At 35.9% G+C, this 144,179-nt stretch overlaps 3 protein-coding genes, 3 long non-coding RNA genes and 1 pseudogene across 7 annotated transcripts; 3 read left to right on the top strand and 4 right to left on the bottom strand.

Annotated features, from left to right (window-relative positions):
• Positions 1-25,166: 25,166 nt before the first annotated feature.
• Positions 25,167-25,847, top strand: LOC116139061 (cysteine proteinase inhibitor B-like). The gene has a single exon (XM_031424735.1). It carries the CDS (start codon positions 25,349-25,351, stop codon positions 25,709-25,711), a length of 363 nt encoding a protein of 120 aa, XP_031280595.1. The 5' UTR covers positions 25,167-25,348; the 3' UTR covers positions 25,712-25,847.
• Positions 25,848-54,799: 28,952 nt separating this feature from the next.
• LOC116139089 lies at positions 54,800-56,447 on the bottom strand. The gene is made up of 3 exons (XR_004129392.1): positions 56,382-56,447; positions 55,780-55,893; positions 54,800-55,369 (listed from the first exon to the last, which is right to left on the bottom strand). It is a non-coding gene; the product is annotated as an uncharacterized LOC116139089 (long non-coding RNA).
• A 30,222-nt stretch (positions 56,448-86,669) lies between these two features.
• Positions 86,670-96,395, top strand: LOC116139085 (protein transport protein SEC23-like). The gene is made up of 12 exons (XM_031424764.1): positions 86,670-87,557; positions 87,640-87,813; positions 89,104-89,265; positions 90,180-90,322; positions 90,500-90,575; positions 90,714-90,886; positions 90,991-91,072; positions 92,387-92,464; positions 92,935-93,096; positions 93,180-93,443; positions 94,601-94,705; positions 95,630-96,395. Exons 1-12 carry the CDS (start codon positions 86,811-86,813, stop codon positions 95,774-95,776), a joined length of 2,313 nt encoding a protein of 770 aa, XP_031280624.1. The 5' UTR covers positions 86,670-86,810; the 3' UTR covers positions 95,777-96,395.
• A 1,771-nt stretch (positions 96,396-98,166) lies between these two features.
• Positions 98,167-101,044, bottom strand: LOC116139086 (peptidyl-prolyl cis-trans isomerase FKBP62-like). The gene is made up of 12 exons (XM_031424765.1): positions 100,748-101,044; positions 100,570-100,656; positions 100,226-100,486; positions 100,060-100,134; positions 99,882-99,962; positions 99,599-99,793; positions 99,415-99,504; positions 99,135-99,310; positions 98,932-99,054; positions 98,564-98,838; positions 98,351-98,471; positions 98,167-98,264 (listed from the first exon to the last, which is right to left on the bottom strand). Exons 1-12 carry the CDS (start codon positions 100,944-100,946, stop codon positions 98,211-98,213), a joined length of 1,737 nt encoding a protein of 578 aa, XP_031280625.1. The 5' UTR covers positions 100,947-101,044; the 3' UTR covers positions 98,167-98,210.
• A 5,625-nt stretch (positions 101,045-106,669) lies between these two features.
• LOC116139087 lies at positions 106,670-108,933 on the top strand. Of its 2 annotated transcripts, none has more exons than XR_004129389.1 (2): positions 106,670-107,000; positions 107,889-108,933. It is a non-coding gene; the product is annotated as an uncharacterized LOC116139087 (long non-coding RNA). The 2 variants fall into 2 exon arrangements; XR_004129390.1 differs by having other exon boundaries at positions 107,878-108,933.
• A 9,529-nt stretch (positions 108,934-118,462) lies between these two features.
• LOC116139069 lies at positions 118,463-119,562 on the bottom strand (annotated as a pseudogene).
• A 6,108-nt stretch (positions 119,563-125,670) lies between these two features.
• On the bottom strand, positions 125,671-134,297 carry LOC116139088. Its single transcript, XR_004129391.1, has 7 exons — positions 134,165-134,297; positions 133,842-134,092; positions 133,578-133,615; positions 128,158-128,201; positions 127,733-127,808; positions 127,340-127,595; positions 125,671-126,972 (listed from the first exon to the last, which is right to left on the bottom strand). It is a non-coding gene; the product is annotated as an uncharacterized LOC116139088 (long non-coding RNA).
• Between the last annotated feature and the right edge of the window lie 9,882 nt (positions 134,298-144,179).

The raw sequence follows: 144,179 nt of genomic DNA, 5'->3' as shown, positions 1-144,179 counted from the left end.
ATGTCTTTTAATGCTTCAAATGTCAACTAAATCCAAGATTGCTGTATGTCCATGAGCTTCCGTGACTAAATCATCACTTTATGGAAGGTTGGAACTAAAACAAAGGTTTGGTAATAAAAAAAAAAAGAAACCCTATTTTTCCCATCAAATTCAAATTCAAGTGAGATGGATAATGAATAAAAGGCAATAATTTTAATAAATACGCCGATTTACATGTGCCACCCCACCCCCCCAGGTTCCAGAAACTATCATATCCCACCCATTAATAAAAGTCAATTGTTAAAGTTACAGAGCAGAGTATTTTAGTCAATTCTGTCGACCTTGAAAACTTATATAGTCTTTTCATTTTCCATTACTAGGCAAAATTAATTCACCTCCTTTTAGTTTTCATTAATAAATTTTAACTCCCTTGAGATTAGTGATGGCAATGGGCCGGGCCGGGACCGGGTACCCCTTGGCCCAGGCCCAAGCCCGACCTCATGACACAGGCCCAAGCCCGGCCTGAGCCCGTTACGGGTATGATAGGCAAAGCCCAAGCCCAAGCCCAACCCGACGGGTTTTTTATAATCGTAGGCCTGGCCCAAGCCCGCCTTTTTTAATAATATATTTTTTTAAATATTTATAAATTTCAATTTTTTTTTTTATATTTTTAATTTTAGAAATAGTTTTTAAATATTAATTGAAGCTATTTCCGCAAATAATTTAAGCAATAAGTGAGCAATTAAAACTCCATAATATTTGATTATACTAACTTTTCAGCTGTGTATGGTGAAATCCACTTTTATAAGTTGAACCAAACTCATCTAACTCATTTAAAGGCAATTTTAACATGTTAAACCTTTAATATGGGATGAAAATTGAGGTTAAGGTTTGGGAAAAATGGATATATATATATAGGATAATATTGTAATTAAATATATAGTATAAAGGTAAATTAGTAAAATTAATACTAAAATTTTTGGGGTCGGGCCTAAAGATATACCCATGCCCGGCCCGTACCCGAAGTCGGGCCTTAAAATCAAGCCCAGGCCCAAGCCCAAGCCCGCCAGCCTCTGGTAAAGCCCGTCCCTTTCAGGCCGGGCCGGGCCGGGTACCCGAAAATGTCGGGCTCATTGCCATTTCTACTTGAGATTTCCATGCTTGTCTTCATTGGATTGAGGAGGCCATCTCTATCTCACAACAGGAGAATGAATGGGGAAGAGTGAGGAACATTGATTAGTGGGTATCAGTGGAAATTCAAAGAGGATGTCAATTAATCTTTTCATTTCCATTATCGAGTGAAATTCACCATCTCCCATGTATCTTGATTAGCAACAAGTGAATCCTCTGGTCCTGAAAATCTTCATTTGCATATGTTATTATTAATAGTTTAGTGTTATCTTGGTTATTTCAAAAATATAGTTTGCAAGAATCTTATTCAAGTATTATCTAGTATACTTGCTAAATTGTAGCTGTGGGACATTGATAGTTCTGGATCTTAAGGGTGGAAAAGTTGTTTCATCATAGTTAGGGTGAGTACATGTGAATCGCCATAATAAATATATAATATTAAAGAGAGGTGATCCACAAAAATATATAAATTTGCAATTACCTATATTTAAGTTAAAGCTTAGGAGTTAACAATGAAATTATCCCTTATTTTAGTGAATTTAAATATCTTGGAGAAAAGTTTGTTGCTTGCTAATGAATTAGAAGAGATTTAAAGAGATGGCTCTTGGTTCTTTCAGAATGGAAAAAGTTTAGAGAAATTTAAAGATTATTTGAATATGCTCATGTTTTAGTCAAAAGTCGATGGATATAAACAAATGTATGGTTGAAGAAAGTTCATCTCTAGCAGTTGATGAAATCGAATTATAGATTGAGATAAAAATAAATAAGTAAGTAATAAAAGGTCACATGCACCCTGTGTTGTGACTCTATTATTTGCTATTTTTCTTCTTGAAAAAAGTGGATCTTAGTTAACCATCTTGTTATGAAAATCTTCCTAATCTTTAACACACAATTAAGATAAAACAACCACAACAATACACACAAATTTATCGTACAGGGGCAAGGGCGAGATCGATCGGCTAGCGAGCACTAGTGAGAACTTCGTGTTTCTTTCGTACTTTTATTACTAAATCTTGATTATGTTTTTGTGTTGCAGAGCTCGATTTCAATCGCGCTGGGCCGAGCGGGGACGGCTTGGACGTAGCTACAGAGGGTGGTAGCATCCCGTGGAGCAGAGGGATTGGCGAGTGGTGTGGCAGAGTCTAATCTGAGCGAGTAGCATTCTTTGGGCGGAGTAGCATCTTTGGGGAGTAGAGGCTATTCAGAGAGGTATACCTTCCCCGCGGAAGCAAACTTGGGATGTGCTCCTGAGTCGATACTGCAAACCATATCATTTTGGTGAGTCCGGGTGAACCCCTAAACGTTGGAGAGTTTGCACTTGCAGAGTCGCTGATGAGAGAGTTGACTGTCCCGAGCGCGAGCGAATCCATCGCCAGGCGTCGGAGAACGAAGGGAGTCGTTGGTAAGGGCGGATGCGAGGGTTGAGGACGTATTGGCGACGCCGCCCAATCGACAACCACCGAGTCAGCAGCCTTTGGCGGGAGTGCGGTCGTCCAGGTTGCCATTGTGGATGAGGAGGCCGGGACTATACCTCATGATTCGGGCTACCGCGTCGACTTACTCTGACGCGACATTATGAGTAAGCTGGCGATCCTTCTTGTCCCAGCGGACGAGGGCGCTTGAACAGATGGGTGCGGTTGCTACGCTGGATTGGGGTGTATCCCGCGCCGTCGGTATGCAGTACTTGTTCTTTTTCTTGTTGATGTGTCCTCATTGCTCAGTTTTGTGTGCGTACTCACTAGCGTCTCCATCTAAGAACGGCCTGTCGTGGCGCAGGAGAACGGATACAGGATGATTCCAAGGCCAACAGGTTTGCGGCAGAAGGAGCAGGCATCCCGGACGGCAGAACAGGAGAGTCAGCAGCGCCTCAGGGTAGTGAGGCGAGGTCGAGTAGGCTACGCGCGAGTTAGCAAGAGGACCATGGAGGTTGAGGTCCTCAGGGAGCAGTGCATCTCATTGCTGATGACGCCATCATTAAGGCCGAGGCGCGCTCATGCTGGTTTAAGGAAGGGGGACCTCTCATTGGGATCCGATGAGACATTCTGCTCATGCAAGAGTGTTGGAAGAGCAAAATAGTCATCGGTAAGGGACAGGACGAGAGTAGGCGCCTGAGCTTGTCAGCAGCGGTGTTGGGGACGTGAGCGACCTGGCTGCGGCCGAGCCCTAGTGGTGCTGCGTGGCGGATTTTGATGGAGCGATGAGATCGTGCAAGGATGCTTAGTGCTTCCACTTTTTGTATTTTGGGGCCCTGCGATGCCCTTTGTCTGGGCGTGCGTTTTTTGTATTCTGAACTTGGGCATTTGGCACCATATATATTACTTTGATTGTTCTTGGTTTCTCGTGTTGTCTCCTGATGAATGAACTGTTCTTTTGTTGTTTCCTTATTTTTGTGCGTGTTACCTCAGCGTGGCCTGATGGCTAAGGCATGTAGGCCTTATGTTGTGGCTGAGTTGGTGCTTTTACTTAACGGTATAGACTCGTTCGTTTGGTCGGGTTGAAGAGTGTAGTCCCCCTGGATGAGTGGCGGTGGCATCTTGAGTTCAGTTTTTGGGTTGGATGGGGCCGGTCCCAAGGGTGCCAAGTCTAGACGGGTAGGGCCGATCTTAAGGTGTTCTCAAGAGTCGGCGAGGTAGATTCGAGTGTGAGTAATTCATCGTCCGGGTCGACTGAGGGTGTCCGTAGGTATATCGGGCATGGCACGAAATTTGAGGTGTCCATACGTTTATTCGGGCAGGGCCGAGCTTGAAGGGTGTCCGTACGTACATCAGGCAGGGCCGATTGAAGTGTCGGACGTCTAAGGCATGGCCGATTTGAAGAGTTCACGTATATCGGGCAGGACCGATTGAAGGTGTTCGTACGTTAATCGGGCATGGCTGATTGAAGGTGTTCGTACGTAATCGGGCAGGGCAGTGACAGGTGTCCGTACGTTCATCGGTATGGCCGATTTTGAAGTGTCCGTACATATTCGGGCAGGGCTGATTTGAAGTGTCCTTATGTTCATCAGGCATGGCCGATTTAAGGTGTTGTACGTTATGGGCGGGGATTTGAAGGTGTCGTACGTTCATCGGTCAGGGCCGATTTGAAGGTGTAGTAACTGGATTTCGAAGCTGAGAATTATGAAATACTTCAATTAAATTAAATATCTGGCCATGAGGCCGACTGTCTGAGGGAGGTGGATAGGCCCATCATCCTTTTATTTAACAATGAAAAGAAATGAAAAAAAAAATTCCCAACAAGGACGGGGTTCACCTACAAGTAGTAATGTTTGAGGTGAACGACTTCCAACTGTTGTTGATGTTTGCCCTTGGGGGTTGAGTTTGGTAGGCGCCACTCCCTGCTCTTTGATTATCTTGTAGGGCCTTCCCAGGTGGTCGAGTTTGCAAAGTTAATCTCCTTGGTGTTTTGGAAGACCTTACGAAGGACCCAGTCGCCTATCCGAAAGTGCGGATCCTAATGCTGCGTTATATGCGGGCGGCCTTTGCTGGTAGAATGCGTTGCGGATGCTCGCTTGTTCCCGTAGCTCGGCCACAGTGTCTAGGTTCTGGCAAAGGTTTTGGCTATTTTTTCTCGTCGCCCACTGGAGCCTGGTGACGGAACTGATATTTCGTGGAATGACTGCTTCTGACCATATGTCAGGGAGAAAGGTGTTTCAACGTTGATGATCGAGCCGTGGTTCGGTATGACCAGAGGACTCCGGTAGCTCGGTCCCATAGCGCCCTTAGCTTTTTGTAATCGCTTCTTCAGTTTCTGCATGATTGTTTTGTTTTGACGATTCGGCCTGGCCGTTAGACTGGGGGTTGGGGGTGTTGAGAAGCTTAACTTTATTCCCACATGTCACAGAAAACCCCTGAAGCCTGAACTAAGAACTGGACCCATTATCGACGACAATCTCCTTTGGTATTCCGAACCTGCAGATCACAATTCTTCAGATGAAAGCTTTGACTTACTCGGTCTCTGACTTGAGCGAAGGCTTCGGCTTCGATCCATTTGGGAAGTAGTCTGTCACTGCACATGAAGAACTGTTGCACCGGGCAGTAGGTAGCTTTCCCAGATGTCCATTCCCACTTCATGAATGGCCCGGTGTCAGAATGATGGAGTTGTTTGGTGGGAGGTGTGAGACGTGAGCAAAACTCTTGACAGCTGTCGTATCTCTTTGCGTACGCGATCGAGTCGGTGCAGATAGTCGGCCAGTGTACCGCCGGTGGATCACCCGGTGAGCAAGACTACGCCCCCCTACATGGTTGCCGCATTCGCCTTCATGGAGTTCGGCTAGAAACTTTGGGCCTCTTCAGGCTTATGCATTTGAGGTAGGGGCCTGTGAACGACTTTCTGAGGAGTTGCCCTCATGTAGGGTGAATCATGGCGGCTTTTGCTTTCAATCGGCGTGTTCGTTCTTGCCACACCGGGAGCTCATCGTCTTCCAGTACTTCCCTATCGGGTGCATCCAAACAGTGGTGCTTCAATGCCATGGCTTCATAGGAGATTGTAGGTGGCGGGCTTCTTTCCAGTTGGCTGGCCACTGCATGAATAGGAGGGGATGGATGAGGAGAGGAACATGGGAGTGCTGAGCCAGGTGGCGAGGGGTCGGCGTGGTTGTTCTCGGCTCTAGGGAGTCTGTACTATGAGAAATCTTCGAATTCAGCCTGCAACTCTTTGCCCATTCTTAGATAGGAGTATTTTTGAGTACGTGCTTGGTACGTACCTGTAGTTGATTGACCACGAGTTGGGAGTCTGACTTCACTTCTAGTCTCTTGGCGGCCAATTTCTCTGGAGGTAAGTCCAGCTAGGAGGGCTCGTATTCGGCCTCGTTATTCGTGCACTTGAACCCCCAGCGACTGCTCGCTGGATGATGTCTCCATACTGGTGCGATCAGTACTATTCGAGACCGCTCATTGACATTACTCGATCCGTCTACTAGGAGAGTCTCACTTTGAGGGGGTGCTCGTTCAGCATAGTAATCTTTTTGGCCTGGTGGTTTAGCTTAGTGTGAAGTCGGCAATGAATCTGCTAGTTGCCTGGGACTTGACAGCGGTGCGTGGTTGGTTGAGACGTCGACGTCGCTGAGTTACTGTCCATTGCATGAGTCGGCCTGATAGCTCTGGTTTGTGCAATATTTTCTTGAGCGGGAAGAGGTGATCACAACTATAGGATGGCACTGGAAATATGGTCTGAGGTCGGATGCATGGATGAGGGCAAGGGCAAGCTTTCTAGTTTGGCTGTATCGTTTCTGCGTCGAGGAGCGACTTGCTAATGAGTAGACCGGTGATCGCTTGTTCTCTTCTCGAACTAGCACCGCTGATATGGCAGTTCTGAGACCGCTAGGTAAGTGTAGAGCTTCTCCCCAGTCCATGGGTTTGGACGCAGCGGGGGGGTAGTCAAATACCTCTTAAGCGTTGTTAGGCTTCTTCGCATGAGGGGTCCAATCGAACTTGTTGGACTTTTTGAGGGCGTGGAGAAGAGGTGGCACTTGTCAGCGGACCTGGAGATAAAGCGGTCAGGGCGGCCATCGTCCTGCAAGACCGCTGGACATCTCTGATGCAAGTCGGGGATGGTATGCTAAGGACGCCTAATTTGTCGGGGTTTGCTTCTATTCCTCGCTGAGAACCATACTAAGAATTTACCGATGAGACGCCGAATGAGCATTTTTTTGGGTTCAGTTTCATGTTGTACTTCGGGAACGGCGGAATGCTGGGCTAAGGTGGTCAAGGTGTTGTTCAGTAATCAGGGATTTGACGAGCAATGTCGTCGATGTAAACTTCCATGGTCTTCCCTAAGGGTCAGAGAACATTTTGTTGACCAGACGTTGGTAGGTGGCTCAGCGTTTTTCAATCCAAACGGCATCACTTTATAACAATAGGTTCCCCTCTGTGATGAAGCTGTCTTCTCCGGTCGTCCGCATGCATAGAATCTGATTGTATCCCAGAAGGCGTCCATGAAACTGAGGAGTTGTGCCCTGTGGTCAAGTCTACCATCATGTCGTATGTGGGAGGGGGAAAGAATATTGGGGCAGGCTTTGTTCAAGTCAGTGAAGTCGATGCAGATCTCCACTTCCCGTTCTTTTCTTACGACTACGATGTTTGCAGCCATCGGGGTAGTGGAACCTCTGATCAGCCGTTGTTTAGGAGCTTTTCGATCTCGTCATGATGATCTGGTCGCTCAGGTGCGCGATTTCTCCTCTTCTGCTTGACTGGCGGGTGATCCGGATCTACCTGAGCTGGGGACCATTGCATCTGGATGATTCGGTCATGTCGGATGGGACCGGCGAATAGTCTTCGTTCCGTTTTAGAAATTCTATCAGCTCTCTTTGTCTCGGGGTCGAGGCGGGAGCCTATGTGTGTCTTTCTCTCGAGTCATCCGGATGTACTCTGCACTTCATCCAACTCCTCCATGGTCGGTTGGTCGGGCATCTACTCGAGGGGTTGGACGAGACTGTGAATGCTATGAAGAGTTTTCGTGCTTTGAAGGCGTTTTGTAGCAGTCCCTGGAAGCTTTAGGGTCACCTTGATCTCCCGTACTCCCCACTTGGTCGGAAACCTGATTGTCTGGTGGAAAGTAGATGGGACTGCCCGCATGTCGTGGATCCAGGGGCGGCCTAAAATGACGTTGTAAGGGGATGGGGAGTCGATCACAGGAAGACTGTCTGTTGTTTACTCGGCCGAAGATAGGAACGATGATCTCCCCGATAGTGTATTTCTGCTCCGAGCTGAATCCAACTAGCAGTGTCGGTCGCCTGTTGATACTTGTCTTCCAGTCCCATGCTTTGATCGCTTCGAGAATAGGATATTTGCTGACGAACCCCATCTACGAACACTCTTTTCACTAGGATGTTGGCTATTTGCAGGGAGAGGACTAAAGCGGCTGTGGTGAGGGAGCGGCTAGGGTGATCGGTTCGTCGTCCTCGAACTGAAACCAATGGGAGTATGACCCGAGACGGGTGGATGGACTAGACTTCATGATGGTTAGTTTCGCATGCCGTTTCGCTGATGAGTAACTTACCCTACTGATTCTGATCCTCGGAGATTAGCAAGCAGAAACCTTCGGTGTGGGTTTCTGGAGGGGGCGGACTGTGTTTGGAGCGTTTTCTGGCTAATGGTGGCTTCCCCTTGTCAGTGAGTAAATCACAGAGATGTCCTCTTTCAGAAGTGCGGAACCTCGAGCCGCAAGGCGATGCAGTTGCGGTGTTGTGCCCGTCATCGTTGTGGAACTCGCCACCATTGGTGTGTGTCTCTCCTTGCCTGGGATTGAGCTTACCAGGCCACTGAAAGCGACCCCATTCTTCATTATCGCTACGAAGGGTTGGTTCGATGCGAGACTGTATTCTGGTATTTTGAACTGGTTCGATCCAAATGCTTGTTATCACTTCTCAAAGGTTGGCGGTCATCTGGTCTCCTGGCTCTGCCCATACCATACGGGGGGTTGGTAGCGGTGTTACTACCGGTCTAGGCTCTGGCTTCGTCGTGCCGCCTGGTTGTATTGGAATGGGCGGCTCGGTTATCTCATCTTCCTCCCACCTTATCTGGATAACGGCTCAGGCCAGAGCGTCTTCCATGGTGGTGCAGCCCGCTTTGTAAGCTCTTTGTATAGTTCTCCATCTGGGAGGAGGCCTTTTTGAGCGTCCATAGCAGTCTCGGGGTTATAGGAAGGAATAGAGATCTTCTCTTTGTTGAATCTGCAACATACTCTTCAATGGTTCCCCCCTTGTGTTGGTATACTAGTACAAGTCAGCCGACAACTTCTCTAGCTTCTTGCTGCTGGCGAATGTTCCACAAGGTGTCAGTAAGCTGAGCGAATGAATCGATGGTCCGTTCGGGAGGTTCGTGTACCATTGGAGCGCCGGGCCGAAAAAACTGGAACCGAAAATTTTGCACATGCAGGCTTCTCTAACGTCGGGGTATGGAAACAGTGAACATTGCTACTTGTAGAGGCTATGTGGTCGTCCGGGTCAGTGGTACCATCATATGGTTTTCATGTTGGGGAGTGAATTCTGGGGATGTCAGCCAGGGCGATCTCGGCCGCAAGGGTGAATCGGCGTAACAATTCGGTTTGCTCTTCTTGTTGGGATTGGCATTCTGGGATACCTCATTACTGCCTAACGTCAGCCAGTCTCTTGGCCAGTAACTGTTCCACAGGGAAGGGGATACTATCGGGTCATCCCGTCTTACGGGTCTAGTACGTCTCGTGAGGTCATCCCTGGGGAGTAGACTGATAGATCAGTCGTCGTGTGCTCCTTGGTAGCATGTGTTCTTCGTCATCCTTCTGGTTGGATGACTCCCATTGTCACTGTTCTGTTGTTTTTCCCTAGATGAACGGTTAGGGGAGTTGTTGCTAGGCGTTCGGCGATTTCGGGATGGACGGGCTCAAGAGCTGGAGTTGGTTTGATTTGGCCGTTCACCCGCGAGGTGAGTCGGGCAGGAGGGGGTTTGTGTTGTGGGTTGACTGGAGGTGAAGTGGTATGGTGGGGATGGGTTGATCCTTGGGTTCTCTATTGCTGGATCGTTGATCATGAGGTGGGATGGATCGACTGGATCGCGCACTGTTTTATTTATCCGTTAGTCGAACGGAGTAGTCGAGCGCCCGTGCGTTGAACTGCACGGCCTTTACCAGAATCCGGGGTTGATGACTCTGGTGTGGAGAGGGGTTGCATGGATGAAATAGTGGTGCGGAACCGATTGGGGGGTGCTTGGGCGGGCAGAAATCGAGTTCATAGAATCGACTTACTTTCTCTTTTAGCGACTGGTTCTTGACCCTGAGGATGTATTTTCGGCTTCCAGAGTGGCCACCTTATCCAAGTTTTGTTGCATGAGAGCGGTCAAAGCCTCCAGCTGGCCTCGAGGCTTGAGGTAACGTCATCTGGATTGTCAGCCATGGAATATTCCTCCACGTAGCAAGGTTCGTCACGTCGAATGATTGCTAGAGGGCCCACGGTGGGCGCCAAACTATAGACGTAAAAATCTACCTGTACGAAAAGGGGGGTCTGATCCCGTGAGGTGAGGCCACTAGCGATCTGCTGTACCTGCACACGTAGAGAAAACACACGGTGAAGCAAACGGGAAACACCAGGGTGTGTTGCCGTAGGCACTCCGACGCTCAAGTCAGCAGGGCGTGAAGGTAATATAGTGGGGGCTAGGGAATGAGAGATTACCAGAAGTCTAGTCGGGGACTATGACTACGGCGAATAAGCGAGACTCTCAAGTAAAGAGTCTTGGGTGTGGAAGGTGTAATGCCGATGTCCTTTGGGAGAGGGCTGGCGTCTGCTTATATATGGTCGTCTGGTCTTCCAATCCTAGTGGGAGCAGGAGTCCTAGGTGACTCTGATGCCAACCTAAAAGAATCAGGGCCGTAATCAGCTGTCTTATCAGTGCTAGATAGGAAGTTAATTCCATTTAGGAGAATGACCCTCAGTGGGAAATCTCCAGGAAAGAGGAAGACGACCTTGAATAGGGGATTGATCAAGAATAGGAAATGTTGAAGGCGCTATGGGTCTGGACTCAACCATAGGCCTAGATATTGGACGGGCTTAAGAGGCTCGCGCCCATAGTGTTAGGAACGGTTATACTTCGTATCAAATAGGGCTAATCAGAATTGGGCCTCTGCAAGATTGGCCTGGTCATTCTTCACCAGTGATCTTGTTTCCTTATTTGGGCCGAAGACGATTTTGGCCTAACAAGTCTTAACGGTAACACTCCCATTGAAGTGATTGCTCTGACCATTGCAGGTGATCCTTGATTGAACCTCGCTCGGTATCTCCTCCCGACCCAAAATTTTCTATCCTTGTGAGGTGCCTGGTCGGTTTGGCGAGCTGAAGAGTAGGAGCCAGATGCGATCGATCGGTACATCTGCACGACTGGCAGGGGACTGTTAAAGTGGCACTCATTCGTCATGTCGGGTCGAACAAGTTCAGGAAGTACTAAAAGATTTGTTCGGTCGGGATGATGGGACGATTAAGCGGGTGAGCTTCTCGGGTACATGTTGTCCACTCGTTCTTTACGGATGGATGATTGGGCGAGATTCAAATTTTGTTCCGAAGATGGTTCGACCCGGACCATTCTCAACTCGTGCATCGGTCGACCAGGCCTTCCGGGCCGGCTGAGCATCGGATGCTTGGGAGGGCCCCCGAACCAAAAAGTCGGTCGGGTGGATCGAGTGGCCAAGTGAATTTGTTGGCGCGTGTAGACTGGACGCGTGTCGGATTCATTCCAAGCGGTACAAATGGAGTCGGTCGGAAGGAACGGGCGATCGAGATGCAGCTTCCGTACGGAACAAACGATTTCCCAGGTGATTTGGATCGCTGCCACGTGTATGGTGGTGATCTGTCCGTCGTTTCAAGAGCGGGAAAACGAAGAGACTCCTGACACCTGACCAATCACAGCATGCCACGTGTTTACACTTTCTTTACAAAATTGGAGAGCCGGCTGTTCATCTTCCATTCGCGTTGGTTTTGGGTTTTCATCTGAAAAATTTCTCTGCCTTTTTTCTTCGTTTTTGTCCCAATTTCTTGAGCGAAGGTGGTCTTCTCTATAATCATCCAAGGTAATTTTTCCTTTTGAGGTCGTTTTGCTGTTCTGTAGGTAGATTTCTTTTTGATGAAATTTCTGGGAAGCAGGATAAGGATGTTTTGAGTTTTTGAGTGGGTTTAAACTGGGTTTCCAAGCGTTTTGGTGTTAGGATTTTGGTGAATAGGCGTGGGTTTGAATTTTCCGGTGGATATCCGGGAAGAATCTGGTCGTAGATGAATTTTTTTCTGGGTTTTTCGGATTGGGTCTGGAAGACGAAGTCGACTTTAGTGTTGTTTGGGTCGATCGGTACGTCTGACCGAGTGGCGAGGAGGCGTGTGGTGGATTAGGTGATCGGTCATTCAGGGCGAGTGAGTTTAGGTTGAGAGATTAGTGATCGAGGTGAGTAGGCGGCTAGGATTGAAATTGGAGGTGGATCAGTCATCCGGGGTGAACGAGCTGGTGCACTACTGATTTTGGCTTAGGGTCGTTAGGTTGGAGGGGTCGACCCAGGGCAGTGGTTCTCGTTGTCGGGCAGGTCGACTAGCGAGCTTCTTCTTTCGGTCGGTCAGCTAGGTGGGACGACTGGCTATCTAGGATTCCACCTCGGTAAAACGGGTCGTCCGAGGTTGAGGAGGCCGATTTTGCGGGGCATCATTCGGTGTTGAAGGGCGACCTGTGGTTAGTTGACACTTAGTGCTTCAATTCGAGTCCCCTAAGGAACGAGTCGGTTGGTAGGGACGGGCGAGTGATCCGATGTCAAACGATACGTCAGCAGGATCGAGTCAAGAGGTGGTGGACGTTGGGGACGAGTATGAGCGTGCCCCGACCATGGTGATAATGCTTGAAAGGAGCGTTCCGGTCGGCGTGCCAACCGCAGTTAGTGTTGCTACTCCAGGGTCGAGTGGAGCCGGGTCGAGTGGAGCCGGGCCGAGTGGCTCGGGTAGGTATGGTAGGTGTGGGGAAGACTCCGGAGGGGCTGGCAGTCCCTCTTCATCCGGTAGTAGCTCTGAGGAAGGGCCGAGCTAGCAGGGCAGTGGGATTCTGACCAGGGATTATCCGCCCGTGTTGAGAGATAGTGACGTTTGGCGTATCCGTACACTGTATCATATCCCTAGTTCTGTCAAAGTCTGGACCCCGCGGTTGTATGAGCGGGTTGATTGGGAGGCTGAAGGTTGGGTTTGTGTGTACGAGAAATGGTTTCATGATGGGCTGAGGTTACCTGTGCCTCGCCTCATCTGGGAGGTGCTGAATCACTTCATTATCGCCCCTTCCCAACTTATGCCGAACGCCTGGAGACTGTTGATGGCCCTGGAGGATCTGTGTGTTCGGCATCAAATTGTGTTCGGGTTGCACGAGCTGCTGTACTAGTACTTCTTGAAGGAGAACGATAACGAGAAGGGCTGATATCTGCTAAACTTGAGGCACGATCGGTCTCATCTGGTGACCGACTTGCGGTCTAGTGATAAAAACTGGAAAGACCGCTACTTTTTCTTGAAGGGTCAGGCCGTTTTCGAAGNCCTCTTCATCAATTTCTGTTTTTTTCTTTAGCTTATCCTCAGGTCACTTCTCAGCATTCTTCTCCAGAGCCAGAGCCACCTTGTTATGGGAGAGCAGTGCTTTCATCTTTTTCTTCCAACTACTGAAGTGGATTTTCCTATCGTATTGGGTAATCTCCATTCTAGTAGTTGTAGACATTGTGTATGTATTAAAGAAACTTCAAGATTCACTCTGATTTTAATCCTAAAGGTTCAATTCTGATTTCTGACTTAATAACCCCAACGAAACCCTAAACTTCCAAGAACAGATCAAATCAACGAATTTCACCTTCGATTTTACAATTTGGGAACCCTTGAGTGCTAAAGAAACGTCTAGACACAAAAGCCCCAAATTGTTCACAAACCCTAGGTTTCCCTAAACTTTCAATTGAACAAATTTGACACTCAGAAATCAAGCAAGATCCTATCTCCAAGGCTCTAATACCACTGTTATGAAATCTTCCTAATCTTTAACACACAATCAAGATAAAACAACCACAACAATACACACAAATTTACTATGGTTCACCTATCCAAGATTGGGTAAGCTATGTCCACGTTGAGCTCCGGAATCAGAGGAGCTCATTGTACTAATCAATTACAATCAAGAGTTTACACCACATATCAAAGATCAATCACTCAAGAGTACAACTCAACCTTTCCCGTAATCCTACCTAGAGAACACAATCAGATTCCCTATTAACTTGAGAGTAAAACCCCTCTCACTTGAATGAAAAACCAAACACTCACTCACCAAGATTACACAGATTGAATGTGACAAGAGTAAAACCCTTCAGCAATTGCTCTAAAATTCACGAAGAAGAGAACCTGTTGCCATTTCCAAATTTGCTCCTTTATATAGTGTTGACCATATTGTTGATTTTTAGCCATTGGATCTGCAGTTGATCAATAGCCAAGATTCAATTTAGCAGCTCCCAAAACGACGTCACACCACTTATGGCCAAAACCGCATCGTTTCATGTCTTCAACTCAACACATCTTAAATAAAAAAGTATATTTTGAACAAGGGTTATGATACAATCATATTTTAATTTATTTTTTTATTCAACTTATTCATCGAATAACAGTTAAGCTTTAGTGCTTTCTTTTCCTTATATTATTAAAAATCTAATAGGTAACTTATAACTACAAGAAAACTGACATTTTGCAACCAATTTTTTAGCAACTAACCAGAATTAGTTGCAAAAAAGCTACATTTACCAATTAAATTGACATTAGTCGAGCAAAGAGGATTAAAATTTTGGGGCCCACATGTTCCAACATTTGATCTTATCATGTAATGTAGCATGTTTATGTAATCTTCAAGAATAATCAAATAATAACATTAACAATTATTTACTAACATTTCATAATCTATGTTTCATGTGATCTTCAAGAAGGGAGAACGACGTTTTCCACCCAAAGTTTGGTGAACGACACTTTCAAGTTCTTCACCTCCCAAAAGAAAAAATCCCAATCCCCCTTTCATCTTTCTTCCTCACTAAAACATCATCAATAGAGAGGCATGAATAAAAGATTTAGCACCTTTAATCCTTGCACAATTACGGTAGTATTTGAAACATCTATCCCCCTCTTTTAACCAAGAAACCCGAGATTTCTCCCTCCAAAAAGTATGCTAACATTGAAGAGCTTCCACCAGGTTTTGTTTAGTTTTAATTTCTTCCTCAACCTTCAGTACATAAGATCTATGAATTGGAAAGCTGCACCTAGGCAAGAAGCAACCTGACCTTCTCCACTTTTGAATAAACATCCACCAAAACATTTTTATTCCAATGCTTGAGACAGTCTTGTAGGGCACGCAATTTGGAGCACACCGCCCCAAAATTCTCCTCCCCCTTTTCTTTTGGTGCCCCAACCTTTGTCATCGCTGCCCCAAAATCCTCCACTATAATGACACAGCCTCCACAAAATCAACCACCATCGCTACGCTTCAAACGCAATATTTACAACCTCTACAACAACAACAATCATCCGCCACAACTTCTAGCACGAGTGGAGGTGGCGTGATCTTTAAGTTTTCTAGCTGTAAACTTTGAGATCTCGTTTGATCGGATTCACCATCTACTATCGCCAATGGGTTTTGGGTTTGAAGGATTTTGGGAAGAAGGGTTTGAATTTAGGGTTTTTGTTTTTCCTTTAAGTTTATATACAGGGGATAAAATAACATAATAGCCCTTTAATTGTTTTTTGAATTTATCATTTTATCTTTCTTCAGTTATTAAAGGATGGTCGGTGGAAAATTGTCTTTTTGAAACTTAGAGGGTGGGAAAGTGTCATTCCGCCAAACCTTGGGCGGGGAAAGGTCGTTCTCCCCTTCAAGATAATGAAATAATATAGTTAAAATGGACATAAACCCAACACAAAAGCAACAATCCAGAAATTATCGGTAATGATGGATACTATTTATATTATTATGATTTACTAATATTTACCCTATATTAATCGTAAAATATTTACACTATTAATTTAATAAATATTATAAATCATTCTCTTATGTTTTTATTCGAGCATTTAATAACTTAAAACTAAGAACTAAGAAAACAGAGAATTATATTTTAAGTTTTTCAAAATAACAAAAATTATTATCTTTTGTTAATGATTTTTTTTTTTTTTTTATAAACCGTTAGTAAATATTACTAAATTTTTTTTTACTTTTTAACCTTTTATTTTGGTATCTAAATTCAACTGTTAAAATTTTAATTAAATTTTTGTTATTTTATGGTAGTTTAGGAGATTAATACGTCAACTAGAGTGGGGTATTTGGGACTGGATACAAAAATCTGGTCCTAGCGGTTTGGTCCCAAAACCAGACCAGACCTAAGGAGAAGGGCTCGGTCCCTCTACTAGGCCCTCCAAGGCTGGGCCCAAACCCTTTTGGTTTATTTGTTTTAGCCTTTAAATAATTACATAAAATACCTATAAATTTTGAAATAAACAAAAATTGTAGTGGGTTAAATTTATTTTTACAAAATTTAAGAAAAAAAAATTACATGCCATTTAATAACCCTTTTTTTTTTTTTTTTTTTTCATTCCCCTCAATGCTACACTATAAATATCCCCTAAATTTCTCAATGCTACACTCATGTCTCATTCTCTCAATCTCTCTACTCCAATCAAATTCTCATCCAATTTTATTTAATTTATAATTATTTATTTATATATATTATTCATTTTTTTTCTATTTTTCAATATCATCTCTTATTCATATTATATTTAATTTTTTTCATTTTCATTTTAATTATTTATTATTTTATCATAAATTCATAATGGATTCCGAAATGATGCATTCGGAGGATCATCCACAAATGGTTTTGCATTCCATCCACCGAAGAAATAGAAAGGTTCAATCCATTTTCCATTTCCTTCAAGGCAACAACTGAAATTTAACAACCACATTCGCCGGACGAGGTGCAACCAAATACAACGAGCTGCGACTTAATGGGCACGGCATGGCCTAACCCCCTCGATCGTCAAGAGGGTCGTGTCCGATGTATAACGACATTTCACCAAATCAAAATGACCAAAGACAAATGGGGAAGGGGAAGAATAGTGTGGGGTATGTCATTTTTGTGGAACCATTTGGCGCTGAGAAGGGGACTTCGACGATGCAAAGACACTTGGAAAGAAGCACCCCTAAATAATGCAGTTGTCTGGTACATCGTCCAGAATCAGGTAGGCAAATTCAAACTGAACTTAATTTTAATCCACATCCTCAACTCTCTCACCATGACAATACAATGCACTGTTGCACGAGAGAAATAGCAAGATTCATAGTTGCTATGGACTCTCCCATTTGTTTATCTAAAAATCTTTATTTTATTCACATGATTAAACTGCATTTTGTCCAACATATACCCTTGTTAGTAGAAGTACAAGTAAAAGAGATACACTAAAACTTTATAACAAATAATAATTAACTTAAAACGAATTCAAATTTTTTGGAATATATCTATTGCACTTACATCAGACATATGGGTTTGTAGATCAAAACAGATTTTTTAATTGTCCAATGCATTTCTTAGATCACAGTTGGGGTTTACAAAAAAAATGATGGGTTTTAAACCATTATATGAAAAACATAGTGCTGACACTATTTATTTTACAATTCTTGAAGTTTTGCAAGAATACGTATTAACTGATAGAGTTATAGTGCTAATGTTTGATAATGCAGTTGCTAACACCGCGACATCTCTTTATTTGAAAAGAGATTGGTCCGCATGATGAAGACACATTTTTTCACCAGATATGTGCTTGCCACATCATCAATTTGATTGTTAAAGCAGGTTTAGATACTATACATTCGAAGATGAGGGGTACACGTGGCTATCAGATTTGTCATCGACGGTAGCAATAAAGAGGTAGAAGTATGTCAAATATTGTAGGCAGAGGGACCCACCTTTTCGACTTTTGAAGTTATGTACAGACATGCCTATCCGTTGAACTCCGCCTGCTTGATGTTGGAAAAATTGCCAACCGCAAGACAGATTACAGATTTCGTCAACCAGAAAAACCATCCAGAGGAAGTTGTCAACTATGATGATTGGCAGTTTGTGAACTTTTATTCATTTCCTAAATTTTTTTATGATTCCACTAATATATTAAGTGGTATTTATATCCGACTACTAATTTAACATTAGATATTTTACTTTAAATTTCTAAAACTTTTGCTAAAATAGATATAATGATGTTTTAATGGAAATTGTTTTAAGATGGAAGAAAAATACGAGAAATATTGGTTAGATTATCCATTCTTATATGGATTAGGCCTTGTTAGATCCTAAGTTTAAATTATATGTAGTTAACTGTATAATTACTGGATATGCCAATATTTAGGACTGATTATACGTCTTATTTGACCTACTTTAAGCAAAAATGAAAAGCTTTTTTCTTTATATCAGAGAAGTACAATGAAAGTGGAAGTGGAACGTTCAGAGAGACGATCAGACCCTGATGAAAACCTCCATCAAAGATCAAGCATATGGATGTATATGGAACATGGCAGAAGTAGCAGCTCCAACTCATACAACATGAACCAAATGAGCTAAATCACTACCTACAAATGGACCTATCCTACATGACGATGAAGGAGAAACATGAGATGGATTTGCTTCAATAGTGGACCAATATCAAGTCATTCCCCATTGTAGTCCAAATACACGTATATTTTGTCTGTGCCGATTTCTACAATTGCATCCAGTCAGTATTTCAACGAGTGACCAGATTGTTGAAGACAGAAGATGCTCTTTAACTGATGAATGATCGAATTGATAACGTGTTTACGGGATTGGACTCATGCAGAGAGAAGACTACAACCCACACCTAAAATCTCGAACTACTCGAACTCTTTAGGAACACAGATTTTAATGATTTAAATATTGTTGATGATGAAGATGAATAATTTAATAAAAATATTTAATTGTTTTATTTTGAAGCGTGAATGTGTGATTGTTGAATATTACATTTATTAAAATTAACCATTAATTAATAATTAATAATTATTTTTTAAAATTAATTAAACTTTTTAAAACTTACTAGTCTACCCGTGAAAATTACTAAACCCCCTACAAAATTTCATTTTGCCCTAAAATATAAAAAAAAAAAAAAAAATAAGGGGGAAAATAAAATTTTGCAGGCCCATAGGTTGGGGCCCTGAAATTGCTCATGGCCTGGGACCGGTCCTAGGCCCATGAGCGACTCATCCCAAATGGGACCAGTCCCAAACGGGCCCAGCCAGGCCTACTTGGGACCAGTCCTTGACCAACTCTATCGTCAACTCGAATAATAGCGTTAACAATTATTATTGATATTTCACAATAGTGTGGGGGTGCGTGAGATGATTAGAAAAACAAAGTGCGTGTGGTGATATTTATTGTACACTAGAGGGTTACTGCCTATTAGCCATGTTTTTTCATTTCATATATATCATAAAGCTGAATACCCATGTGGTTTTTTCGCCATGTACACATTTGGAACTCATAGAATTGTTCTATTTTGACACATAGAATTTGTGGTTGCTATGGTAGTTGAATTTTATTGGTAATGTTGTAGAGAGATATTAATTGCTGAATTGGTATTCCAAATCCAAAGGTAAAAGCATACCTATTTGAGTGACACATGAACAGTGCTTTTTTTTTTTTTTTTTTTTATAGCTCTAAATTGTTTTATTTTGGAGCCTAGAATTCCTCACTCTTGCCATGTTGGATGTGTGGTTTAATGAGATATTTTTAGCTCTAAGATTCATGAATGCCCATACTGGTTGTTCCCATGATACCATGCGGTTGTTGCCCATGTGGCACATTTTGGAAACTCTAGAATTACTCAATTTTGACACATTGGATTGACAAGCCAATCAAATTGGCTCTATCCTGACACATTTGATGTATTTATTAATCCATCTATAATTATTAATTAATTAAAATAATTGGAACATTCTAATTATATAATTGCATTGCATTGACATTTTAAAGGTCTAACCATAATGACACCTTATATTTTTTATTGTCTGTGTGATTGAATTTTATTGGTGATGATGTAGATAATATTAATTGATGTATTGGTATTCTAAAGTCTAAATAAATAGACATAAATATTGGATTACATAGGTGCATTGCATTGTTGTATTATAATCAATAATAATACTAATTATATAGGTGCAGTGCATGGCATTCTAAAGGTCTAACCATAAGGACACCTTGGATTTGTGATTACCATATGGTTGAATTTTATTGGTGATGATGTAGCAATATTAATTGCTGCATTAGTATTCCAAAGTCTAAATAAATAGAGATAAAGATTGGATTACATAGGTGCATTGTACAGGCAGTACAAACATACATGTTTATTAATATTATATAGGTGCATTGTATTGACATTGCAAACCTTCTTCGTATTCAATTCATATTTAATTATGTTGGCATTCGAAAGGTCTAAATAAAAGGTTATAAAATAGGCGTATGTTCAATTGTGTATTATCACAATATGTTAGTTGGTGTCAACAATACGTCTGGTCTTTTGTTAATTGTTTATAGGTCATGTTAGTTGTGTCAGTAATACGACTGTTCTTCATGATTTTATTAATCGTGATTTTTTATTTATTTATGTTTTTGTTGTTGTTGTTATTGTTTACAGGTCAAAGATTCATGAATTGGCATGGAATGAAGGCAGGATGTCCGATTGACATTGTCAAATGAGCTGTTTATTTATTCGTTCTTTTGAACTGTAATCATATCTTCTAACTATTTAATACGAAATTATAAGTATATCTCATAACTATTTTAACGGTTATTATTTGATTGAATGATTTTTTTTGTTCAGTCAATCTATTTGAATGATTAATTGTGTTAGTCTGCCGAACGGTAAGTGTATTCCTTACAATTTTAATATAAAGATTAATTAACTTTTGTTCATTTCGTTTTCAGGTAATTTTTTTATATGAATGAATAATTTTTTCCTTAAAAAATCTTAACATAAGACCGATTAATTTTTGTTATGTTTGTTTTCAAGGAAATGTTCATGTACTTTACTAAGATCAAATCGAGAATGATCCTCATATCCATATTAGTAAAAATAGTTCAATTGTTTTTGAACATGTTTTATGTAAAAACATTCGTGTATTTTATTTGTTATATGAATGATTTATTGTTTATGTCCTGTTGATGTGGCAGTATATATGTTAAATGAATTATTTTGGCTGATTCTGTTTTCCAATTAATAGGTGTTATTTGAATATTTCTTATCAGTCCTAAATGATATCCCTTATTTGGGTTAAGTAAACCATTCATTTTATCATCACCCCATTTTGGTTTCCACTGAACAATCATAGTAAATTGACCATAACTTGCTCAATAAAAATCCAATTGATAAGAGGATTGAATATTTAGAAACTAGATAGACAGGACTTTAATTTGATATTATACGCTTAATTTGGATAATTGTAGCCCCCACTGTTGAACCATCCCTTTCATTACACACACATTTTACTTCCATTGAACAGTTATAGTAAATTAACCATAACTTGCTCAACAAAAATCCAATTGATGGGAGATTCGAATATTGAGAAACTAGATAAATAGGGCTTTAATTTGATATATTATACACATATTGGATAATTGTATATTCGCTTCTGAACCCCCCTTTTATCATCACACACATTTCGGTTTCCATTGAACAGTCAATAGTAAATTGACCATAACTTGCTCAATAAACTCCATTTCATGAGAGGTTTAAATATTTAGAAACTAGACATACAGTCCTTTAATTTTGTGTATTACCACACTTAATTTGAATGACGTAGCCCCATGCTAAACTATTCCTTTTCATCACACATTGCAGTTTCCACTGACAATCGTAGTAAGTTAATTATAACTTGCTCAATAAAATTCCAATTGATGAAGGTTTGAATCTTTAGAAACTAGACATATAGGGGTTTAATTTTATATATTATATACTTAATTTGGATAATTTAGCCCTATGTTCAAACCATTTCTTTTATCATCACCCACATTTCGGTTTCCCCTGTTTCTCGATTCCACTAAATCATCGTAGTAAATTGGTCATAACTTACTCAATAAAAACCCAATTGATGAGCGGTTTGAATCTTTGGAAACTAGAAAGATAGAGCTTTAATTTCATATATTATACGAAGAATTTGGATAACTATAGACCATGGCCGAATAATTTATTTTATCATCATACACATAAAATCAATTGAATTTTAGTGATGACAAAAGAAAGCAAATATTGTATATGTAGTTTTAATTGTATTTGTCTATCTCTTTTGTTGATATTTTTTTATGTTACATACATATATCGAAAATAGTTTGTTGTTGAATATAAAAAAATTTATTGTATCACAAATATCATCTGATGTTTTTGCCGAACCATGTAGCTTTAGTAAACCAATTATAAATGCCGAACCATTATTATTATTCTTAAAGGAAAACAAATATTGATATGTAGTTTTATTGTAAATGTTCTATCTCTTTTTGATGATATCTTTTATGTTACATACTATACCATGAAAGAGTTTGTTGCTGAATATAACTAATTTCATTTATTTACAAATATCAACTGATCTTTGATGCTAAACCATGTAACTTTAGTAAACCATTCATTTTATCATCATACACATTTAGGTTTCAACTGAACATTAGTAGTAAATTGACCATAACTTGCTTGATAAACCCAATTGATGAGAGGTTTGAATCTTTAGAAACTAGACAGACAAGGCTTTAATTTGATATATATATTATACGCTAATTTGGATAACTGTAGCCCCACTGTCAACACATTCCTTTTATCATCATACACATTTTGATTTTCACTGAGCAATCTAGTATAAATTGACCATAACTTTCTCAATAAAATCCAATTGATGAGAGGTTTGAAATTTAAAAACTAGAGATATAGGGCTTTAATTTGATATATTATACACTTAATTTTGATAACTTTATCTCTACTTCTGAACCATTCTTTTTATCATCAACACTTTCGATTTCCACTGAACAGTTATAGTAAATTAACCATAACTTGCTCAATAAAAATCCAATTGATAGAGGTTTGAACCTTTAGATAGACAGAGCTTTAATTTGATATATTTACGCTTAATTTTGATAACTGTAGCTCCACTGTCGAACCATTCCTTTTATCATCACACACATTTTGGTTTCCCCTGTTTCTCGATTTTCACTAAAGTCAGTAGTAAATTAGTCATAACTTGCTCAATAAAATCCAATTGATGAGCAGTTTGAATCTTTGGAAACTAGAAAGATAGGGCTTTAATTTGATATATTATATGATGAATTAGTATAACTATGGACCTACTGCCAAACCATTCATTTTATCATCATACACATAAAATAAATTCAATTTTAGTGTGACAAAGGAAACAAATATTGATATGTAGTTTTAATTATATTTGTTCTATCTGTTTTGTTGATTTTTGGATTGATTTTGTTGTTTGATTTGTGGTTTTTACAATTATCGTCTTTCTTTAGGATGCTATCATCAGATGCTTTTTTGCTATAGGTGATGGTCAATTCTAATTGTAGCAAATGATTTGTGTCACAGGACCTTATCTTCATGGCTTCTTCAATGCTTCAATTAAGTTACCTTCAAATTCACTAATTGACAATTTTAGGGGTTATGTTAAACATGCTTCAGTATTTTGACCATAACTTGAGTTATAAAACTCTAAATGAGATGATTCTTGAAGTATTAGAAAGTTAAGACATAGCCCTATAACATTTATGTTTATGCCAAGAGCCAATTCGTTTGAGAATGGATGGAAAATGACCTGAAGAATAAACTTCTGGTTATTAAAGTTTAAGATTTAACATGATCAATTTTTATGATTATGAATTGATTATTAATGTATTGTTGTAATTAAGCCATGTACTAATGTTTATCCATTAGTTAGATGATCTTTGAAAGATATACATGGTCATGGATGCGAATGCATGATTAATGTTATGAAATGGCATGAAGATGCAATGTAATATATGTTTCAAGATGATGAATGTGAGCAAGAGGTAATGTCAATGGATTGATAATTCATAGATGAATTTGAGGCTAGATGAGAGGAAAAATGAATAAATGCTTTAGATGCTAATTAACGCGTGAGCATATCCTCATATTCCGATTAAGGAAAGATGAATATATGCTTTAGATGCTAAATAACATGTAGGCACGCCTCCCAGTGATATGAGTGCTAGATGAATTTGAAGCTAGATAAAAGGAAAGATGAATATATGCTTTAGATGCTAAATAACGCATAAGCACGCCTATTGGTGATATGAGCTATAGATGAATTTGAGGATAGATGATATGAAGTGCTTAAGACACTAAGAAAAGTTTGATCGGCTAAACGTTGGATGATTCATATGCATTTAGTTGCATTATATGAGTTATGATGTTATTTACATTATGCAATGATTTGTACTTATGTTAGATGATATTTAGTTGTTACATCATGACATGTGATGTGTGTGCACTATGTTTACATATTTATTTGTATGTGTACACTTGATGTTTTATATGACCATGGGGAAAATGATGAAAAATATATGAGTTAGTAAAGAAAAGGAACCATACTTAAATGCTAAAGACGTGTGTTATGTGAATGGATGTGTTTGAATGAATGTTAAATAACATACTTAGTATTAAATGAATCATTCCTTACTGAGCGATTAGCGCTCACCCTTTCATGGTTGAATGTTTTACAGGTAATTCAAAAGCGAAGGATGTTGGAGACAGTAAGGCTATGCGTGAGGGGAGATAATTTATTGTCATCTTGATGTAAATGATAAATGTTTTTGAAAACACCTTTTTGAAGCTTCCACCATGTGAATGAAAATGACATTAATATATTTCGATTGATTGATGCCCAAATGAATTTAAGTTTTTATTTTTATTTTTATTTTTGAAGGTACAAATTTTGATCATGTGGTACATCTTATAGTAATGTTTCGGACATTATTATTATTTTTGCACAAGTTTTTTAAATACAACTCGTTTCCCAAATATGAATTCTCTGGATTCTCATTGAGGGATATTCAGAGGATACCTGACTGGGGAGGGGTTTTACAATAGACCTCGAGGTATAATGTAATAACAAAAATCTTTTTAAGGTTTATAAAATAATAAAAATCCATATATTGTTAGCAAATCGTTAATAAGTGATCAGACTTTACAGTTTTACAAGTTAATGGATATTTGTCAAATTGCCATACATAAAATTTAATAAAAAAGAGACTTAGTTTATTTAGAAAACATAAAAAAAAAAAAAAAAAATTGTTTTGATAATGGCATGGGATGTAATTAGTCTGAGGGTTGCCAGCATGCAATATCCAGGGAGGCAGACGTCCAAGTGTCCAACTGCATTGTGTGCGTGTCGTCCTCTCACAATCTCAAGTACGTAACATCAATCACCAAAGCAGCACAACCCGAGACGATAAGAATGGCCGTGAACACCCATCTCCTCATTTCAGATTTCTTTGTAAAAAGAAAGGACAATCCCATCAGAAACTTGCTGCAATCCTTTGTCCATTTCCTTCCTGTTAAAATTACGCGGCACGTCGATCGTGGCTGCCACCTTAATTTGCGTGTCCAAACACTTTCCACAGCTCCCGTTATAAAGCTATATGACCTCAAACGTCTCTACCAAAAAGATTATCAAATAACAAGAAAATGGCGAAACCGAGGGCTCTGATATTCAGTGTGGTGTTGGTGTGCATCATTGTATCTGTTACGGCGTATGAGGGTTTTGTGGGAGGAAAAAGAGAGGTGAAGGACGTGAAGAGAAACAAAGAGGTGCAAGATCTTGGGAGGTTTTCTGTAGAGGAATTCAATCGACAAGGCATAAATGGTTATGGAGATCTAGTTTTCTCAGAGGTTGTTGAGGCCCAAAAGCAGGTGGTTTCTGGGTTCAAGTATTATCTGAAGATTGAGGCCACCACGCATAGAGGGGACAGAAAGGTGTTTGATTCGGTTGTGGTCATAAAGCCGTGGCTTCGTTCCAAGGAGTTGTTAAACTTTGCTCCTTCAAAGTGATGGTGGCGGTGTTTGTAGTTTAATAATGAGGTTTCTTCTTTTCTTAACTTTTGTTTTTGTTATGGGTTAATCTTATGCATGTAATGTAAGCATGTTTATGTAATCTTCAAGAATAATCAAATAATAACATTAACAATTATTTACTAACATTTCATAATCTATGTTTCATGTGATCTTCAAGAAGGGAGAACGACGTTTTCCCACCCAAAGTTTGGTGAAACGACACTTTCAAGTTCTTCACCTCCCAAAAGAAAAAATCCCAATCCCCCTTTCATCTTTCTTCCTCACTAAAACATCATCAATAGAGAGGGCATGAATAAAAGATTTAGCACCTTTAATCCTTGCACAATTACGGTAGTATTTGAAACATCTATCCCCCTCTTTTAACCAAGAAACCCGAGATTTCTCCCTCCAAAAAGTATGCTAACATTGAAGAGCTTCCACCAGGTTTTGTTTAGTTTTAATTTCTTCCTCAAAACCTTCAGTAGCATAAGACATCTATGAATTGGAAAGCTGCACCTAGGCAAGAAGCAACCTGACCTTCTCCACTTTTGAATAAACATCACCAAAAACATTTTTATTCCAATGCTTGAGACAGTCTTGTAGGGCACGCAATTTGGAGCACACCGCCCCAAAATTCTCCTCCCCCTTTTCTTTTGGTGCCCCAACCTTTGTCATCGCTGCCCCAAAATCCTCCACTATAATGACACAGCCTCCACAAAATCAACCACCATCGCTACGCTTCAAACGCAATATTTACAACCTCTACAACAACAACAATAACATCCGCCACAACTTCTAGCACGAGTGGAGGTGGCGTGATCTTTAAGTTTTCTAGCTGTAAACTTTGAGATCTCGTTTGATCGGATTCAACCATCTACTATCGCCAATGGGTTTTGGGTTTGAAGGATTTTGGGGAAGAAGGGTTTGAATTTAGGGTTTTTGTTTTTCCTTTAAGTTTATATACAGGGGATAAAATAACATAATAGCCCTTTAATTGTTTTTTGAATTTATCATTTTATCTTTCTTCAGTTAAATTAAAGGATGGTCGGTGGAAAATTGTCTTTTTGAAACTTAGAGGGTGGGAAAGTGTCATTCCGCCAAACCTTGGGCGGGGAAAGGTCGTTCTCCCCTTCAAGAATAATGAAATAATAATAGTTAAAATGGACATAAACCCATAACAAAAGCAACAATCCAGAAATTATCGGTAATGAATGGATACTATTTATATTATTATGATTTACTAAATATTTACCCTATTATTAAATCGTAAAATATTTACACTATTATAATTTAATAAATATTATAAAATCATTCTCTTATGTTTTATTCGAGCATTTAATAACTTAAAACTAAGAACTAAGAAAACAGAGAATTATATTTTAAGTTTTTCAAAATAACAAAAATTATTATCTTTTGTTAATGATTTTTTTTTTTTTTTTTTATAAACCGTTAGTAAATATTACTAAATTATTTTTTACTTTTTAACCTTTTATTTTGGTATCTAAAATTCAACTGTTAAAATTTTAATTAAATTTTTGTTATTTTATGGTAGTTTAGGAGATTAATATCGTCAACTAGAGTGGGGTATTTGGGACTGGATACAAAAATCTGGTCCTAGCAGGTTTGGTCCCAAAACCAGACCAGACCTAAGGAGAAGGGCTCGGTCCCTCTACTAGGCCCTCCAAGGCTTGGGCCCAAACCCTTTTGGTTTATTTGTTTTAGCCTTTAAATAATTACATAAAATACCCTATAAATTTTGAAATAAACAAAAATTGTAGTGGGTTAAATTTATTTTTACAAAATTTAAGAAAAAAAAAATTACATGCCATTTAATAACCCTTTTTTTTTTTTTTTTTTTCATTTCCCCTCAATGCTACACTATAAATATCCCCTAAATTTCTCAATGCTACACTCAATGTCTCATTCTCTCAATCTCTCTACTCCAATCAAATTCTCATCCAATTTATATTTATATTTATAATTTATTTATTTATATATATTATTCATTTTTTTTCTATTTTTCAATATCATCTCTTATTCATATTATTATTTAATTTTTTTCATTTTCATTTTAATTATTTATTATTTTATCATAAATTCATAATGGATTCCCGAAATGATGCATTCGGAGGATCATCCACAAATGAGTTTTGCATTCCATCCACCGAAGAAATAGAAAGGTTCAATCCATTTTCACCATTTCCTTCAGAGGCAACAACTGTAATTTAACAACCACATTCGGCCGGGACGAGGTGCAACCAAATACAAGCGAGCTGCGACTTAATGGGCACGGGCATGGCCTAACCCCCTCGATCGTCAAAGAGGGTCGTGTCCGATGTATAACGACATTTCACCAAATCAAAATGACCAAAGACAAATGGGGAAGGGGAAGAATAGTGTGGGGTATGTCATTTTTGTGGAACCATTATTGGCGCTGAGAAGGGGACTTCGACGATGCAAAGACACTTGGAGAAGAAGCACCCCTAAATAATGCAGTTGTCTGGTACATCGTCAACCAGATCAGGTAGGCAAATTCAAACTGAACTTAATTTTAATCCACAATCCTCAACTCTCTCACCATGACAATACAATGCACATGTTGCACGAGAGGAAATAGCAAGATTCATAGTTGCTATGGACTCTCCCATTTGTTTATCTAAAAATCTTTATTTTATTCACATGATTAAAACTGCATTTTGTCCAACATATACCCTTGTTAGTAGAAGTACAAGTAAAAGAGATACACTAAAACTTTATAACAAAATAAATAATTAACTTAAAAACGAATTTCAAATTTTTTGGAATATATCTATTGCACTTACATCAGACATATGGGCTTGTAGATCAAAAACAGATTTTTTAATTGTCACAATGCATTTCTTAGATCACAGTTGGGGTTTACAACAAAAAAATGATGGGTTTTAAACCATTATATGAAAAACATAGTGCTGACACTATTTATTTTACAATTCTTGAAGTTTTGCAAGAATACGTATTAACTGATAGAGTTATAGTGCTAATGTTTGATAATGCAGTTGCTAACACCGCGACAATCTCTTTATTTGAAAAGAGATTGGATCCGCATGATGAAGACACATTTTTTCACCAGATATGTGCTTGCCACATCATCAATTTGATTGTTAAAGCAGGTTTAGATACTATACATTCGAAGATGAAGAGGGTACACGTGGCTATCAGATTTGTCATCGACGGTAGCAATAAAAGATGGTAGAAGTATGTCAAATATTGTAGGCAAGAGGACCCACCGGTTCGACTTTTGAAGTTATGTACAGACATGCCTATCCGTTGGAACTCCGCCTGCTTGATGTTGGAAAAATTGCCAACCGCAAGACAGATTACAGATTTCGTCAACCAGAAAAACCATCCAGAGGAAGTTGTCAACTATGATGATTGGGCAGTTTGTGAACTTTTTATTCATTTCCTAAATTTTTTTATGATTCCACTAATATATTAAGTGGTATTTATTATCCGACTACTAATTTAACATTAGATATTTTACTTTAAATTTCTAAAACTTTTGCTAAATATAGATATAATGATGTTTTAATGGAAATTGTTTTAAAGATGGAAGAAAAATACGAGAAATATTGGTTAGATATTCCATTCTTATATGGATTAGGCCTTGTTGTAGATCCTAAGTTTAAATTATATGTAGTTAACTGTATAATTACTGAGATATGCCAATATTTAGGACATGATTATACGTCTTATTTGACCTACTTTAAGCAAAAATTGAAAAGCTTTTTTTCTTTATATCAGAAGAAGTACAATGAAAGTGGAAGTGGAACGTTCAGGAGAGACGATCAGGACCCTGATGAAAACCTCCATCAAAGATCAAGCATATGGATGTATATGGAACATGGCAGAAGTAGCAGCTCCAACTCATACATACATGGACCAAATGAGCTAAATCACTACCTACAAATGGACCTATCCTACATGACGATGAAGGAGAAACATGAGATGGATTTGCTTCAATAGTGGAACCAATATCAAAGTCAATTCCCCATTGTAGTCCAAATGACACGTGATATTTTGTCTGTGCCGATTTCTACAATTGCATCCAAGTCAGTATTTTCAACGAGTGACCAGATTGTTGAAGACAGAAGATGCTCTTTAACTGATGAGATGATCGAAGTGATAACGTGTTTACGGGATTGGACTCATGCAGAGAGAAGACTACAACAACACCCTAAAAATCTCGAACTACTCGAACTCTTTAGGAACACAGATTTTAATGATTTAAATATTGTTGATGATGAAGATGAATAATTTAATAAAAAAAATATTTAATTGTTTATTTGTGAAGCGTGAATGTGTGATTGTGTGAATATTACATTTATATTAAAATTAACCATTAATTAATTAATTAATTAATTATTTTTTAAAATTAATTAAACTTTTTAAAACTTACTAGTCTACCCGTGAAAATTACTAAACCCCCTACAAAATTTCATTTTGCCCCTAAAATATAAAAAAAAAAAAAAAAATAAGGGGGAAAATAAAATTTTGCAGGCCCATAGGTTCGGGCCCTGAAATTGCTCATGGGCCTGGGACCGGTCCTAGGCCCATGAGCGACTCATCCCAAATGGGACCAGTCCCAAACGGGCCCAGGCCCAGGCCTACTTGGGACCAGTCCTTGACCAACTCTATCGTCAACTCGAATAATAGCGTTAACAATTATTATTGATATTTCACAATATGTGTTTGGGTGCGTGAGATGATTAGAAAAACAAAGTGCTCGTGTGTGATATTTATTGTACACTAGGAGGGTTACTGCCTATTAGCCATGTTTTTTCATTTCATATATATACATAAAGCTGAATACCCATGTGGTTTGTTCGCCATGTGACACATTTTGGAACTCATAGAATTGTTCTATTTTGACACATAGAATTTGTGGTTGCTATGTAGTTGAATTTTATTGGTAATGTTGTAGAGAGATATTAATTGCTGAATTGGTATTCCAAATCCAAAGGTAAAAGCATACCTATTTGAGTGACACATAGAACAGTGCTTTTTTTTTTTTTTTTTTTTATAGCTCTAAAATTGTTTTATTTTGGAGCTCTAGAATTCCTCACTCTTGCCATGTTGGATGTGTGGTTTAATGAGATATTTTTAGCTCTAAGATTCATGAATGCCCATACTGGTTGTTCGCCATGAATATCCATGCGGTTGTTCGCCATGTGGCACATTTTGGAAACTCTAGAATTACTCAATTTTGACACATTGGATTGACAAGCCAATCAAATTGCTCTATCCTGACACATTTGATTGGTATTTATTAATCCATCTATAATTATTAATTAATTAAAATAATTGGAACAATTCTAATTATATAAGTGCATTGCATTGACATTTTAAAGGTCTAACCATAATGACACCTTATATTTTTTATTGTCGTGTGATTGAATTTTATTGGTGATGATGTAGATAATATTAATTGATGTATTGGTATTCTAAAGTCTAAATAAATAGACATAAATATTGGATTACATAGGTGCATTGCATTGTTGTATTAATAATCAATAATAATACTAATTATATAGGTGCAGTGCATTGGCATTCTAAAGGTCTAACCATAAGGACACCTTGGATTTGTGATTACCATATGGTTGAATTTTATTGGTGATGATGTAGACAATATTAATTGCTGCATTAGTATTCCAAAGTCTAAATAAATAGAGATAAAGATTGGATTACATAGGTGCATTGTACAGGCAGTACAAACATACATGTTTATTAATAATTATATAGGTGCATTGTATTGACATTGCAAACCTTTCTTCGTATTCAATTCATATTTAATTATGTTGGCATTCGAAAGGTCTAAATAAAAGGTTATAAAATAGGCGTATGTTCAATTGTGTATTATCACAATATGTTAGTTGGTGTCAACAATACGTCTGGTCTTTTGTTAATTGTTTATAGGTCATGTTAGTTTGTGTCAGTAATACGACTGTTCTTCATGATTTTATTAATCGATGATTTTTTATTTATTTATGTTTTTGTTGTTGTTGTTATTGTTTACAGGTCAAAGATTCATGAATTGGCATGGAATGAAGGCAGGATGTCCGATTGACATTGTCAAATGAGCTGTTATTTTAATTCGTTCTTTTGAACTGTAATCATATCTTCTAACTATTTTAATACGAAATTATAAGTATATCTCATAACTATTTTAACGGTTATTATTTGATTGAATGATTGTTTTTGTTCAGTCAATCTATTTGAATGATTAATTGTGTTAGTCTTGCCGAACGGTAAGTGTATTCCTTAACAATTTTAATATAAAGATTAATTAACTTTTGTTCATTTCGTTTTCAGGTAATAGTTGTTATATGAATGAATAATTGTTCCTTAAAAAATCTTAACATAAGACCGATTAAATTTTGTTATGTTTGTTTTCAAGGAAATGTTCATGTACTTTACTAAGATCAAATCGAGAATGATCCTCATATCCATATTAGTAAAAATAGTTCAATTGTGTTGAACATGTTTTATGTAAAAACATTCGTGTATTTTAATTTGTTATATGAATGATTTATTGTTTATGTCCTGTTGATGTGCGAGTATATATGTTAAATGAATTAATTTTGGCTGATTCTGTTTTCCAATTAATAGGTGTTATTTGAAATATTTCTTATCAGTCCTAAATGATATCCCTTAAATTTGGGTTAAGTAAACCATTCATTTTATCATCACCCGCATTTTGGTTTCCACTGAACAATCAATAGTAAATTGACCATAACTTGCTCAATAAAAATCCAATTGATAAGAGGATTGAATATTTAGAAACTAGATAGACAGGACTTTAATTTGATATTATACGCTTAATTTGGATAATTGTAGCCCCCACTGTTGAACCATCCCTTTCATTATCACACACATTTTAGCTTCCATTGAACAGTTAGTAGTAAATTAACCATAACTTGCTCAACAAAAATCCAATTGATGGGAGATTCGAATATTGAGAAACTAGATAAATAGGGCTTTAATTTGATATATTATACACATAATTTGGATAATTGTATATTCGCTTCTGAACCATTCCTTTTATCATCACACACATTTCGGTTTCCATTGAACAGTCAATAGTAAATTGACCATAACTTGCTCAATAAAACTCCATTTCATGAGAGGTTTAAATATTTAGAAACTAGACATACAGTCCTTTAATTTTGTGTATTACACACTTAATTTGAATGACTGTAGCCCCATGCTAAACTATTCCTTTTATCATCACACATTGCAGTTTCCACTGAACAATCAGTAGTAAGTTAATTATAACTTGCTCAATAAAATTCCAATTGATGAGAGGTTTGAATCTTTAGAAACTAGACATATAGGGGTTTAATTTTATATATTATATACTTAATTTGGATAAATTTAGCCCTATGTTCAAACCATTTCTTTTATCATCACACACATTTCGGTTTCCCCTGTTTCTCGATTTCCACTAAATAATCAGTAGTAAATTGGTCATAACTTACTCAATAAAAACCCAATTGATGAGCGGTTTGAATCTTTGGAAACTAGAAAGATAGAGCTTTAATTTCATATATTATACGAAGAATTTGGATAACTATAGACCTATGGCCGAATAATTTATTTTATCATCATACACATAAAATCAATTGAATTTTAGTGATGACAAAAGAAAGCAAATATTGATATGTAGTTTTAATTGTATTTGTTCTATCTCTTTTTGTTGATATTTTTTTATGTTACATACATATATCGAAAATAGGTTGTTGTTGAATATAAAAAAATTTATTTGTATCACAAATATCATCTGATGTTTGTTGCCGAACCATGTAGCTTTAGTAAACCAATTATAATATGCCGAACCATTATTATTATTCTTAAAGGAAAACAAATATTGATATGTAGTTTTAATTGTAAATGTTCTATCTCTTTTTGATGATATCTTTTATGTTACATACATATACCATGAAAAGAGTTTGTTGCTGAATATAACTAATTTCATTTATTTAACAAATATCAACTGATCTTTGATGCTAAACCATGTAACTTTAGTAAACCATTCATTTTATCATCATACACATTTAGGTTTCAACTGAACAATTAGTAGTAAATTGACCATAACTTGCTTGATAAAACTCCAATTGATGAGAGGTTTGAATCTTTAGAAACTAGACAGACAAGGCTTTAATTTGATATATATATATATACGCTTAATTTGGATAACTGTAGCCCCACTGTCAAACAATTCCTTTTATCATCATACACATTTTGATTTTCACTGAGCAATCAGTAGTAAATTGACCATAACTTTCTCAATAAAAATCCAATTGATGAGAGGTTTGAATATTTAAAAACTAGAGATATAGGGCTTTAATTTGATATATTATACACTTAATTTTGATAACTTTATCTCTACTTCTGAACCATTCTTTTTATCATCACATACATTTCGATTTCCACTGAACAGTTAGTAGTAAATTAACCATAACTTGCTCAATAAAAATCCAATTGATGAGAGGTTTGAACCTTTAGATAGACAGAGCTTTAATTTGATATATTATACGCTTAATTTTGATAACTGTAGCTCCACTGTCGAACCATTCCTTTTATCATCACACACATTTTGGTTTCCCCTGTTTCTCGATTTTCACTAAACAGTCAGTAGTAAATTAGTCATAACTTGCTCAATAAAAATCCAATTGATGAGCAGTTTGAATCTTTGGAAACTAGAAAGATAGGGCTTTAATTTGATATATTATATGATGAATTAGTATAACTATGGACCTACTGCCAAACCATTCATTTTATCATCATACACATAAAATAAATTCAATTTTAGTGATGACAAAGGAAAACAAATATTGATATGTAGTTTTAATTATATTTGTTCTATCTGTTTTTGTTGATTTTTGGATTGATTTTGTTGTTTGATTTGTGGGTTTTACAATTATCGTCTTTCTTTAGGATGCTATCATCAGATGCTTTTTTTGCTATAGGTGATGGTCAATTCTAATTGTAGCAAATGAATTTGTGTCACAGGACCTTTATCTTCATGGCTTCTTCAATGCTTCAATTAAGTTACCTTCAAATTCACTACAAGAAAACTGACATTTTGCAACCAATTTTTTAGCAACTAACCAAAATTGGTTGCAAAAAGGCTACATTTACCAACTAAATTGACATTAGTCAAACAAAGAGGATTAAAATTTTGGGGCCCACATGTTCCAACATTTGGCATCTAAAGTTAATTTTTTGTGACTTTGCGACTATTTTGTTAGTCACAGAACTGCTTGCTTTAGTGACTAATAAATTTAGTTGAAATTTTTTCCGGGTGATTTTTCCTCCAAAATTTGATAATTTGCATCTAAAATATTATATTTTGCATCTACATTTGTGGTTACAAAAAACAATTTTTTGCAACTACCCCTTAGTTGCTAAATTAGTTGCGAATAATTAGGGATTTATTAGTAACTATTATAATTAGTTATAGAAAAATGAAATTACCAAAATATCCCATATTTGTACAGTAATTACAAGGGCCCCAAAGTATATACAGCAACTAAATTTGATTTAGTTGCCAATTTAAGTAAAAAAATTCATATTCCCCCCAAATTATTTGTTCCCGCCAAACCTAAATTATAGGCAAGTAACACTAATTCTTTACTGACTAGAATTTTAGTTACAAATTCACTTATTTGCAAAATAGAATTATATTTCAAAATTAAATAACTAATTAGAACCCTTACTTTTTTAAGTTATTTACATAATACCCTAACCTATATAAAGCAAGCATTTTTGTCAATTTCATAACTCTTCTCCACGCATCCTTGCCCTATCTTTTTCCCCAAATTTCCCAAACGCATAACCCAAATTTCATATCTTTTCCCCACGCATCTTCATCTTAATCGCTGTTGCCCGAATTTCTGAAATGCGAAACCTGACTTCATCTCTTCTCCACGCATCTTCATCTTTCAATTCTCTTATCTTCCTCTTCAAATCCTGACTTCATCCCTCCCGTAAGTACAATCGTTGTTGTATCTGCTGGTTTTAGGGTTCGTTCTTTTTTACTCTTTTGGATCTCCATCTTCTCCTCTCTTATCTTCCTCTTCAAATCCACATCGAAATCCAATCCACAATCAAAATCAATTCTTGGGTTTTCATTCACCAGGTTCTTCTCTTTTTCTTCTTTTGCTTGTGTATGTTGATCTCTCTTTGTTTCTGTGAATTTTCGATTTTGTTGTCGTTCTAGTTGTTGTATTTTGTTTTTGTTAAGTGGGTCGTGTTTCGTTTCTGAGATGGTTTTTGATTTTTGAAGTTCTGAATTTTTTGGGGTTCTGGAGTGGAAGAAATTGAATATTTTGTTTGGGATGAAGAGATGTTGAAACGTCGAAGTTTTNTTAGTTAGAAACACATGAAATATTTTATTAGAAGATTTAATTTTGAGCCCGCAGCTTACATCTGTGAATTGTTTTGAACTTAATGCCTTCCCATCCATCAATATTGATACATAGAAAATATCTTATGAGCTAAAAAGTATTTTGGATGCTTGACTGTTTGTGTGAGGAGGAGAAAAAGAAATATTGGTTTGGTTGATTCTTACGTGGGAAATTTTTCAAAAATTTAGTTGGGAGTGGAATTTTAAGACTGCAGAGACTTTGATACTACAAAACAGAGTTCAAAAGACTTGACTATCAGTAGCTGTATTACTTTTTCTTGTACTTAATTTTTGTCGACTATTGACCAGCCAGACTTTTGAACTAACAACCTCACACCCTAACTTTTATCAAGTAAAGAACAAGGGTCTTGTTCTTTACTTGATAAAAGTTACCTCACCTTTTTTGTGAAATTTCTTTGATTTATCATTTTAAAAATGATTCTTTATGTATTAGGTACTACCGCTCCAAATAGATGCTATGGTTGAATCAAACTGTTCTTTATATTTATTGCCTCTGATCTCTTTGGTAGTTATGTCATCGCTAATCACATATGGGACGATTGTAAAGGCATGCTATATTATACGCTTCTATATGTATTTATTCCATGCCTCCATGCTGAATGCATTTAGATGAGAATAGACTCATAAAATGAATTTCTTTCTGCAGGTGATAATTCTTGCTAGAGAATCTGGTCTGAACCTGGAACTTTTTGATCTTCGTGTTCACAGTCTTGTGCCTGAACCTTTGAGGGTAAGATATTTTTCTCAATTCTATATTGGATTAAGGTAGAAGTTCATCTTCAATGTGAATGTGATGAGCAACTAAGGCGACTAACCCTCGAAGCTCAGTTTTATGGTTACTGTATTTTCTTATTTGTACTCAGTGTTATTCGGCTGTGAGTCTTGTTTGTTGGTGACTGACTTAACATGGTCTGGACATGCTATTTCTGGATGTAATGGTCTGTTGATATTAATATACAGAATTAATTCATTCTGGTTCTAGATTTGATTGTGGATTGTTGGATAGATTCTTGCTATGTTGAGTAATTTGCAGGTCAGGTTCCATCAGAATGTGAATTTGAATATGAAAGATTTATACAGAACATTGAATGTGAACGTAAAGGGTTTCTACTAACCAAATAGCCTACACCAATAACACGCAAACACATGCACCAGTTATATACATTTTATGTTATCTTACATGGCAATCATATAGAGATTTTTAGTAATCCTACGTGGTGATCAATAGCAACGGTGTGCTTCTAAATATATAGATATATAGATGGTTCTGCATGTATTTATTCCATGTTAATTTAAGCCAATTTTTCCTCACCTGATCTGTATTTACTGTTTTTGTGCACTTCTGTATGTATTAAATTATCTAATGCACTTTAGCGTAGCCTGTTCATATATTTGATGCAATATATTTCTCGAGATATTTAAGGAATCTGGAATTTTATGAATTAGATTATGAAATGAAATTCAAGCTACAAATTTTACCTTGAATTGTATAAACAAAAGAGTAGTGATATTACAATTATCAATATGGATCAGTGCAAAGTACATATCCTCTGAATTATAAACTGATCTTCCTTATCTTTTACTCATGTTGCTTGTTTTCAGGCTGCCTTTGACTTTAATTTTAGCCATTGCTTGCTAATTCATTTAATTTAGAGTGTGGTATTTCTTTTCATATAAGGAAAATGACATATTCTTGATAAATTATAAAATTATAACCTAATTATTTTGTTGTAAAAGGTATTTGAGGATCTTAAAGTTGACCTGAAGACCGAGGCTAAGAAGACTGCTAGCACCACTGCTACTACAACGATAACAAAAAGGTATAAGTTACGTAAATTGATATTTAATTAATTTATTGATCGTTTATACCCATTTACATTATCACTAGTATTATATTCTTTGTATGGATGAATGTGGTTTAATTGGGTTGAGCATTATCTTTGTGATAGAACATATTTATGATACTGAATTTATGTTTTGTTTGCGAACCTCGAAGGTCACAATGGATAGAAGATGGATTTGGTTGTCTAATAGGTTGTGCAATGAATATATTCAAGGAATTGACTCTTTCATAGACATTGTAAAACAACATTTAGATAGTGTGGGTAAGACCCGCTGCCCATGTAGAACTTGTTTGAATACAAGATCACATGATATATACACCATTCAGCTACATTTGTGTAGACATGGGTTTTCAAGAAGTTATGATGTATGGACTTTTCACGGGGAACACATGAATGTTGGAACCATATTTGATGTCATGTTTGGCGATGAAGTGGACAATGAATATGAAGATGATGATGACATCATGGAAATGCTTAATGATGCTCGTGGTCCAGTAAACATGCATATGGACGGGGATTCATCAAATGTAGGTGGTAGTACAACCCATAATCTTAAGAGTGTAGACTATGAGAACTTTGATGACATGTTTGCATATGCTCAACAAGAATTGTATCCAGGGTGCACCAACATGTCAATCCTAGAGTTCATAGTTAAATTGTTACATATAAAAGCCATCAGTCACATGACTAATAAATCATGTGACTTGATAATATAGTTGATAAAAAGTGTGTTGCCTAAAGGATCCAATCTCCCCAAATCCTACTATGAAGCTAGAAAAATTATGCAACAATTAGGCTTAGGCTATGAATCAATACATGCATGTAGGTTTGATTGTGCATTATTTTGGAAGGAGCATGCGAATGCTGATAAATGTCCTGTTTGTGATGAACCTAGATATAAGATTAATGATGGAAAGGGCAAAAAAATTGCACATAAGGTTCTGCGTTACTTCCCATTGAAATCTAGACTCCAATGACTCTTCATGTCAAGGCACATAGCTGAATATATGGTGTGACATAAGGAAAAACGATTAAATACAAAAGATATGTTGAGGCATCTTGCTGATTCTGAATCTTGGAAAGAATTTGACAAGATATACCCTTCATTTGCACACGATGCCCGAAATGTCCAGATGGGTATTGCAACTGATGGTTTTAATCCTTTTGGGAACATGAGTCTATCTTATAGCATGTGGCCAGTGGTACTTGTCCCTTACAACTTGCCTCCATGGAAGTGTATGAAAGACCCTTACTTTATGATGTCATTGCTCATTCCAGGGCCTAAAGCACCTGGAAGAGATATTGATGTGTATTTGCGTCCATTGATTGAAGAATTAAAAGAGTTATGGGTTGATGGTGTACAGACTTATGATACAGCTCGGGGAGAACATTTTCGTTTACATGTCGTTGTCATCTGGTCAATTAATGATTTTCCCGCCTTAGGCAATTTGTCTGTATGGAGAACCAAAGGATATGAGGCTTGTCCTTTATGTAATGAGAATACTTCATCCTAATTGTTGAGAAGTAAAATATGTTTCATGGGACATCGGTGATTCTTGTCTCCAGATCATTGATGGAGGCGAAGCAAGCAATTCGATGGGAAAAGAGAAATTAGATCTTCGTCGAAACTATATTCAGGGGATGAAATTCATGAACAACAATCTCATGTGAACGATGTGCGTTTCTGGAAAAATATATTATCAGTTGATAGAGCTAGAAAAAGGAAACAGAGTCCTGGTGTATCAAATTGGACAAAGAAAAGTATATTCTTTGAGTTGGACTACTGGTGTAAACTTAAAATCAAACATAACCTTGATGTGATGCACATTGAAAAAAAAAACATATGTGATAACATCATTGGCACATTATGGAACATCGAAGGGAAATCAAAAGATACTGATAAAGCTCGACTGGATTTGGCTGATATGAACATATGCAAAGAGTTACATTTGCAACCTCATGGTCATAGATATTTGAAACCACAAGCATGTTATACTTTTACATTAGATGAGAGAAGACAATTTTGCCAGTTCCTGAAATCAGTGAAGTTTCCAAACGGGTATGCAAGTAATATCTCCCTCTCTATGTGTCAATGTGAAAGACGGCAAGGCTCATAGGTAAAGAGTCATGATTGTCATGTCTGCTACAACAACTGCTGCCTATTGGAATACGTCCATTTTTGCGTCAAGACGTTTGTACTGCACTTGTTGAGTTGTCCTACTTCTTCCAACAAATATGTGCTAGGACGTTGTCTGTAAATGATAAAAGATTGGAACAAGATATAGTCCTAATTCTTTGTAAGCTTGAAATGGTTTTCCCTCCTGCATTTTTTGAATTATGGTTCATTTGGCTGTACACCTTCTATTGGAAGCTAAATTGGGTGCTCCAGTTGGATTCGGTGGATGTATCAATTGAAAGATTTTTGGGAAAATTGAAAAAATAAGTTAGAAACAAAGCTAGACCGGAGGGCTATTGCGGAAGGTTATTTGGTGAATGAAGCATAACATTTGTTTAATGTATCTGCGGGGAATTCAAACTAGATTTAATTGAGTAGAGAGAAATGACGACAGTTTGATGGACAGCCAGAAGGAGTATTATCCGTTTTCTGTCAAAAGGCTCGTCCATGGGGTTCAAGGAAGTTAATCGAAATTCCACCAGATGAATTGCAAAAGCGCACTTGGTACGTCTTGAACAATTGTGAAGAACTGTAACCTTTTCTAAAGTGAGTCATTTTTAAGTTTAGTTTGAAACCTGTTGACAAACAAATGTTTTAAATTGTATATAAATTCAGTCTGATAACATAGTCTGTTCTTTTCTTATGTAACAAATAGAGAAAACTTAAAAGTTGGAGGCCCAAAATTGTGATAACATATTCAAAACACAAGAATAATATTTCCTAAATGGTTTGCAGATCGTGTAAGTATACCTTAATCATTTATAAAAAAAAACAACAAGGTTAATATGCTTTAGGTTATGCTTAATGATTTGAATTGATGTTTTGTGTAGATGAACACCTTGCATGTTGACAGGTGCAATGTACAACTAAGGAACTTTACTTCTTCTGTGGGTCCTGATTTTGTGTTAAATGTTATAACAATTGTATTGTCAATGGAGTGCGTTCATAACAATGATCAATCACTTTGTCAGTTACACAAAATGTGGAGTGATGGTACCAAGGAAGCATGATGGTGATCCAATTGATTTTTGGTGAATTAAGTGGTGTGTTAGAGCTAAATTATGTTAATGGGTTCGGGTTATGTTATTAAGTGTAATTGGTTTGACACTGATGCAAAAAAGAAGAGGATACAAAAAGATTATCATCTCACTTGTATTAATGTTGGGAAATTGTGGTATAAAAGATCTTAACTTGCCATTCAAGCTCAACAAGTATTCTATGTTGATGATTACAAACTTGGGACTAATTGGAAAGTGGTTCGAAGAGCTCAACATAGAAACCTATGGGATACAAGAGATGGATAACACAAATGAAGAAGAAGAGGATATTGTTCCTGTACAAGAAGATGAGTTTGACAAGGGACATTTCATTAGACATGATGTTGATCCTGACTTGGTTGATGCAACAATTACACATGTTGGAGATGAAGTAGTGGGAGATGATGCCAATGTTGATGTTGAAGAAGAAGATGATGCGTTGATTGATTATTGTACTGATAATGAAAAAGATTTATTGTGATTCTGATAACACTTTGATGGTATGCTTGTATGATTATATGACTCTTTACTATTTTCTGAATGTGTAAATAGTTAATGATCTAATTCGCGATCGAGATTAATTGTATAGTGACTTATATCTTACCTGGTAGTTTCTCTACGTTGAGTTTGCGATTTTGAAGATGGCTCCTAGTACAAGAAGGACCTAGCTAGACGTGTAAATGTTGTTCCACAGAATCATAGTCTGTATCGACACCTAAAATTGGTTGCAATACTGGTAAAGTTATGAATTGGTCCATATAAGCATACTAAAGTATATACTTGGATTTTAGATATGTAGTACAATGTTTGTTTAAAATTTAAGAATACATTACTTTACCAACATGTAAACCGTCCTTGTGATAATGTAGATTTTGTGGTGTTGATGCATTATTTTGATTTTGTAGAGAATATTGTGGCGAAGAACGTGAGAGGAGAGAAGTAGAGGAGTTGGATGTGAAAGACTCCTAGAAAGAGCACAGTCAAAGTTGCATGTAGACTTTCAAAAGCAGATGGAGGACCTACTGGAGTAAAGCATCAAAGTTGAGTACTGAGGTAGGAATAATTGCGAGGAACTATGCCCCCGTAAGAGTGCTTACTTGGAAGAAAGTTCCCTACGATGTCGAAAAACAAATGATTGCTCGTATCACATAATGTAGTTTAAATCTTATCCATTTGTCATACTTCCTTATGAAAATAATAATATACCCATATAAGTTAATGCATACATTATTGATGAATTCAGACCAGTTTGACATTGATGTCACGGAGCCCATGTACTGAAATGGCTGAAGCACAAATTGTGTAAGAGATTCAATAGCTTCTGGAGTGCTCTACACAAGAAATTCAAAGCATATGCTACTAGGAGGAAGCATACAGAATAGACCAGAAGAAACTAAAGATCCTGATGATTGGATATATCTTTGTGACCTTTTTTCGAGTGACAAGTTTCAGGTAAGGTCAACCTGGCTTTTAATGTATTATATATGTATTGTATTTAATTTCCTTATTTTTGGTTTTAGGCATGGTCAAAAACTTATTCTGAGAACCGGGCGAAGATGAGGTGTAACCACCGGGTGGGTTCCAGAACTTTATCCAGCAAAACAAGGAAAAGGTATTAATATGATTCACCTATACAAATATACAATTTGGTCCTGTTTACTAAATTATTTCAATTTATGGTCAATGACGATGTGAACTGTTAAGGCGCAACGACTTGGGAAGCTGTCGGTCTATACAATTATTTCATGACACCGTTGGAGCGCGGAGAAAGGGTGGATTAATGAACAAGCAACAGAGCTATATGTAAGTGATCATCTTTAATTATCGATATATGAAATGTCTTACCATTCAATTGGGTATAAATGTATTGTTTTTTTCGTAACTATTCCATACTGCCATGCTTTATTGTTTTAATTGAGTCTCATTGCATTTCTCTGTCATCTGTTGATCACCTGTAATTATGTTGCTACTTGTGCATTTGTTGATATTGGCATTAGTTTTCCTGAGTGTTACCAAACTTATAACTTTGCTGGGGTTTGCTATTGATATGTTACAACAATGCAGGATAAGGCTGAAATTTAATTTCTTATAATGTTTTCTCTTGATGAACTTAACAGTTGTATTTTTTAAAGCTGAAAGTTGGGTTTCCTCTGGTAGGAAAATCCTGTTTCATGGTTATAATCTGTTTGGATTGAATTAACAGTTTGGATTTTTTTTTTTTTTTGTGTGTGTGTGAAGTCTTCCTCCAGGAATGAGATTCAGCTTGATTGAAACCACCTAAATCAGAATGATTTAAAATTGTGCACATCATCTTGTGAAATGAATTTTGTATTTTCGAAATATTCAGCTTCATGATTGCTGAAGATCATGTATGGGAATGGGAAATGCCAACTACCTCTTAATGGTCAATATAAAGGCCTGATGTTTTTGCACCCGGAATTCAGTGCTTCTCTTATGAGTTTGGTTTTATTGTATGGTGATGTGTTAATGTAGACGACTTATGTTGCTATTATTGGAATAGTAAGGTGGTATAGAAATTGAATACATAAAAAAATGATTTAAATAGTTCTATGCTTCACTTAGTTCCAAGTTGCTTGGGCCTTTTTCATATATTTCTTCCTTCCTCAGAATAACTTTACCAGTTTGATTTCCACAACGAAAGTGTCCTCAGACCGTTGATACTCAGATTGGCCTATTATTTTAAATTTGTTGTCTGCACATGATTTCATAGAAGCCTTGAAGCGACGTAATTTTCAAATGAATGTGTTGTATTTCCCTTTATTCTAGTTTTGGTTGTTCTTCATAACACATTTCTTAGTGTATTACATTAATGGCCTTAAATGTTTCTAAAGGGTGCTGTGCAGTGTTTACATGTAGAGATTCCTTTTATGGGAGTTGGACTTAAAAAATGATTATTAGTCATGTCTTAGTTACCATCTAATCTTGAATGTGCAGTCTTAGCACGGAGGTGCATGCTGTGAGATTTAATGCATACATGATAATCCTAGATCTCTCTATGGTTCTGGTCTGTGCTGTCTACAGTTGCAAATTCACATAGCTGACTTTGACTGTAGTACTTTTCAATCTTAATCATGCTAAAGAGTCAATTTTGCTGTTACTTTAGAGATTAATTATTTGAAAAAGTATTAGAATAGAATATATATGGAGGTGCCACTAAAGCCTAAATATGTTGAAAGGAAATCTTTGGATGGTGTATGATTAATTTACTAGTCTAGGCCTCATTTGTGTGGTCTGCTTCATGCTTCACGGTGTTTTTGATTGTCACTTAACATATCACATGTATTAAATCTATTGTAGCTTTGTCTTTCTGGTATACACTGTTGTATTCAAGATGGATGAGCATGGGCGCGTTTTGAGGTTAGAGTGGTAAATGTCCTGCAGGCTGAAATCTACTGGGGTTCTCTATATAGTGAATAGTTGTACAATGTTCTAGCCTTGCTTCTTGTGTAAAAGTTTCTAGCCTCGTTTCTGAGGTTCATTTGTATTGAGGCTCGTATCTCTGCCAATTTCGAATATATGGGGTTAAAAGCAATCTTTACCTCCCGAATGTGTATAGATTGTGTCATTTACAATATTTTATTTCACTACTATTGTGATATTAATGTCTGGTAAGTCAATTTAATTTGTCACAATCTGATTTTTTTTGTAAAAATTGGCTGTGTTTGCATAGTTACCAAGTTTCTTTATACACACACACACACCCCTCATTTAAGTATATGGTTACCTACATATGACAAATTTTACTATTTGTTAATTTCCCTGTCACATTCAAGTAATTTCTGCGGACAATAGAAGCAGTTATTTTCTCCAAATGGGAAGAAAAAGAGGAAGGTGAGTATTTGACTTTTTCATGAGAGGAGAAAATGAAAAGCAAATAAAAGTTATGGGTTATTACTCTGAGATTGATGTTGAACTGTGATTTAGTGTTCCACTGCAATGTGCTTCAACTAATATTTTCATGATTTGAGCTGATCAGTGTAGTGAGGTGTCATCTTTCTCAAGCAATAGATCTAGGTGGTGACTTTGCCACATCAAAGTGAAACTCCTATCCTATGTGGTTATCAAAATCATTTCTTGGCATCTTTATGTGCATATGTACAGATTTATACACTTGATGAGTAGTACAGATTTAAAACACTTTGAAAATGGGAAATGCATATTTACAGATTTATACATATGGCTTTGTTTTGCCTCTTACAGAATTAAAACACAGATTTATAAATATGCCTCTTGCAGAATTATGATATTTAGAAAATGCAACATCCCTTATCTTTCCAATTACTTAGCATGTTTATGCATAGATATGTAAATGTAAATCTGTTGCTTATATGTGTATAAGAAAAACTTTATGTCAGAATTTGCCTTTTAGTATTAGATTGATAATGTTTGAGATACTAGCTTCTCTGCTCCATAAAATTTATTTTTGTTTGGTGTTGTAGTATTCTTTTATGTTGCTATTTAGTTTGTTGGTTGACTTATTGATTATGCATTCAATTGATGATAGGAAAAAATGATAGAGCTGCAAGAGGAAACACAAGAAAGGGAAAGTGAAAAAACAGAAGCTGAGATATGTGAGGAAGTTCTGGGTAAAGCTTCCGGATTTAACCAGAATTTTGCATTTTCACAGATTGAGCATCAATCTACTGCAGCAGAAGCAGAGTTAAGGTGCATTGTGCAACAACAAGAAAATAAGATTAGACTTCTCAAGTTGGATGAACGATTTAATAGCATCTACCTATAATTGATATTAATAATAATAGAGACACAATTATTAATTTTATCTTAACACAACTTTGTATATATATACAATTTATATTTACTTTAAAATTTGTATAATTTAACACTTATTATGTCTTAATCTAATTAGTTTATTTTGTTAAAATAAAATTGTTTATAACCTATTTGAAAAACATTGAATAAATATAACTACTCAACACACGAGACCTATATCTAGTTAATATATATATATATATATATATATATATAAAGCTCAGGGAGAAACACAGGAAATTCTTTTGAGAGGGCTGAAAGTTCGTTTTCAAATAATTTTTAAACAAAAAATAATCAAAATGAGGACATATAAAAATAATTAAAAGAAATAAAAAGACAAAAATATGACACTTTGGCTATGTCTGGTTTGTGGATTGGAAATGGAAGAAATGAAAGTATTTTGAATGAAAATCAATGCAATGAAAGTATACAAATTAGTAGAATAAGATTACTTTGTTTGTGATAAAGAATGTTGATGAATAGAAAACAATTTGATGCTTTTGAACGAAAATGCCCTTGATTTAATTTATTTTATAATTTTTTATTTAAATTTCAAAAATATTTTAAATATTTTAAAAAAATTAAAAAATTTCAAACCGATCAAGAGTCCTTGGCCGACGACTTCCATCATGTTGCTAGAGACATCGTCGGCATGTGAACAATCAAAGACAGTCGATCAATCGATCTAAGTGGATCCTGACCATCGATGTGATATGATGAGCAGTTGTCGTGACTGAGGATCGTTGCGAGTAACGTTGCTATGCTGATCTTCGATGGTTGGGAGTAGCCTAGATCAACAGATCTCCGAACTCTAATTTGTTACATATCCGCAGTGACACTGATGGCGTGACAGAAGGTTGCCGACCAACGTATTTGGTCGGCTTTGACTGGTTAGAAATTTTTTAGATTTTTGAAAAGTTTTAAATATTTTTAAATATGTGAACTTTTGAATATAATTATTTTGATAAACAATTATTAAATTAATGATTAAACTTTAAATTAATTTCTTTAGGGATCTTGGGATAATTTAGAATTTGAAAAGAGTAAACTAGACATTTAATATTTTATTACTAGAAATGTATGTCAGTCCTCTCAATTTCGGAAGGAATACTACTCTACCCTTCTTTAAGGAATAAGATCTATATTCCTCATTCCTCTTCTATGAACCAAAAATGGATTGAGAATGAGATTTTCATTTTTTAGTCCATTCACCCCAAGCAAACACCACCAAGGTTCTGAAACCCGGACCGGACCGGGTGGTCGAACCGGTCCAACCGCCACCCGTTTGCATTTCCGGTTTAAAGAGAGCAAATAACCGGGATTTACGGTCAAACCGTTTCAAACCGCAGTTGGACCGTCTTACTGTAGGAAACCGACAGTCCAACCGATATTTAACAAATTTCCGGTCCACACCCCCATCCGGTTTAACACATGAAATGAGAAAAAAAAAGTTTAAAAAATTAAAAACTACAGTTGCTTAATGCTCAGTTGCTCACAGCCGCACACACAAACTCACAAAGTCAAAGTGTCAGACTTTAACAAATTTAATTTTCATTTTTCAATTTGCTATTTTGCTTTTGAGTTTTGAGCTACAGATCAGATACAGAGCCGTCTTGCACTCTTGCGGTCTTGCCCCTTCTTCAGTTTTTCAGTTTTTCATCTTGGATTGCTACTGCCAGTCTGCCATTCGCGATCTCCTCCACTCTCCAGTCTATCAATTTTTCTGTTTTTCATCTTGGTTTGGTGGTTTTTAAACTTTAATTAGGTGGAGAATCTGAATTTTTTTTTGCCATTTTTGCCATTTTGCTTATTTCAGTATGCTGATGTTAGCATGACATCATGCTGACATCACCAGTCGGACCGACCGGTCAAACCATTCGAACCAGAAACCGGTCATTTGGCCGAGTCGGCTCCCGATCCGGTTTTCAGAACATTGAACACCACCTTAATGTTATAAGACCATTTAATTTAAATTTAAAAATGTTAAAAAAGTAAAAGTATTTGTTTAAATAATCTAAAATCAAAAAAGAGTTATTAAAAAAAAATATTAATAACAGTAAGAGATAAACGTCTATAAAAAAAATCATACAATAATATTTTGCTTACAATTGAGTCATACAAACAGACAAAAATTACACAAAATTTATGTAAAATGACTACTATATCCTTTGTTTTTTATATGTTTAGATTACTCAGTTATACAACTCAATTGTAAGCATAACATTGCTCAAAACCATAACATATAAGGAAACAATAAAACTACATTTACAATTTTTTCATACAACTTTTTTATACAATCCTAAGGTGGCAATTCGCTATTGGTCAGTTTGCATTTGGACAGATGAAACCCACTGCGAGCTGATCAACCGCGAACTATCACATCAAAGTTGTATAAAATTGTTGTAAGTGTAATGCTGTTCTTAAAGAGATGACGACTATTAGAACACTTATTGTGAGGTATATTGTTAACTATTATACCTAAACTATTATAAGAGCATCTCCAAATGATTCTTTATATGACTCAAACTCTTTATTATAAAGAATTTATCTATAAAAATAAGAATCCAACAGACTTTTTATTCTTTAAATATAAATTAAAGAATGAGTTTCACTCTCCACATCTAGAGAGTCAAATTTCACTCCCTATCCTAATTTTAATTAATAAATTGTAAATTTCTATACATTTTATTTATTAATTTTCTCTCCTATTAACTCACTTTCTTGAAAATAAAGAGCATCTTTATTAAATTTAAAGAGTGTATTAGATTTGAATAAACAATTTGTTCTTTATATTTAAAAAATAATGAAAATACTCTTTATTTATATAAAATATGCTCTTTAAAATAAAAAGTATCATTGGAGATGCTCTAATACTCATCCCAAATGATGTATCATTAAATGAGCATTGTCATATCATTTAACACATCATCATTGTTATACATTTAATCAGATATCTGATGAACAATTTTAATTCATCGCAAGTGCACGAATCGCTATCGTAGTCTAGTGTGCAAAAGCAAGGGTTGATCCCACAGAAATTTGTAAGCACTCAATTAATCCTAATATACTATACCTTAATTAAACAAATAAAATAAAATAAAATAAAAAAGAAATTAAACTAATTACTAAGGAAGCAAAATAAATTCTTAACCAACTAAATTAAACATCACAATAAAAAATTAACTAAAAATCAATGCAAGAAAAACCTAGGTATCCGATTTCACCATAACAATCCGATTCTCTACTAATAACTAATTTTTTGCCGTCTCAATCCAATTCCTAAGGTTCAGTCTTCCATCATTATGGTATTACCGTTTGATGTTCAGGTTTAACCAAGTATTCTTAACCATTAAACTCACTAGGATATTTAGTAAAACCTAACAATCAAGAACCCATTAAGAACAAGAAGTACTAAAAATATGAACCAAATTGTATCTAGCCTGATGTTTGCCTCAACACAATCCAATCATTCAAAAGAGCTATTCAAGGTTTTCATATGATGTTTACCATACTTATTTCATACAAAACATCAAGATCGAATTAAGTGCAATGAATGAAACTAGAAATATATTGAATCAATAGAACAATAAAATTAATCAAAGCATAAAAACCTTCATGTTAGGTTACATCGGATCCCTAGAAAAGAAATTAGTTACGCATGATTATAAGGAAATCAAACCTTAAACCCTTCAAAAACATGAAGTACAAGAGAAAAAGATGAAACCCTGTCAATTTGAAGAATTGTATTTTCAATTCATTGATTCATCACTAAGGAGTTACACCCTTTATATAGGGAGTATAGATCTCCTAAATCCCTTAATTATGTCAATTACGGATTACACAATATTTTTTCTAACATAATTAGGAGATTGCATAATCTCTAAAATATTCTGAGATCGTATACCTGACATAACTAAATGATTACATAATATTTACATGATTACAAAAGATTTACACAATATTATGAAAATCTTAACACTCCCCCTCAAGTTGGTGCGTAGATGTCACACATGCTCAACTTGTCTAACACTTGTGAGAAAATACGTTTGGAGACAACCTTAGTAAGAATATCGGCCAATTGATCCTCTGATCGAATCTTGGGCAGTTCAATAATCTTTTCATCCAGTTTTTCTTTGATGAAAAATCTATCTACTTCAACGTGCTTCATATGATCATGTTGAACTGGATTTTGAGCAATGTCACATGCTGCTTTGTTATCACAATATAACTGGATTAGTTGATTAGGTTGATAACCCAAATCTTGTAGTAGAAATCTTAGCCACAAAGCTTCACAAATCCCAAGTGTCATTCCCATAAATTCTACTTCAGCGCTTGAGTATGCCACAACATTCTGTTTCTTGCTTCTCTAAGTGACTAGATTACCTCCTACAAAAGTAAAATAACCAGAAGTAGATCGTCTGTCATCAACTGCTCTAGCCCAATTAACATCAATATATGCATGCACGTTTTGGTAGTCCCTATTTTTAGAAAATAAGATTCCCTTCCTAGGAGCATGTTTTAAATATCTCAAGATATGCATAACTGCGTTCAAGGTTTGCATATGATGTTTACCTTACCTTGTCTCAGACAATCAATTGTTTTGTATTTTGAAGTTAGCATATGATGTTTACAATAATTATTTCATACAAAACATCAAGATCGCATTAAGTGGAATGAATGAAACTAGAAATATATTGAATCAATAGAACAATAAAATTAATCAAAGCATAAAACATTCATGTTAGGTTATATCGGATCCCTAGAAAAGAAATTAGTTACACATGATTATAAGGAAATCAAACCTCAAACCCTTCAAAAACATGAAGTACAAGAGAAAAAGATGAAACCCTTGGTAGATCTTCTCCTTGCCTCCAATTCTTTCCAAGTTGAAGTCTCTTCTCCTTGCCTTTCTCAAAGTTTTTTTTTTCTCCCCCCAAAAAAAATACCTAAAGACATTCTTTTATAGTGCTAGGGTTGTGGGAAAGTAATGGGAAAAACCCTATACAAAATAGGAGAATAAAATTCAGATTAATCTTAAGTAGAATCCTTGTAGAATTAGGATTCCCGTGCTGACCCTTAGGTACTAAAATATGAATATATTCCTCTAGAAATCTCGGAATAACAAACCATAAGATTCTCTGTAAACCAGACTTCCAAAGCTTTACAACAATATGTGTAACAACTCCAAGTTCATGCTGAGGAATTTATGGTAGCTTGGCGAAGTTTCCGTTTTCTGTCTGTTTCTCCTTAACAACCGTTGCTGGAAAATTGTGCGCCGAAAGACTTCCATTTTTTAGTATGAAAAATTCTGAATCTGATGAATCCATAGACACATTAACTGTATCTATTTGAATCATGTTTCTAGTGGTTCAAGAATCATCCAAATCTAAGGTCTTCAGCTCAAGTTATCATTGCAACACTGAGGATGTTCCAGAACCCGCGTCTGCTTGTCTTCTATGCACTGATGTAACTTTTGGATCAATTTTTAGCCATCTTACATATTTAACTTGATCACGATCAAACATAAAATTTATAGATATATCTCTTATATTTCAAACGCCACTGGAATCAGGTCAATCGGAGTTTTGTAGATAAAGTTACACCCATTTTAGTGTAGCATGTTCACTCACGCCACGGCACAAAAATCCTCCGCCGCGAACAATCTTCAAAAATCCGTAACTTTTTCGTTTGAGCTTTGATTCTTAAACTGTTTGTTCTTAGATGATTCTGATTCTTTCCTCTTTAATGCCCATGCTAGAAATCCTCATCTTCAACACCTAAATACTTGAAAATTTACAAAACATACACGTGATTCTAGAAAACAAAAGAGATATAGATATTAAGTCAAATTAACCAATTAAATCTAATTATCTCACAAAATACCCTTAAAATCACTAAGTATGAGTGCGCTTCCAAGCACTCATCAATATCATTTGGGATATGGAATTTAGAATAATTCATTAAAAGGAATTTTACTTAAGTGTAATGAAAAATATTAAAAGGGAAATTCATTAAATTTTAAGTAAAACTAATTATGTTATCAATCGTGTGGTTTATTAGGCTCGGTTGTACGTGTAACAAACGTACAAATTTCATGTAATAAAAATAGTTTATTAATTTTCACCAAAAGCCAATTATTGATCTATACATTATATTATATAATGTTTTACAAAAAAAAAAATTAGGGAGAACCACTGGACGTGTTAGAATGCAACATAACTACTGGTGACAAGAAAACAAACTAAATCAAAGTTTCTTAATTTTTATGTTTGCAATTTATCAATCAGAAAGGTTTAAACAATCATTTTGTATATTCGAAATCTATATCACAATAGTCAACATAATACAATATTATCATTACGTATTTAATTTATACATCATTTTAATTACATTTGTAATACTCAACAGTATTTATGTTTAATACGTATATATTCTATTAAACATTATTATCATTACGTATTTAATTTATTGTATGTTATTCATTTATTATTAAAAAAAAACCATATAAGTATGCTTTGTGGTTGCCGCCATTAAGCCGAATCTTCCACATAAAAAAGTAGGGCTAGTTTATATGTCAATTGGCATTACAATTTATTTATTTTATATTTCTAACAATTATTGTTTATTTATTCAAATTATATTATTGTTGTAATATTATTCACTGTATTTTTTTATTTATTTTAAATTATTGTATTAGTGTTATTTATTATTTTGTTTGCTAGTTTGCAAAAATATGACAATATCCAAACTTGAAGTTTCAGAATCAATCCTAAAACAGAACTTGAACTGCTGAGAAAATTATTTATCTTAACATAACCTAAGATATTTATTTTACTCTAACAAAACCTGAAGTTATGATATAATTTAATGTACATTAACACAACCTAAAGTTATGATAAAATTTAATTTATATTAACAGAACCTTAAGGTTTGATACACTTATTTTATATCTCTCACAAATGTAATGTAACAACTCACAATTAGTTAGCTCGTATTTAGTCAAGCAAGATCAATTGTTTGACAGACAAGACCCATTGTAAGAGAAAATGAGAAGGGCTGTAGTATTTCCCATTTTACATTAATAGAATTTAAAGTTATTTTTGTGAGCATAATGTCTAATGTAAACTTTTATTTATACGAACGAAAGGACATGTGTTTGACAGATTTTGCAACAACACACACTATTCTGAAAGAAAAGAAAATTTTCTCAACTTTACTATTAATTAAAGCAAACTTCTAGAGAATCAAAATTTCGTGCCCCTAATCTAAATTTCATTTGCCTCATTCATCTTGAATCGTTTAAGGAGGATTATTTAACAATCTGAGTAAATAGTTCAACTCTCCCATCATGTTCATCTTAAACTCTCTTTACATCATATTAAATATTTTTTTTTTTTTTTTTTTTAGCATATTAATCAAGCATATAGAAAATTATGCATAGTTGCATCACATGTGTTTTCTTTTTTATAAAACAACACGGTTAAGATTAACTGCATAATTGTATAAATTACAACACGTTTAAGATTAATTGCAAAATTCTACAAATTACAGCACGATTAACTACAAAATATGTACAAATTACAACACGGTTAAGATTAACAGCAAAATTGTATAAATTACAACAGGGTTAAAATTAACTGTAAAATTGTACAAATTACAATACAGTTAAAATTAACTGTAAAATTGTACAAATTTAGGGTTACTATATAGCTCAAAGCCTCTCATCTTTCCAGTCAAATTCAGCTAAAGTGGCAGTCAATGAGGAGTGGGCAATTAATGAACCAATGGAGTTGTTTTACAAGTGTCAAATGTCAGCCAATTTGTGACAAGCATGGCTCATTATTGAAGGAAAGAAAGAAGCCCACTTCCATGTACAGTATTTTGCAAAGAAATATAACAAATTAGATGAAATTTTAAAACAGTTTGTAAACAACTTTATGTAATAACGGAAACCAATTATATTCAGCCATAAAAATTGTTAAATATATTTAGGTAATATTATGAGTTTACATTTCGATGAATGTGAAAGGACTAACACCAGTCTTTATATCTTTATAACCAGAAATAAAAATGTGCTGTTTTGCAAAAGATAGGATTGAAACATGATTTTTGGCCTACCCTGTTAGAAATCTTTTTACAACTTTGTGCTCTACCCTGCAATGGAAAGTAAGCGAGGGGGAGTTACTTGTCCATCTCTCATGGAGTTATGCATATATAAAATATGTGAGGTACTTGTTGCATTCCCTGGGTGTGTTTGGTTGAGGATTTCTCTTTGCTTGTACTTTTCTCACATGTTTCAACCTTAAAAGGATATTGACAAATATAGTTCATTCTCAAGAGATATAAGCCAACAAATCTTCAATGAATTGATATTTTCTGATGGACTTACTGGTGCTTCTGTGGAAGCTTTCCGAGATTGTGCTCTACAGGTAAGACTTTGTGAGTGGTTTGAGCATTGAAGTACTGATTATAATTAAGCTTCTCTACTTTGTTTAGTTCTTGATGGAGGCTTTCAGTTATAAAGTATCCGTGTTATGTTGGAAGGTTGTTTTTTTGGGTGAATATCCTGGAGTGAAGGATAGTTGGATGGATGTTATTGTCGATAAGGATAATGCTAATTTATGCATACAGAAATTTAAACCACTAACAACTTCAACAGTGACAGGAGATGAGCGTAATTGACTAAAACTCGAAGAAAAATTCAGCAAACTAAAACTAACAGAGAAAATACATCACAAAGAGAACAAACTTATGGAGTTTCATACCGGGCCTGCACTTCACGTTCAAAGGCATCAGTTTTAGATCCCAGTTTCATACAAGCCATAATTTTTTTCACAATGCAAGCTGAAAAATTGTTGACAACTGAGCTTCAAATAAAGAGCTGAGCAAAAGAAGAACCCCCCAAAACAGCCTCTTAAATCCCTGTCTCAAACTAAAACACCAAAACCAAGCCAAAAAACCCACACCCCCAGTTAATTAGTACCTTCAAAGCACCACTCTCAAGCCAAATCACCCACAAAAACCTCTGAAAACCAACCCAAATTCCTCAAACCAAATTAAAAATTTTCAAAATGTAGCTTCTTCAGTGACTAAACTGACCAATCTGCACCAAAAACCTTCCCCCAGAATCTACCAGTAGCTTCAAAAAGTTAATATCTTTCACAAACCCACCTCTGATCCCATGAAATTAAACCCTAAAACCACTCCAAATAAGACATACCCACTTCAAAAAAAAGCACTCAAACAACCAAATCTCAGTCCAAAACCACCTAATTTCCAAATTAGCTCAGATTTCAGGCTGCTCCACGCCAACTCTCAACCTCACCAAGAAGAATCTTTTAACTGAAACTTAAAAAGAACCTAAAAGGTCAAAACCATTCATACCCATTAAAATAGAAGCAACTAAGCCACTGAAATGGCCCTAAGATTCAATATATAATCAATTCCAGGATTCCCCATGGGATAATAATTAGGAAAAAGAAAGGCAGAGAAGTTGAAGAACTCAAGAAGGGCAATTAATGGGAGGTCTGAAACCAAGTCTCACACATGCATAAAAGTGGGACCATTTGGCTTGAAACACACTCATTGGTTTTCTTGAACTGGCGCATAATCCCATTTGGGAGCAAACCTTCTTAGATCTTGCCAGACAGATAAAGTAGGAATGCAAAGTAAGGGCAACATGTGAATAAACATATCAGCCAGCATCCCCTATAAAAAAAGAAGTTCTGAACAAAATTTGATCAATTACTTACCTCAGCTAGAAGTAGATCCAAAAGCTTTTGTCCATATTGTTCAACAACTGCCTTGCATTCTTGGCTAACAACTCCAAAGGCTCCAATGGCATGATTTATCATTGTAATCACAATCTGCAAATATCAAGAGAGAAGCTGACAGTGAATTCCATTTAGTGACCACCAATGATGCAATGCAGAGTCAACATCACAGAACTCATTAAATCATTTTTTATGTTCAAACATTTGAGAAAAATGCTTTTCTACAAGAGTAGAAGACATGACAAGCTTGGTGCCAATCATCAATGGAGGATAAAGAATCATGTATGACCTAGACATTTAAGGCTAACATATTCATGATTGTATTCAATCCTTTTATGAAGAGAAAAAGCAGTAAACATGCCAGGGAAATCAAAATAGTTTTCTTTCTTAATTTATCCTATCTGTAATTTGATAAATCTCACAGTTCCACATAATGAACTCCATACATCTAAAATAGTTTTGTGACTTACAGCACAACCAAAATCCAGGCGAAAATGCGCAGGACATTGAGCAAACCATATCCCGATAGGAGATTGGTGAACAAAAATCCTACCGACAAAAATGAATCATATTTTTCATACTGTAGGGCCTGCCAACAATGATGTCCCAGAGTCTGCAATTGCTGAGCAACCACCAGCACAATATCCTGGAAAAAACAGTATGTGGAACAGTGGAAGTCTGAGTANCACATTTCAAAAATTAAACAAACCAAAGCAAAAGATTAAGACTGATTTTTTAATACTTTTGTAAAGCGAAATGACCTGGAGATGGAATGGAGTTATTGGCGCAAACAGTTGCGCAAGAATGAATGAATTGAATTGGATTAAAAAGCTTGTTCCACCTTTTGGGTCACTGAGATTTGTGTATTCACGAACTTCTCTTCCTGCCATCTTCAGTCTACACTCCTAATAATCGAAACAACTCAGAAAATGTAAGAATACGGTTTTAAACTTAAAAAACTAAATAAAAAATCTGATTCATATTCATTTAGTCGACCACCTGATCAACAGCCAAAGTTGAGGTTTGGCCCAAGAACTAAAAGACTTAACAGTACACAAAAATAAATAAATCAATACACACCGACTGACATCCACTGAGGAGGCCGAATTGTGCATTTGTTAATTAACAGAAACAAATTGAAGAGAAGCAAATTTCGAAAAGACTTACAGGAATGAAGGCACTCGGTGATGGATCAATGAAACGAAACCCAGATTAGAAGAAACTCAAAGAAGCCGAACGTAGATCCTCGGTATACCCAATCATAAGCTGTTACTTGAGGTAAGGAGCTCACCAGCAAGTGCCGGAAGTTGCCTAGGTGAAGACGGAGGTCTGATAGTAAGAGCCTGGAAGTTGCCATTAGTGGAGAGAGATGAGATATCTGGTAATGAAGCAGTGGATACGTTTAAGAAACGCTTGGGTTGATATAAACATTTGTAATTCCAATACCGCCATTAATATCATGTTAAACTACGTACCCGGTTCATTTTTGTAGAGCCAATCCAATGCATTAATATCTCATTATATCATCATTTTATGTCGCATTAATATCTTATTAAATGACCATTGTAAGTGTCACTCAACCAAGGTTTGCCCGAAGATCTTACGTGGCGAGCAATATCTTACTGGAATTCAAACGGCCATCAATAGATAACTAGACATAGGGCTCCCACATTGTGTGGGTATATTGATTCAATGCTTTTGAAATAAATGATAAACAAATTTATTATAATAAAATAAACTAATTAGATTAAGACATAATAATTGTTAAATTATACAAATTTAAAAAATCTAATATTGAAAATAATCTAATTAGTGGTAAAAAGTTGTTGTAATGTTTTCAAGTTTATTTACTCTGAAAACGTCATTTGCTCACAAATGATGTGTTACATGGGTATGTTTATTTTTTTTTTTTTTTTACATTATTATTGGTTTTTTTGTTTTTTAAATATATATATTCTGTATTGAAATTCATTTTATATTGAATTGATAATTAAAAAATCAATAAATAAAATATCCACAAATTTAACTCAAAGTCTATATCATCATGATTCTTCTCAAATATGTCACCATTTGACATCTGCAACCAAAGTTTAAAACTTTGTCAAGAAAAGCAAAAAGAATTGCAAGATAACCCACTGGGTATTATTGATAAGTCTATAAATCAATCAGAAAAAAGAGAAATCTTGCTAAAAAATGTGAACTTTTAAGCAAGAGACTTGCAGAGCCTATAATACTCTCTCTAGCTAGTAATTCTTGAGAGGTATATGATAAAAATCCACTAAATAATTTTTGAAAACATATATAAATATATTTATATGATGTAAAATCCAAAAACACTAACTTTGATTTTTATATATATACATAAAACAACTAATATACATTAATCAGTACAAAAATATCTTTAGGCAGTGCTGCCAAACTCAACCATTTACTGACGTCCCACCCGACTGTAATTCATCTAGTACCTACAAAAACAGTAAAATAACGGAGTGAACACTAATTGTTCAATAAGTAAATCAAACTACACTATTTTTTTTTCTCTGTTACTCACATTCTAGCTTTCCTTTTCTCACTTCATTCTTTTCTATTATTCCTCATTCTTTTCTATTATTCTAATTTGCTACTTACCAACGAGTAAGAACAATTAATAAAAATGTACATCGTCGAGCACATAAGAAATTCTAGATAATGCAAGTAGCATAATACATATGCAAAATAATAAACTTTTTCTAAGAAATAAATTTTCTTTTCTATTCTGTTTTCTGTTTTCTGTCTCTTATTCTGTTTCTCTTTCTTTTCTTTATTATATTCTGGTTTGCCGATTGGACTAGGCTAAGGCACGGATTTGGAACCCTGGCTGTGTGAGTGTATTCTGAAATTCTTTCTAGGTATAATCCTCATTCACATGCACTTCTAACGAACTATACAAATTATGTTATTCTATTCTGAGGCCGCTCACTGATGGCGGCGTGCATGTAGGAATTTTCTGCATCTCTGTCACTCACGGGTTCCCCATCGCAACAGCCTTCTAACATAACATTCTATATTTCTGAAAAGGATTCTATACACATTTCTAAATAAATTTCCAAGCAATGGAAATTGGAAGTTCTACAATTGCATTCTTTAATAAATAGGGATATATACATATTTACATGTTAGCTTAAAAAGAATCTACAAGCCATTTTCTTTTCTTTCTTTCTCTCACTCTTTGCTAACATTTTTCCTTAATATTCTTACTTATCAAATCAAGTATGTACAAATAATATGCATAATATATGTATGGCCAAGCCCATTCTTTGATGTTCTTTCCAAGTTCAAATACACAAACTTGAGAATTCATTATGGCATATTGATATGTCATGACATAATTCTATCATTCTCTATTATCAACAATGTCATATCAAAGTAACAATTGAACATACAATTCCTTTCTAACACTTTCCCAAAGTCATAAGTTACACAATTTCTAATTTCAATAACTAAAAACAATGTGCTACTCAAGAAATAGTAAATGTTCAAGTAACTTGAACCATACACTAAGAGTCATCTATCTCATTGAACTAACATGGCCAAGTGATATTCTAAATTTTGACATAATAAAATGCACTATTGAATACTAAAATTTACACTTGGTTAAGCCTAACATAACCTTTCTACTCCAATTCTTTACTTTCTCTAACAATTTCTTCAATAGGATTTAACCAACTCATGCATGCATTTCTCTTTGGATTTTCATCAAACAATTCATATGCACATACAAATACTTAGTTGGCCATACTTCCACATTTCTCTGAATCCACCAAAATTGGAGCAAAAACTCACTAACTTTAACTTTAAATCTGGCCGGTTTCAACAATTTTTCAACACTTCAAAATTTCAACAATAATTCTTCCATAATTCCACCAAATCACCACACACTTATGCACTACTTCTCATGGCTGGAAATTTACACATCATTCAACATCAAAACAACCAATAATTCCCACCATACAATCACATACAAACAGACAAGAATCATTCTACACAATTATTGTTCAAATCAAAACTAAAGTTGGATTTACTTACCTTGAATTTGTACAACACTAGTGATATAACCTCCCTTTGCTAAAATTCTCTTCCTCTTGGACCTTTGGATGCTTTAGGATTGAAAATCTACAAAATTTAAGTCAAATCCTATGAATTCTCTTTGAAATTTGGTGAAGAAATTTGAGAGAAAAAATGGTGAGGGATGGTGTGTACAAGGGTTAGAAATGGTTAGGGTTTGGTCTAATGAAACCTTATAACTACTAATATATACATGTATTCCCATTTTGCCCTTGCACTTTTTAAGAAATCTCATCTATATCCTTTAGTCAATTACCAAAATACTCTCATTTCTATTATCTTCTTCACATTATTTTGCTTCCTTTCACTCCCCACTTTTTCATCTAATTATGAGTGAAAAGACCATTTTACCCCTAATGAAGTTTTAAAGAGTTTTCTTCACATTTGTCCAAGATAACTTCAAAGAAATTCAAGTAAGGGTATTGGGGCATAAATAAAATTACGTACCTTGATGTGGGTGCTATAGAGCCAAAGGAAAAAACTGATTTTAATTATTGAGAAGAGAAAGTGAATTATTTTTATTATTATTATTTTAGAAATAAAAAAATAAGAATGTTGAGAAGAGAACTCCTATAGAAAGCAACAACAACTCCAACAATATATCTGAAGAAACTTAATTGAAGCATTGAAGAAGTCATGAAGATAAAAGTTATGTGACACAAATCCATTTGCTACAATTAGAATTGACCACCACTTATAGACAAAAAAAAAACATTTGATGATAGCATCCTAAAGAAAGATGATAAAAGGAATGGTTCGACAGTGGGGCTACAATTATATAAATTAAGAATTAATATATCAAATTAAAGCTTTGTCTGTCTAGTTTCTAAAGATTCAAACCTCTCATCAATTAGATTTTTATTGAGCAAGTTATGGTCAATTTACTATTGACTGTTAAGTGAAAACCAAAATGTGTATGATGATAAAAGAAATGGTTTGGTAGTGGAGCTACAATTATCCTAATTAAGCATATAATATATCCAATTAAAGCCATGTTTGTCTAGTTTATAAAGATTCAAACCTCTCATTAATTGGATTTTTATTGAGAAAGTTATTGTCAATTTATTACTGATTATTCAGTGGAAACCAAAATATGTGTAATGATAAAAAAAAAATAGTTTGATAGGGGGCTATAGTTATCCAAATTAAGCGTATAAAATATCATATTAAAGTACTATATGTCTAGTTTCTAAAGATTCAAACCTCTCATCAATTAGATTTTTATTGAGCAAGTTATGGTCAATTTATTACTGATTGTTCAGTGGAGATCTAAATGTATGTGATGAAAAAAATGAATGGTTTACTACAGCTACATGATTTGACATCAAATATCAGGTGATATTTGTTAAATAAATGAAATTAGTTATATTCAATAACAACCTCTTTTCACGATATATGTATGTAATATAAAAATATTTCAACAAAAAGAGATAGAATAATTACAATTAAAACTATATATCAATATTTGTTTTCCTTTAAAGATAATAATAATGGTTCGGCATATTACAAATAGTCTACTAAAGCTACATGATTCGGCAACAAACATCAGATGATGTTTATGAGAAAAATAAAATTGGTTATATTCGGAAACAACCTGTTTTCATGATATATGTATGTAACATAAAAACAATATCAACAAAAAGAGATAGAACAAATACAATTAAAATTACATATCAATATTTGTTTTCCTTTGTCATCACTAAAATTGAATTTGTTTTATGTGTGTGATGATAAAATGAATGGTTCAGTAGCATGCCTATAGTTATCCAAATTCATGGTATAATGTATCAAATGAAAGCCCTATCTTTCTAGTTTCTAAATATTCCAAACCGCTCATCATTAGGATTTTCATTGAGCAAGTTATGACTAATTTACTACTGACTGTTCAGTGGAAATCGTCAAACAGGGAAACCGAAATGTGTGTGATGATAGAAGGAATGGTTCAGAAGTGGGGCTAAATTTATTCAAATTAAGTATATAATATATCAAATAAATCCCTATCTGTCTAGTTTCCAAAGATTTAAACCTCTCATCAATTGGAGTTTTATTGAGCAAGTTATGGTAAATTTACTACTGACTGTTCAGGGAAACCGAAATGTGTGTGATGATAAAAGAAATGGTTCAGCAGTGGGGCTACAGTTATCCAAATTAAGAGTATAATACATCAAATTAAAGCCCTATATGTCTAGTTTTCAAAGATTCAAACCACTTATTAATTGGATATTTATTTAGCAAGTTATGACTAATTTACTACTGACTATTTAGTGGAAACTAAAATGTGTGTGATGATAAAGAAAGGGTTCAGTAGTGGGTCTACAGTTATCAAAATTAAGTGTATAATATATAAAACTAAAGCCCTGTCTATCTAGTTTCTAAAGATTTAAACCTCTCATCAATTGGAGTTTTATTGAGCAAGTTATGATCAATTTACTACTGATTGTTCTGTGGAAACCGAAATGTGTGTGATGATAAAAAGAATGGTTCGGAAGTGGGGCTACAGTTATCCAAATTAACCATATAATATATCAAATTAAAGCCCTATATGTCTATTTTTCAAAGATTCAAACCACCAAACATTGGATGTTTATTGAGAAAGTTATGACTAATTTACTACTAATTGTTCAATTGAAATCGAGAAACATGGGAAAACTAAATGTGTGTGGTGATAAAAAGAATGGTTTGGCAGTGGAGATACAGTTATCTAAATTAAGCGTATAATATATCAATTTAAAGTCCTGTCTGTCTAGTTTCTAAAAATTCAATTCTCTCAATAATTGGATTTTTATTGAGTAAGTTATGGTCAATTTACTACTGATTGTTCAATGGAAACAGAAACATATGTGATGATAAAATGAATGTTTTACTTAACGCTAATTGATTATCATATTAGGACTGATTAGAAATATTTCAAATAACACCTATTAATTGAAAAATAGAATCAACCAAAATTAATTCATTTAACATATATACTCGCACATTAGCAGGACATAAACAATTAATCATTCATATAATAAATTAAAATACACGAATGTTTTTACAGAAAACATATTCAACACAAATGAAATGTTTCTACTAATATAGATATGACACATACTCACAGTTCGATTGACAATAGCATCATCATCGATTTGATCTTAGTAAAGTACATGAACATTTTCTTGAAAACAAACATAACAAAATTTAATCGATCTTCATGTTAAGATTTGTTAAGAAACAATTATTCATTCATATAACAACTATTACCTAAAAACGAAATCAATAAAAGTTAATTAATTTTCATATTAAAATTGTTAAGGAGTACACAAATTGTTCAGCAGGACTAACACAATTAATCATTCAAATAGATTGACCAAACAAAAACAATCATTCAATCAAATAATAACCGTTAAAATAGTTAGGAGATATACTTACAGTTTGATATTAAAAAAGTTAGAAAATATACTTATAGTTCAGAAGAACGAATAAAAATAACAACTCATTTGACAATGTCAATCGGACATCTTGCCTTTGTTCCATGCCAATTCATGAGCATTTGACCTGTAAATAAAAACAAAAACATAAATAAATAAAAAATCATTGATTAACAAAATCATAAAGAACATACATATTATTGACACAAACTAACATGACCTATAAACAATTAACAAAAGACCAGACATATTATTGACAACAACTAACATATTGCGATAATACACAACCGAATATAGGCCCCTTTTATAACCTCTTATTTAGACATTTCGAATGTCAACACAATGAAATACGAATTGGATATAAAGAAACGTTTGCAACGTCTATACAATGCACCTATATAATTATTAATAGCAATCCTAGATAGATTTCATTAAACCACAATTATTAATAGCAATCCAATGCATATGTATACTTCTTATTAATGTACATCCAACGCATCAAAATGGTTATAGCTTTGGAATGTCAATGCAATGCACCTATATTATTATTATTATTATTATTATTACAGATCCAATAATTTTTATTAATTATTAATTGTAGATGGAGCAATAAATACAATAGTAATCCAATGCACCTATATACTTGTTATTAAGGCATATTTAACGCATCAAAATGGTTATAGCTTTGGAATGGCAATGCAATGTATCTATAATAATATTATTATTAATTAATACAGATCTAATAATTTTTATTAATTATTAATTGTAGATGAAGAAATAAATACAAACCCAACATGTTAAGATGGGGCAATTTGATTGTGCTCATTAAACCACAAATCCTACTTTTCATTGCAATGTGTCAAGATGGAAGAATTTTCCAACCCCAAAATGAGTTCTAAAATGTGTTACCTGTCAAACAACGAAAGGGTATTCAGCTTTATATATATAGATATAGATATAAATAGAGTTGTCAAACAAATTCATTAGCATCCATCACAATTAAATCATCTCGTGATGGTTGAGTTGGTATTAAATATTATTATTTTTTCGTTTTCATATTGAAATCGTTAGGTTACAAATAATTAATTATTTTAATAAAAAAATTAGGAATTAGATTGCAATAGATAAATTATTATTAGTTGTAATTAAAAATTCCGTATAAAGCTTGAGCTACAATTAGTATTAAATCAGTCTCCACATTAATAATAATTAGCATCAAGTTAAGCTTCTGCTTCGTCACAATTGTAATATTCAAACCAGATAGCTACATTATATTAATTAATGCATAGAATGAAATTCGTTCTCATTTCAATGAACATACACTATATTAATTACTTGGTAAAAGATAGTTTAATAAAATTTAATGACTATTATTGTGCTTTTGTCTTGACATTGTTATCAACTTTGAAGCTTTTACAAATGTAATTTAACTCAACTTCCAATTATGATCATTAATAATTTTGGTTCTTTCTTTTCATACATGCATTGTGGAAACTGAGGAGTGTTAGGGCCAAAAATCGTCTTGGGCTTGACGGGGCCCAATAACGAAATAAACATGTCACGGCCCAAGGCCTCAACCCAATCCCGATTGGGTCCACGCTTAAAATCACCTTGCAACCTACCCACTCTATGAGTAGGGCTATCCTATAAGTTAAGCTAAACTGGGTTTCAGCCCATTAGCCTACAACAGAGTATAAATAGGAAATCAGAATCTCATTCTATTTCCTCTTCTACTAAGATTTCAAATCTCACTCAAACTATTAAACTTGATCTGATAAGGTCAAGAAATCATATCTCTTTTATGATAGGGATTATCTCCCAAAATAGGACTTAGTGTCCTACTAAGATTCCAACTCTTATTTAAACTATTAAACTTAATCTGATAAGGTTAAGAAATCATATCTCTTTTATGATAGGGATTATCTCCCAAAAGAGGACTCAATGTCCTACTAGGATTCCAACCCCTTAGGTTCACTATAAAAACAGAGGCTTGCCCTCTCATTAAACATGCCAATCTCTCACAGTCAATCTACACCACTCAAAACCATCTATTGTCTCTAAGTTCTTGCTCCCAGAACCCGACGCCTCCGCCATAGTCCTAGCCTCCGACAAGACTCCTGACAATTCTTCTTCTCCTTAATTCTTATTAAATCTCTTTCAGCCTTACTGACTTGAGCGTCGGAGTGCCTACGGCAAACACCACCTCGATGTTTTCCGGAAGCTTCACACTTGCCTTTCATGTGTGCAGGTCTAACGATTGTCGTGACCTCAACCTCACGGGATCACACCCTATTTTCATGATGGTAGATTTTTTGCATCTACAGTTTGGCGCCCACCGTGGGGACCTACATTATCTGCCAACGACGACTTGCAACTGAGAGGAGGCACAAAACTCATTGACTGACATCGTTATCAGAAAGTTAAATCATGATAGAAATTTTATTTACTTTTCTCCTTAAATTCATTGGAAGTATTTAGGAATCTTCACATATCATATAATATCATATTATATTTGTTCGTATGAAGCATAATGTTTTGAAGCATTACGGCGCAGCTCCCATGTTTATTATTTGTTCATGCACCGCTTTAAACATTGATCACGTTTGGGACTATATGTATCAGTGCATGTTTAATTGCTTATTTGGAAGGTATATCATGTTTTAAGTATCCTTGTATGTCTTGGGCATGTTTTAGAATGTTTAAAAACTCTTTCTACAACTGACTTTCGAGCCAAAATCCAAAAACCCTTGTGTAGCTTCATCGACTTTGCAATAATCTTCTAACCCATGGAGTCGAATGGAGGTATCGCATATCTTGAAACCCCCTTGCAGAAACGATTTTTGCTTCTTTCCAAACACAAGAAAACAAAAAAAAGAATTCACAGCCAGTCCTTTTTCTTCTTCAGAAGTGCACAAATCAACCCTATTTTCACCAACACAACTTGTCACTTTTCGAATTTCCTTCGAAATACAAATCCCAAGCACAAACAACAAACCAAGCAATTCCAAGTACTGGAAATCCTTCCAAAATTGCTCATCCCATCTTTTACAGAGACTGCCAAAAAAAAAAAAAAAAAAAGTCAAAGAATGTCAAACTCGCCTTCAGCAAACCCGAAACCCATATTCCAGAGAAGCCCGCTCTTTCTTCCTTTGCAAATTACCAAAATCGCCTCCTTCTCTGTCAAACAAAGAAAATTCATGAACCACATTCAGCCTCCTTCGAAACCCTATCAAAACTCCCCAAGAATCGCTCAAACACTTCAACACCTTTTGGAATTCAAAAAGAGTGGAGAGAAAAGCAAAGAACAGGAACTTTACCAAGAAATCTCGGAGAAATGCATCTAGGAAATCTTCAGCCATAGGAATTCTCTCTCAAATTATTCTTTCTAAAGAAAAATAAAGGAGCCCCTTTTCAAAGCAAAAAGAAACAAGGAAGAGAATGGTTTTGAAAGTCAAAGTTGAAACACCTTTTATGCCATTCTGCACACCATTTCAAAAATGCCACATGTCAAAACTTGGAGCTTTTCATTCCCATCTCTTGCGCATTTATCCAGATTCCCCGTGTCATGCCCCACATGCTTTGATACTCTTTGAAAAGGCCAAATGAATCAAAGCTTTATATGAAAATTGTTTTCCTTGCCCAAATTGAGACAGTCAACAGCACCCCTTGGTCCTGCCTGGCCAAGTAGTCGTTAAGTAACAGACTAACACATCCCTTATGGTCACCACCACTAGTCAATGTTAGCATCACCTGAAACCTGTTCGGCTCTTCCTCCACGAAGCACCTACTCATTGAGCTCCTTTTGGCCTGGCCAGACAGTAAAAGTTCCTCTCAGGCCCACATTCAAATGGTGTTTTACACCAACATTTTGGCAGTCATGTATCAATCCACGTAAATTAGAACATTCTAGATTTTTCTCCATTGGTTCCATAAGCCACACTCGACCTTGTTGCCTCCTCCATTCATATACCTTCACTTCTCCATTGGCTCAGTCGACATAACCAAGCCAGACCGAGAGTAAAATGCCAGTATGGGGAGAGAATAAAGACGACATCCACTCGTTCTACTATGCACCAGCCATGTAGCGGGTTCTGAAATTGCTTGTTTCATCCCACACGGCTCAATCGATCACCTCGTCCATGTTGTCAAATGCTATACTCGGTTCAGCAAGCATGGGTGGCAACACTTGAAGGGGAAGGTATGTGTCATTATCTCCTTTTAACTAACACTCTATTGGTTAAATATTCTTTATTCGGCCCGTTACTTAATACATGCTCCTAGTTTTCCATTTGCTCACTCTTCATTCAATCCATAACACTTCACATCATGCAATGACTCAATTTGGCTCTTTGCTTAAAACATGCATGCCATCAGTCACTACTCCAGCTTCAATCAAAAGGTTTCAACTACAATCGGTCACGCGGACTTGACCGCAAGCTCCATACAGCTCTACTTGGCATACACCATTAAATTGGCATGCCCGATAAACGTACGGACACCTTCAAATCGGCCTCCCGTAATGTCGGACACCTTCAAATCGATCGGCCCGATAAACGTACGGACACCTGCAAATCGTTGCCCGATAAACGTACGAACACCTCAAATCGGCCTGCCCATACTTACATACACCTTCAAATCGGCCTGCCCGATAAACGTACGGACACCATCACAATCGGCCTACCCGATAAACATACGGACACCTTCAAATCAGCCGGCCTGATAAACATACGGACACTTTCAAATCGGCCTACCAATAAACGACGACACCTTCAAATCGGCCTGCCCGTAAACGTACGGACACCTTCAAATCGACCACGCCGATAAATGTACGAACACCTTCAAATCAGCCTGTCTGATAAACGTATGTACACCTTCGGATCGGCCTTGCCCGATCCACAGATTTCCACTTCGGATCAACTCTGCTCGATGCACGGATTACACCTTCGGATCAACCTTGCTCGATCCACGGATTTACACCTTCTACGGATTTACACTTCAGATTGAGCCTGCTCGATCCACAGATTTACACCCTTCGAATTGAGCCTGCTCGTCCACAGATTTACACCTTCGATCGACCTTGCTCGATCCACGATTTGCACCTTCCATTGGCCCTGCCCGGTCCATAAACCTACACTTCAGTCAGCCAACTGGTTGAAGGGTTCTTGCACCTCAAATCGACAGTCCTCGACCCAATCCACACAACGATCCATCCGATCTAACGAGCTGCTATCACTAATCCGCTCAGTCTGCACTCATTTGATTTATCTACTCTCTAAGCTAAATCCTTTAATTAGAGAGTGGGGGGCTAACTGTTAGGGCCAAAATTCGTCTTGGGCTTGATGGGGCCCAATAACGAAATAAACATGTCACGGCCCAAGGCCTCACCCCATCCGATTGGCCCACGCTAAAAATCACCTTGCAACCTACCATTCTATGGTTGAGCTATCCTATAAGTTACTAAACTGGTTTTCAGCCCATTAGTCTGCAACACAGTATAAATAGGAAATCAGAATCTCATTCTATTCTTCTTCTACTAAGATCAAATCTCACTCAAACTATTAAACTTGATTTGATAAGGTCAAGAAATCATATCTCTTTTATATAGGGTTATCTCCAAATAGGACTTAGTGTGTCCTACTAAGATTCCAACTCTTTTTAAACTATTAAACTTAATCTGATAAGGTTAAGAAATCATATCTCTTTTATGATAGGGATTATCTCCCAAAAGAGGACTCAATGTCCTACTAGGATTCCAACCCCTTAGGTTCACATAAAAACAGAGGCTTGCCCTCTCATTAAGCATGCATCTCCACAGTCAATCTACACCACTCAAAAACCATCTATTGCTCCTAAGTTCTTGCTCCCAAGAACCTGACCCTCCGCCATAGTCCTAGCCTCCGACAAGACTCCTGGCAATTCTTCTTCTCCTTAATTCTTATTAAATCTCTTTCAGCCTTGCTGACTTGAGCGTCGAGTGCCTACGGCAAACACCACCTCAGTGTTTTTCGAAAGCTTCACGCTTGCCCTTTCATGTGTGCAGATCTAACGGATTGTCAATGACCTCAACCTCACGGGATCACACCCTATTTTCATGACGGTAGATTTTTTGCATCTACAAGGAATATATAGAAAATAGCACAGCCAAAATGTATTCTGATACTTATAAACAGACAAATAGAAGTTAAGAGAAACTGATACACCCCTCTACCTTACACTACCAACAACAACTGACTCAATATAATCATCTACAAAATACAATTTCATTCCCAAAGTTCATGAACACCCATGAAATGTTGATGCTATTGAAATTTCACAACATACAAAAACATCCACAAGACACAACCAAACAGATTTACTTAGAATTTACTTATATAAAGTTGATTGAACGTTCACAATAAGAAATCATTCCTTAACAAAGTCCTCACCATCTCGCCACATAAGCCCGCCGCACATCATCTCCTTTCCTGTCTTTAGATGAGCCAGTAAAGCATCCACAATTCATATCTGTAATGATATTTAGTTGGCATCTCCCTTTTCACATAGCTGTGCCTTATAAACACAATAACAGTTCAACATCAGAAATTCTGGTTCATGCCCAGATCACCAAATCCATTTAGCGAAAGGGTAAACAAAAACCAATCATCAAGTAAAGCTCATAACAACAAATCATAGTACTAACCACAACAACGATTATAATATTATCAAATCCCCACCAAAATTCAAACTAAAGATAAATTCAGCTCATAAAAACAAAGCAAAAGGAACCGCTTCCAGCTCTACTCAATACCTTTAAAAACGAAGCTAACTTAAATGAAAAACCAAAAACAAATACCCAGGAGCTAAAATACTTACAAAGTCCCTTGTTTGCCTCCTGAGATAGAACTGTGGCCCCTGCTTTATCCACCTAATCACCACAGACACTTCATCATAAACACCCAAAAGTAAAAAAAAAAAAAAAAAAAAAAAACCTTTGAATATCTTAATCCAAGAAGAGGGATTGGTTCATCACAACTGATGGTAGCTGCGTGATAATAAATTATTCATGTTATTTAAGAGCAGTTGTCCAATGGATGAATTGCCCATGCCAATCAGGCCAAGTTTTAGTGTGCTTTTGCAAAGTAGATGTGTAGCAATCAAGGGAAATGAATTATTCTCCAATCAGATAGTAAAACAACAAAAACCACAACAAAATTAGAAAAACTAAAAAGAATAAAAATGGTACCTGTTAGTAGAATCGACTCAAAAAGATAGGAATAAGGTGAAGTTGGCTGAGGTTGCTTAAGATTTGAGGCTCTGTTTTACGTATTGCCTTTATAGCCACTACATATGTGTTGATACTGGATTTCGACACCAACAACTCGCACGCGTAAAATGCTAAGCGGACTTAGAAATTACACGTGATATGGAAATGCTAAGCGAACTTCTTGTTGGCGCTGAGTATATTAAAGAATGGCAAGCAACGATCTGTTGCCTTCGATATGAAGCGACTGAGAGCCGTTATCCTCCCATTTAGGCTCTAAACTTGTTTTCGTTAGTCGAATTTTCATATCAAGGAGAGCCTGGATCTTCTCGCGGTTGATTTCGATCCCCCTTTGGTTAACCATATACCCCAGAAACTTTTTTGAGGATACTCCAAATGAGCACTTAAGAGGATTGAGCTTCATTCTATACTTTCAGAGTACGTCGAACATCTCAACGAGATGCGCTATGTGATCTGAAGTGACATGCGATTTGACCAACATGTCATCAACATAAACTTCCATTGACTTCGATTTGCTTGGAAAAAATACGGTTAACCAGCCACTGGTAGGTTGCCTAAACATTTTTTAGGCCGAAAGGCATGACCTTGTAATAGTACAGTCCTCGATCTATAATGAACGAGGTATGCTCTTTGTCAGGTGCGTACATCGGGATCTGATTGTACCCTGAGTAGGCGTCCATAAAGCTCAATAGCTCGTGTCTAGAGGTGGTATCAACGAGCTAGTCGATCCTTGGCAAGGGAAAACAGTCCATTAGACAGGCTTTGTTGAGGTCGGTGAAGTTGACGCAGGTTCGCCACTTTCCGTTGGGCTTCCTTACCAAGACTGGATTGACAATCCAACTCAGATAACACACCTCTTGAATAAACCTGTTTGAAAGGAGCTTATCTACCTCACTTTTCAAGGCAGCATATCGCTCCGGGTCCATGGCTCTTCTCTTCTGGCAAACTGGTTTGATTACATTGTCAACGTTGAATGCATGACATACTATATTCGAGTTGATCCCGATCATATAGCATGAGTCCATGCAAAGACATTGGCATTCTCTTTGAAGAAGCTTGTCAAGCTTTTAACGAGCTGGGGGTTGAGATTACCCCAAATTCGCAACACTAGAGTTGACTCATTTTGATCGACTGATATCTTAGATAGATCCTCAACTGGCCCACTATGAGGGCACTCTTAGATGCATGGATCCATGTTGTCATCTACTATGTCGGGCTGCGGCTTGATCCTGCTGATTGTCATAGCCTACTTGGGGATGCCTATTGGCCTTCCTTTTCCCTTGCATGCCATCTGCGCTGCTTTTATGTAGCAGTCGTGAGATTCACGTTGAGATCCTTTTACTTCCCCAATCCCTATCGGAGTGGGGAACTTCATTTTCAAATGATAGATGGAGGTGACAGCCTTAAAACTTCGTAGTAGAGGTCGTCCCAGAATGTCATTAAAGGCGGACAGACAGTCTACTACCAAGAACTCTGTCATCTTGATCATTTTGTTGGTCTCACCCAACGTGACAGGAAGTGCGATCGTTCCCCTAGGAATCAGATGATCCCCAGTAAAACCGTAGAGAGGGATAAAGGTAGGCTTCAGGTCCGCCTCATCTAATTGCATTTTTTTAAAAACTTGCTGAAACAGGATATTCACAGCATTTCCATTGTCCACCAACATTCTGTGGACTTCGCACCGACCTATTTCAGGCACGATGATGAGTGCATCCTTATGGGGATGATACAATCGCATCGTGTCTTTCTCTGAGAAGGTAATCTCTTCTTCCCTACAAACCTTAACGGATCGCGGCGCCGTGCTCATCACACTTACGGGGTCATGACGAGCTTCCCAAGCGTACCTTTCTTGGGCACCTCGAGAATTCCCCACGAGGTGTGGTCCTCCAAAGATTATCCCCACACAATAGAGACTCTTACGACTACGGTGCTTCTTCCCTTGTTCCTCTTGATCCTTTTCCCGAATAGGAGTCGAACCATCAACATGCTCCTTGAAGTGCTCTTGCTTGATGAGGTTTTCAATTGCTTGCTTGAGAGCCCAATACTCATCAGTGTGATGCCCATTATCTTGATGGTAGCGGTAATACTTTTTATTGTTCCTGGCTGAGGGGGGATTCTTCATGGGCTTTGGCTCTCCTAGCAGGCTGACCTCCTCTGATTTATCTAGAATGGTCGACACTAAGGCATTCAAAGGAGTGTATTGGCTTTTGTCGCGATCGCGACGAGGAACTTGGGCATAAGATTTTTGGGCTCGAATCGCTACTTCTTTCCTTTCCGTTGATCGTCATTAGCCCATCTGCGATAAGCCCTTCTACTATTCATCCCCTGGTCAGGAGCACTAGTCGAGGGACTGGGTCATGGCGATTAAGAGCGGCCATGAAATTTTTGATTCGAAGATACTTCTCAGTGAGGTCGTAGAAGCGAGTGAGGGAAACATCATCGTTAGATTGCAATTCTTTCCACAAGTCAGTCTGCGGGCGAACCCCCATAATAATGAGAGTCTGAATGGACTCTTCAGGAGTGTGAGCCACTTTGTGGCATTCCCTATGGAATCTGTCTATGTAAGATTGGAGGGATTCATTCCGCTCCTGCCGTATGTTGCTTAGATAGCTCAATAACATTGAGAACTTCCTATTCGCCTGGAAGTGCCTCAAGAATGACAAGCTCATTTGTTGCCACGAGTTGATAGATCCTGCAGGAAGTGATCTGAACTAGTGTTTGGCATGGGCAGTCAGAGTTACTGCCAAGCAGCGACATTTGGCCAAGTCGGAGACTTGGTGGAGTTCCATAAGGTCGTTGAACTTGTAAAGGTGATCCTGCGGATTAGAATTCGTATCGAACGCCCGCATATCAGGCATTTTGAATCTTGACGGGAAAGGAGCAGCTAACACTGCTAGAGAAAAGGGAGACATCTCGACGACCTTCCCATGCTCATTCTGCTGAGCTTCAAGCTGATCCAAGCTCGCTGTGATTCCTCAATCTGAGGTAGTGGAGCTACTTGAGGATCATTTTCTACAATGTGGGTTCAACCCTCACGGTTGCAGTTGAGGAAAGACCGCAAATCATACTCTTCCTCAACTCGGCCAGAAGCTCTAGCAAACCTTGATACACGTTGGTTGGGGCCATATAAAGGCATTGAATGGCTTGGAGAGTTTTCTTGACCTCCGTAGTGGTCAGAATTGACCTGCAGGCGACAGGGGGTTTTCTGCATGATGACGGTCGAGATCATCATTTCGACAATATTGGGAATCTCCTTGCCTTGCACTTTTGTGGGAGTGCCCATGCGACGTGGCGTGGGATGGCTCATGCTGCAATATGTCGCCAAGTGCCAATGCCACGGATATTCTTCCCATTGCATGACAGGTGTTCGCTAGTCCCTTGGAGCCCTTCGGCCTACTGTTTGCCACTTACTTTCCCTTACTCTGACGTGTTGCAGTGCGTGCGGTACGGGCTTTTGCCCTTTTCTGTGCTTTCGCATGACCTGCAGGCGTTTTTGGCGGTGGCACTATCTCGTCGAACTCTGGTGGTACGACCTGATCCAAATGGTCTAACTTTTGGCTAACCTTTTGGAGAGTATTGTTGAACCTCTCCAGGTAATCCATCATGGCTGGGTCGAGTTGTGAGCTCGAAGGAATATCCGCTATGGTACTCTATTAGACTAGACGCACTTCGAGAAAAATGTCATCTTGTACCTGGGGGATTTCCTCATTGTCGAGGTTGGTTCGCTCAATTTCGAAACCACAAGCCATTTGCTGATGGATAGGACCGATTGTTTAGAGATTCCGGATGAAGAGCGGATACTAAATCAAGCCCTCATTCTAGTGTCAAATTGTTGATGCTGGTTTCACACCAACGACTCGCACGCGTAAAGTGCTAAGCGGACTTAGAAATTACACGTGAAATGGAAATGTACAACAAGAAAAGAGACAAGAGACAATTTTTAAAGTGGTTTGGATGCTCAAAAGCGAATCCGATGTCCACTATATATGTATTAATGGATGATTACAGTTATGTCGCGTACAGCAAGCTGAGCTACAATCTAGAGACAACTTAAATATAGAGAGAGAATCTACTTTAGAAAACTCAAAAAATGAGTGAATCCTGTAAATGAGAGAGGAGCCTTCTATTTATAGTCGAGGGATTCAAGGTGGTAATCATGATTTTGCAGCCGAGCAGGTGTGGTACACTTCCTAACCTGCTTCCTGTTTGCTGTCTGAACAGGAGATATCCTTAAATCGCGTAGGGCTTGAGCAGGTGGACAATTCCTAGCCACTCACAAGCCAGGCTTTCACCTTCCACACTGATGACAACCTTACATCTTCCGTCCTTGCGCGACATAGCAGCATCTGAATGACACAAAACCTTTCTGAACTCTGATTGGCCCTTGCTGGCGTGAGTTTATGTCAGCCTTGATTTTTTAGGCATAACAATATGTTTGCAAGTTAGAAAGAAAATGGTCATTTAAAATGGCCTCCATCATGTTTCACGTTAGCAATGTCCATTTTCCTCCTCAACCCTATAATCTTTTTACACTTGCGTTTACTTCACCGATGTTATGCTTCCTTTAGTTGGGTTTGGGAAACTTCACCCAACATATGTATCATGGATAGAGAACTGGATAAGACAAACAGAATGTGGATTTTAGAGGAAACCATAGGCTACCTGCCATAAGTAACAGTGCAAGCCTCTTAAGATGAACTCTCTAACTTAAAAATTTACATTAAACTGTATAAACCTAAAAAAATTACAAATAATCATTTAAAAATCTCACTTCCATGATAAGCAAGCGATGCATCTTATTCTAGCTCTCAGCAAAATGGACTTTCAAATAATCCGCTTTTCTCCACCAACCAAAACTCATACAAATGCAAAATCAAGATAAAAGCTTCCATCGGAAAAAAAAAAAAAAAAAAAAGGCCATAAAATCACAACTAGTCGCAATATAAGTGTACAACCACCATCAAAAGTCCTTTAGCTACTCAGTAAACACAAAGATGAACCCGCAAGGCTTCACAAACACGCTAATCTCCCGTAATCAAGTACAATACATAATTGGAGAAGCTAATTCGAACAAATCTTAAATCAACTAATTAGCACTACGTTGTAAAATTAAAGCATCAACACTCACCAAAATAAGGAACTCTTGCAATAGTTTCTGTTATGCCTGAAAAATATAGGGCTGACGTAAGGTCCAGTCAACATGCAAAAGTCAGAGCATGGGTACACCCATAACCAAGTCACGTGAGGAAAGGGGCAACCTGCTTCTGTCAGAATAGTAGGTGCGCACCAGACCAGCCAGAAGTTATGGTGATCCCACGTGTCTAATCCCTACTCCAAATCACATAAATCACTCTAGAAGGTGGGCAATGTGACATAAAGAAGGATTTGTACACTTAATCCCACCAACTCACAGATTCAGTAATCATTAGCCCAATGTATCCCACTATAAATAGAGAGCTCCTCCCCCAATCAAGGGATTGGCTCATTTTTACTCTTGATTAGCTACCCTCTCTCTCTTGTACTATCATTTGTAAGTCAGTCCGCTAACACAACCTGACCCTTATCATTAATATAAACATCAGTGGACGTAGGACTTGCTATCTTAGCATCCGAACCACTTTAAAAGCTGTCCCCATTGCATTTACTCTCATATTTCCTTATATTCACATGTGTCTTCTGGGCCAGCTCAGCATTTCACACGTGTATTTCGTTGGTGTAAAAATCACGCATCAACTGTTTAGCGCTAGAATGAGGGCCTGATTTAGTGTTCATCCTTCATCAGGAGAATCTCTAACTTACTGGTCCCACAACAGCAAATGGCCCGCTAACCTGAACCTGAGCAAACCAACCAGGGTGCTGAGGGGCCCCCCCAAGCCCAAGGGGACACCTCTTCCAAAATAACTTCAGTTCTGCAAAATGCTGCAGGGGATATCCCATCAAGTTCACAACTTGACCCTGCCATTAGAAGCTACCTGGAGAGGTTCGACAATACTCTCAAGATGGTCAACCGAGGGTTGGACCATTGGACCAAGACGTGCTATCAAAATCAGCTGGGGCAGTGCAACTGCCAAAAACGCCTACAGGTCGCACGAAAGTGCGGCAAAGGGAAATAGCCTATGCCGCGAACACTGCAGCGCTCGGAGAAAGGGCAAGTAACTGGCGAAGAATGGGCCTAAGGGCTCCAAAGGGCTGGCGAACACTGACCACGTCCCAAGCAGAATACCAGTCTCGTTGAGATTCGGTGAAAAGATGCAGCCCGAGCTGTCCCATGCCACGTCGCAAGTACACCCCCATAAAAGTGCTAGGTGGGGTGATTCCTATCACCGCTAGCAAAATGATCCTGATCGTCACCATGCGAAAGGGTCCCACACTTCGCAAGGCGATTCTTATCACTGCGAAGGTCGTGAAAATACCCCGCACCATTCATCGCCATCACATGGCTCTAGCCAACGTGTGTCGAGAGTGGTTGGAACTGCCAGCCAAGGCGAAGAAGAACCCGACCTCTAGACTTTCCTCAACCGTAATTGCGAGGGTCAAACCCGCATGGGTGAGAGCAATCCCCAAGTGGCTCCATTGCCACAAATTGAGGAGCTGCAGCAAGCTCTAGACTGACTAAGAGCTCAGCAAAATGAGCAAGGGCAGGTCGCGTCTGCGTTCCCCTTCTCTCCTGAAGTGCTAGCCGCTCCACTCCCATCAAAATTCAGGATGCCCGACATGTAGGCGTTTGATGGAAATTCTGATTGCAGGATCATTTATATGAATTTAACGACCTGATGGAGCTTCACCAGGTCTCAGATCTAGCAAAATGTCGTTGTTTGACAGTGATTTAAACCTCCCATGCTAAACGATGGTCCAGGTCGCTCCTAGCGGGATCAATCAGTTCGTGGCCTCATATGAGTGTGACGTTCCTAAGGCATTTTCAAGCGAATCGAAAGTTCTCGATGCCTTTAAGTTACCTTAACAATATAAGGCAAGAAAAGGATGAATCCCTCCTGTCCTACATCGACCATTTCCACAGAGAACTCAACAAGGTGGCTCATACTTCCGAAGAGTGTGTTCGGACTCTCATCATAGCAGGAGTTCATCCACAAACTGACCTGTGGAAAGAATTATAGGCTGAGGACGATGTTTTCCTCACCCAATTCTATAACCTTGCAGAGAAGTACCTCTAGATTAAAAATTCATTGGCGGCACTCCGCTGTCGCGACCCCGGTGCTTCAGACAGTATGTCAGGTTAGGGGGAAAGTAGAAGAACTAATCACAGAAGGGCCGCTGACGACTAGCGCAAAGGAAAGAAACCTCGCTACGAGCCCAAAAAGTCCTATGCTCCCCTCACTTATCGCGATCGCAACAGAGACCAATATACGCCTCTGAATGCATCTGTCGACTATTCTTGATAAATCAGAAGAAGCCAGCTTGCTCGGAGAGCCCAAGCCCATGAAAACTCTCGTGTCAGCCAGAAATAATAAAAGGTACTGTCGCTTCCATCGGGATAATAGGCATCACACCGATGAGTGTCGAGCTCTCAAGCAGGCAATCAAAGAACTCATCAAGAAGGGGCATTTCAAGGAGTATATTGACGACTCCACTCCCGCACAAGAGAAAAGTCAAGGGGAATAAGGAAAGAAGCGTCGTGATCGCAAAGGATATTGCAGTGTCAACATGATCTTTGGAGGGTCGCACCACGCGGGGAACACGCGAGGTGCCCGGGAAAGATATGCTCGCGTAGCTCATCACGACCTAATCAGTGTGATGAGCACGTCGCAACGACCACAAAAGGTTCGTAAGGAGGAGCCAATCATCTTTTTCGAAAAGGATGCAGCCCATTTGCATCATCCCCACAACGACGCTCTTGTGATCACGCCCCTCATAGGGCACCATAACGTCTGCAGAATGCTAGTGGACAACGAAATGCTATGAACATCCTGTTCCAGACCAGTTTCGAAAGAATGAACTTGGAGGAGGCTAGCCTGAAGCCCGCCTCGATCCCTCTTTATGGTTTTACAGAGGACCACCTGATCCCCAAAGGAACGATCCAACTTCCAGTCATGCTGGGTGACTTTGACGAAGTGACCAAGGTTACTGAATTCTTGATAGTGGATTGCCCACCATTCATGGCTCGAACCTGACATTTCGATAAGTTACTGGAAGACTAATGCCATTTACCAACTATGGAGAATAAGAAAACAAAAAGAGAAAGATTCTTACCTCTCGGAGTATGAAAATAGCTTCTGCTTCAAATATCGGAAAAAACGCTAGTTTGGAAGGCAAAGTTTCCAAGCTTGCGAAAATCTCTTGCTCTCTATGAAAAAGACGAGTGTGGTGACATTGCCTAAGAAAGATCTGAGTTTTTATAGCGCATGAAACGACGCTTATTTTTCTCGAAATCAAAACGACGTTTGGGCGGCAAATTTTCTCACCGTTGATCACCACCACGTGTCGTAGATCAGTGAGGAAGAGTGAGCGTCACGATTAAAGAAAAATCAAATCTTCATCTTTTCCATTGAAAAACTCAAGCGACGGCATAATTGTGCCCCAATCTACATTTAATGCTGTGATAAGGGTTGTCGTTTCAGCATGTCACACATTTAATGTTCTGATAAAGTGGTATCGTGTCAGCATACAACGTATTTAATGCGCCTGGCTGGCACTTATCACGCACAGGACACATCTGTCAGCGCAGAGACTGCTTCATTAAATGCATCCATACCTAAAGTACAACAGATAACATCTGACGAAGTCAGGTTGCTCATCGTCTGCAAACAATGACCATGCGAGGTCGTGTTCGCAAAAAGTGCTACCCCGACCTATTTTCAAACAGGTCGGAATCACCGAAATTTCCAAAAATCATCCAATCGCGGCATGACTTAATAGTTTCCAAGGTTCGATCCTCAAACCTTAAAAACTAGGGGACTTCTGTTATGCCTGAAAAATATAGGGCTGACGTAAGGTCCAGTTAGCGTGCAAAAGTCAAAGCATGGGTACACCTACAGCCGAGTCACGTGAGGAAAGGGGCAGCCTGCTTCTGTCAGAATAGTAGGTGCGCGCCAGACCAACCAGAAGCTGTGGTGATCCCACGTGTCCAATCCCTGCTCCAAATCACGTAAATCACTCTAGAAGATGGGCAATGTGACATAAAGAAGGATTTGTACACTTAATCCCACCAACTCACAGATTCAGTAATCATTAGCCCAATGTATCCCACTATAAATAGAGAGCTCCTCTCCCAATCAAGGGATTGGCTCATTTTTACTCTTGATTAGCTACCCTCTCTCTCTTGTACTATCATTTGTAAGTCAGTTCGCTAACGCAACCTGACCCTTATCATTAATATAAACATTAGTGGACGTAGGACTTGCTACCTTAGCATCCGAACCACTTTAAAAGATGTCCCCATTGCATTTACTCTCATATTTCCTTATATTCACGCGTGTCTTCTGGGCCAACTCAGCATTTCACACGTGCGTTTCGTTGGTGTAAAAATCATGCATCAACAGTTTCCAATACAAAGAACCTAGCATAATCTCTTTCACGGTACAAAGTATCAAGAATTTTTCTCACCAAATCCTGAAATGATTAAGAGAGTCCATAATCAAACACCAAAAGCCTTAATAAGCATAAAAAGAAAAATCAGAGAAAATTATAATATACCGTAAGAAAAAAAGCAAAGAAAATTTGAGAAAACTTACGGATTATCGTCTAACCCATTGTGGTGATGAACTACGACAAATAGATTGTTTAAGAAAAATAAGAAAAAAAGCAAAGAAAATTTGAGAAAACTTACGGATCATTGTCGTAACCCATTGCGGTGATGAACTGCGACAGATAGATTGTTCAAGAAAAATAAGAAAAATTAAGAAAACTTACGGATCGTCGTCATAACCCATTGCAATGATGAACTGCAACAGATAAATTGTTCAAGAAAAATAAGAAAAAAAAGCAAAGAAAAATTGAGAAAACTTACGAATTGAGTCTCAATCTTGATACTTCATTTAAATGTGAATATGGAGTGAAGCATTTGTATTTGAACGTGAACGTGAACGTGAACGTGAACGTCTATATTTATGTAAAATTAATGCTGCAGGATAGATAGATACATATAGATAGTTATTTTATTTAGAACTTTGGAATATCAATGCAACAATTAATATTTATCTACGTGTCAAACAACCAAATGAGTGACTCAACTTTATATATATATATATATATATATATATATATAGATAGATAGATAGATAGATGTACTTATTATTAATGCATATCTTTGGAATGTCAAAGCAATGCACTTATTTTATTATTATCATTAATTATTAATATAGATCTTATTTTTTTAATTAATTAATAATTACTGATAGAACAATAAACATCAACCCAACGTGTCAAGAGAGAGTAATTTGATTAACTTATCAATTCAATGTGTCAAAATGAAGCAATTCTAACACTTCAAAAAATGTGTCAGGAGGCGATCAACCCACACACACACACACACACACACACACACACACACATATATATATATATATATATATAGAGAGAGAGAGAGAGAGAGAGAGAGAGAGAGAGAGAGAGAGAGAGCATAAAGCTCTTTTTATTATGTATTTGCAGCAACTTTCTTTACATAATGGATTTGATTTATGATTATGACTTCAAATTCATATCAAAGAAGAGAAAATCTATTATATAAATTGCTGGTACTATCAGCCATAGAGAGAGCATAAAGCTCTTTTTATTATGTATTTGCAGCAACTTTCTTTACATAATGGATTTGACTTATGATTATGACTTCAAATTCATATCAAAGAAGAGAAAATCTATTATATAAATTGCTGGTACTATCAGCCATTTATGTATTGACAGTTGTCAGTTTGATTTAAAAAGTTAATAACAGTAACGATCAAAATAAAGCATGATAAGGATTAAATTAAAATAAATCAAAACTAACTAAACTAAACCAAAATGGCAGTGACAAATAGTTTTCTCTTTGTTTTTCCAGGCAAAGCTACAACCTTTTCGGTTACTCGTTTCTTCTGTAAATTTTAGACAAATATTGCAAAAAAGATCAGAAGAGCAAATGCGACTCATTCTCATGAAGAAAGGAGCCAAACGTTAATTTTAAGTAGGACAAACCCATTTCCAGATCAACCGAAGTTACAGTAGGATTAGTTTTCATTATTTTGTAGCAAAAAAGAGAGAGATTAGTTTGAAATGGATTGGATTGATCGTGTGTTTGCTCCCAAAAAAAAAAAAATTGAAACAGGGTAATTGGGAAAATAGAGAGGCGGTGGAGATGATGTGATAGGGTTTGGGATAGGATCTGTTTATATGAGGAACCGAAACCTCCAAGAACAAGAGATACAAATATTAGTTGACCAAAATTCTTTATTCATTCTCACAATCTAGATTTAGGCTATTATATAGCCTTACACTTGACTCTACTGACTCCCAAAAGGACTCTAATTATAAAGGGATAATAAGTCTCAAAAAGACTCTAATTATAAAGAGATAATAAGATAATCTTAATTCTATCCTAATAAGATAATAATATAATTATAAAAGATAATAATAAAATACTTAATACACTTATCCTAATTCTAAAATAATCCTAACATTGCCTTCTCCTACGCCTCAACCTTGTCCTCAAGGTTGCAAGGTATGACACCATCAACAGCAATTATCCCGGTTCATCCTCGTGCTCATCATCATCCTCCTCCATTAGCAAGAGAAAGAACTTGGCCGTGCAGCGATGCCCAGGGTGAAAGCGCTCATCGCAATTATAGCACAAACCTTTGTTGCGTCGTTCTTGCATCTATGTTGTTGTGAGTCACTTAACAGGCAAGGAATCCAATTTGTTTGGAGTAGGCAAAAGGGCCTGCTGCACTAAAGGAACATTAGGAGTTGATTTACTAGGATCGCAAGATACAAGGTCGACAGAATGCAGGTATAGGTGTAGATCCTGCAGCTTGTCCTCTTGTAAGTGGGCAAGACTCATGGCATGGTTGAGGGTGTAAGGCCAAAAGGACTGCACCTCCCTTCGGATTTCTGGTTTGAGCCCTGATACAAAGCAAGTTAGAAGGAACGTACCCGGAAGGCCAGAAACTTGATTAGAGAGTTCCTCAAATTCTGTTTGATAAGCGACTATAGAGCCTGTTTGAGTAAGTTTTGCCAACTGCCCTTGGTAATCCACAAATTCTGAAGGCCCAAAACGAACATCTAAATCATGTAGGAAAGAATGCCAAAAACAGATCTGCCTATTGGAATGCATCCAACGACACCAGGAGAGAGCTGGCCCATCCATGTGGAAGGAAGAGATCGTCAATCGTTGCTCAGTAGAGAAATTATGGTAATCAAAGAATTGCTCGGCTTTAAACCTCCATCCACGCAGATCCGTGTCATCAAAACGGGGGACTTCTAAACGAAAAGACTGGGGAAAAAAACTCCCGGAAGTCGATCCACCTCGCCCAGTCAAATCTGAAGATGATTCACCGGAATGTTGGTTTGGTTGTTGGTTTTGCTGGCAGGTTTGATCGAACTTGTTGTTTAGAGCTGAAATCTACAAATTAACATCTTCTGTCAAAACTTCCAATTTTTCTATTAAAGAAGTGAGAGTCTCTGCCTGGGTAGATTGTAGAGCCATAATTTTAGCAAGTTGCTCATCCAAAAGATGAAGCGAGTGCCTTCAGCCATAACTAGGGAATGAGAGCACCAATGATAGGGTTTGAGATATGATCTGTTTATATGAGGAATAGAGACCTCCAAGAACGAGAGATAGAAATATTAGTTAACCAAATTTCTTTATTCATTCCCATAATCTAGATTTAGACTATTATATAGTCTTACACTTGACTCTACTAACTCCCAAAAGGACTCCAATTATAAAGAGATAATAAGATAATCCTAATTTTATCCTAATAAGATAATAATAAAGGACTTAACACACTTATCCTAATTCTAAAATGATCCTAACATGATGATGGTGGAGGTGGAGGTGGAGGTGGAGGCGATGGTGATGGTGGAGGCAGTGAGTGATGTTGGCTGTGGCTGAGTGGGAAACTTAAATATGAAAATAGGTGGATCAAAAAGTGGAAAATGGATCAGGGTTTGATTGATTTTATGTTTGTTCTAGAAAAGACTGAAACTATGTAACTGGGAAAATAGAGAGTCAGTGGTGATTGTGATGGTGGAGGTAGAGGTGGAGGCGATGGCGATGGTGGGTGGCGTTGGTTGTACTCGGTTTTATTGTAGATTTTCTCTATCAAAGAATGGTGTTTTTGGTAAAATATTTGTGGCCGTGGAAGGTTATGAAGTTGGAATTTATTAGATGGGCGATTGGAGGGATGGGTAAGTTTGTAATGAATTAAGAATATTTATACATTATTTATTTTAATAAAATTTATTTAAAATTAGGGATGTCAATGGGCCGGGTTGGGTTGGATCCATGCCTATGTCCATCTTTTGTATGAGTACCCAAATCCAGCCCATTATCCATTCTAAAAAATGGGACGGGTTTAGGTTTGAGTAGTATTTTTTTCTGGAAAACATTGGATTGCCCCTTTTAACCCATTATATATATATATATATGCAAACTATTTGTTAGAATAAATTAATCAAAATGATAAATAATAATTTAATTATCTAATAATAAATTTATATTCAAAATTTAATACTTCTACCAAAAAAATTATCCAAACAAAATAAATAAAATCAGAAGTTCAAAGTCTAAAATTAGCATGATTAAAACATCAAACACTATACGAAAAAATATCTTCCTTCTTCATCACAACCACAATAGTGGAAGGGAAATAATTAAATATGTTATTTTTATTATCTTATTAATTCATAAAAAAAAATTATGTATGCGTTTGGTTTAATATTTTTATCCCTATTCTGGATCCTATTTTTCAAATCGCGTTTGGTACAATATTCTCAAAATATTACCCTATTTTTTTTAATTACATTTTAACCCCATAAGGTTATTAATTTCACTAAATACCCCCTGAAAAAAAAGTTTAAAATTAACAAAAACACCCCCATCAACCCAACTTGTCAGATTCCGGCAACCACCGTCGGTGATAGCCGGAATCTGTACAACGGCCAAACTTCCGACCAGAAATGGCCGGAAGTTCACCGCTGTGGCCTTTTCCGGCCAGATCCACAACGGATCTGGCCGGAAAAGGCCAGATCTGGCCGTCAGCGACGGCCAAAGAAATGGCCGTCGTTGACGGTCAACGACGGCCAAATCTTGGCCGTCGTCGATCGAAAACGACGGCCACATCTTTGGCCGTCGCTGACGGCCAAAGATGGCCGTCGTTTGGCCTTTTCCGGCCGTCGACGGCCAAAACAAACCATAGATCTGGCCTTTTCCGGCCAGATCTACCATGGATCTAGCCGGAAAAGGCCATAACGATGTGTTACGGCACAGATCCGACAAGTCTGTGCCGTAACGAAATTTTCCGGTCAGATTCCGGCGGTGGTGGCCGGAATCTGACACTGCAGTGGTGGGGGTGTTTTTGTCATTTTACATGTTAGGGTCTTTAGTTAAATTAGTAAACCTAAGGGCTTTTTTATAAATTTTTAAAATTTACCTCGTAATACTCCCATATCCAATAACCCAATACTACCCTTAAAATCCTATCCAAAATACTAAACCAAACGCACCCTATAACATTTTAAATCTCATTAATATCTTTATCATTTGCATAAAATGTGTCACATCTTAGTTATATATTTTTGGGGCGAATGATGCGGGTGAGGGTCAAAGTTAGCATTCACATGTCCGCCCAAAAATAATTTGGGTTAAGAAATTCAAACATAAATTCCATTAATCCAAAAATTTTTACTATCTAAATCTAACTCATGAGGGTAGGCTCCTTGAAGGCCCAAGCCATGGGTCATTTTGACATCCCTACTTATAATGAGATTAACCATGGGATTTTGTGAGGTTTTAATAACACTACCCTTTAATTTCAGTTAAGTCAAATATTAGGAAATACCTATCAATCTAATAGTCGCTAATTAAATCCTAATTTTGAAACAATATATTTAGGTAGAGATATGTGAATTGACCATTTTACCCTTATATGGGTTTAAGTAAATCTGTAAATTTGAATGAGGGGATCTATCCTAGTAATTTAAGCTGCAACATTTGGATTAGAGGTGACGATGGACCATGTCGTGCCTATAAATTCAAGGCCCATTGTGTCGTGTCAAGACCCGCATAGTTTCGTGCCCTATCGTGATGTGCCAGCCTATGAAATTCGAAGGCCCACGGCATGGCCAGTTATATATCGTGTCGTGTCTTGAGCAGTGCCATGGCTCGACCCACGTGCTTTGTGAAAATATTTTATTTTAATATTTATAAATTATGGTAATTTTGATTTATTATTAATAATTATTATAAAAATATTTTATATGTTATATTTAGTAACATTTTTATTCATATTAATTAAAAATATATAATTACTATGAAATGTAATAAAATAATGAGACATTGAAATATTAATTGAATTTCAATACTTTTTATTACTTATAAATTATAATTAAAAATTATAAATACAAACTTAGAATTAATATATATTTTCATTTTCATCAATTTCTAAATTCTTAAAATCTTTACATATATCTTCAACAATACGATTTTGAAGTTTAAAATTTGTCGCCACTCAATTTTTTATATAATAATGGCTTTAACAACATGATTTTAAGTTTAAAATAACCGATACCTCACATGCCCCGTTACCTCCTTGCATATGAGGTAGCGGTTATTTAAAAAAATAATTATTAATTTTATTATTTTATTTTTTTCGCCAGTCGATTATTAATTTTATTATTTTATCTTTTTTAAAGGTCCATGGCACAATTCGCATATTTTCATGTGTGCCGTACCGTGCCTTGTCGTGCTGGCCCGTGCTGGCTCTAATCGGGATTAGTAGACGTTAACCCTCTGAGTAATGCCATTATCTCCTTAATAATATTTGATGACTCCACGTACGAAAAGGAAAAAGTTGAAAAAAAAAAAAAAAAAAAAAAAAAAAGAAGAAGAAAGAAAAGAAAAATATAAGATATATCTTTACCGTTTATTTACTGGGCAATCTGATTTTAGACTAGTCCTATATTTATTCCTTGTTTTCTCTCCTCTGGGTGACCCCCTTCTCTTCCTTTTCTACTGGGGTCGCCACAAATTCACCCATCAATTCACTTTCTTTTCATTTTGATTCTGAGATCACCAAATTCCAAACATGTCTGAAATGGCCAACATAGATCCTGAAGGAATCGATGGAGTTCGTATGACCTGGAACGTCTGGCCTCGCACCAAAGTTGAAGCCTCCAAGTGCGTCATCCCACTCGCCGCTTCTTTCTCTCCGATCCGTTCTCATCCTGACATTCCTTCTCTACCTTATGCTCCTTTACGTTGCAAAACATGTGCTGCCGCTCTCAACGCTTTCTCGCGCGTTGATTTCACCGCCAAGATCTGGATCTGCCCTTTCTGTTACCAACGCAACCATTTTCCACCTCATTATGCTGCGATTTCCGAAACTAATCTTCCCTGTGAACTCTACCCTCAATACACCACCGTCCAATACACCCTCCCTCACAATCCTAATTCTTCCAATCTTGATCCCCAATTGTCTCCTGTTTTCGTCTTCGTTCTTGACACGTGTATGATCGAGGAGGAATTAGGGTTTGTCAAATCGGCCTTGAAACAGGCCATCGGTTTGTTGCCTGATAACGCCATGGTTGGCTTCGTCTCCTTTGGAACGCAAGCGCACGTGCATGAATTGGGGTTTTCTGAGTTGTCAAAAGTGTATGTTTTCAGAGGCAATAAAGAGATTTCAAAAGAACAGGTCTTGGAACAATTAGGACTTTCTTCTTCTGGAAGAAGAGCTGCCGGAGGATATCAAAAAGGCGCGCCTAATGCTTTCCCCAATTCCGGCGTCACGCGCTTCTTGTTGCCTGCCTCTGAGTGTGAATACACGCTCAATTCGGTTTGTTTTCTTTTCTTTTCTGATCATGTGTGAATTATGAATTCTACGCATTGTACTGATTATTGGTTCTGGTGAAATGTAGTTGTTGGATGAATTGCAACCGGATCAATGGCCGGTGCAACCGCGTACCCGAGCATCACGGTGCACTGGTGTGGCTCTTAGTGTCGCAGCGGGGTTGGTTGGAGCCTGTTTGCCGGGTACTGGGGCTAGAATTATTGCTTTGGTGGGAGGTCCTTGTACAGAAGGCCCAGGCACGGTAAGGCTTAAAGCTTTTTTATTTTTTATCTTTTTAATCCCTATTGGTTTTACATTATTATTATTATTATTATTTTTGGTAATTATAAGTAGCAATTATCAATAAATTTGTTTATATTTCTTGATGCTAGAAATGCTCATTGATACTGCACCATGCGTTGTTAGTAATGAAACAAAGTAATAAAGGAATATTTTCTTAATTGTCGGGAACTTAGGTTACCGTATGCAATCTCTTAACTCATTTATATGTTATGAAAACACTGAAATTGTCTAAAGCTACCTATGTTCTTGATTTTTCCTTGGATTAGCAAACTCAGTATTCTTGCGTTGTTTAAATTATTAAAAAACTTTAGTTCACTGGAAGAAAAACGTAGAGGGGATAAAACAAGTTGAAATGCATACAGCAACAAGAGTGGTTTTATTTTCCTTTTTGTTTCATTCATTTGAATTGCATGTTTAAGAAGAGAACTATGTTTTGATAGATTTAAGTTTAGGTCTCGAGATGGCCTCCTTTTAAAATTTTTTATTTTTAATAAAATTAGAAAATAGGTTTAGGTCCTCTTGATATAGAATTTGATACAATTCCTTGTTCTCTGAAAACATTGGAGGGAAAAAGTTAAGAAAATGCATTTGGTTGACATGATTTCAAGATCAGTTTTTGGATACAATTCTCAAAACTAGTGTAAAACTTCAAAAAAAAAAAAAAAACATTCTTTTTCTTTTTCCATAGCGTTGCATCTTTTCTTGTACTCTATCAAACATGTTTTTGAATTTTTAACTTTTGGAATACAATTAAAAAATTTGGACTATATCTTAAGTTTTTGAAATCATTTTTGGATTACAAATTAAAGATATTATATACATTTTAAGATTTAGAAGTACGAGGGTGTTCCCTCTGAGCTAATATTTTGCAAAATTTTGAGATGAGTGGAATGCCAATAATTTGCAAAATTTTGGGATGAGTGAAATGTTGAAATGTTAAATGGCTCAATTAACTCCATCCTTTGGAATGAAATTTATGCTCTATACTACGCCATGAAGTTATTTATTAGTCTATGGAGATCATACGCCATTACACATTCTACATCTGCCTTTTCCATCCTCTATACTGTAATAATTTGTGATAAAAATTATTTGAATAGTGTACCAATAATTAGAAGCAGTGGTGAGATGTGGATATATGCACAATAAATCTACCAAATTTAGAATTGCTGTTGGTTATTCTTGTTTGTCCAAAAAATTAAAAAAATATTAGGAATCTGAAGAATTTAATTCTATCTGAATTTTGCAGATTGTATCAAAAGATTTGTCAGAACCTGTGCGTTCACATAAAGATCTTGACAAGGATGCTGCTCCATATTTTAAGAAAGCGGTCAAATTTTATGATAATTTTGCAAAGCAATTGGTTAGTCAAGGTCATGTCTTAGACCTTTTTGCTTCTGCTCTTGATCAGGTATGTGTTTTTCAGCCTTCAAGTTATGTTTGGCATCCAAACTGATTAGCCGCTTCATACTTCTTGTTTTTAATGGTTCACTTCATGACATTTGAGTTTGGATTATTTTTTAATTTGTATTGTAACTTGTACAATTACTTTTTATGTGGTTATGTGTCTTGCTTCTTGATGATCTAGTGTTAATTGTATTATATTTATATTAACTCTGAATGCATTGGACTATCCTCTGCCATAAGCTATTCTTGTTTAGAATTTTAAATATAAAGAAAGGATAGAGTAAAAATGTTAAAATTATCATATCATCGTCTTTGACATTTGAAACCATTGGAAACGCCCAAATATCCAGGTTTTCCCAGTGGGGATTAAACAACTTATTTATAAATCCATAAGATTTTTCTGAGTTGCAATCGGAGACAGAAGGAAAAAAAATAAATTGAAAAGAACTTTTAACATTGAGTAGCTCGTTTTTCAGTAAATAAACTTAACCAAACATGCACTGGGCATGGTTTAATGTGTGTGTGACATTATACTTGAAAACAGGGTAACATGATAAACAGGAGAGATTTTTAAGGTTGTAGTCATTTCCTTGCTTATGGTAGTTGCATGAAGCATATATGATCGTTGTTGTAGTTAAATAAATCTGTGATTTATTTATTCTTTTTTTCTTGTAATGAAATTTGTTTTTAAACTTGATTCATAATTGATCTTAATTGCTTACTGCATACTAGTCATAAGTACACAAGCCACACTTTTTCTCTTAAGAAGAAACTTGTTCCAATTGTTATTTCCTTTATATCCCTATATTTATGAGTGTGAATCAGTTGTTTTATTAATAATGTTGTCAGTTTTTACCATTTGTAAATTGGAAGCTGTATATTATTATGTTGTGACTTTTGCGCATTGTGATCTTTTAGGTTGGGGTTGCAGAAATGAAAGTCGCAGTTGAGAAGACTGGGGGGCTTGTTGTTCTATCTGAAAGTTTTGGTCATTCTGTGTTTAAAGACTCTTTCAAGCGAGTTTTTGAAGATGGAGAACAGTCTCTTGGCCTCTGTTTTAAGTGAGTTCTTCTCATATTTATATGAATTATTCGTCCCTTATGATTACGTACACAGCAGGAAACACATCAAATAATTTTTTTTCCTTCTACTTTTGGTTTATTCGGTCAATATCCACAGAACCTTTTTTTTTTCAAAAAAAGAAATGCAATGCTGACTTATCTTTTGTTCTCCTTCAGTGGCACGCTTGAGATCATTTGTTCTAAGGATGTCAAGATTCAGGGGATCATCGGACCTTGCACATCTTTGGAGAAGGTTGGAACATGCTCAAACCTATATTCTATAGTGGAGTGATTAAGTCAACACATTTTCTTTTCTGTTTTGTTCATAGACGGGGACTGAATTGAAGTTTTTGTCCTTGAGTTTTGATGCTGATTTGTGCAAGCTTTGCAGAAAGGACCAAATGTTGCCGATACTGTTGTGGGAGAGGGCAATACTACTGCTTGGAAAATGTGTGGCCTTGACAAAAGTACTTGCTTAACTGCCTTTTTTGATCTTTCATCAAGTGAGCGGTCAAATACTCCAGGAACTATTAATCCACAGTTGTATTTACAGTTTCTTACAAGGTTTGCCAGGCAAACTTTTTGATAATATTATACTTCTCTAATTTTAACTCATGCTTCTTTATCAAATTTGTGTATGATTTTGTATTTTGATTGTCAAATTGCAGTTATCAAAATCCCGAAGGTAAATCGATGCTTCGAGTCACAACCATAACTAGACAATGGGTAGATAGCGCAGTTAGCTCAGAGGTTAGTTCATCTACTCTTGTCTGTAGTGAAGAGTTTGTCTATTAAATAACTAAAGTAGTTTTTTTGAATGTTTAACAGATTGATGAAGTTTGGATCTTTCTTTTGGCATTATACTTTTATTTGGATTTATTGGTTTTTTTTTTTTTTTTTTCTTACTGTTTGGAATGATGGAGATCCATCTTTAATGTAGTCCTAAAATTCTTTGAAATTTAGGGATAATTATTTATATTTGATGTCTTAGAAATGAGAAAAGCGTTTTTGAAGTTCCCAATAGGATATTGAAATTGTTATTGGCTAATGAGATAAATTTGTCAAAATGATTCTAACTTCTATTTGGCTATGCATAATATTTAGGAAATTGCTCACTGTTAAAATAGAGTTTTGCCTTGTTTGACATATCTTACATCTGAATACAAAACTCCCAATATAGGTTTTTTATTTTGTACTTGTGGGAAGCTGAGAAGAATGAGAAACAGTATACTGTGGAACCTTGTATTTTTCCCTATAGGAAAAGGGAAAACATAATATGTGAGGGTTTGGAGCGGGTTTTGAATTTTTTACTGTGGATTGATGATGCTACTTTGACATTTTGTATGGTATGAGGGTTGCTTTGTGGTTAATTATTCAATTCTTTTTCAATTTGATGATCATCAAATTGCAATAGCAGCCCTTCACATGGGTAAGTGGTTGTTCTGGTAAGAAGCATTATTTGTGTTAGGTGGAAAGAGATAAGTTACATTTTTTATGGTGTTGTCAGTTCAATTGCAATGCTGAGTGGGTTTTTCCTGTTTTAATGCTTTGTAGCTAGAATCATGGTATTTTGTTTGGAGCCTTTTAGTCGTCAGCCATGATTGATTGAGTTTTTGACTTGCTAAATACTTGGAAGGGACAATTTTGAGAGTACAGGAGTTGTGTAGTTTGAAGAGCTATCCTGTCATATTTCTTGTGTAATCTGTGGCAGAAGGGATGATTTTTTAGATATTGAATGCATCAACAAGCCTTTGTGTGGCTAATGTATGTATGTTAGGGTGCTTAGGGTCTATATTTGATTTGTGTTCAGAAACAATTTTCAAAAACTCAGAGACGATCTAAAACTTGAATAGATTCTCAATATTCTTAATATACCTTATAACTCATCTTATGCATGTAATGTTTCATGGGAACCAACTATTAAGAGGGATCTTAACCAAGTATATTAGCCAATTAACTGTCGACCTGAAGATAGTTGTGCTTTGTCTGAGTGGCTAAATGTTTATGTATATGTTTGAAAGTCTTAAACTTATTCGTGATGCTGAGGAAAAATTATTATTTCAGGAATTGGTACAAGGCTTTGATCAAGAGACTGCTGCTGTGGTAATGGCAAGATTAACTTCCTTGAAGATGGAGATGGAGGTATTTTAACCTTGCCTTGTCTTGTCTTTTATTTAGTTTTTTATTTAAACGTGAATGCAATCAAACTTTTGCAGCATAGTTTAATTTCTAGAAAGTTCAGTTATTGGCTGAGGGGCAGTGCAAAAATAAATAGTCAACAATCTGTGTCTTTTTTGCACAAGACGCATCAGTTCGGGGATGAAGAATTTAACTTCCATTTATAGAGGAAATTTTTTAAATGAACTATTAATAGTAATCCAATTGTTTGTTCTTTATCAAATTCTTTTCATTACAAAATTTGTTGTTAATCTTTGATCTATACTGCACAACTGCTTAATTTACCAAAAGAATTGGCTTTAGAGAAGAAGATACAAAGCCAGAAAATACTTAATTGCATCTTGCTGTCAGTGGTTTTATTTTAACTGTAATTTAATTTACTTTTAGTCCCTATTATTTAGCTACCACCTAATCATTTATTTTTATTTAACCAGGAGGGATTTGATGCCACTCGGTGGTTGGATCGGTCACTCATTCGTCTCTGTACAAAATTTGGTGACTATCGTAAGGATGATCCATCATCCTTCACTTTAAACCCAAGTTTTTCTCTGTTCCCTCAGTTTATGTTTAATCTGCGGCGATCTCAGTTTGTACAGGTAATATGGTTTGCAATTATTTCTGTTCCTTTGTCTCTCTTATAGTTGATTGAGCTTAATGGTCTATCTCTTTTGTGAGACAGGTTTTTAATAACAGTCCAGATGAAACTGCCTATTTTCGCATGTTATTAAACCGGGAAAATATTACGAATGCTGCTGTCATGATCCAACCATCATTAATATCGTATTCATTCAATTCACTGCCCCAACCAGCGTTGTTGGATGTGGCTTCCATTGCAGCTGATCGTATTCTCTTGCTGGATTCATATTTTAGTGTTGTCATATTCCATGGGATGACAATAGCACAGTGGCGTAACATGGGTTACCAAAATCAGCCAGAACATCAGGTATGTACTCTTCATGGTACAGTTATTGGGGTGTAACTTGAGATGGAGCAATGTATTTTTAAGTATTGGTACCATGATTTTATGAGGTGCAAGCTATATGTTCACATGTTATTATGGAATATTTTAATCTGATATCTTGGATGCACTAGCTATAGCAGGATTGGTGTTGAGGCTGAAAATGATTTTGACCAGACTATTTTCCTTTTAATTGAACTTCTCTCTGGTCATAATCTTCTCAGCTCTGTACTGGGCTTATTGCTCAGTGTTTATGAATTAGAAAATTAATTTTGAAATATACTAAGTAACAGCCAAATCCGTTGTAATTGTAAGACAGTGAAATCTTTATAATTAGAAAATGTCATCTAAAAGGAATTGTCTAAACTGAGTTCATTGTGCAGATTTTGCTGATCTTTGTTGGAGAATGACTCCAATTAACTTTGTTTTTCTATTTGTTCATGTAAGTTTGGATGGAATGACTAGTATAATTGAAGATGAGGTGTACTGTATGCAGACATCTATACGCCTTTGTAGTTTTGCAAATTGCATCCTTTTGTTCTTCTAAGTTTCTGATGCTGTTTTCTTTACCACTGAGCTAGAAGAAGATAATGTCATGAACCTTTAATTTCTTATTGAGTCTTTATGAGTTTGAGGGACTCCTTGTTGATTTTAACTAGGTTGGTTTTTCTTTCAAATTAGTTTTGACCAATTGAATCAAGAATTTTCTAATCAATATGTCGTTTGTCTGCTGACTTTTTCAGTTTTTTTTTCCTATGGTGGATAAAATGTAGCCATTTTGTTGATAATTGTTTTATTGAGCCTGTGAGAACTTTCATGTGGTTTTCTAAGGGAAAAGCTTGGCTTTAATCACTGCAAGATAAAGAAACATTTTTCTCTAAGATTTATGTTTTACCATGGACTTGGAGTAATTTTGTATTGGAATTAAATTGTGAGAGTGACCACATGTAAATGATGCATTGCTCAGTTTCTCTAATTGAAAGAAAATGCTTGCATCAATATCCTAAAGCTTTTAATACAAAGAGATATTTTTTGTAATGTAATGAAATGAATTGTTCAGTGGGCTAAAGCACTGCCTTTCATGACTGGTTGAGGTTCATGTAGCACTTATTATTATTTGATCTTATTGTTCTATTTTTCAGGCATTTGCACAACTGTTGCGAGCTCCTCATGATGAGGCTCAACTGATCATTCGGGATCGTTTTCCTGTTCCTAGATTGGTGGTCTGTGATCAGCATGGCTCCCAGGTCTGTATATGTTTTCAAACCTTAATTTTGGTACTCTATAGAATCATAACAGAAGTCATTAAGTGATTATTTTAATTGCTGCAAGTTTAAGTAAATATTTCTTGAAGCACTAGTTATGTGATCTAGGAAAATTGAAGTCCCTGAAAGCATTTCTCTATGTGAGGCTGTGTTCATTAAATAGGAAAATAAATAAACGACATCACAAAGAATTTAGATTGAATGAGTTGTACAACTAAAACAGAATAGCTGATTGGCAGTTTAACCATTTTTTTTTTTTTAAAATTAGCATCAGAATCTATTTTATGTTAGAAAAGAAGATACAATAAATGGACTAGAGGTCAACTATTGTGTTATAGCCAACCTAGATCAAGGATTTTGACCGTATCAATCAAAGCAACAGTTGTGCCAACATGCATGCTGACATTACATATTTCTGGGAACTGAGCTCTTGACAGTTGATTATTGTAGGAACTCTGGTATAGGAACTCTTAACTGCTGTAGGGTAAAAACTTGTCTCTTTTTTTTTTTTTTGAACAAAAGAAACTCAGAATGTACATTAAATAAGATGTGAAAATTTTACATATGTATAATGGGCGAGATGTCCACAAAGAGAACCAAAAAATAAAGGGACAACAAAAACTATGCTAAAAACATCCCATAGCAATGAAAACATTGCTAAACCGCCCTAAAATGGCCTTTTCTTTATACTACCAGTGACCAGTCCACAATTAAGCTTCTGAAAACTCATCTTGGATGGATGAAGAAAAGACTAAACTTAACTTAATTTTGTCTGACCAAATTTAATTTTTATATAATTATTGTGACATTACCGACCTGGTGGTTGACTCTTTATGCATTAAATTTCTTACATTGTTGTATACAGTACTTATTTTTGGTTTTGTTGTTGAATGACATGGTAAATAGGCAAGATTCTTATTGGCAAAGTTGAACCCATCAGCTACATATAACAATGCCAATGATATGGCCGCTGGGTCAGATGTGATATTCACAGATGATGTGAGCCTTCAAGTCTTCATTGAGCATCTTCAAAGGCTAGCTGTGCAATCTTGAGAGCAGAAATTAGTTACAGGTTTTGGATTTGGGGAAATTTGTTAGTGTGAGTTCTGTAATTTCCATCTTTTTTCCTGATGTTCTATAAAGTTGGGTTTTTTTTTTTTTTCCCCTTTCTTTCCATTACTTTTAAAATGAGAGAACAGGCCCCACATTCCTTGAACAATAAGGAGATCACATATAATTCTTTGGGGGGTGTCAGGAGGTATTTGCTTCCTGGAAAAAATAAGAGATAAAAGTTTAGTAGAATTCGAGTCTTATTCGGAAAGGAAGGAAATGTAAGTTAGAGACATTTCTGCTTCAGCAGGAGTCAATCTGGAAGACATTTTGATAGATTTTTTTTTTGTTTTTTTCAACGACCCTTATATCCGGCTTGGTCAGAGAGGTGGTGTACTTTTGTGTAATCTGAATTTTAAGTTATATACTCAATGGTGTCAATGCTCTTAGGTTAAGAAGTTAAAAGGAGTCAATTTGTTTAGTTTGACTTTTTCCTCTCACAGCTTTTATTAATCTGTTGAGCCTTATATTTTCTCCAAAATTATAGTCATAATTTGTAGTCATTTTGTCTGTATTTTGTTTTTATGGAAGAAAGTAATACTAAATGGCTCTCTATAGTCTATATGGCTTTTTTGGTGTTCGTGTGCTTTTCGTATTTAATAAGATCAGACCATATTTTAACATATTAACTAAAACTTGAGGCAATTATTTTTGGTAAAATTAAGCCAATCGCACTTTTGTTGATTATTATTATTATTTAAAAAATAATAATGGCATATGATTTATTATCAAACCGTCAGACTATTTATTTATTTTTGATTAATGTTATCCGGCCTTAACATTAATTTTATCCGGACAGTACAAAGGCTTCCAACGACTTTTAGAAAAATTTAAATATAATCATGAAATTACTATTAAAAATATCGTCTCAATCGAGCCGATTAGATAAATAGAGAAGTAAGGCATGAAGAGGCTTCAATAAGAATAAGGTTCTAAAACTACTAAAAGAATATCATAAAATCATAATCCCCTACAAATACCAAAAACCTCATTATACAAAGAGTTTTTAATATTCACAGAGTCTCTAGAACGGCGAAAACTTGAACTCTCTCAAAATATTTAACCATTTTTTTTCTCAACGTCTCTTGTTCCTCAATTTTTAACATTTAATCTTTTCTCAACTTTTATATTTAGATTACTTTTATGCCCTTCAGTCATTTAGATTAATTGTAATTTTGCAACGGGGGATAAATTTTATTCTTAAATTTCAGGGAGATTTATGTTAATTCAAAACTTAAAAAGAGTTTTTTTTTTTTTTGGTAATTTTTCCCTTTTAAGAACCAGTAAAAGAGTGGCTTAGCCTTTAACCCCTTCGTTTATAAGTTTCAGTGTTTCACATTTTCATGTCCTTGTTTTTGCATTGGAAATTGTGTAATATGAGTTTGTACTTTGTATACCCTTGTTTTTACATTTTATGTCACCTTTTTCCAATTATTTTTGGAAAACCAGAAACAAAAACTCCCTCTTTTTTGAAATAAAAGTCGTTTTAACTTTTCAAAATAAAAAGTTACGCAACCCTCTCTCTCTCTTTCAACACAACTTTGCTTCTTCTTCATCACATTGGTCCTTAATTTCTTTTCTTTCTCTCCATTTTAAGCTCCTGCAAAATTTGAAAATGAAGGCTAATCCTTTCTATCCACAGTTCATGTTACTCTTCGGATACATTTTTTGCTACCTTTTTTCCTTTTAATCAGATTTATGAAATTTTGTTTAGATCCGTATTTAATTCTCTGTTTTAAAAACCGGACCGGACCGACCGGTCAGACCGATTAGATCGGGAACCGACAGCTTCTCTGGTCCGGTTTAGGTCTCAGGAGGATTTTTGAAATATTTTAAAATTATAAGAGTTACTTTGTAATTTTATAAGGGTATTTTGAAAATATATCAAAAGTTTAAGAATTAATTGATAATTTTATTAGGGCATTTTTTGAATAAATAAAAATTTTAGGAACCAATTTAAACTTTTTTAGGAAAATTTTTGTAATATATTAAGATTTAAGGGGTTTATATATAATTTTTTAAAAATAAAATATTATTGACATCATCGATCCAACCGACTGGTCCAACTGGTTGGACCGATTAAACCGTGACCCGGATAACAAAATGGTTTACTCTCTGATCTAGGTTTTAAAACAATGATTTAATCAGAGAAATTTTGTTTACATTAAAAAAAAAAAAAAAATTAGTTTATTAAAAAGTGTGCAATTACTAGGGAGTATATAAAATCATTAACACATCCTTCAATCAGATAAACCTTAAAAATACATGAACTTTATTTATTTTAAGCCATGCATTTTCCATTTGCTTTACATCATATCACATCCCGTCAAATATTTAACATGACAACCACAAACTGATGTTTAGAGTTTAGGAAGTATCATGCTTTGCTATCAATGGCCATTGATGCTGCCTCTGGCTTCGCTGCAACTCTCTGCATTTTCAGAACACTCAGAATCAGACAACGAATGGCATTTCAAACCCAGTAACACTGCATCGCTCAGATATGTTTAAACTTACCGCTGATTTTGATTGATCTAACTTTATCATCTTCGCAAATATGTTGGCATAAAATTGTGCATCCTTCTTATTGTACTCCCTCACTTTCTCCTTCAATAGCTTGTACTCCAGTTTCACATCCCTGATACGAAGAAAACAAAATCAAGTAATTCAATGAATCTTCTTTTATCTAAACAGCAAATGTAATTTAGCATCATACAAGCGAGACCATACCTATTGTTAGGGTCAATCTCGAGTGCTTTTTTAATATCCAATTCAGCCAAATCCAAATCAGCAAGTTGAATATATGCTTGGGCTCTCCTATACAGAGCTTTAACATTCCTACTGTCAATTTCTAACACCTTAGTGCACAACTTCTCTGCCTGCTTATACTCTTTAAGTTTGAGCTTGCAAGCAGCATTGTTCAGGTTGCAGGTAATTTTCAGCACCTTGGTCTTCTGCTTCTCCTCATCGGTGAAAGAAGAGTCATACTCGATGAATTTCACAGCCTGTCATAAAAACATGGTTCTCTCAAATGATCAATCAAAATCTACACAATAACTTTATGAAGTATGAGACCAAAATTGTTTATATTAACATACCTTGTCATATCTCTTGGAAGCTCTATCATATTTACCAGCCTTGAACAATGCATTTCCCTCTTCCTTCTTCTTCCCAGTGGCTTCAATCTTCTCCTGAGTGTTCATGTCCCAAGATTCTTTCTCCTGCAATGAATATTATGACATTACATATTTTACCCTGTGGAAGCATATTAAACAGGTTAAAGTATATACCCCACACCAACCTTGAAAAAAGAAACCATCTCAACTTCGTAGTATAAAGTTGAGTTGGCAGGAACAATAGCTAGTTCTTGCTGTGAATCAGACGCACCAAACCCGTATTCTGGTTGAACTGTAATGAGTGCAACTTCTCCTTTCTTCATTCCCTTAACAGCTCTATCAAGTCCATCAACAACTTGTTCTGCACATTATATATACCTCAAGTTATCTAACGCATAGACAACCAAATAATGACACTATCTACATTCTAACATAGCATTCAATTAATGGGAAATTTGACATTACCCTCATCTATTTTGAATTCATATGGCTGCTCCTCATCATGACCCTTCTTTACAAAGATAGTACCATCATACAGCTTCCCAATTATTTTCACTGCAATAGAGGAGGAACAGTTACAAAACCTGTATTGCAGATTTATCATAACATATATGAAACTAAATTGTCAAAATGCCCAGTCCCATCATACCTTGTACCACTGCACCATCATTGGGTCTTTCATATCCCTCTCCCTCCTTAAGGATCTTTTTCAGCACCTTTTTGTCTTTGGTAATATCAGAAACAGTTTTCCAAGAGACCAACTCCAGATTTATCTGGAGGGCAGCATTTGGAGGAACTGCTCCTTCATCACCTATAGCGGGTCTGCCCGTCTCCCCAAAACCATCTACAAGAACCCAAAAATAAATGTTATCAATATTTCATTATGAAAAATAAATAAAAAAATTTCCACTGCACAGAAAAACTCTATTTACATTTTGGTTTTACCGTCAATAGCACTTTCTCCCCTTTCTTCATTGTTTTGACTGCTTTTGCCAAGGCAGGGCAGAAATATCCTGCAGGAAAATAAAATATAGATTATAGACCATTAGAGTTGCAACAAAGATCCCAATGAAGCAACAACATCATACATCAAACCACCATGAAACATACCCTCTTCAACAGTGAATTCTACCCCATCAGATCTGGAGACCAGCGTGCCATCTTCTAACCGAGCCTCATACTTAACTGCGGCACAACATTAAAAAGCATTTGTAAAAACACCAAACCCATAAAGTTAAATTTGTTATAGAAAAGAAAGCAAAGAACAGAGAATTACCGAGAACTTCATCAAGGTCTTTAGGAATCTCCCATTTCTCCCCCTCCACTAGTATTTTCTTAAAGATTCCTCCATCTTTGCAAATATCCTTAACGCTTGTCCAAGACAACAATTCAACATCAAACTGGAGAGTTGCATTAGGAGGAATAGTTGGAGGAGAACCAGATTCACCATAAGCCAATTGAGGAGGTATGGTGAATATTGCGTTTTCACCCTTCTTCATAGTTTTGATACCTTCATCCCATCCCTTGATCACTTGTCCTGTAACTCAATACATTAGTATACATAGAAAAAATTGCTCTGCTTATAATTAATTAAAAGAAAAGCTAAAATTAATAAATTACCTTGACCCAGCTTGAACTTGAAAGGTGTACCACGATCACGGCTGGAGTCAAACTGGGTTCCATCAAGCAAAGTCCCAATATAATGCACTGCAAATAAAAGTCCATCATCATCAACACATTGCATTTCACCACACATTAAATAAATTATTAGAATAGAATAGAATGGAAAATAAAATACCTTCCACTTCATCACCGGAGCCAGGAGTCTCCCAGCCTTCACCTTCCTTGAGGAGTTTCTTCTTGAGTCCAGTGTTGGTGATCTCCTTCTCTTCACCAACCTTGAGAATTGGACTCATAGTCTCCTCCTCCATATCCATATCCCTTTCTTCCTCCTCCATGTTGGTGTTTGTTGCTGGAAACTCAAAATCATCATCCATTTCTCACCCTCCGAATTAACAAATAATCAAATATTTCAAATGCAACAGAAAATCCAAATGCTTTTACGGTTTCCTGTGCCTGCATTGTGCGTACATTGCCCATTTTATAGAAGGCGGAGATGGACTCACTGGAGTTTTGTTGCATGTCTTCGACTAGAGACTTCTAAAATGTTTTAGACACGGACGTTTCCAGAAATCTCCCTACTTTTCTTAAGGATCATCGTTGTGACTTTCTAGATGGACGAAGCCCAGCCCATATCTAGTTCCATTTGAATTCATAGAAAAATGAAGATAAATTAATTTGTGATTAGTGATGGCCTGATGGCAATGGGCCGGACCGGGACCGGGTACCCCTTGGCCCAGGCCGAAACCTAACCTCATGACACAGGCCTAAGCCCGGCCTGAGCCCATTACGGGTATGATAGGCAAAGCCCAAGCCCGACCCGACGGGCTTTTTATAACCGTAGACCTAGCCCAAGCCCGCCTTTTTTAATAATGTTTATTTTTAAATATTAATAAATTTCAAATTTTTTTTATCTTTTTAATTTTAGAAATAGTTTTTAAATATTAATTGAAGCTATTTCAGCAAATAATTTAAGCAATAAGTGAGCAATTAAAACTTTATAATATTTGATTATAGAGCTGGGCATTTGGGACCGGGCCCAAAAGCCCAGCTCCAAAAACCGGGCCTAGGAGGCCTGGTCCCAAAACGGGACCAGGCCTAAGGAGGAGGGCCCGGGCCCTCCACCGGGCCCTCCTCCAAGGCCCGGGCCTGGGCCCAAAAGTTTATTTGTCTTTTATCAATTTAATCCTTTGTAAAATTACATTAAACCCCCTAAAATCAGTATAAATTCAAGGACTAAAATGATATTTTACAAAATTTATTAAAAAAAAAAAAAATAACCGTTGCAGCCAACGGTTACATTTATTACTTTTTATATAATATAAGTTTTTTTTTCAATTTCCCCCCACAACTACACTATAAAAACCTAAAACCTTTAATTTTTTTCACACCAATCTCTCAATCTCTCATTCTTTCATTCTCTCAATCTCTCATTCTTTCATTCTCTCAATCTCCTCCAAATCTCCAATCAATTTCTCATTCAATTTATATTATAATTTATTTATATTATTTTTTATATTATTCAAATTTTTTTCTATTTTTCATATCATCATATTTCATATTATATTTAATTTCTTTTCATTTTAATTATTTATTATTTTATCATAAATTATAATGTCTTCCCCAAATGAGTTTTACGTTCCATCCACCGAAGAAATTGAAGCCTTCAATCCATTTTCATCATTTCCTCCAGAGGATGAGCTGTAATTCCACAACCATTCGGCCGGGACGAGGTGTGCCAAACACATGTGAGCTGCGAGTCAACGGGCACGGACATAGCCAACCCCCCCGACCGTCAAAGAGGGTCGTGTCCGATGTCTGGCGATACTTCACCAAATCAAAACGGCCAAGACAAATGGGGAGGGGGAAGAATCGTGTGGGATATGTAATTTATGCGGAACCCTTATTGGGGCTGAGAAGGGACTTCGACGATGCGACGACACGTAGAGAAGAAGCATCCCCAAATAAGTGCATCTTCAAGCGGATCAGGTAGACAAATTCAAACTCAACTTAATTTAATCACCAATCCTCAACTCTCTCAACAGGCAATACAATACACATGTTGCACGAGAGGAAATAGCAAGATATATAGTTGCTACAGACTCTCCATTTGTTTATCTGAAAATCCTTTTTTGTGAATATGGTTAAAACTGCATTTGTCCGCATATACCCCTGTTAGTAGAACTACAAGAAAGAGATATACTAAAACTTTATACAAAATAAAAATAAAACTAAAAACGAATTTCAAAATTTTAGGAATATATTTATTGCACTTACATCAGACATATGGGCTTGTAGATCAAAAACCGATTTTAACTGTACAGTACATTTCTTAGATCAAATTGGAGTTTACAACAAAAATTGATAGGTTTTAAACCATTATATGAAAAACATAGTGTGAAACTATTATTTTCGATTCTTGAAGTTTTGCAAGAATATTTATAACTGATAGAGTTGTAGCGCTAACGCTTGATAATGCAGCTGCTAACACCGCGGCAATATCTTTATTTGAAAAGAAATGGATCCGTTTGGTGAAGGCAAATTTTATCACCCGAGATGTGCTTGACATCATCAATTTGATAGTTAAGCAGGTTTAGATACTATACATTCAAGGATTGAGAGGGTGCGTAGAGCTATGGATTTATCGCGGCAGTAGCAATAAAAGATGGCAGGAGTACGTCAAATATTGTAACCAAGAGGACCCACCGGTTCGACCTTTGAAGTTATGTACAGACATGCTATCCGTTGGAAATTACTACTTGATGTTGGAAAAAGCTTTGCCAAACGCGAAACAAATTACAGATTTCGTCAACCGGAAGACCTATCCAGAGGAAGTTGTCGTTATGATGATTGGGGGGTTTGTGAACTTTTTTACATTTCTTAAAAATTTTATAATGCTACAAACATTAAGTGTATTATTATCCAACTACAATTTAGTGTTAGATATTTTAGTTCAAATTGCTAAAAATTTTTATCAAAATAGACATGATAACATTTTAGTGAAATTGTTCAAGTATGGAAGAAAAATATAAGAGATATTGGTTAGATATCCATCTTATATGGATTAGGCCTTTTTCTAGATCCTAGGTTTAAATTATCCGTAGTTACGGTATATGTAATTACTGAGCTAGGCCATTATTTAGAATATGATTATAACGTCTATTTGACTGACTTTAAAAACAAATTGGATAGGCTTTTTTCTTATATGAGAACAGATACAATGCAAGTGGAAGTGGAAGTGGAACATCTGGGAGAGGCGATCAGGACTTGATGTAGCCCCCCCTCAATGGTCGAGCAAGTGGGCGTATGTGGGACGTAGCGGGAAGCTCCAACTCTAGCTCCAGTCGTACATACATAGACCAAATGGATGAACTCGCTACCTACAGTGGACTTGACTTTTATGACGATGAAGGAGCAACTTGACATGGATATTCCAATGGTGGAACCAACAAGAAAGTCAATTCCCCATTATATCCCAAATGGCACGTGACTTTATCTGTGCCGGTTTTACAATTGCATCCGAGTCAACATTTTCAACGAGGTGGCGGATTGTTGAAGACCGAAGTGTTCTTTAACCGATGAGATGATTGAAGTGATACGTGTTTACGGGATTGGACTCAGGAGAAAGAAGACACAACAGCACCCTGAAGATCCGAACTACCGAACTCTTTAGGAATACAGATTGATAATGTAACTACTGTGACGATGAAATGAGAGAATAATTAATAAAAAAATTATTTAATTGTTATTTGTGAAGCGTGAATGTGTGAAATGTGAATATTATATTTATGTAAAAATTAAAATTAACTATAATTTATATTTTTTTAAAATTAATTAAATTTTTAGAAACTTACAATCAACCCTAAAAAATACTAAAAACCCCTATAAAATTTGTTTTGCCCCCAAAATATAAAAAAATTTGAGGGGGGAAAATTAAATTTTCCAAACCCCATGGGACGGTCCTAGGACCGGTCCTGGCCCATGGGACCAGTCCGGAACAGGCCTTAGGCCTGGTCGGGTCCTGATTTTTCTCGGCCTGGGACCGGTCCAGGCCCAGAGAGATGGTCCCATTTGGGACCAGTCCCAAGGGACCGGTCCCTTGCCAGGTATATTGATTGTACTAAATTCTCAGCTGTGCATAGTATTTAGGTGAAATCCACTTTTATAAGTTGAAACAAACCCATCTAACTCATTTAAAGACAATTTTAACATGTTAACCTTAATATGAGATGAAAATTGAGGTTAGGGTTTGGAAAAATTGTATATTATATATTATTATATATATATAATTATATATATTATATAATATAGGATAATATTGTATAAATATATAGTTAAGGGTAAATTAGTAAAATTAATACTAAAATTTCGGGACCGCGGAGGGGGGGGGGGGACCTAAAGATATACCCATGCTCGGCCCGTACCCAAGGTTGGGCCTTAAAATTAAGCTCAGGCCCAAGCCCAAGCCCGCCAACCTTAGGTAAAGCTCGCCCTTTTCGGGCCGGGTACTCGAAATATTGGGCCCATTGCCACTCTATTGATCATGTTTTGTTTTCAACTGAAATTTCTATTTAAGTTTCGTCAATTGAATTAATGGTTACAATATTAATTTCTTCAATTGAATTGTAAAAGATAGAAAATGCAAATTTAAGCTCTTATCCATTATTGAACAACATTAACCAAAAATAAAAAAATAAAATAGGGTTGCATGCAAAAATTAGCTATGATCTGGCCGATCATAAAGCCAAATCGAGCGGCCACAATTTGCCACCGCTTGGAGGATTCCATGGGCATTCATCACAACCACCCAATTTTAATTATTTTCAACATTTTTTTTTTCAGTTTTGAAATAAATAAAATTTGATTAGTTATGAGTTGGGTTAATACATTGTAAAATATTGTGATGTAATGTTGAATGGGAAGTTTAAAATTGGGTTTTGAAAGAAATTGAGATGTATTGAAAGAAAACTTTAAAGATATTATTGAATTTCTGTAGAAAGTGCGTGGGGTGAAAAAGAAAATTTATAAATTTTATTTCAATATCTGTAATTTAATAGTTTAGGGCAATTTAATATATTTTGGTTAAAGGGTAAAAATGTCATTTTAATAATTAACAAATTTTCATTAACTGTTATTAACGGAATAGGGTGTCATGCATAAGAATTTTGTTTCTCTATGTTATCCGCTAAATCGGGAAACATATGTTGGTTTTCAAGGATTTCCCATAATAAAATAAAAATGAAAAAAATTTAAATTACTTAAGTTGTATATAAATGAATTATAAAAATAGAAACTAATGAAATATTTAAATATGAAATGATGAAAAGTATAATAGACACTCTTAAAATATAAATTGAAAGAAAAATCCCAAGTTTGGCCCCTATGGCCCCCTAATAAGGGTGGTCATGGAGCTCTTACTCATCAGTTATTTCCAAGATCTCGAGAGATTAGTTGAGGTATTACGCAAGTTTGTCAGAACACCCCCGATCATTAAAAAAAAAAAAGGTAAATGATTAAAATGGTAAAATAGACTTACATAAAACTGGAAAGAAAAAACTAAAATTGACTGATGATAATAGAGGGTTATCTAAGACTTTTTGAAAATTCTAGGTCCATATATATTAGGATTTAGGGGTGGATATAAAAGCCAAGAGATATAGGTAGCAACTAAGTCGTATGTTTTGCTATTATCTTTTGATATGGTTTGTAATTTTTATCATCCAATCCTTAGAGATTCCAGCATTTACAAAAAGTATTAACGACTCCCTTCTTGTCAGTTAAATTTTAGAGTAATGTTAACTTTACTAATCTCTCATACTAATCTCCTATACTAATTAACACGGCGCTAACATGACAAATTTTAGAGTAATGTTAACTTTACTAATCTCCCATACTAATCTCTTATTAACACGCGCTAACATGACAAATGTCATCTCATATGCCACATCAGTTAATTACCACGTCAGTCAGTTCCAAAAATCTTTAAAAAAAAAAAAAATTGATTCAAAATCCCCCCTTCCCTTAAATATATTCCCCCAAAAATTAAAAAATATATATAATTAAAATTAATTTAAAAGAACAATAATTCCCACTAATCAATTCCCAAATCAGCACGTAATTCCCACTAAGAAAAATCCCGAGCGCAAACCCTCCACCGCCTCCAATCAGAAAATACTACTACCACCGCCGACAATCGTCTCCCACCATCACTTAGTGGTCAATTTTGTGTTGAAGAAAATAAACTCCTCTCTCATTGTTTGCGTGGTCCTTGTTTGCGCCAAATTGAAGAACAGAGAACCTATACTAAAGGCAGTGCATCATCTTCGCTGATGAAGTTGTCTCAGATGATGAAGTTCAACATTGCTTCTGTATATGAGCAAAGATACCAACTTTGAATTTTCAAGCATCAAACGTTTTCCATAAACGCACAGGTAATTTAGGGATCAATTTTCAAATGAGATAGAAATTAGGAATATGGAATTGCTTCTTATAAGAGAATCATAACTTATGTCTGCTAAGCTGGTTTATTCAAAATTTCAAAATTTTGAATACCGATCAACTGCTAGTCAATATCACCAGTTCTTTAATCATTTTAAACTGAGTATTGCTAGGACTTTCATCATATTCAAACAAAAGTCCGCGTTCCACACTTTCCACTTTCAGCCTCTTTCTCATTCTTTCCATTAATAAACCTTTTGATAATCTTTTTTTTAATGATTATATTCCATTCATTGTTGTTTCTCTGAATTTGGTTTAAACCTAGAAAAGAGATTCTGATAGCATGGTGGAACCAAAATTATTTCATGTTTGTAAGTCCTCTGTTACTCTCTTATTTTGAATATATAAAATAGATCACTAGGATTAGCTTATATGTTTTCTTTTTCAAAGATGCTAAACTTATAACGGAAGTTTTACTTTATTTGTTTGATTGTTGCAGACTATTTGAGTAATTGTTTAATTTGTGTGTGGTTACTCTGAGCGTTGCATTTGTTAGTCTTTGATTATAAGAAAAGGTATATAACACAAGTTGAGATTCTGGCTTAGTTTTATAATGTCGAAATACTTATTATAATAATGATGAAATATATGTATGGTCTGAATATGTTTCTTCTTCAACTGATATTTGACTTCAAGAAAAAAATCAGTAGCTCTCCTTAAACTTGCGTGAACAAACCTTTGATGCAGATTTAAAGTAGTATATTAAAGAAATTACTCACATGTTTGACCTGCTCCTTTGACCTGAAAATGGGGATAACCTTTAGGCCTTACTGTTCAAGTTGAGTTACCTTTATTCAACTTTGTTGGAAGCTTTTGTGTAGGAGAATTGGAGGTGCAGCAGCAGGTTTATGCTTGGTTCTGTTTATTTTTGGGTGGTGCAATTATGCTGGCTGTGCAGAAGGTTGTATAGGGTCATTGTCTGCTGGCTGTGCATATTTAGCAAAAGTGCAGAAATAGTACCCTGTGGGAAGTGGTTCGTAAGGAGCAGTAGCGTGACTGCAGCATTTTTTGCAGTTCGTGAGTTAAGTTTGCAGATTTTACAAATCAACAAATTCAAATGACTGCAGTTTATGTGTTTCTGGGAGGGTGTGCCCATGGCGAATCTATTCAATTAAGGAAGAAATTGTATATGTTGCAATTCTTGTAGGTTCCGGGAATGTGTGGTGAGCAGGAAAAGGTGTCGTCGGGGTAGCAACCTGTTGATTGCATTTTATACATTTTCAAGTAGATGGGTTATGCTGAGTTTATCGGACTGGATATGTAGTCTGCGCAGGCTATCTTCTGTGTTGTTTGTAAAGTGTTGTGCGCAGTTTTGTGTCCAAAGTTGCAGATTCTAAGCTTTAATTGTTGCAGTCCTTGGTTGAACTCTAGTAGGCCGTGTAGTATGTTGTTTGATGGAGGTATGGCAGGCCATGTAGTATCCAATTCAGGAGTTGTTGAATTTATCATGTATGATCTCTCATGCTTTGTTATTCTGATTTGGTATGCATGTGTGCAGCTTGTTCTCCTTGTGGGCACAAAGCTACAGAATATGATTGCGACCTTGGCAATTGTCTGTCTATTTCTTATTGCAGTCATTGCTCTGTGATCCCAATCTCAATTAGCCTGCAAATTCTAAAGCTGCTCGGATGTTTGCTCAATGACTGCAGAGCTGGATAGCAGACTACCTCTTCCTTGGGTAGGGTGATTCGAGCCTGAAGGTTTTAGGGCATGTTCTATCGACATTGCCATTTCATTATCCAATTTCAGGAGTTGTTGAATTTATCATGTATTTCTCATGTCAACCTTTCACATATGAATTGGAGAGCTATTTGATAATTTTGATCCATATTATAGTATGACCTTTTAGTGTGTTTGTTTGTTCAACCTATCAGAAAGTGCTTTAATTGTGGGTTTAACCAGCAAATGGCTAACAACAACAATGCATTAGCCTCACTGTTTGTTCCATATTTCCCATTAAATAGGAAAAAGTCTTTGTTACATATTTCGCTGTTTATCGATTCAATAATATTATTGACAAAATAAAAATTAAAGCAAGTCAATATGTTATTTTTCTCAAATATATCAGAATTAGAGATGAAACAAAAAACTATTGTTGATATTAATAATATCTAACATAGATAAATAAAAGGTGATGAAATGAGGGTCTGAAATGTTGAATGACAGCTTAATATTATTACATATAACTAAGCAAGGTGTTGACACATACACATTGACATAAGCACCCTTATGTACAACCAAATTACACAAACTACTGCTTAGATGAGCCTCAAGCCAACAAAATCCCCATCTTATCATCATCATCATCATATTCTTCATCCACTAATAGCAGCTTCATTTTTCTCTCTCACTAGAGGTGGAATAAGTGGGCTGGGTTAGACGGGTTAACCCTAACCCGGCCCGCATTAAAGAGGGTTTAACTAGGTGGGCCGGGTTGAACCTGACCCGCATGCAACCCCAGGGCGGGCCGGGTTGATATATGGCAACCCAGCGACCCGGTGGGTTGCTGTTTTGTTTTTTTGGAAGAACCTGCCTACCCGCCGGGTTGACCTGAGGTTGGTTGTTGTTGCCCCCAAAAAAATAAAAAATAAAAAACAAATTTTTTTTCAAATACGCCTTTTACCCTTAAAATATAACCATTTTATAGTGGTTGGAGGGGTTTTTTCGTCATTTTCTTTTCCCATTTTTTTTCTATAAATTGACCATAAACTCTCATATTTTCTCACATCCCAAATTCTCTCATTTTCTCTAATCTCTAATCTCTATTGAAATCTCTCAATTATTCTCTTTGTTGTCGATTTGCTCTCATTTTAATTTTTATTAGTTTTTGCAATTTTCAATTCATATTTCCATATTCTAATTCTCCTTCTTTAATTTTTTATTTCTTCTATATCAAATTTTTTTTTTTTTTTAACTACAATAAATAGATATTTCTCTCCCATCAATTTCTGTGATGAAGGAAACTACTATCCTAGTCCCGCTGAATTTACTAACATAAATGCAACAGATTCAAATAGTCATGCTTTCCCAGTTTCAGAATCCGATAAACCTCAAAATAAGCTCCTGATTCCTCCCCATGCTGCTACAGCTCCCAATGGTTCTAGAAGTCGTCCTCGTCCAACTTCATCTCAAGCAAAAGCGGGCTCATCAACTACTGTCGAAACCAACAACAAACACACATTAGACATTTGGATGCATTTCGATAAGTTTTACGAGACAAAAAATGGAGTTCAAGTGAAGAAAGAAAGATGCAAGTATTGTGGAAATATTTATAAAACTGATTTAGGTAATAGTACTAGTACTTTAAAAAGGCATGCTAATAAACATATTGCTCAACATGGAAATAGAGAAGCCAATCAAACTCAAATAACTAATATGAGTACTACTTGGCGTTATAATTCTGATGTATATAGGGAACAATTAGCTTTATATATTGTTGCAATTGATCAATCTATTAATATGGCTGAAGATAAATATTTCGAAAGATTTATTAAAAAATTATTTTTTCCAGGATTTTAAAGTTATTCTAAAACTGCAACTAGAAATGATTTAATAAAATTGTTTGGGAAAATGAAATTAGAATTAAAAAATAAAATACATAGTTGTCATGTTGTGTGGCTCTAACTGCTGATATTTGGAGTGGTAGAGCTAAATAAGATTATATTTGTGTGACTAGTCATTATTTTGATAACGAATATAAATTAAATAAATCTTTATTAAGATTTAGATTAATGGATGTAGATCATAGTAGTCAACAAATTTATAATAAAATTGTTGAAGTTTTAGAAGATTATGATGTTATTAATAAAGTGATAAGTTCAACTTTAGATAATGCAAGTGCTAATAGTACAACTATAGATTTTTTTAAAATTAATTATCCTTTTTATAGCAATTTGAAGTTTTTTCACCAACGTTGTGCATGTTACATTATTAATTTAATTGTGAAAAGTGGTATGAAAAAAATTAGAGATAATATTGATAGAATTAGAGATAATATTAATAGAATTAGAGATTCTTTAGCTTGGATTACCAGTAGTAATAAAAGAAATGCTAAATTTCAAGATGCTTGTATAAAATCAAATATGTCTCCTAAAACTTTTGCATTAGACATGCCTGTTAGATGAAATAGTACTTATTTAATGTTTGATTCATGCTTACCTTATGCAAATTTAATTAGTTATTTTGTAGCAAATAATAGAGATCCTCATTATTTGGTAGAAAATGATTGGCATATAGCTAATTTTTTTTTTCTTAAATTTTTTTACCAATCCACTTTACAACTTTCTGGTGTGTATTATCCTACTAGTCCATTGGTAATACATACAATTATAAAAATTTCATAGTTATTTAGAAAAAAACAAAAACAGTGAAATTTTAAGGGAACCAATAAAGGCAATGGAATTTTTTTTTTTAAATATTGGAAACCCATTCCTTTTCTTTATTGTTTAGGTGATACATTTGATCCTAGAATTAAAGTAGCAGGTTTAGAAAATGGTTTAGACACATTAACTGAAAATTTACAAAACGAAGCATATGTCAATCAACTAGGAGAGGTAAGAGATTGTCTTGCAGAGGTATATTTCCAATATGAAAACAGGTATGAGAACCCGCAAATATGCGAAATACCCAGGAAAGTTGCATCAAAAGAAACAAATGAAGACTTCTACTCCTGGAGTGCATTTAATAGGCCGAAGAGGACCCGAACCCGAAGCACAACCCCCTCTTCAGAAGCACCAACAATGAATATATTGTCTTCCATGCAGTCACAGAATAACAAGCTTCAACAATATTTGGGAACCCTTGGAATGTTACCAGCAGATCTACAACAAAGAGCCAACTTTGATGTCTTAGAATATTGAAAAACCAGAAAATGTATTTTTCTGGTATTATCAAGACTTGCCTTGGATGTTTTCGCTATTCCTGTCTCAACCGTCTCATCCGAACAAACATTTAATGCAAGTGGAAGAATTTTAAATGAAAGGAGGACTAAACTTTCACAAAAAATGATTGAAATCCGCAAATGTCTTCAAGATTGGGAACGGTCGTGCCATCAAGATCAATACGAGGTGGTCGACGATACTTTAATAGAATCATTTCAATTTTGTAATATAGATGATACGGATAAGGGAGGTCCTAGTCAACCCCCAAATTAGTTATTTTGCAAATTGTAACTTGTAAATTAATTATCAATTATTGCACTCTTTTTTCTTTACCAAGTTTTTATCTCATTGGGTATTTTTTGGTGAGGTTTTTAACAAGGCAATAATTGTTGTAATTTCTTATTTTATTTTTTGATAAATGAATAAGTCTAATTTTTCTTATATTACAATTTTATTATATTAAAACTGAATTAATATTTGAAATGTTAACCAAAAAAAAAAAAATTGAATTGAATTGAATTATTGATATTTGAAAAGTTAACTAAAGACAATTATACAAAACAAAAGAAAAAATTAAATAAAAATAAAAAAGGAGGTGGGAGGGCTAACCCAGCCCGGCCCCTAGCATAACCCGTCGGGTTCTAGCATAACCCGTCGGGTTAAACCCGGTCCGACCCACCAAAAACACTAACCCACCGCAAGCCGGGCCGGGCCGGGTCGGGCGGGTTACTTTTCCAACATTATCTCTCACCAAGCTATGAGAAAAATTCCTAATTTTTGGTACAAACGATTATCGATCTTAGCCCACCAATGGGTGATAGAACATCCTCATCTTATCATCATCATCATAATCTTCATCCACTCATAGCAGCTTCATTTTTTCTATCTCACCAAGCAATTTATGAGAAAAAATCGTAATTTTTGGTAGAAACGATTATCGATCTTAGCCCACCAATGGGTGATAGAACATCCTCATCTTATCATCATCATCATAATCTTCATCCACTCATAGCAGCTTCATTTTTTCTATCTCACCAAGCAATTTATGAGAAAAAATCGTAATTTTTGGTAGAAACGATTATCGATCTTAGCCCACCAATGGGTGATAGAACATCCTCATCTTATCATCATCATCATAATCTTCATCCACTCATAGCAGCTTCATTTTTTCTATCTCACCAAGCAATTTATGAGAAAAAATCGTAATTTTTGGTAGAAACGATTATCGATCTTAGCCCACCAATGGGTGATAGAACATCCTCATCTTATCATCATCATCATAATCTTCATCCACTCATAGCAGCTTCATTTTTTCTATCTCACCAAGCAATTTATGAGAAAAAATCGTAATTTTTGGTAGAAACGATTATCGATCTTAGCCCACCAATGGGTGATAGAACATCCTCATCTTATCATCATCATCATAATCTTCATCCACTCATAGCAGCTTCATTTTTTCTATCTCACCAAGCAATTTATGAGAAAAAATCGTAATTTTTGGTAGAAACGATTATCGATCTTAGCCCACCAATGGGTGATAGAACATCCTCATCTTATCATCATCATCATAATCTTCATCCACTCATAGCAGCTTCATTTTTTCTATCTCACCAAGCAATTTATGAGAAAAAATCGTAATTTTTGGTAGAAACGATTATCGATCTTAGCCCACCAATGGGTGATAGAACATCCTCATCTTATCATCATCATCATAATCTTCATCCACTCATAGCAGCTTCATTTTTTCTATCTCACCAAGCAATTTATGAGAAAAAATCGTAATTTTTGGTAGAAACGATTATCGATCTTAGCCCACCAATGGGTGATAGAACATCCTCATCTTATCATCATCATCATAATCTTCATCCACTCATAGCAGCTTCATTTTTTCTATCTCACCAAGCAATTTATGAGAAAAAATCGTAATTTTTGGTAGAAACGATTATCGATCTTAGCCCACCAATGGGTGATAGAACATCCTCATCTTATCATCATCATCATAATCTTCATCCACTCATAGCAGCTTCATTTTTTCTATCTCACCAAGCAATTTATGAGAAAAAATCGTAATTTTTGGTAGAAACGATTATCGATCTTAGCCCACCAATGGGTGATAGAACATCCTCATCTTATCATCATCATCATAATCTTCATCCACTCATAGCAGCTTCATTTTTTCTATCTCACCAAGCAATTTATGAGAAAAAATCGTAATTTTTGGTAGAAACGATTATCGATCTTAGCCCACCAATGGGTGATAGAACATCCTCATCTTATCATCATCATCATAATCTTCATCCACTCATAGCAGCTTCATTTTTTCTATCTCACCAAGCAATTTATGAGAAAAAATCGTAATTTTTGGTAGAAACGATTATCGATCTTAGCCCACCAATGGGTGATAGAACATCCTCATCTTATCATCATCATCATAATCTTCATCCACTCATAGCAGCTTCATTTTTTCTATCTCACCAAGCAATTTATGAGAAAAAATCGTAATTTTTGGTAGAAACGATTATCGATCTTAGCCCACCAATGGGTGATAGAACATCCTCATCTTATCATCATCATCATAATCTTCATCCACTCATAGCAGCTTCATTTTTTCTATCTCACCAAGCAATTTATGAGAAAAAATCGTAATTTTTGGTAGAAACGATTATCGATCTTAGCCCACCAATGGGTGATAGAACATCCTCATCTTATCATCATCATCATAATCTTCATCCACTCATAGCAGCTTCATTTTTTCTATCTCACCAAGCAATTTATGAGAAAAAATCGTAATTTTTGGTAGAAACGATTATCGATCTTAGCCCACCAATGGGTGATAGAACATCCTCATCTTATCATCATCATCATAATCTTCATCCACTCATAGCAGCTTCATTTTTTCTATCTCACCAAGCAATTTATGAGAAAAAATCGTAATTTTTGGTAGAAACGATTATCGATCTTAGCCCACCAATGGGTGATAGAACATCCTCATCTTATCATCATCATCATAATCTTCATCCACTCATAGCAGCTTCATTTTTTCTATCTCACCAAGCAATTTATGAGAAAAAATCGTAATTTTTGGTAGAAACGATTATCGATCTTAGCCCACCAATGGGTGATAGAACATCCTCATCTTATCATCATCATCATAATCTTCATCCACTCATAGCAGCTTCATTTTTTCTATCTCACCAAGCAATTTATGAGAAAAAATCGTAATTTTTGGTAGAAACGATTATCGATCTTAGCCCACCAATGGGTGATAGAACATCCTCATCTTATCATCATCATCATAATCTTCATCCACTCATAGCAGCTTCATTTTTTCTATCTCACCAAGCAATTTATGAGAAAAAATCGTAATTTTTGGTAGAAACGATTATCGATCTTAGCCCACCAATGGGTGATAGAACATCCTCATCTTATCATCATCATCATAATCTTCATCCACTCATAGCAGCTTCATTTTTTCTATCTCACCAAGCAATTTATGAGAAAAAATCGTAATTTTTGGTAGAAACGATTATCGATCTTAGCCCACCAATGGGTGATAGAACATCCTCATCTTATCATCATCATCATAATCTTCATCCACTCATAGCAGCTTCATTTTTTCTATCTCACCAAGCAATTTATGAGAAAAAATCGTAATTTTTGGTAGAAACGATTATCGATCTTAGCCCACCAATGGGTGATAGAACATCCTCATCTTATCATCATCATCATAATCTTCATCCACTCATAGCAGCTTCATTTTTTCTATCTCACCAAGCAATTTATGAGAAAAAATCGTAATTTTTGGTAGAAACGATTATCGATCTTAGCCCACCAATGGGTGATAGAACATCCTCATCTTATCATCATCATCATAATCTTCATCCACTCATAGCAGCTTCATTTTTTCTATCTCACCAAGCAATTTATGAGAAAAAATCGTAATTTTTGGTAGAAACGATTATCGATCTTAGCCCACCAATGGGTGATAGAACATCCTCATCTTATCATCATCATCATAATCTTCATCCACTCATAGCAGCTTCATTTTTTCTATCTCACCAAGCAATTTATGAGAAAAAATCGTAATTTTTGGTAGAAACGATTATCGATCTTAGCCCACCAATGGGTGATAGAACATCCTCATCTTATCATCATCATCATAATCTTCATCCACTCATAGCAGCTTCATTTTTTCTATCTCACCAAGCAATTTATGAGAAAAAATCGTAATTTTTGGTAGAAACGATTATCGATCTTAGCCCACCAATGGGTGATAGAACATCCTCATCTTATCATCATCATCATAATCTTCATCCACTCATAGCAGCTTCATTTTTTCTATCTCACCAAGCAATTTATGAGAAAAAATCGTAATTTTTGGTAGAAACGATTATCGATCTTAGCCCACCAATGGGTGATAGAACATCCTCATCTTATCATCATCATCATAATCTTCATCCACTCATAGCAGCTTCATTTTTTCTATCTCACCAAGCAATTTATGAGAAAAAATCGTAATTTTTGGTAGAAACGATTATCGATCTTAGCCCACCAATGGGTGATAGAACATCCTCATCTTATCATCATCATCATAATCTTCATCCACTCATAGCAGCTTCATTTTTTCTATCTCACCAAGCAATTTATGAGAAAAAATCGTAATTTTTGGTAGAAACGATTATCGATCTTAGCCCACCAATGGGTGATAGAACATCCTCATCTTATCATCATCATCATAATCTTCATCCACTCATAGCAGCTTCATTTTTTCTATCTCACCAAGCAATTTATGAGAAAAAATCGTAATTTTTGGTAGAAACGATTATCGATCTTAGCCCACCAATGGGTGATAGAACATCCTCATCTTATCATCATCATCATAATCTTCATCCACTCATAGCAGCTTCATTTTTTCTATCTCACCAAGCAATTTATGAGAAAAAATCGTAATTTTTGGTAGAAACGATTATCGATCTTAGCCCACCAATGGGTGATAGAACATCCTCATCTTATCATCATCATCATAATCTTCATCCACTCATAGCAGCTTCATTTTTTCTATCTCACCAAGCAATTTATGAGAAAAAATCGTAATTTTTGGTAGAAACGATTATCGATCTTAGCCCACCAATGGGTGATAGAACATCCTCATCTTATCATCATCATCATAATCTTCATCCACTCATAGCAGCTTCATTTTTTCTATCTCACCAAGCAATTTATGAGAAAAAATCGTAATTTTTGGTAGAAACGATTATCGATCTTAGCCCACCAATGGGTGATAGAACATCCTCATCTTATCATCATCATCATAATCTTCATCCACTCATAGCAGCTTCATTTTTTCTATCTCACCAAGCAATTTATGAGAAAAAATCGTAATTTTTGGTAGAAACGATTATCGATCTTAGCCCACCAATGGGTGATAGAACATCCTCATCTTATCATCATCATCATAATCTTCATCCACTCATAGCAGCTTCATTTTTTCTATCTCACCAAGCAATTTATGAGAAAAAATCGTAATTTTTGGTAGAAACGATTATCGATCTTAGCCCACCAATGGGTGATAGAACATCCTCATCTTATCATCATCATCATAATCTTCATCCACTCATAGCAGCTTCATTTTTTCTATCTCACCAAGCAATTTATGAGAAAAAATCGTAATTTTTGGTAGAAACGATTATCGATCTTAGCCCACCAATGGGTGATAGAACATCCTCATCTTATCATCATCATCATAATCTTCATCCACTCATAGCAGCTTCATTTTTTCTATCTCACCAAGCAATTTATGAGAAAAAATCGTAATTTTTGGTAGAAACGATTATCGATCTTAGCCCACCAATGGGTGATAGAACATCCTCATCTTATCATCATCATCATAATCTTCATCCACTCATAGCAGCTTCATTTTTTCTATCTCACCAAGCAATTTATGAGAAAAAATCGTAATTTTTGGTAGAAACGATTATCGATCTTAGCCCACCAATGGGTGATAGAACATCCTCATCTTATCATCATCATCATAATCTTCATCCACTCATAGCAGCTTCATTTTTTCTATCTCACCAAGCAATTTATGAGAAAAAATCGTAATTTTTGGTAGAAACGATTATCGATCTTAGCCCACCAATGGGTGATAGAACATCCTCATCTTATCATCATCATCATAATCTTCATCCACTCATAGCAGCTTCATTTTTTCTATCTCACCAAGCAATTTATGAGAAAAAATCGTAATTTTTGGTAGAAACGATTATCGATCTTAGCCCACCAATGGGTGATAGAACATCCTCATCTTATCATCATCATCATAATCTTCATCCACTCATAGCAGCTTCATTTTTTCTATCTCACCAAGCAATTTATGAGAAAAAATCGTAATTTTTGGTAGAAACGATTATCGATCTTAGCCCACCAATGGGTGATAGAACATCCTCATCTTATCATCATCATCATAATCTTCATCCACTCATAGCAGCTTCATTTTTTCTATCTCACCAAGCAATTTATGAGAAAAAATCGTAATTTTTGGTAGAAACGATTATCGATCTTAGCCCACCAATGGGTGCTAGAATCATCACAGAATACCCAAAAATATGCAGCTTTGAAAGACAATGCATATATATGCATATTTATTATCTAAGATAAGCTAAATCTCTTTGGTTTCTGGATGGCAAGCCACATCACACAGGAGAGCTGAGAGCATAACAAAATTTTAATTGATAGTATAAAAATTTGCAAGCTTTTGTAGTTTGGAAATGTCTAAGACAATGCTTACAAAATATATTATTGGGGGGAAAGTAGGCCCTCAAAGAATCCAAGCAAGTAACCAAAGAAAGGAACACATATACCCATTGCCATTGTAAATGCTGAATTAACAAAGATTAAAAGAAATTACTTTATTAGTTTGTATTCCTTTGAGAGAAAAAAGAATAGTTGGGCATGTACTTACCAACATATGTACTTCGAATAACAAGGCGAAGAAAGAAGGAAGGTGTGAAATGCAACTTCTTCACCAGAAAAGCTTCAAGCATATCGAACACAAGCATTGCAAATATCTGCAATTTCCCAAACTAAGAGGAAGTAGTGTTAAAACTTTTCTGAAATAATTCAGATACAAAAGTAAAACTCGACAGATGATGAAGACCAGAGTGACTATTGAATTAGATTAACCTTGTAGCTTCCAATGACATGGACGACCACAAAATGTTACCTACAACAACAAGCCAAGTGGGTTTCTCTAGTGTGATGAGGATGTTGTCATCGACATTGTTTCCGAAAATTTAGTAACCAACAATTGAGACTGGGAAGTAACACAAAGCTCCAACAATATATGCAACTGCTACTCCTTTCCACATTGGTCTTTTTGATGGATTCATAAGAGTTGAGGGAATTGTTGCTTGGATCTCCAGAACCACATTATGACTTGCATATGCAAAAGCTAACTCTCCCAACCCACTCAAAAAGTCAAACAAAACTCCTGTGTGGTTTTCGGGTTTGGTTTAGTGTAACTGATTTGGACAAAAAAATGAGGAAGATGATAGAGTGGTGTGGAAGAGGAAGAGCAAACGATGTCGGCGGGTGGTGGTGGAAGACGATAGGCCATTGGTGGAAGAGGAAGAGCGATATCCAATGGTGGTGGAAGGCGATAGCTAGTCGACAGTGGTAGTGGAAGAGGATAGATTAGTGAGAGAGATCTGATTTAGGGGAAGGAATGAGATTTCAATTTTAAGGTTTCATTTCAATTTTAGGAGAATTGATTTGAGGGGGAATAGATTTATGGGAAAGATGGATTGAATCAATTTTTTTTTTTTTATCTTTAATTTTTGGAACTGGAAGACGTGATAATTAACTGATGTGGCATATGAAGTGGCATCTGCCTTCAGTGCCATGTCAATTAGTATGAGATATTAGTACGGGAGATTAGTAAGACTAACATTTCTCAAAATTTTATGTTTCCTTCCCTTGTTTGCGTAAAAGTCTATTTTATCCTTTCTATCATTTAACAATTTTTTTTCTTTCAATTTATTTGTGAAAGTCTATTTTACCGTTAGTCGTCGCAATCTGAGGTGACCAAGATTGCAAGTGTTGGTGGCCAAGATCATTGGTGTTGTTTTTAAGAAATTTTCTATTTTTTATAAACTTCTATTCAACGGGTTACTACTTTTTGTTTTTTATTTAAATATCAATTTATTAATATGTTATATTATGATAAAATGTAATTTGTTTTTTAATATTTTATGTTTTATTAAAATAGTTTAGATTTGGAAATATAAGGGAAATATAAGCTCAAAAATAAAATAAAAAATATTTAATTTATTTCAAGGGCAATACTAACTTTTTAGTGGTCAAAACCAGTTTACCGTCCTATTTAATGTCAAAAAGAAATGGCAGGGGGTAAATGTGGTTATTTCTATACTTTTATGGGTCTAGTTAAATTATTCAAGTTTTAGAGGGTGTATTTGGGCCTAACTCATGTTTTTAGGTTAGTTTTGACCCAATGAGAATAAGATAAATGTCCTTAGAGCATCTCCAAATGACTTTTTATATAACCAAAACTCTTTATTATAAAAAGTCTATCCATAAAAGCAAGAGTCTAATATATTTTTTATCTTTAAAATATAAATTAGAGAGTGGGTTTGACTCTCCACATTTAGAGAGTCAAATTTCACTCTCTATCCTAATTTTAATTAATAAACTACAAGTTTCTATGCATTTTATTTATTAATTCTCTCTCCTATTAAGTCTTTTTCTTAAAAATAAAGAGCATTTTCATTAAATTTAAAGAGTCTATTGGATTTGAATAAAAAATGTGTTCTTTATATTTAAAAATTAATGAAGATGCTTTTTATTTATATGAAAGATGCTCTTATTGTTAGACTAGCGGTTTGGCAAATATTTTTTAAAAATTTAGTTTTCTTTTTTAGTATATTTTAGATTTTAGATTTTTATTAATTTTTTAAATTCTTAAAGTTTTTTTTTAATTCCTTTTTATTTAAATATTTGTGATTTTAGGTAAGGGTTTGTATTATTTAATTTTTTTTAGCTATTTTACTTTTTCTTTAATTTAAAAAATGAGTAGTTAATCAATTTTAGAGTAGAATAGTGAAGTTTAAAATATAATTAAAATTAGTAAACTCGTATTTAATAAGAAAAACTAATAGCAAGGGGTTTATGTGGTAAGTTCTGGAGTTTCTCGTGTCAAATAGTTTTGTGAGTTTCAAAGGGTCTAACAGTGTTAACCCTTGCTAACAATAAAAATCTATACATTTACTCCTTTACCCTTTATCCTATTAAAACTAACTAGATAGTCTGGATGGTTGGGGATTGAGCATAGTTACCAGAACCTGAGGCGGTTTTTCGGACTTTGTCCAAACCTTGAGCGGTTTAAAAAAGATCCCATCAAACTTAATTAAAGATTAATTTCAATCTAAGCTCTATTCCAATTCAAGTACATTTAAAATCAATTGACTTTAATAATTGATTTCTAAAATTTTCAATTTAACTATCTTTTGAATTATATCCAAATTGATTTATTAGAAATAAATAATACACATCCCATAAATTAATTTAAATAAAAACTATTCAAATTTCAATTGGCTTATTAGAAAAAATAAGGGTCCATATGATATAGAATTTAAATACAGTTATTTGATTTTGAAAAAAAAAAAAGATACAACAAATGTTATGAAAACACGTTTTGGTAAAAATGAGTAGAATTGTTAAAACTAATTTTCACATCCTAAAAGCTAATGTAAAATTAGAAAACGATTAAAAATCATTTTCACAGTTTTCTACAACTTTTAATATGAAACCAGTTTTTAAAGTTTATATCAGACATAATATTAAAATACAACTTAAAAATTTGAATTGTATTTTAGTTTTTAAAAGTTATTTTTGAATCATAAATCAAATAGGCCCTAATTTTTTTAAAAAAAGAATCACCTTATTGTACCGTTGATCTTCCTTCTTCTTTCTTCCCTCTTTCATTTTTAAGCGAAAATTCTCAATCTTTTAGATTCCCAAACAATGGGTTTATTTTTGTACACCCTTGTAAGATCAATTAGTATTAAACTTATCTATTTCATTATGAAAGTAAATATTAAAAATACCCGTGCCGTTAGTTATATGTTAGTTTCCATCCAATTTTAAATAAAAAAAAGTGTATTTTATCCCTCCCATCACTTACTAGATTAAAACAATTTATTTTTATTCCTTAATTTTTTTATTTTTTATAAATCATTTGTCATCATTAAAATGCTAGAATAGTTTTCACATAATTTATTATTCATTTATAAATTTTATTTTAATTATTTTTTAGGAAAGGACTTATTACCAAATTACCGTTACTTTGATTTTGTCTTAATTATAAATATCAAAAGGTTGATTATAATTTTCGAACCTTTTTTTTTATCTCATAATATAAATTTTAAAACATCTTAGTTAAAAAAAAAATTGTTTTAAATAAACATTTGTCGTTACATATTTTATTATGTTCATTTATCTTAACCAAATTGATTTTTAATTGGAATTTTTTTTATTAAATGTTTGTTTAGATTTATTATGAAAAAGTGCAGCCTTAAAAAATATGATTGTAAGTTCAAGGTTGATTGTGGGGGCTTTTTATTAAAAGACCATATCAATTTCAAAATTTAATTAAAAGAATATGAAGTTTTAAAGTTTTAACTAAATAGCCTCATTATTAATTAAGGGTAATTAAACATGATTAATGCTTAATTATGATTAATAAAGTATTGTGTAATCTTTTAAAAATTATACTATGTCCCCAAAAACCCAAAATTATTGCAAACAAACCCAAACACCTTCTTCTTCTTCTTCCTGCCATTAACGCATCGGAACTGTGCCCTCCCCTGGTTGTTGTTTCTTCTTAGCTTCATCTACATCTTCTTCTTCGTCTACACCTTCTTCTTCCTCCTTCCTCTACGTTTTTTTTCTTCCTCCGCCATTAACACCTTCTTCTTCCTCCACCATTAACATCTTCTCCGCCAAATATATACCTCCTCCTCCTCTTGACATTTCGTCCAGGTTGCATTTTATGTTTCGATTTACAAAGATTTAATGATGGATTAGATTTGAGTTATGATTTTGATTTTGTTGTTTAGGTTGTTGGGTTGTGTTTGATGTAATGCAAGTTGAAAGTAGTGAAATTTGTTGAATATTTTCTTGCATTGTGGGTAGCTGGGGGTGGTAGCACCGATTGTAGGTGGAGATGACTAAAAATGTGTTTTGGATCTGATGGATCGCTTAAGCGATTTGGTATGTCTGGTATAATGCAGCGGATTGCAGATCGCTTAAGCGATCAGGTATATGGCAGAAGATTGCTTAAGTAATTTGCTATAAGTCTGATATATGGTAGTAGATTGCTTAAGCGATCATACTTATTTATACCAGATCTAGTAAGCGATCTAGTAAGTGATATACCTAATTGCTTAAGCGATACACCACATCGTTTAAGCGACTCTGCAGATGCTTTTTAAAATCTTGTCAACCCTTAATATATCGGTTAATAATTTTTTTTTCTTGCATTATAGGTACTTGGCTATTATTAGACATGAGACAAGTTGTTTTGGGTGTTGAATATTTTGGTGAGTGAGTGGAGGAAGAAAGTTGCTGGAAGAGGATTGGGAAGAGCAAAGAAGTTATACCAATTGTTGTGAGCACAAATGTTAGTTTTGATAAGTTGATTGATGAAATAATTAGAAGAGGTGATTTGAGTTGCTCACGTAGTGATATAGTTGTGAAATATGTTTTAAGCAGAGTTCTTGAACATTATAAGATACCTCCTACTATATTAAAGTCAGATGAAAGTGTGAAGTTATATATGTTTGACGTGGGTGACAATGGTTCGAGGCCGATTTTAAGGGTTTCATTTGTGGATAAACTGTTGGAAGTTGGTTCAAAGGAAAGGGATAACAAGGAAGTTGGTGGAGAGTGTGCTCGTTTTAATTTTAACTACGAGTGCATTGATTTCTTTGTTAAAAAATCAAGAGTAGACAATGATTTGGGTGGTGAGGAGGACACTGTAGAAGATGTTGGTCATGTGAGGCAGAATGAAAATGTGGACGAGAAGAACCCCGTACATGTTCCCATAGATGTAGAGATTCTTATAAATACAAATTATGCAGAAGGTGTAGTTTGTGAGGAAGAGAACACTATGGTCGTTTATGTAGGTTCAGAGGCGGCAATTGCGGGTACTAGTGAATCACCTCATGTTTTTACTGATAGATTGGACCTGCGCATAGGCTATTTATTTGACAACAAGGAGGAAGTGGTGAGGAAGCTAAAACATGTCACCGTGAGAGGTAATTTTGAGTTCATCACCAAAAAGTCTAATTTATCGGTAGTGATGGTTGCATGTCGTGACCGAAAGTGTAAGTGGCATGTTTATTATAGAAGGTTGGCATAGTCCAAAAAAATTTATTGTTAGCACATATACCTGTGAGTACACATGTGGGTTGGGACATATTTCAGGCGAGCATCGACAAACCTTCGCTAATGTTATTAGACAATTTGTCAAAAGTCAGTTTGTTGAAGGGAAATGTTCATCTTCTAAGGACATTCAGAGATTTGTGCGCATAGAGTTGGGATGCAATGTTAGTTACTAGAAATGCTGGAAAGGGCGACAACATGCACAAGATTTTGTGAGGGGCACGCTAGAGCACAGGTACGCAATATTAGAAGCATACCGTTATATGCTTGAGTTGACAAACCAAGGTAGCAAGATGACTTTGAGGTGGGACAAGAATATGAGGTTTAAACATTTTTTTGTTGCTTACGGTGCTGCTATAAAGGGTTTTGTAAACATGAGAAAGGTGTTGGCTGTTGATGGTTGCTTTTTTATGGGAAAGTATGGAGGTACATTGTTGGTGGCCACTGCACAAGACTATGGGAATCACACATATCTCGTTGCATAGTGTGTGGTTGACTTTGAGAACGACAAGTCGTGGACTTGATTTTTTTAGCAATTACTTACGATATTGATTGATAGTGATGAGTTATGATATCTACTAAGGTGTGAGATCACCCTGTGGTAAGAAGGCCTCCAATTCTCAAACAAAATATTCAAGATCTTTAGAGTCGGCAAACCTTAAAATAGGGATCAAATACTATCCTTGGCAGTTCCTTCTCCAACTTTGAGAATGGTGCCAATCCTCTTTCCTTAAGCATTTCCTGTAAAATTTTCATTGCATGTTAAACAATTAGTTAATGAAACTAGCATTTCTCACTGTTACAGATGTATATAACTTCCTAGATTATAGGGATCACATTAAAATCCTGGATTATAGGGANTGGTTTTTTTATGGCATCTTCTTGCTTTGTGGGGAGCCTGCGTGCTCTCTTTTGCTGTTCATGACTTTGTGGGTTTTCCCACGTGTTCTTGACTGATAGTTATCAGTCATCCTCTTGGGGTATGCCCCTCGTATTTGTATATTTTTTGTCTTTTATACATACTTACCTTATCCAAAAAAAAAGTGATTAGGAGTGGAAGAAACAAACTACTTCTATATACTGGAAAAAAAAAATGTGGCAAACAAAGTACATAATCCCATAATACAAATTTTCAATTTCAATTGACAAAAATAAGAGCAGATGTTTCATCGATATATATGACTCGAAGGACTCTTATGCTTCCAACTGAAGCTTAGCTTCTTGTAAAGAGACTAAAAAACGAGATTCAAACTAACTCCCCCAACTCTTGATAGAGATCAGAAAAACAACAGTATTATTTCCATCAGCTGAAAAATCATACATTGCATGTGAAAAGTAGTGTCTATAGTTGTCAAAATCAACTAGCATCAGGACTCAAGCTGAAGACATAAACTTTTAACATCATTAAGATTCGAAAAGCAAACCTGTAAAATATCAAGCATATGGATCATTTTCCATCAACTTAATAATTGAGTCTCCCCGTAGATAAAGAAGCATTGAAATTTCTTATAGCAGCAACTAAATGCTCCTTAGCCCGAACTGACCATCAAGATGCTCATAGGTCCATAACTCTAAAAAATCCTACATTGCATGTGAAAAGTAGTGCCTATAGTTGTCAAAATCAACTAGCATCAACACTTGAGCTGAAGACATAAACTTTTAACATTATTAAGATTCAAAAAGCAAACCTGTAAAATGTCAAGCGTATGGGTCATCTGGGCAAAGAGAAGAACATAATGCCTAAAAGCATACAATCAAAGTAGTGGGTCCAAAATAACAAGTTTGCTGCTAGCTTGATCAAGAAGTCATAAAAACAACATTTTGGTTGAAAAGGAACAATATGATATGCTTGAAGGAAAATACAAGTCGAAGACTCAGAAGCTGTAGATAGATTACAATTTCACATTCATCATCCTTTGTCTAAAAAACCTAGATGAGAAGGCTTACCTGAACCAAGTGTTCACCTTCTACAAATGGTTCGGGCTCAATACTAGGACATAGGTGTGGATGGCTACATGCCTTTCGCAGTCGTATTACCTAGAAAAGGAAAGAAGATTTAATGATTAAAACATTATGAGCATTGATATCCATTAAGTAAAGAGCAAGGTGATGAATCCAATAAGCAGATTTATCTTTAAGTTGAACAAAGGACCAACTCGACAAACGTTCCAGTGAATAGTCATCTAAATTACACCAAAGTCCATATGGAACTAAATACTCTAGGGGAAGAATCTTGGCTGAAGGTCATCAAGTGCATAAATATCCACACAAATCTCTTTCAAAATGAGAAAAATAAGATTATCATGAGTCAACCTGACTTCTCCTTACAAATATTATTTGCTCTTTAAGTTTTCCAAGAGAAGAAAGCATTTAATCTTACTGCAATATATATGAGACAATGAAGAACAAGGCATCAAGGAGTAAATTCGAGAAACAAACACAAAAAAAAATATTCTATAAAGACTGATGGTTAGGAACACCAGAAGACAATGCAAGAAGTTTTGGTAGCTCCTTCCTCAATATTGAAGATTACACTTTCTTTTGCAACGAGACCATTGGAGCCCTCCTGTCATGACCAAGTCCAATAATATCTTATCAGTAGTTACAATACGAACCAAGAGGAAACACTCGAGTATAAATTCAAAAAAGAATAGTAAGCCTACACTGTTATCTCAGTTAGGGGTGTTCAAAAAAATGCAAAAATCGAACCGAACCGATAACCGAACCGAAAAACCGATTAACCGAAAAAACGGTTCGGTTACGGTTCAAAAAATTAAAAAAACCGAATTTCCGGTTCGGTTACCGGTTCGGGAAAAACTAAAAACGGTCAACCGGTTTTCAAATTATATATATATATTATAGATATTAATAATAAATAAAAATCTATCCCTAATTCACATTCACTTTCACTCAAATCTAAAATCGCAACCCACCATTTTTTTTCGCAGCTCTCTGCCTCTCCCTTCTCAGCTCACAAATTACCGATTATCTTCATTTTCTTCCAGATCCAGCAAAGTTGCGGCGTCGTTCTCCTTCTTCCAGCTCCAGCAAGCACCCGAGGCCCTTCTCAGTTCACAAATACCAGATTTTCTTCATTTTTCTCCAGATCCAACAAAGCTACGTCATCCTTCTCCTTCTTCCAGCTGCAGCAAAGCTGCATCATCCTTCTCCTTCTTCCAGCTCCTTCTTCTAGCAACAGCAAGCACCCACGTTACTTCACAGTTTATTAAAAAAGCTTTTCTACTCATCCTCTCCAAGAAACAAAGGTGCAGCAAAATTTCAAGGTAACAACTTTCCTTTTATCATTTATTAAAATATATTGGCACCTTATCTTAAAGAGAAAAGAGTGAGAGATAACTCATATCATTTGTGAAATTTGTTTTATGTCTGCCACCAGAACTCCTCATTATTTGAACAAGTAATAAATGAGTATGTTATTGCAGCATCTTCATATTTCCTGCTGCTAGTTGCTGCTTAATCTTTAGAGCTAAACTGTTCTTGCAAAATGGATTTGCTAACTTAATTTGATTTTGCCTTTTTCAAAACATTATCAGAGACAATTAAATTCTTAATCTGAACCTATTCGATTCATTAAGCCTTTGTTCCATTCGTGACAGCTCTTTGAGAAGTGGTGCCCATGAAAACTGCATTATTAATCTTTAGTTGTAAGCAATTTTAATATGAAAATCAAGTCATTTTTAGATGGAGAAATATTGGCACACAGAAATTTTCAATCAGTGGAACCACATACACAAAAATCTTCAGGAGAAATCCAGCTATCACCCAAAGCAACTCCTCATTATTTGAACACAAATGTAATTCAATAATTTGTTGTGTGTTAAATAAAAGAATATACCAGTTTGATAAAATGGTTAAGGTATATATACCTGGGAAGATCGAAAAATCAAAAGAAAAAAAGCAATTAGACTGTTATACTCTTGGTTTGAGAGTCAAGTATGTAACCATTCAATGAAATTCTTCTTTAGGCAAAATGCATCTTAATGTTGCTTGTTGAAATTTGGTTCTTTTTTTTAGTTGTATGGACTGCTAGGAATGTCCTTTTACTTACATTAAGATCTTCTTGTTGATGTTGCAGATGTCCAAATCTAACCCCATGGCTGCTGACCATTCTAATACTGATGAGAGTCCGAGACACCAACTAGTAGGAATCCAACTCCAAACTCATGGTAGCCCCACAGCCTTCTACGAATCCTGATCCACGACCACGACCACCACGAGTCTCCAAACGTGTAAGTTCTAATACTCGAAAAAATACTTCTGACATGTGGGATCATTTTACTGTAAATCCTTGTGAATATGGATGATAGGACGGCAAACTGTATTATTGTGGGAATGTTGCTTGCATGTCCAAGTAAAAGTGGTACTAGTTGTTTACGGAATCACTTAAGTCGAGTGTAAAAAGTACCCTTTGAATGTGATAGATAAGAAACAAAGATCTTAGTTTTCAACATACACAATCAAATGACCAATCAAGTGGTACTGCTGCCACCTCCACACAATCTTCACTTACAACTTGGAAATTCAATCCAGATAGGCTTAGACGGTCTCTAGTTAGAATGATAATTGTTGATGTTGCCCTTTAGGCATGTAGAACTTGAGAGTTCCGCGATATGATGAAGGATGCACAACCTTTATTTCAAGTTCCCTCTCATATACTGTGGCTAGAGATGTTTTAATATTTATGTTGAAGAAGAAATAAGTTGAAGGCATTTTTTAGTAAGTTTAGTAAGAGAGTAAGTCTTACCACGGATACATGGACATCTTGCCAAAACCTTAACTATAGTGTTTGACGGCTCACTTCATTGATGATGATTGGAAATTACATAAAAAGATCTTAATTTTTGTCCAATTGCTAGTCACAAGGTTTATTGATTGGTAGGCAATTGAGAGGTGTTTGCTTGATTGGGTATTTCTAAGGTTTTCACCATTACCGTTGACATGCAAGTTCTAATGATGTTGGAATAAAATATCTCCAGAACCGGTTAGAAAGTTGGAAGGGTAGTGTTTTGAGTGGTGATTTTCTGCACATGAGGTGTTGTGCACATATATTGAGTCTCACTGTAAAAGAGGGGTTAAAGACATGGAGGACTCATTTTTAGAATTCACTCTCAGTGAGATATGTGAGGTCTTCTCCAGCGAGATTACAAGGTTTAAGTGTGTGTAGCAAGAAAAGATTGAACAAAAAAATCTTTTGGTTCTTGATGTAGAAACAAGGTGGAACTCTACGTACTTAATGTTGATGTGACTTTAAAATTTCAGAAAGCATTTGAGTTGTTGGCAATCCGAGACGTTAAGTATAAAGATGAACTTACTAGAGGGAAAAGTCAAGGGTTTGCCTATGCCTAGTGATTGGGATATGCCCGTTACTTGTTACCTTTTTTGAAAGTTTTTATGATGCTACTCTACGCGTGTCAGGCTCACTTTTTGTTACCGGTAATGCACACATGCGCGAGATCTTTGTCATTGGAATGTAGATTTCAACATGGGTCTAGAAGTAATGATGTTGGCTTAAGTACTATGGCTAGGAGAATGAAGGGAAAACATGATAAATATTGGTCAAATATTGATAATTTCACTTAATATTATTCATTGCAGTGGTGGTTGGATCCTAGATTCAAGTTAGGATATGTCAATTGGGTTATTAGTAAATCTTAGATGATGCTAATGCTGAACTTTTGAAGATAAAGTGCATACAACTTTGTATTTTTATTTGACCAATACAAGCTCATTTATAGTTCTCCGAGTGGGCAATCTAGTCAACAGTCTCAACAAGCAAGTCAATTAATGTGGAAGATGTAAATGTTGATCCCAAAGAATTGATGTATTGTATGTACGATGAGGCAATGGCTAGACAGGAGGTTACAGTAACCAAATCTGAGATGGATAAATTTTAGAGGATGAATGTGAGCAGCGTCATAAGGACGCATGTTGATATCTTGAGTTGGTGGAAAGTCAATTCAAATAGATATCCAGTTCTCTCTCGATAGCACGAGAGTGTTAGCTATGCCGGTTTCTACTGTTGCATCTGAGTCAGCATTTAGCACTGGGGGTCGTGTATTAGATCCATTCGTAGCTTCCTCACTCCTAGACGGTGGGGGCTCTTATTTGCACACAAGATTGGATTCGGGCTTACACTGAACCATTCATGATTGAGGAGAGCTTGGAGAGATAGCAGAGCTTGAGTCAGGTAAAGTTTTTGCTTTAGTTTCAATTATTTTATTATGTTGTCTTTATTGGATTATTGATTGAATTTTAAATTTAACCATTATTTATATGACCATTTTTATAGAATTTGTGTCTTCGGCAATGGGAAATACTACTCGTATTCATCTTGATGATTGGTTTTGCAGCATTTAATTGAGGTTTGATTTCTTTAATAGTTTTTTATCGTAGGCAATGAAAAAAAATATGATTTAATTTTTATAAACTTCTAACATTTAATTTTTATTTGGGCAGATATGGGGATCTACTCGTATTGACTTAATGTTGGTTTCCGCTTTCTACTTGTGGAGTCGTATTTGCCCAATTTCTTTTGTTGTTTTCTATTGGGACTTATTTATTTATTTTGTTGTTTTATTATGGACTTTAATTTTTATTTCATTTTGGACTTTTATTTGTATCAATTTTTAATTTATTGTTAGTAGTGGTCATGGATATGTATAAATGTTTATTTTTATTTGGATATGTATTTTTCTATATTTAGTTATTTACAATTTAATTTAGGATAAAATTAAAAAAAAAGTTTTATAAAAAATGGAAAACCGGTTCACAAACGGTTAACCGTTTTTTTTAAACGGTTAACGGTTTTTCGGTTAACCGAAAAACTGGTTTTCTTTAAAACCGGTTCGGTTTCGGTTCGGAAATTTTTCCGAACCGAAAATTCGGTTCGGTTCAGAAAAAGGCGTTTAAGCCGTTCGGTTAACCGCTTTTGAACACCCCTAATCTCAGTAAGCCCTTAACTTCCAGACTCAAATCAATTTAAATTTTTTTCGCAAAAGCATTAAGGCATTCAATATTAGGGGTGGGAAAAATTTTAGGGCAGAACAGGAACCGACGGGTACCCTGGTTTTAGTTCCGATTCCTACCTAGAACCGGCCGTAACAGGGTCGGTTTTGGTTTCAAAAAATAGGAACCGATACTATGTGGTTCTGGTTTTGATTCCTAATCAAAGGAACCAGAACCGGGAACCAAGACTAATTTGATATAATATAAATGATGGGGGGTTTTCTAATATTTTGCATTTCCTATAAATATATAAGAAAATTTAGGGATTGGGGGAAAAAATCGACAATCTCCATTCTCCTCTCCAGTGCGCCTATGGCCTGTCAATCTCTCATCTCTCTCACTCTAAGTTCAAATCGTGGAACTTGAATCTCCGAGGCTGCCAATTTGAATCGTCAAACACCATCTCACCGTCTCAACTCTCACGTTCGCAAGATATCTCCAATTAGGTATTTCAAAATCCCCAATTTTTGTATTTAGGGTTTTCAATTATCGTCACCATCATGAATTTCTATCAGCATATTTGCATATTATAGTTTTTCTTTTAGTCTTTTTTATTTCTAGATCGTGAGAGTTTTTTTTTTTTTTTAAGTTTGATTTGCTATCTCATGAACTGGTATATCTCTTTTGAAGTAAAGTTAAAAGAGTGAGTAGACAATAGGCATTGAAGGACGAATTCTGATCTTCTTTGAAATATTCAAAGAATGGAGAGATTGTGGTGTTATGATGTGGTTAGTATTTTTCTATGTGGTGGATACTGGATAGCGTAGGTTTTTGTAGGAATTTAGAAACAGAGTTGGTGCACATGGAGTGTTCTTTTGAGCCCTGTTGTGGCCTCCTCAGTTTTGGAGCACTTTTGAGGGAATGGAAATGATTATTTACTTGTTCACAATCATTTTCTTCTAGAATTTTTTTGGATATTGCATGCTTAAAATAATAAAACCAAATTTGTATCTAGCTTCTATGAGCTTCTTCTCCTGTTCTTTTAATTGATTATTAACTTAAAATGAATATTTTTTTTTTTTTTAATCTCAATTTTGATGGTTGAGTTTTCATTTCTTGTAATTTGGTTTTGAATTAATTTCCCATAACTGCTTCAAGCTTAAAAAAATTTATGGCATAATATCATCTACATGCTTTCTTTAGTTTGATTAATTAAGATATCCAAATACTTTATTTAGGAATAGAATCTTCAATAGAAATGTCATATTCTGCTTATTTATTCAAGTAATTCAGTTTATCTAAGCCAACTTGGATAATATTTTCATCAAACGAGAACTAGACCCACTTATATTTACTTCACATTGTTTTTATAATGCTCTAGACAAGCACGTGAAGGATTGATTATCCCATTTGTGTTGCAGTGCAGACCTATATGATATATTTATTTGAAAAAGGGAATAGAATTTAACTATTGAAGCATGTGAAAGAGCTCTGTAGCTGGGTTTATTTGGACTTTATTTTGGTTGCTTGCTCTCCATGTGATCTTAACTTAATGTTTATTTATAATGATATGAGATAATACTTAAGATTTTTAGGCAATTATTGCGCCCTTTTTAAGCTTTCCTCCTTATAAAGTTCTTATTTTCTAACCCAAATTTATTGTCTTCTCCAATCTACTACTAGTAGTAGATACCTTTGCTTTCTGTACTTCATCTTTTTGTTGTAATTGCTGTACAATTGTTGCTTAAAGGTGAACCATAATTTTTATACTACTTTGAAAATCTCTAACATGGTAATTATAAAACAATTTAAATGTTTGCAAGAACAATGTGATCAATTAGAGAAAACATTGACATTGAGGACACGCCTAATATGGGAGAGTCGATATCAAATAGAAATACACATGAACGGGCTAAGTAGTCCAGAGCGTGGGAGGTTGAAACTTAATTTTGGGAGGATGAAACTTGATGGTTGATATGTTATTATGTTGTTGTACTTGTGTTATTTAAAGTTTTAAAATGTTATGTAATTTTAATTTTGCGAGGTTTTTCTATTCCCAATATGAAATGTCTTCGCAGTACGACTTAGATTTTTCTGTTTAAAAGAATCCAGAAAACTGAATCAAAAAATTAAATGACTCGAAAAACATTTTGTTTTCTGAGGACAAAACTGTTAGTAAGATATTGCCAAACTTAAATAACTTACATTGAAGCCGGAGTTGGTTGCACAGAAACTTTGTCAGCCTGCACAATGTTAAAACAAAATACGACACATGATTAGACACACATTCAACAGCTCAAGAAAAGGATAATTGAAGCCACAAATGATAGCCAAAAGGGAAGCAAAACACCACCAGCTGAGAGGTCAATGAACACTAGTTTTATACTTCACTAAAACTCCAATCGTAGGATGCCAGAAAGCATCTTAAGAGTTCAAGAAAATAATAATTCCTCAAACAGAATACGTTACCCAGTCCATATATTTGGAGTAATACGCCAGCAAGAATTTTGGGCAGTGCCGGAAATGCTAAGCGATCTAATATAATCTCATTATCCCTGCCCTGTATTTTTCAGAATCTTCCAGCAGTATATCCTACGCCTTTTTTGCAGTTCTAAACCAGCGTGCTACCATTATTTGTGCACCAAATTACTCATGACTTCTTTCATATTACAGCAGGGTGGTTTCGGGTGGGAAAATTAAAACATGTACAATTATATGGACTGGACCAAAAAAAAAAAAAAAATTCAGAAAAGAGGTCAATCTAATCAAATGTTTCACCAATAGAATTTTACCTCAAAGCTATTCCATTGACATTTTGGAGGTTATAGAAAATTTAGTAACAGAAGTATGCTTTGCACAAGAATATATAAACAAAATAACATGCATAGTGCTCTAACAACTTATCAACAAGTGACCATAAGTAATAATTACATATACCTCCCCCTTAAAGCCAGCAGATTTGTTATAAGTTGATTCTCCTGTTTCAGCATTATAATAGTAGACAAACCCTGTATCAGTCTTGTGGGCTGTCCATGCACTAATTGTTCATTGACAGCAGATCCCTCCTTGCGTTGAACTCATGTACATGTTCCCTGTTATCTACAAAGCCACGAAAGATTGACGAGGCAAAAATTGACTGCAGGTAACAATAATGAAGGAGAAACAGCTCTTTCATTGCTAGCTGATCAGTAATCTAGCATAAACCCTGAGCGTACTAATTCCTGAAGGTGGTTCTGTCTGCATTGCTGAAGCGCCTACCACTTGTTGCCCTGAAGCAGCAGAAAATGTGGGAGTTGCACCAACATGTGCTGTAGAAGAAACACCAGGAGGTAAAGAATCATTTGATGTAACAGAAAGATGAGGTATGCCATGAGTCAGCGAAAGAAAGGGAGTAGGATAAGCAGCAAGATATGACGAAAAAGGCGGCCTAGGCATGAGACCCGTCTTTGGGTGCTGCAACCAGTGTCCCTGAGAGGAACCACTTATAGGAGGTAAGGATGGATGGGTAAGGTATATTGGATGCTGAATTGCTTGGTTTGATGGAGCAGGAGCAGTTGACAGACAGGGTCTCCATACTGCAGAAGAGTTTGACTCCATAATTGCTGATGAAGCATTCTTCAGTGGGATGGCACTACTCCAAGGCGGCCTAGTGTCCCTGGAGCTCCAGATAATCCTGGTGGAACGGTAAAAGATGAGAAAGTGTGCATCCATGAAGTCGGAACAACTTTACTAGTTGAAGATGCAGCCACTGTAGAACTTGAAGAATTATTTAAGGACTGAGAGCTGGTTGATGCAGATGATCCAGGACCAGCTCGTGCAACAGCAGATGATGTATCCTGCAAAAAGAATGTTCTTAATACAGACAAACAAACAGTTGGCCTCCATTAACCACAAGCTTTTATTGATTATCATTCAACAACAAATACCATTCCACTACCTCATAAGCAATAACCAGACATCATTATGTATATTCTAGAGAACTAACTCCTTGGCAGAATATAACTCAAAACTAACAAAACCAGCCAGTAGCTTGGTTAGGAAATTCTTGAGACTGAAATATTCACAGAATTCAAAGAACTAGATAAAGAGACTATAATACAAAAGAGTATTATCCTTCAGGTTAAAACCTAATTTATTTGATAATAAAAAGCTAGTGGCTATGATAACATTCATGATTCTTATTTTTTTTAATATAAGATTTCATTCATAGTATCAGTCAATGAACTCTTCAATTCTAGCAATGTTAACTTTGGAAGCGGAGTATCTTCAAACACCAATACCTACTTCAATTAGATTCAGAGAAAGAATAAAGAAGAAAAATATGCTACATAGACTCCTTGGCAGACTATAATGTCAACACAGGTATTCTTTTCATGGGTAAATGTATTTCTTTTTTTCTTTTCTTCGTTGCATACAAAGGTTGCTATTTATACAACTCAAGGAATATCTGGCCTCCCACAAAGGAAAAATATCCAGATGTGGATCTTCTATCAGTAATACTTCCTGCCCAATCTGCATCTGTGTAGCCACTAATATCTAAGTGATTATTCCTTGAGAACATAAGCCCTTTTCTAGGAGCAGATTTCAAATAACGAAGAATTCAAGTTATTGCATTCATATGATCTTCACTAGGGCAATGCATAAATTGACTTACCACGCTCACAGCATAAGCAATATCTGGCTTTTTATGTGACAAATAAATAAGCTTTCCAACTAACCTTTGATATCTTTCTTTACTAGTTGGTACTTGATCAGGATACTCCCCCAGATTATGATTTTGAACAATTGGAGTGTCAACAGGTTTACAATCAAGCATTCCAGTTTCTGACAACAAGTCTAAAACATACTTCCTTTGAGATAGAAATATGCCTTGCTTTGATCGAGCTACCTCAATACCCAAAAAATACTTTAGTCCTCCAAGATCCTTCATTTCAAATTCAGTTGCCAAATGCTTCTGAAGTCTTGAAATCTCCTCCATGTTGTCTCCTGTGATTATCATATCATCAACGTAGATTATCAAAGTTGTCACTTTTCTTTCTCGGTGTTTCAGGAATAAAGTGTGGTCCGAGTTGCTTTGCTTGAAACCATAATTCCTCATTGTCGAACTAAAACGCCCAAACCATGCACGTGGGGATTGCTTTAAGCCATACAATGCCTTTTGCAATTTACACACAACCCCGGTTTTTTAGGATATAGAGTGCCCCGGTGGAATGTCCATGAAAACTTCCTCCTTGAGGTTGCCATGGAGAAAGGCATTATTTACGTCAAATTGGTGCAATGGCCAATCTAAATTAACTGCAAGAGATAGTAATACCCTGATAGTATTTAGTTTCGCCACTGGGGAAAAAGTCTCTTGATAGTCTATACCGAAAGTTTGAGTGTATCCCTTTGCCACAAGTCTTGCTTTGTACCTTTCAATAGATCCATCTGCCTTATGTTTGATAGTAAAGACCCATTTGCATCCTACTTTCTTCTTTCCTTTGGGCAATGGAACAAGAGTCCATGTCTTATTTTTCTGTAGGGCCTCCATTTCTTCTTTCATTGCCTAAGTCCATTTTGGATCTGCTAAAGCTTCTTGTACGTTGCTAGGAACAAGAACAGAGGATAATTGATGCACAAATGCCCTTAGTGGTTTTAGTAACCCTTGAGATGACACATGATTGGTAATCGGATACTTTGAATTCTTTATCTCATAATCTGGAGAATACCGGTCTGGTGGTTTTCCGCGATTATGCCTGAAAGGTAACTTATAACTTGCAGAAGTATCCAACACATTAACAGGAGAAGGAGTAATAAAAGAACTTACCTCAGGAATATTCTTAAGAGATTAGTCTGTTGCTACTAGAGGATGATGGGGGGATTCTTCAATTCCAATCTTTACTTCTTCAGTTTCTATTATGCCAAGATAAGTTTCAATCTTTTCTTCTTCACTTTCTCTTATGCCAAGGGAAGCATCTAGTTATTGTTCTTCCTCGACCGAAGTTCCTAGATTGTCAAACACTATCTAGTTCTGCTCTTTACTCAATATCTCCCCCTGAAGAGGAGAAGTGGATAACGGGCTAGAAAAAAAAGTCTCAGACTCCAAGAATGTGACATCCATAGTTACAAAAGTGCGTTGGGTGGAAGGATGGTAACAACGATATCCTTTCTGATGTGTACCATACTCTAGAATTATACAACAAACAGCACATGGGTCAAGCTTAGTACGTTGATTTTTATATAGGTGGATAAAGGCAACACACCCAAAGATAGGGGGTGTAAGCATCAGAATGGAGGGTAAGGATCCATGTTCAAAAAGAGCCTGAAGTGGTGTCTGAAAATTTAACGATGTTGAAGGTATACAATTTATAAGGTATACAACAGTGACAACTGCATCATTCCAATAACTTCGAGGTATATAAGCTCCAATTAGAAGAGCCCGACCAGTTTCTAAAATGTGCATGTTTTTCCTTTCGACAACACCATTTTGTTGAGGTGTCTGTGGGCAAGTGGTCTCATGAATAATGCCTGAGTTTTGAAAATAATACTGAAATACGTGATTCACATATTCTCCACCATTGTCAAAACGAAGAATCCGAGTTGTGGCAAAAAATTGAGTTTGAATCATCTTATGAAAACTCCCAAAAATACTAAATACATCATTTTTGTGATGCATTAAGTAAACCCAGGTCATGCGTGTGCAATCATCCACAAATGTTACAAACCAACGATGTCAAGAAGAAGTAGAGATGGGCGAGGGCCCTCAAACATCAGAGTGAATTAAAGCAAAAGGAGTCTCACTTTTATTCAACCGTAAAGGGTAAGACACACGATGACTTTGCTGAAATGCAAGTTTCACATTTAAAATCTGAATCCTGTAAATCTGTAAACATATCTGGTAACAAATGCTTCAAATAGCTAAATGATGGATGCCCCAAACAACGGTGCCACAACCAAATTTGTCTTTGCTTGACCCCTAACGAATACATATTATTGGCCTTGCCAATACTGAAATCATCCACATAATACAAACCCCCTCGTTTAGTACCACGACCAATAATCTCCTTGGTGACAATATCCTGAAGAAAGCAAAAACTTGGATAGATTAGTGCACAACAATTTAATTCCTCAGTAGCCTGTCCAACAGATATCAATTTATTTGAGAGAGACAAAACAAGTAAAGTATTTAATAATGAAAGAGATGGGGAGAGAGCAACAGTTCCAGCTCCTGTAACTGGATATGTAACCCCATTAGCGTTAGCAATACTAGTCCGTTTTGGTTGAGTAGTACTAACAAAGTCATTGGAATCAAAGGTCATATGATCAGTTGCCCCTGAATCAATTATCCACCCACTGTAATCATTTTGATGGGAACCAAACAAAGCATAACCACAGTTGCCTGAGTCACTGAGAGTGGTAGAACCATCAACTTGGGATGAAGAACTTGAGGATTCTACCTGTGGAATTAAGGATAATTGAGGTTCTGCATTGACCAAGGCGACCCGACCTGAGTTTGAGCTTCTTTTAGTAGTAACTTTTTGTTTTTTTCGAGCTTTAAGTGTATACCACCATTCTGGGTATCTGTGTAATTGAAAATAGGTTTCACGAGTGTGTTTAAAATTTCCACAGTGCGTGCAACTGCCACCTTCAGACTACAATTTGGGCTTAGAGGTTGTATTGGGCTTTCCAACATTAATTGGGAAAGGCCCAATTTGGAAGTTGATATAGACACCTCCTGTTTAGTGCCTGTAACAGACCCAACCGCAACTTGTTTGCTTGTCATAATCTGGAACGATGGTGCTTGATGCAGCTAACTAGAACGGTTTGGTCCATTAGTCACCACTCCAACTGGTTGAAATGGTTTATTTCCTCCCCTAGATGCCATCATCGCACCAACATCTGTCCCTGTCAGCATAATGGCTTGTCGTGAATCCTCCCTTCAAACATGTGCATATGCTTGATCAACTGTAGGAAAGGGATTTATTTGGTGTACATCACTTCGAATCTTATCAAGCCGATCATCTAACCCATCAAGGAAGGTATAAACTTTGTCTTCTTGTATGATTGAGTTAAATTTCTGAATGTCGTTTTCGCACTTCATCAGGTTAGGACGACGGAAATCAATCTCCCTCCACAAACTTTGGAGGCCATTGTAATACATCTCAATGGATCCTCCAGCCTGCCTTAGCCTTGTGACACGCCGTTTCAGATCATACACCTGAGAGGTGTCAGTGCCATCAAAATATGTAATAGTAATTACATCCCACACTGCCTTCGCCGTTGGAAATCAGATAAAGTTACTGATTAACCAGGGCTCCATGGAGTTGATCAACCATCCCTTTACAATTGAATTCTCAGTTCTTCACTTCCGGAATGTTGGGTCTATCTCTTGAGGTTGTAGAAGATCCCCATTAATGTATCACAATTTGTCTTTGCCGAAGATATACATCTCAACAATTTGGGACCAAAGGGCATAGTTGGTACCATTGAACTTGATGTCGATCTGTTGAGCGGAAGAATCGTAGTTAGGTACCTAGGTTTGGATTAGTAATTGTGTCATTCTGGATGTCAGATCTTCTAAGGGTGGATTGGTGGTGGAGGAGAATCCGGTGGAATTTTTGTCATGGATCGGTGTCTCAAGTTCTGCCATGGTTTGTGTCTGAGCGAATCCAATCTGAGGGATTCAAGAAATGAGAAGCTGCTCTCGATTCTAGGATTCTTTGAAATCTGGTTTGTCTTGTCGGCCAGCTTTCTACCAAAGAAAAAACAAAAACAAAAAACCTGTACTAAAATTCTAGTTTCAAACAGGTCACTCTCGACCAGTTTTGTGCTCTGAAACTGGTGCCTTCTCAGCCAGAATTCAGACCCAAAAAAAAAGAAGGAAAAAAAAATTTGCTTTTAGCCGAATTTCTGCTCTGATACCATGTCAACACAGGTATTCTTTTCATGGGTAAATGTATTTCTTTTATTCTTTTCTTCGTTGTATACAAAGGTTGCTATTTATATAACTCAAGGAAGAAATGTTGAGAAGGTAAGAAGATATATAAGCTATATACATGGTAATCAAATAAAAAAAAATATAATCTTGCCAATATATTGTTAATACGAAGATCAATATCTTTGATCATAATCCTTCCAGAATATGGACTTGCCAGTTTTCTCCAATTCCAGCTCACGCCAACATATAATACAAAACTAACAAATCGTCCAATAGCTTGGTTAGGAAATTCTTAAGATTGAAATATTCACAGAATTCAAAGAACTAGATAAAGAGACTATAATACAAGAGAGTATTATCCTTCAGGTTAAAACCTAATTTATTTAGATAATAAAAAGTTAGTGGCTATGATATTACAATTGAAAGAGCAAAGTTATGCCAGTAAGGCTTGCACAATTAATGACAAAATAATATGCCCAGTATTTAGAATAACGCTTTATTAGCAGCAACAATAATAGCATAGCAACCACCAACTGTAAAATATTATAAAGCAAGTGTAACTTCCATAAAGATATTTGTTTCTCTCATACAATCTATATTTGCTAATTGAGTGAAGAATAAAAGGTTCCATTTATTTGACTGAAGAAAAAGCTTTTAAGGAAAAAATCAACAAAGGGAACATAAGCAACCACCAGCGTACCTGCTCGCATCTCTCTTCAATCAACTTCATATCCCCACCACCATGTAGAATGATAGTGTCATCAACAGAGACAGTGACCTGGTATAAACTGTGTCAGCTGTATTACAAAAAAAAAAAACTTGTAGCACACCATAAGCCTATATACCAACCTTTCTTGTAGTGCCAAGCATTTCTACTTTGACTTTATCGAGAGTTAGACCATGATCTTCAAAGATAACCTACACATTAAATAGTTAATCATGTCATCATAAGCACTACTAGAAGGGGGAAACACAAATTGAAAATTGGAAAACTCTTATCACCTCTCCACCAGTCAAAATAGCGGATCATCTAGATTTGCTCGTCTGTTCTCCCCAAAACCAGGAGCTTTAACAGCATAGACCTAAAATCATAAATTCATCAGTATAATAGTAAACGCCCTTCAATTGGCATTACCAACATTAGGCAAGAGATTGTGTGATTTTTAGTATTCACATATGCAATTTATTAAAACATTGATAACAATCCCGTGTGGGCTGGCAAATATATTCTTGAACACAAAATAACATCATCCGGTTGTGGCTATGAGTGTGTACATATACAAACACGTTGAGAGCATTTCAATTTGTCGAAATCTTCAAACAATAACATTTTGCACCATCTAGTGTTGTATGCCTATATAAGTGACTTCAAAGGAAAGCCAATTAATCACCTTAACACCAGCATGATGCTTGTTGAGAATGAATGTAGCTAGTGCATCACTTTCCACATCCGCAGACACAATAAAGAGTTCTCTGTTTTTTTGTTTTTGATCAAACAACAAAAGAAGAAAGGAATGAGAACTCTTCCATGAATATATTCATAATTTACCTACCATTCATCATAAAAAAGAAAATAAAAAAAGTTAATTACATTTAGAGCCAACTCCAATATTCTCACAAGTGAGTTCATGTCTAATATCTTCTTGTCATGAATGAGAATGTAAGGATTTTCAAGTTCCTGCAACATTTGAATAACAACATTTAATATTTCAGCTTTTACTTTTATGTAAAGGAAAATTTTATGGTGTTAAATGGAATTCTTCATGTAGTAGTCATAACTAGTAAAACCTCAAACGAAACCAAGGGTAGAAGTAGCAATCTTATAAACTTGAAAAGAAACAAAACAATTTAACAAGAAATTATCAACACATTGTTCTTTTCTATATTTCTTATATTTCAACAGTACAACCTAACTCAAATATATACACACACTCAACAATTACAAATATACCCTTTACACTATATATATACATAGTTTCCAACGCTCCCCCTCAAGCTGGAGCATATATATCTATCATGCCCAACTTGTTACAAATATAGGTTACCCTTTTACCAACTAGAGACTTCATGAAGATGTCAACTAGTTGTCCCCTGTTCTAACATGATTAGTAGCAATTAACTTTTGTTCAAGTTTCTCTCGTACAAAGTGACAATCCACTTCTCTATGCTTAGTCCTCTCGTGAAAAACTGGATTGTTTGCTACATGTATGGCTGCTTGGTTGTCACACCACAAGTCCATAGTCCCTGGGTCACCAAACCCAATTTCTCTAAGAAGATGTTTTGTCCATATGAGCTCACACGTAACTTCTGCCATAGCCCGATACTCAAGACTCTGCGCTTGACCTAGCTACAACCGGTTGCTTCTTACTTTTTCAAGAAATAAGATTTCCTCCAACAAAAACACAAAACCCAGTCACAGACCGTCTATCCACAAACGATCCTACCCAATCTACATCTGATAAACCTTCTACCTTATTAAGACCATGATCATTGTAAAGAATCTCACGTCCAAAGGCTCCTTTTAGATACTTCAAAATATGGAGGACCGCATCTCAATGAGATGTCCTAGAAAATGACATAAACTGACTCACCACACTCACTGAAAACGCAATATCTGGATGGGTTACTGTAAGGTAGTTTAACTTTCCAACCCTCCGTCTGTAAGTCTCTGGATCACCAAACATCTCTCTATCCTCAGCATTCAATCTCACATTAGGAGTCATAGGAGTGTCACAAGGCTTAGCCTCACTTAGACCCATTTCGATCATCACATCTAACACATACTTGCGTTGAGAGAGAAAATCCCTTTCTTACTCCGAGAAACCTCAACTCGCAGAAAATACCTTAAAGTGCCCAAGTCTTTTGTGTGAAATTTGGAACCCAAAAAGTTTTTCAAACTTTGAATGCCAACATCATCACTATTAGTGATTACAATGTCATCAACATAAACAACAAAAAGAATGATACCAAAACTAGATTGCTTATAAAAGACAGAGTGATCATAAGCACTCCTATGTAAATCAAACTGAGTCACCACTTCGCTAAACCTTCCAAACCACACCCATAGAGATTGCTTTAAGCCATATAAAGATTTCTTCAGTTTGCATACCTTTCCTGACTCCCCCTCAGCAACAAACCTCGGAGGTTGCTCAATGTAAACCTCTTCAAGAAGATCACCATGTAAAAAGATATTTTTTTACATCAAGTTGGTGAAGAGGCCAAACAATATGAAGTTGCAAGAGAGATGAATAGTCGGACAGAGGTCATTTTAGCCACTGGGGAGAATGTCTCAGAATAATCAATACCATACGTCTGGGCATAACCTTTAGCAACCAATCGAGCTTTCAACCGAGCCACAATCCCATCAGAATTAGCCTTCACTATGAAAACCCATTTGCACCCAATAGCCTTTTTATTTTTAGGCAACTCCATTAGAACCCATGTATCATTATGTTCTAGAGCCAACATCTCTTCTTCCATTGCCCTTCACCACCCATCATAAGCAATTGCTTCAGACACAGGGTGGGAACAGACACGAAGTCTAAAGTGGCAATAAAAGACTTGGAAGATGAAGACAAAGATTGATAGGAAACAAATGAGGAGATAGAATAGGTACAAGAGCGCTTACCTTTACGAAGAGCAATGGGAAGATCATGATCATGGTCAGAGGAAAGAGGAGTCGGATCCGAGGGCGAGGCAATCGATAGAGGCAGTGGATCAAATGTTGCTGCAGGTGTCACATGGTACTGGTGAACCCTGCGAAAGCATACTTGGGTGATAGGAGGACGAGATGGTAGAGGACTATGATGGGTAATGTTGTAAACAAGAATATCATCAGGGGTTGCTTCAAGAGAAGTAGATGAAATGGAGGACTCAACATATGGAGTGGT

The sequence above is a fragment of the Pistacia vera genome, unplaced genomic scaffold (genome assembly GCF_008641045.1).
Source record: "Pistacia vera cultivar Batoury unplaced genomic scaffold, PisVer_v2 Contig347, whole genome shotgun sequence".
NCBI classification, from domain to species: domain Eukaryota; kingdom Viridiplantae; phylum Streptophyta; class Magnoliopsida; order Sapindales; family Anacardiaceae; genus Pistacia; species Pistacia vera.
Note: the sequence above shows the minus strand (reverse complement) of the source record. Positions and strands in the feature narration are given on the sequence as shown.

Bases quoted from the DNA above. Each gene is read 5' to 3' on its own strand.
- LOC116139086 (XM_031424765.1), bottom strand. From the start codon at position 100,946: ATGGATGATGATTTTGAGTTTCCAGCAACAAACACCAACATGGAGGAG. The intron at 99,505-99,598 runs GTATGATGGGAC...CCTCTATTGCAG, and splicing joins TGATGGTGCAGTGGTACAAG to TGAAAATAATTGGGAAGCTG. The intron at 99,055-99,134 runs GTTGGTGTGGGG...TATTCATTGCAG, and splicing joins AGATGGTTTCTTTTTTCAAG to GAGAAAGAATCTTGGGACAT.
- LOC116139061 (XM_031424735.1), top strand. From the start codon at position 25,349: ATGGCGAAACCGAGGGCTCTGATATTCAGTGTGGTGTTGGTGTGCATC.
- LOC116139085 (XM_031424764.1), top strand. From the start codon at position 86,811: ATGTCTGAAATGGCCAACATAGATCCTGAAGGAATCGATGGAGTTCGT. The intron at 87,814-89,103 runs GTAAGGCTTAAA...TGAATTTTGCAG, and splicing joins GTACAGAAGGCCCAGGCACG to ATTGTATCAAAAGATTTGTC. The intron at 90,887-90,990 runs GTTTGCCAGGCA...GTCAAATTGCAG, and splicing joins TATTTACAGTTTCTTACAAG to TTATCAAAATCCCGAAGGTA.